Source organism: Callospermophilus lateralis, chromosome 2 (genome assembly GCF_048772815.1).
Source record: "Callospermophilus lateralis isolate mCalLat2 chromosome 2, mCalLat2.hap1, whole genome shotgun sequence".
NCBI lineage: Eukaryota > Metazoa > Chordata > Mammalia > Rodentia > Sciuridae > Callospermophilus > Callospermophilus lateralis.
The window spans coordinates 1365750-1499627 of record NC_135306.1 but is presented as its reverse complement, the minus strand read 5'-3'; the positions used below and the strand labels follow the sequence as shown (position 1 = coordinate 1499627).

The following is a 133878-nucleotide window of genomic DNA, read 5'->3' as shown; positions in this document are numbered from 1 at the left end:
GCAGCAGGAAGGCCCCCGGAGCACAGCCCTCCCCACGCCTGGGTTTCTGCCTCTGGACTTTTGCAAAGGCCCTTTTGCCAAACAAGAACACATTCTCAGCTCCTGGGGATGAGAACACGGCCGTGTCATTTGGGGGGTCAGGCTGGCTAACCGAAAGCCAGTGGTGACAGTGATCTGACCGTTTACCTGGGCACAACCGCTCATGCCAGCTGAGCCCATGGGAAGGCCCTGCCCAGTGCTGGTGCTGCCAGGACTGCCACACTAGGCCAGAGCATCCAGGTGTCACCCTCAGTTCCTCCCAAGGGGACTCGGGGACCCTGCCACCTGAGAGCAGAGGCCAGGAGACTTCCCGGATGTCCCTGTTGTCTCTCCCGGTCATTGGCTGCTCCCGGACAGTATTGTTTTAGGGTACTGAACCCATTCTCATTCACGTGGAACTGGTACCAACGTGCATGATACTTAGTTGACACACGGTCAACGCAGCTGCTACAACTCCGCGTGGGTAAACTCAGCTGACTCCCAGGAGACCAGCTCACCTGCAGGAACCAGCCACCATTCTGGGGTCCTCCAGAGTCCGTGGCAGCCGCCAGTCACTCCACAGCTGAAGTCGAGGGCTTCAACAAGCAGGCAGCTGCCCGAGGCGGCTTCCTCCTGGAAGAGGCAGATATCTACGTCCCTTCATCCAGTGGCCCTCAGGAGGAAGTGCTTGCCCACCTTAGGGAAGAAGACTGAGGCTCATCCCTTAACATGCACCCAAGGCACTCCCACACCTCTACTTACAAGAGGGAAACGGCACAATAGTACACAGAATATGCTCACGTGGTGCATATGTACGCACACGTCACACCTCCAGCCCGAAAAATCACCATTTCTCAAAGAAAATCTCTAATACAAATGGTAGGGCCCCAAACATTCCTCTCTGGAATTGGCTTATGCCTTCTGGAGCCTGGGGGAGAGGACTGAGCCCTGGTGTGAAGACTTCTGGGAGCCTGGGGGAGAGGACTGAGCCCTAGGTGTGAAGACCTCTGGGAGCCTGGGGGAGAGGACAGAGGCCTGGATTAGGAGCCTGGGGGAGAGGACTGAGCCCTGGGTGTGAAGACTTCTGGGAGTCTGGGGGAGAGGACTGAGCCCTGGTGTGAAGACCTCTGGGAGCCTGGGAAAGAGGACTGAGCCCTGGTGTGAAGACCTCTGGGAGCCTGGGGGAGAGGACTGAGCCCTGGATTAGGAGCCTGGGGGAGAGGACTGAGCCCTGGTATGAAGACCTCTGGGAGCCTGGGGGAAAGGACTGAGCCCTGGTGTGAAGACCTCTGGGAGCCTGGGGAGAGGACTGAGCCCTGGTGTGAAGACTTCTGGGAGTCAGGGGGAGAGGACTTAGCCCTGTCCTTGGAGCCTGGGGGAGAGGACTGAGCCCTGGGTGTGAGACCTTGGGAGTCTGGGGGAGAGGACTGAGCCCTGGCCTTGGAGCCTGGGGGAGAGGACTGAGCCCTGGTGTGAAGACCTCTGGGAGCCTGGGGGAGAGGACTGAGCCCTGGTGTGAAGACCTCTGGGAGCCTGGGGAGAGGACTGAGCCCTGGTGTGAAGACCTCTGGGAGCCTGGGGAGAGGACTGAGCCCTGGTGTGAAGACCTCTGGGAGCCTGGGGAGAGGACTGAGCCCTGGTGTGAAGACTTCTGGGAGCCTGGGGGAGAGGACTGAGCCCTGGTGTGAAGACCTCTGGGAGCCTGGGGGAGAGGACTGACTCCTGATGTGAAGACCTCTGGGAGCCTGGGGAGAGGACTGAGCCCTGGGTGTGAAGACCTCTGGGAGCCTGGGGAGAGGACTGAGCCCTGGTGTGAAGACCTCTGGGATACTGGGGAGAGGACTGAGCCCTGATGTGAAGACCTCTGGGAGCCTGGGGGAGAGGACTGACTCCTGATGTGAAGACCTCTGGGAGCCTGGGGAGAGGACTGAGCCCTGATGTGAAGACCTCTGGGAGCCTGGGGGAGAGGACTGACTCCTGATGTGAAGACCTCTGGGAGCCTGGGGAGAGGACTGAGCCCTGATGTGAGGACCTCTGGGATACTGGGGAGAGGACTGAGCCCTGGTGTGAAGACCTCTGGGAGCCTGGGGAGAGGACTGAGCCCTGATGTGAAGACCTCTGGGAGCCTGGGGAGAGGACTGAGCCCTGGTGTGAAGACCTCTGGGAGCCTGGGGGAGAGGACTGACTCCTGATGTGAAGACCTCTGGGAGCCTGGGGAGAGGACTGAGCCCTGATGTGAGGACCTCTGGGATACTGGGGAGAGGACTGAGCCCTGGTGTGAAGACCTCTGGCAGCCTGGGGGAGAGGACTGAGCCCTGGTGTGAAGACCTCTGGCAGTCTGGGGGAGAGGACTGAGCCCTGGTGTGAAGACCTCTGGGATACTGGGGAGAGGACTGAGCCCTGATGTGAGGACCTCTGGGATACTGGGGAGAGGACTGAGCCCTGGTGTGAAGACCTCTGGCAGCCTGGGGGAGAGGACTGAGCCCTGGTGTGAAGACTTCTGGGATACTGGGGAGAGGACTGAGCCCTGGTGTGAAGACCTCTGGCAGCCTGGGGGAGAGGACTGAGCCCTGGTGTGAAGACCTCTGGGAGCCTGGGGAGAGGACTGAGCCCTGGTGTGAAGACTTCTGGGAGCCTGGGGGAGAGGACTGAGCCCTGATGTGAAGACCTCTGGGAGCCTGGGGAGAGGACTGAGCCCTGGTGTGAAGACCTCTGGGAGCCTGGGGGAGAGGACTGAGCCCTGGTGTGAAGACCTCTGGGAGCCTGGGGGAGAGGACTGACTCCTGATGTGAAGACCTCTGGGAGCCTGGGGAGAGGACTGAGCCCTGATGTGAGGACCTCTGGGATACTGGGGAGAGGACTGAGCCCTGATGTGAGGACCTCTGGGATACTGGGGAGAGGACTGAGCCCTGGTGTGAAGACCTCTGGCAGCCTGGGGGAGAGGACTGAGCCCTGGTGTGAAGACCTCTGGCAGTCTGGGGGAGAGGACTGAGCCCTGGTGTGAAGACCTCTGGGAGCCTGGGGAGAGGACTGAGCCCTGATATGAGGACCTCTGGGATACTGGGGAGAGGACTGAGCCCTGGTGTGAAGACCTCTGGCAGCCTGGGGGAGAGGACTGAGCCCTGGTGTGAAGACTTCTGGGATACTGGGGAGAGGACTGAGCCCTGGTGTGAAGACCTCTGGCAGCCTGGGGGAGAGGACTGAGCCCTGGTGTGAAGACCTCTGGGAGCCTGGGGAGAGGACTGAGCCCTGGTGTGAAGACCTCTGGGAGCCTGGGGGAGAGGACTGAGCCCTGGTGTGAAGACTTCTGGGAGTCTGGGCGAGAGAACTGAGCCCTGGCCTTGGAGCCTGGGGGAGAGGACTGAGCCCTGGGTGTGAAGACCTCTGGGAGTCTGGGAGAGAGGACTGAGCCCTGGCCTTGGAGCCTGGGGGAGAGGACTGAGCCCTGGGTGTGAAGACCTCTGGGACCCTGGGGAAGAGGACTGAGCCCTTGTGTGAAGACCTCTGAGAGCCTGGGGGATAGTACTGAGCCCTGGTGTGAAGACTTCTGGGAGTCTGGGGGAGAGTACTGAGCCCTGGCCTTGGTGCCTGAGGGAGAGGACTGAGCCCTGGGTGTGAAGACCACTGGGAGTCTGGGGGAGAGGACTGAGCCCTGGCCTTGGAGCCTGGGGGAGAGGACTGAGCCCTGGTGTGGAGACCTCTGGGAGCCTGGGGGAGAGGACTGAGCCCTGGTGTGGAGACCTCTGGGAGCCTGGGGGAGAGGACTGAGCCCTGGTGTGAAACTTCTGGGAGTCTGGGGGAGAGTACTGAGCCCTGGCCTTGGTGCCTGAGGGAGAGGACTGAGCCCTGGGTGTGAAGACCACTGGGAGTCTGGGGGAGAGGACTGAGCCCTGGCCTTGGAGCCTGGGGGAGAGGACTGAGCCCTGGTGTGGAGACCTCTGGGAGCCTGGGGGAGAGGACTGAGCCCTGGTGTGAAGACCTCTGGGAGCCTGGGGGAGAGGACTGAGCCCTGGCCTTGGAGCCTGGGGGAGAGGACTGAGCCCTGGTGTGAAGACCTCTGGGAGCCTGGGGGAGAGTACTGAGCCCTGGTGTGAAGACTTCTGGGAGTCTGGGGGAGAGGACTGAGCCCTGGCCTTGGAGCCTGGGGGAGAGGACTGAGCCCTGGTGTGAAGACCTCTTGGAGCCTGGGGGAGAGGACTAAGCCCTGGCCTTGGAGCCTGGGGGAGAGGACTGAGCCCTGGTGTGAAGACCTCTGGGAGCCTGGGGGAGAGGACTGAGCCCTGGTGTGAAGACCTCTGGGAGCCTGCAGGGAGAGGACTGAGCCCTGGCCTTGGAGCCTGGGGGAGAGGACTGAGCCCTGGGTGTGAAGACCTCTGGGAGCCTGGAGGAGAGGACTGAGCCCTGGCCTTGGAGCCTGGGGGAGAGGACTGAGCACTGGTGTGAAGACCTCTGGGAGCCTGGGGAGAGGACTGAGCCCTGGTGTGAAGACCTCTGGGAGCCTGGGGCAGAGAACTGATGCCTGGGTGTGAAGACCTCTGGGAGCCTGGGGCAGAGGACTGAGCCCTGGGTGTGAATACCTCTGGGAGCCCAGGGGAGAGGACTGAGCCCTGGCCTGCGGGGAGAAGACTGAGCTCTGGGCATGAAGGCGGGTGGGAGCTCCTCAGAGGTCAGATGCAGGCCCATTGGGGCACATGCCAAATCCCAGCATTATAGGTTGTATCTGGAAAGTTCCCTGGGAAGTTCCCATGTTGGAAGCATGGTCTACAGAGTATTGAGGGTCAGAGGTGGGGCTAGAGCAACTAGAATGGTGACCTCCTCAGCAGATCCATCCATTGATGGATTATACTTTGAATGGACTCACTGAGAAGTGACTGAGGTTGGTGGGGCATGGGTGGAGAAGGTGGGTCACTGGAGCATGCCCTTCGCAATTATATCTTGTCCTCTCTGTGTCCCTCCCCCTCTCCCTCCATCCCTTTTTCTCTTTTCCTCTATCTCTCCCTCCCTCCCTTCCTCTCTTCCTCCCTTCCCCTCTCTCCTCCCTCCCTCCCTCTCCCTTCCTCCTTCCCTCCCTCTCCCTCCCTCCCTCTCCCTCCCTGTCTCTCTCCCTCTCCCTTCCTCCCTCTCTCCCTCTTTCCTTCCCTCCCCCTCCCTCCCTGTCTCCCTCTCCCTCCCTCCTCCCTCTCCTCTTTCTCTCTCTCCCTCTCCCTCCTTCCTCCCTCCCTCTCTCCTCCCTCCCTCTCTCCCTCACCCTTCCTCCCTCTCCCTCCTTCCTCCCTCCCTCCCTCTCCCCCTCTCCCTCCTTTCTTCCTCCCTCCCTCTCCCTCCTTTCTCCCTCCCTCCCTCTCCCTCCTTCCTCCCTCCCTCTCTCCTCCCTCCCTCTCTCCCTCACCCTTCCTCCCTCTCCCTCCTTCCTCCCTCCCTCCCTCTCCCCCTCTCCCTCCTTTCTTCCTCCCTCCCTCTCCCTCCTTTCTCCCTCCCTCCCTCTCCCTCCTTCCTCCCTCCCTCTCTCCCTCTCCCTCCCTTCCCCTCTCTCCTCCCTCTCTCCCTCTCCCTCCCTTCTACTCTCTCCTCCCTCCTTCCCCCTCCTTCCTCCCTCCCTCTCTCCCTCTCCCTCCCTCTCTCCCTCTCCCTCCTTTCCCCTCTCTCCTCCCTCCCTATCCCTCCCTCTCTCCCTCCTACCCTCTGTGATCACTGGAGTCCTAAGCTGCCCTCCCAGGGGCCCTTCTGCCATGATGCTCTGCCATGATGCTCAGCCTTACCTCAGGCCCACAGCTATGGAGTCAGCCAGCTGAGGCCTGAATCCTGAAACCATAAGCCCCAAATATGCTTTTCTTCCTCCAAGTTGTTCTTGTCAGGCATTTTGGTCACAGTGACAAAAAGCTGATTAACATACCCAGTGGAGAGAGGATGGCAAGTCCCAGGCCAGGCTGGGCAACTTAGCAAGACCCCATCAAGGTGAAAAAGTAAAAAGTGGGCGGGGCTGCGGCTCAGTAGTAAAGTACCCCCAAGTTCAATCACCTAGATAAACAAATAAAGCAAACAAATAAAGAATTACTTTAGAATCTAGCTATTCCAACTTGGAGTATAAAATAAAAAGAGCTGAATTCCCAGACAGATACACATCCATCCAGGCTTACAGCAGCTGGAAGGTGGAAGCATCCCAAATGTCATGGATGGAGGGTGGAGAGGCAACATGGCTTAAACTCAGTGGAGTGCTATTCAGCCTTAAGAAGCAAGGGAATTCTGGTGGCAAGGTGTGTGGAGTACACCGCTATCCCAGTAACTCGGGAGGCCAAGACAGAAGGATTACAAGATTGAAGCCAGCCTCAGAAATTGAGTGAGGCCCTAGGTAACTTAGTGAGTCTCTGTCTCAGTGTTAAAAATAAAAAGGGGGGCTGGGGCTGGCATTCAGTGGTAGACCATTTGCCTTGTATGTGTGAGGTACTGGGTTAGATCCTCAGCAACACATAAAAATAAATAAATAAGGATGCTGCATCCATCTACAAGTAAAACACAAATATTAAAAATAAATAAATGAATAGGGATGGGGATGTGACTCAGTGATAAGCCCCACTGGGTTCAATCCCCAGTGCTTCAAAATAAATAAATAAATAAAATTTTAGTTAGTCGAGCTGCTGCAGGACTGCAGCCACTGGGGAGGCCGAGGTAGGAGGATGGCAAGTTCAAGTCCTATCTGAGCAACTCAGCGAGACCCTGTCTCAAAATAAAACTGAATAAAAAGGGCTGAGGATGCAGCCAGTAGCACAGCACTTGCCTAACATGTGAGGCCCTGGATTCAACCCCAGCACTGCAAAAAACCCCGGGACATTCTGATACCTTCTGCTACCTGGATGACCCTGAGGACACTGTGCTCGAAGAAGCAAAGGTGAAGGAGACAGTGCTGTAGGATCCCACATCCATGAGGTCCCCAGGGTCACCAAATCCAGACTCACAGAGGTGGAGTGGTGGATGCAGGGAGCTGGGCAAGGGCTGGAAATGTGCTTATGAGGAAAGGAGAGAATCCTGTGGGTGGATGGAGGTGCTGGCCAACACTACTGAACAGTGGACCTGAGAAGAGCTAAAACAGAAATTTTATGTTATATTTATTTTACCCCAATGGAAAAAAAAGAAAAGGCTGTTCTGATCTGCATTTGCAGCCTTCCCTGTAATCAATTATTGCAAGTGGGACTCATCAATCAATGAGTCGAAAAGGCAGCAGCAGCTATAGGCATTTCCAGGGGCTCAGAGTGCCTCCCCAACACCGGCCACAAGGGGAAGTGGGGAGACCCGCCAACTCCTCAGCCCATGGCCAGCCCGGCCTCACCCACAGCAGACAGCTGGCATCACGTGCCCTTGCCCCACGCTCTGAGGACTCTCTGCCGGCCAGAACCAAGTCCATCTGCTCCACCTGAGCTGATGAGAAGGAAATGAGGTCATTCAAGGACCAAGTCCTGAAAAATGGGGGGGCTAGCCCCTCCCCAAAAAAGGCCATCCCAGGGAACTCAGGACTGAGAAAGAGCTTCCATAGAGAGGGAAAGGAGGTGCGGGGCAAGGGTAGGAGGACCACGTGCTCCTTAGGGTTTTTCTCCGTCTTTTCCTGGTTGTAACATAGCAACTGATCTTGACCTCCTGGGGTTAGGTTTTGTAATTTTTTTCTTGTGGTTCTGGAGATTGAACACAGGAGTGTTCTACTGAGATATATATATATATATATATATATATATATATATATATATATATATATATATTTTTTTTTTTTTTTTTAAAGAGAGAGTGAGAGAGGGAGGGAAAGAGAGAGAATTTTTAATATTTATTTTTTAGTTATCGGCAGACACAACATCTTTGTATGTGGTGCGGAGGATCGAACCCGGGCCGCACGCATGCCAGGCGAGCGCGCTACCGCTTGAGCCACATCCCCACCCCTCTCTACTGAGCTATATTGTTTTTTATTTTGAAATATGGTCTTTGCTAAATTGCCCAGACTGGCCTCAAACTTGCAATCCTCCTGCCTCAGGCTCCTGCAGCTTGGTTTACAGGTGTGGCCACAGCACCTATTTCCTATAATTATTTTTTAAAATATTTTTGTAGTTGTAGATGAACAGCATGCCTTTTATTTTTTTATGCAGTGCTAAGGATCAAACCCAGTGCCTCACATGTGCTAGACAAGCCCTCAATGTGCCATTGAGCTACAGCCCCTAGCCCTAGTTCCTATAATTCTTTAGGGAAACATATCACTTTTCTACAAGTTAAGCCTCACAGTAATTCACATACTTTGTGTTAACTGGTGCATAGGAGTAGAGAATATGGAGGGTGTTCACATTCTGATGTTATCCGAATGTCACCAGATGTTCTAGGTCCTGTAGACCTAAAGAAAGACTATGTAGCTGCTAACATTGCAGTCATTTAGGTGCCACTTTTCTTTAAAATTCAGAGTGTTAGGCAAAGGGAGGGGAAGCAACTCTGCTAAGGACAGCTTGCAAAGGAGTGGCCACTGTTCCACAGTCTCAGTCTAACCTCAAAGAAACACCAGGCAAACTCAGATGGAGGGACCTTCCGCAGGATAACTATCCTGTGAGCTTCAAGGACATTGAGGTCATGGAACATTAAGAAAGACAATGGTGCTGGGGATGCAGCTCAGTGGTAGAGTGTGTGCTTAGTATGAATAAGGATTTGACACCTGGCACCACAGATAAACAGACTTAGATTCAGGAGACACTGTTAAATAAAAATTATAGGAGGCCATTGTTTTGGACTGGGGTCTTGCACTGGGCTGCAACAGGCCAGAGGTCCACGCATGCCACCAGATGGAAACTAAGCTGTTTATATGACCTTCCAGGAAATCAAATTTTTTACACAATTTTCCCAAATAGACCATTTTTCTTCTGCATGATAACGAAGTTCCCCGTTTTTATCCTTAATCCCCCCCCAAAAAAAGTGACCTGAAATAACCCTAAATTAACTAACCGGTTATTTTTCTATTGTTCTATTCCCTGTCCCCACCTATAAGGAAAGCAGCTTTGAAACAAGCAACCCACTCTGTCTTTGTTTCTGCTTTCTTCAGCCTTTCTCTGTCTATAAAACCAACTCATCAAACACTTGTTCAGTTGTCTGGTCCTATATTGCAAACGAAGCCAGCTAGGACGGACTTTCAGCTAAATTTGTTGTAATGTGCCTTTTTTAAATACATTTATTTTGTTTATTTATTTTTATATGGTGCTGAGGGTTGAACCCAGGACCTTGCACATGCTAGGTGAGCGTCTACCTCTGAGCCACAACCCCAGTCCCAGTAATGTGCCTCTTGACAATGCTTTGCAAAGCGGAGCTAGGGTGGGAACCTCAGCATTCAGGAGCAAGCGCAAATGGCGACCACTGGCATCACTGCGGGGCACGCCTAAGAAGGAAAGACTTCTGTACTGGGGACAGACGGAACCGGGCCTCATACACGTTAGGTAAGCACTCCACTTCGGAGCTACACCCCCGATCCTTTTCAAATTTCATTTTGCACAGGATCTGGCTAAATTATTGCTGGCCTGGCACTCGCTATCCTCCCGTCTAAAGCCTCCCTGTAGCTGGCTGAAAATTTAAACCTACAATACCCCTCCACGCGGGGCAGTGGAGGGGCTGCAGGACGGTGCAGCCTGGGGGAGGCTTTTGGGCAGCTGCCTGTGAAGTCGAACAAACCTTCATGATCCAGACAGCAAAGTCCTCCCGGGTCAGCCATCGGAAATGAAAACGTGTCAAGTTCACCGCAGCCCCGTCCTGACTACCCCTAACGCTAATCGACCCAAACACCCTCCAAAAAGTGAGATGTGCGTGTCTTGGGCCGCGCACCAGTACTCAGAAAGGACTGACTCGTGTGCATGTCGCCGAGACCCCGAGGCTGAGCGCTGCCATTCCACAACGCGGGGTCCAGAGACTGCAGTGCTGCCAGGGGCTGGGCGGGCGCCTGCGGAAGGAGATGCTCAGTACCCGAAAGCAGCGGGGGCCGCACAGCCGCGTCTCCAAACAGCTTGCGCGTAAAAACGGAGTCTTTGACCGAATGTGGAGCAATTCTTTAACACAAGGGGAAACGCGCAAGCGCCGCCCACCGCCTGGGCGGGTCCTCTGCGCGGCACCTGTCCGCCACACCCCACCCTGTGCTCTCTCGCTGGTGGTCGGGCCAGCTAGACCGCGGACCAGCGGGCAGGGCGGCCGGGAGCCAGAGGCCGGAGGCAGGGCGGGTGCCGTCCCCTCCCCCGCGCTTCCCGCCCCTCCCCACCTCCTTCCCCAGCGCGCCCTCTCCACGCGCGCCCCTTCCCCGGCCCGGCCCCCGCGCGCACCCTCCGCGCGCGCCCCGCCCCTGCCTCCTCCCGCCCGCGTCCCGCCCCCGCCCATCCTCCCTCTGGCGCGCGCCGCGGTCGGCTGGCCGTCAGGAAGGCGCGCACCCTCGCCTTTAACGCGGGCCGGGGGCGCGCGGCCCGCATGGCGAGCGAGAGGCGGCCGTGGCGGGCCGGGCCGGGCCGGGGCTGAGGCCGAGCCGAGCCGCGGGGCCGCGCAGCCCCGGCCGGCGCCCATCATGAGGCGGCTGCGGCGCCTGGCGCACCTGGTGCTCCTCTGCCCCTTCTCCAAGGGCCTGCAGGTAAGCGGCCGGCCTGGCCGCGGGAGCGCGGCGTCCAGCCCCGTGGGCCGCGAGCGGGGATGGCGGGGACCGGGCTGGGGGAGGGGCTTGGCGAGGACAGGCAGAGGAGGGGCGCGGGGAGAGGGGCAGGGGCGCCGCGAGTGCTCCCCAGGCCTAGGGCCGCGAGTCCTTCCCTTTTTTCACCACTTAAAAAATACGATTTGTTTTTCTCTGTAGCAGACTTGGGATACATAGGGACGCCCCAGAAAGGACGTCCCTATTCCCGCTAGGCCAGGGCCCTGGTCCTGACCCCCTGTGACCTTGGACAAGTCACCATTCCCTCCAGAGCCGGGCTCCTGTCTTCAGGAGAGGCCCAGGCTGCTGGGCATTCCGCTGCTGGGACCCTCTCCCCTTCTGCTTTGGGAAGATCTGGGTCAGGTCCTGTCCATCTCAAATCATCTGGGCCCCGCTTCTGGCCACCAACCCCCATCCCACCTCTAGTTCCCCAGCGCCTGGGTCAGGAATCGTCCCTGGTCAGACCTTACATATCTTCTGGCTTCCAGGGCAGCTCTGGGTCAGGGCTGGAGGGCCTTGCCAGGTTTTGCCCTTGGTCCTATTGCCTTAGGAGTGTGGTGGGGGCTGAGCAGTCCAAGGACTGTCTCCTAAGCCAGGAGGTGGGTGTACACTGCCCCCATCCTGAGGGACCTGGTTGGCTCCCAGGGTCAGGAAAGGGCTTTGGTCAAAGCTGGGTTGGTCTGGCTCAAGGGGAGAACCCTGATCTGACCCCACCCTGCCATTCCATAGTTGGACATGCACAGAGCCTCAGATTCCCCTCCTGTGGAACACCCCTCTGGGTTGGTGGTGAGGAGCCGCTGGCACATGATTTAGACTTGCCAGCTGGGGTCATTGTGCTGTTACTGTCCCTGCAGTGACCCTTCCTACTCTCCAAGTGGCCCACAAGGAGCTGGACCTTTCTGCCCCTGCAAAGCTCTGGCCCAGTTCCCCAGGGTGGGGGTGTCCTCCATACTCAAGCTTGCCCCTCCCCAACCCCAGGAGCCTGGGTGGGCTGGGGAGCAGCTGCTTGGGGTTCACGGAGGAGTGAGACCTTCTCTGCACCTGGGATTTGCAGGAGGTTCAGGATGACCCTGGGAAGGAGCCCATATAGGAACTAGCTAGGTGAGGATGGCCCCTGGAGGGACCCTCTGGGCAAAGGCCTGGAGCCCTGGTGGAGTCGGGCTAGGGTGGGGTGGGCTTGGTGGGCAGACTGTTGGTACTCTGTCAGTTTGTCCAACTTGGGTCTGCCCTTGCGTTTTGCACTGGCCAGGGCCTATCCCCCTCTGACTGTTCCCCTAGAGCTCCGGCCCATTTAGAGACCGCTGTATTCAGCACTGCTGGGACTGATTACCCAGCCGGAAGTCCTCCGACCTTGTCCAGCGTCAGCAGCACACACACATACACACACCGTTTCTCTGCTTTCCTGTTTTCTGTTATGGACAGACCTGACGGAAACAGACTCAGGGTCTGGGTAGAACGGGCTGCCGAGGCCCAACCTGGTTAAGGACCAGCTGAGTGGCATCTGCTCTGCCCAGGCCCCAGGTTCTGCTGCTTTCCACTGACTACTGAGGCTCTGCATGCTCAGCAGCCCCAGGGTCCATCTGCGTGTTGATGCCAGGGAAGGATGGGCGCCCACCTCCCCTGGAAGAACCATAGAAACCATCCAGCTGCCCTGCTGGGCCCTGTTTTCAGAGGATCTGGTGGCCCTGGATCATGGGCCAGCCTGGAACTAACCAGAGGGTCTTGGCGGCCATGGGAGGTGCTCTGTGCCAGCAGGGGCCTCCTTAGGGGTGGCTGATCTCTAAGCCTGGCCCTCCTGCCCTCCTTGCCTGGGCCAGTCTCTGTGGCTGATCCCTTGCATGGGACAAGCTGCCTGGTAATCCAGCATCCCCCACAAGGGCTATGATTTGCCAGATTGGCAGGGGTTGGGGGCAAGGGAGGTGACATCCAGCTGTCCCAGGTTGTCACCCTTGGAAATCCTGCTTGAGTCTGGGTGGGAGCCAGTGCCCAAGAACCCTGATGAGGAGCTCTGGGCCCCCCATACCCTGTGCTCGGACCTGTCAGTTGGGGAAACGGAGGCAAGGGGCTGAAGGTGACAGGATGACCTGGAGCCCTTCACAAAATCTCAGTTCCCAGGCCCACCCTGAGGGATCAGGGGCTGCCTCCCTGCTTTTTAAAATCTGTGGTAAATACCCATGGCATGAAGTGTGCCACCTCAACCGTTTCCAAGAGGGCACTATTCACCTTGCAGCAGGCCTCAGGCCGAGGGGTCCCGTGTGACAGGCCACTCATTGCTTGTCCATCATCCTTTCTGGACACGTGGACTGTTGTGCTGAGTCTGTGACCTCCCAGGTGAGGCTGGGTCATGTCCTGGGGTCCCGTCCTCCAGTCCCACCCAGTTCTCCCGCTGGCCCTGACTTTCCCCAGTGTGCCCTGAGGTGGGTGAGCAAACCCTGCCCAGCAGGGGCAGTCACCAGACCACCATGTGGAGGTGAAAATGTCATGAGATGAGAGGAGACAGGAGGGAGTTTCTAAGAGGTCTCTTTATTCAGCAAAAACTGATTTACTGCCCACAAGGGTTCCCAGCTGAAGACCCTGGTGTGCCCAACATGGGGGTTGCTGAGGGAGCAGCTGGGAACACCTGGTGGGGGCGCTGATCGGTGGTTCCTGAAGCTGCAGGGTGGGTATGGGCCTGGGTGATGGGTCTGGAGGCCAGGAAAGGGCTGAAAGGGTCCAGACTTTCCAGTTTGGGCCCCTGCAGGGCCTGGGTGGGGCGCTTCCTCACTCTGCCTCCCTGCAGGGCCGGCTGCCAGGCCTCAGGGTCAAGTATGTCTTGCTGGTCTGGCTGGGCATCTTCGCGGGCAGCTGGATGGTATACCTGCACTACTCGTCCTACTCCGAGCTCTGCCGCGGCCACGTCTGCCAGGTGGTGATCGTAAGTGTCAGCCAAGCGGGGACCTCACTGTTGGCCAGGGCGTGGGCCACTTGGAGACCTGGCAGGAGGCTGTTATCTGAGGCAGGCTCTGCTGGGGGCCAGAGGAGGGAGTGGGGGGATGTCATTAGGCTGCCACAGGTAGTCTGGTGACCAGAGCAGTCAGCCAGGATGGACTGAGGGGTGGGCATCTTAGCGGGGAGTGGGCTGCAGGTGAGGTCTTCCTACATGCACAGGAGCGTGAGCAGGATGAGCCAGCATGTCTCCACACCTCTGGTGCATGGTTGGCAAGGGGAGATGTCCCCAAGGCGGAGCCCTGCTTCTCTGAAGCCTGTCCCAATGTGGTCACCTTGCCACACCTTCCAGGGAGGCTGTCTCCCTCCACCTGCTGCCTCTGCCTTGGCCGAGTGCCAGGCTCTCAGCCTGCAGGTACGGAACATCGGCCCATTACGCAGATGGGGAAACTGAGGCTGAGGGAGTATGGGGACTTGCCCAGGGGACCTGAGGAAGTGTGAACACACTGCTCACCTATGCAACGCCCCCAACCCAGGTGAAGTACAGGGGAGGTACCTGAGACCCGAGAGCCCCAACCCAACCTGGTGCTAAGTGGCCAGCAGGTCACGCTCCCTGACCCTTATCTAACCCGGTTGCTGTGTGCTGAGGGCAGAGTGGCCTCTGGGTCTGTAGCTCTGTGGGGTTCTGGACTTGCACTAGTGCTGATGGGGGCCGTCAGGCCAGACCCCTGGGAAGGGCCTGCCCACAGGGTGGTGGAATGGGGGCGTCTGGCATCCCGTTCCCTCTCCCCCACTGATTAGGAGCTGTCACTTCATGCTGCCACAGGGGCGGGCTCACAGGACTGAACCCACTGCCCTGGGTCGGCCCAGCTCTTCTCGTCCACCCTTGGACTGCTGCCTTCAGCCCCTCCCTCCTGCCCTCCCTCCAGCCTGGCTCCAGCAAGCCCCGGGCTCCATGGCAACCAGTGATGTACATCCAGGAATTCACCCCACACTGCAACAGCCAGCACCCGCCCTGGGCTTTGAGGGGCTGCTAGGTCTGTCCAGCCTGGGGGTGGGGCCTCCCTGGGCCACTGACTACTGCAGGGCCTGGCAAGGGCCCAGGCCAGCAGGAAAGACAGGGTGGGGAGTCATGGTGGGGCTCCAGGGTGCTGTTTTCTGGGCTAATGGTGGCCTGTGACTCTGAGGATGACCATCAGTTGGAGCAGAGAGGGGCTGAGCGTGTCCCCCGCAGACAGGGTTGCCATGGAGTAGCATGAGCCTTGCTCTGTGCTGCACCTGGGGCAGGACAGTGAAGCCAGGTCCTCACACATCAGCCCACAGGGAGGGCTCCTAGGATGGAAAGAGACGGACAGCTGCTTCTGATGCTGGGAGCCTCACCTGGGGTAGCCCCTGGTTCTTCCAGGAATGGGTTGACAACGGTTTGAAGTGTCAGGGCCAGGCAAAGTGGTCACACCTGTCATCCCAGCAATTGAGGAGGCTGGGGCAGGAGGATTGCAAGTTTGAGGCCAGCCTCAGCAACTTAGCAAGAGCCTGTCTCAAAATAACTAACAGAAAATTAAAAAGGGATGGGGTGAGGGCTGGGGTTGTGGCTTGGTGGTAGAGCGCTCACTTAGCAAGTACGGGACCCTGGGTTCGATCCTCAGCACCACATAAAAATGAATAAAGGTATAAAAATATTTTTAAAGCGGGATGGGGTGTAGCTCAGTGGTATTCCCCAGCATGAACTAATAGTTATCTAGTTTTAAGGAGTTAAAGGAAGCAGCAGCAAAGTCTGAGGTGAGGGAGGACGTCGGGCTCTCTGGCACCTTGGAGTGGGCTGCTGGGCCTGAAGATCTATGTCCAGTGTCTGGCAGCAGCGTCACTGTTTCCCTGTCAGGGGAATCAGGACAGTGGGGACTAGACGGGTCAGAGGGTGACTGCTCGTAGCAGAGGGCCCACGCAGCAGCCTTCGCGTGCCCTGGGACTTGTGCTGCCTCTGGGAGGAACTGGCAGGTTTCAAACTGCAGTGTGTGCAAGGCCCTGCCAGCCGGCGGGTGCCAGCCCACCATGTGGCCAGGGACCGGTGCAGGCCAATAGGCGAGCAGAGCCTGGGCTCAGAGTGGGCAGGGGAGCAGGGGTGGAGGACCTACTCTGAGAACAGCACTTTGACTTAAGAGGGAGCACAGGAATCCTGGGGCAGACTGGCAGTTGTGATGGGGTCCCTGCCGTGGACCCCTGCAGGAGTGGGCATGGCTGGGCCTTGGGCCCATGGGGAGTCAGTGAGGGTGGGGGCTACCACCCTCCCTGCACCCCAGGCCACACCTGGCACCTTCCTCCTCAGTGCGACCAGTACCGCAAGGGCATCATCTCGGGCTCCATCTGCCGGGACCTGTGTGAGCTACACAAGGTGGAGTGGAGGACCTGTCTGTCCTCGGCCCCAGGCCAGCAGGTGCTCCTGTGGGAAGGCTGGGTGGGCTGGGCCACCCCCGTGGCAGTGGGAGGGGCCTCTGCATGGAAGTTGCTGTGGCCTCATCCAGGTGTACAGCGGACTCTGGCAGGACAAGGAGGTGACCATCAAGTGTGGCATTGAGGAGGCCCTCAACTCCAAGGCCAGGTCTGAGGCGGTCCCCCGGCGGGAGCTGGTGCTGTTTGACAAGCCCACCCGGGGCACCTCCATCAAGGAGTTCCGAGAGATGACCCTCAGCTTCCTCAAGGTCAGTGGGCTCTCCTGGTGGCCACTAGGCCGCGTGCTGTGGCATCCACACCTGGCATGTCTGCAAAGCCTGGAGAGGCCTAAGTGGACCCTGTGGCAGACCCCACTCCCCGCCCCTGGGCAGGAGCAGGCTGGAGAAGGGGCCTTTCCAGTGCAAGTGGTAAGGGCTCAGATAGTGGAGGACAGCGTGTCCAGTGTGGCAGGAGCAGGTCAGGTGTGAAGTGACTCCATTCAGCACAGCGCCCACTGCTACAAGGGGCAGCCCGGAGGGACCTCCCCCCACAGACTCATGTGGGCAACCTGCCTGTCAGGTGCCACTGCATCCCCAGATCAGAGGACCAGCCAGAGCCTGTGTCCTGCCGGCCCAGTCCTGCATGAGGCTGTGTTCCCAACCCCAGCTCTGGGTGATGTGGTCTCCCTTCCTTTTGGTCCCCAAACCAGGCAAACCTGGGAGACCTGCCGTCCTTGCCAGCCCTAGTGGGCCAGGTCCTCCTCATGGCTGATTTCAACAAAGATAGCAGGGTGTCCCTGGCGGAGGCCAAATCCGTGTGGGCCCTGCTGCAGCGCAACGAGTTCCTGCTGCTGCTGTCCCTGCAGGAGAAGGAGCACGCCTCGCGCCTGCTGGGCTGCTGCGGGGACCTCTATCTCACTGAGGGCGCCCCCCACGGCTCCTGGCCGGCTGCACTACCGCCCCTATTGCGCCCACTGCTGCCCCCCGCGCTGCACAGGGCCCTGCAGCAATGGTTCGGGCCTGCATGGCCCTGGCGTGCTAAGATCGCCATCGGCCTGCTTGAGTTCGTGGAGGACCTCTTCCACGGCTCCTACGGGACCTTCTACATGTGTGAGACCACACTGGCCAACGTGGGCCACACTGCCACCTACGACTTCAAGATGGCCGACCTGCAGCAAGTGGCGCCTGAGGCCGCCGTTCGCCGCTTCCTACAGGGCCGCCACTGCGAGCAGAGTGCCGACTGCACCTACGGGCGCGACTGCAGGGCCCCCTGCGACCGGCTCATGAGGCAGTGCAAGGGTGACCTCATCCAGCCCAACCTGGCCAAGGTGTGTGAGCTGCTGCGGGACTACCTGCTGCCTGGTGCGCCGGCCGACCTCCGGGAGGAGCTGGGCAAGCAGCTACGCACCTGCACCACACTGAGCGGGCTGGCCAGTCAGGTGGAGGCCCACCACTCGCTGGTGCTCAGCCACCTCAAGACCCTGCTCTGGAAGAAGATCTCCAACACCAAGTACTCCTGACGCTAAGGCCTGGCCACTGCCCCCTGGTCCTCAGCAGCACCTTGCACCCAGGCCATAGCTCCTGGAGCTGGCAGTACTTAGCTCTCCAGGATGCCCCACTGTAAAACTGTCCCCGCCTCCCCCAGAGTTCTGGGCTCTCTGGGTCCCAGAAACCCAGACAGAACATCTTGGCTCCAACAGTAAAGGCCAGAGCTGAGGAGCACAGGAGGGCCTTGGCCTGAGGTCCAGGAGGCTTTCTGCTCTGAATAAACGGCTCTTATGTGATGCCTGGCTGTGTGGAGTCAGGCTCCCACCAGTGCCACTCAGGGGAGGACTGGGGAGCCAGTTCCCCGGCTGACTCCCACTCCCCAGTGGTGGAGGGAGCAGCCCTTAGACAGGGATCAAAGTGTTCTAGAGTTCTTGCTTAACCTGCCTCAAAACTCCTAGGCCATAGGCCTATAAGCAATACTTTCACTGTTCTCTTGTGGGAGCAAACCCAGGGTTTGCCTGCTAGGCAAGAGCTCTACCACTGAGCCATACCACCAGCCCCAGGTGGCCTTCGGTTCTATCACCAGTTGGCAGCCTAAGGATGTTCAGTGAGGAAGGAGGTAGGGGAAGTAGGCAGGGGCAGTGTTGACAAGAACCTTAATTCCCGCCCCTGCCAGCCATAGTAGTCCAGGAATTTAAAACTTCAGAATAACAGAGGTTGTTGTCTGTGCCTTGAACCAGGTCCCCAATACCAGGTGTGCTCAGCAACTGTCACAGGGATCTGCACAGGAAGGGTCCTAGCAGGGACCCATACCCTTTCCCTTTCAGACAAAAGACTCCTCAAGCAAAGCACATGAAGCAAATCTTTTAATGCACTTTAACACTTTTGGCTTAAAACTTCAGTTATTGTTCCAGGTGAAATTCTGAAACTTCAGCCATAAGGCCTTATGTCCTTGGTGTTAACACTTGAACCTCGCTCTATGAGCAGAAGTAACTTGTCCCAGCAAGTCCCCAGGCAAGGGGAGATGGGCGATGGCACTCCACAGGGACACAGGCCAAGCCAGGCCCCGGTCCTCTGGATCTGAAAAATGAAATGGTGAGGGTCAGACCAGGTTCGCCAGGGAATCCAGTCTTGAGTCTGTCTGAAATTTACACTCTACCACTGAGTCACACCCCAGCCCTATTTATCATTTTGGGACAGGGTCTCACTAAGTTGCCAGGGTGGCCTGGAATTGTGATCTTCCAGCCTCAATGTCCTGCCCCTTGCCACATGTCTCAAGGGTCCTCAACATGGATTGAGGACATGGCAGTTCCCACTAGCTCTGTGGTTCTTGGTCCTTTCCAAGGAAGGGAGCCAGGAAAGATCCTTCCCTTCCTCATCCCACTGTGGCAGAAGTCAAGATTCCCTAATCCTCATACCCTGCCCCACTTTACAAGTGAAGAAACTAAAAACCAAAATCCAGGGGCTGGGGGTGTAGCTCAGTGGTAGAGTGCTGGTCTAGCACACAAGGCCTGGTGTCAATCCTCAGCACTGCAAAAAACACCAACAGGCGGTCATTTCCGAAGCAGGAACCCAGCGCCACCTCACTGCGGTTCTAAGAAATGTCAGGCTATAAACCATTCTTAGTGCTCACTGGTTTCTGAACACTGAGCGTAGAAATAGCCACTTGCTCTTTGCCCTCATGTCGTAGGTACAGCAGAATGGCCCCACCTGTGGTGCTGGCAGGTCCAGGACAGCACCTTCAGGGCAGCTTCTCACACCTCCAGAGGGCCAGCCTGTCCTTCCTCTTACCTCAAAGGGGCTGCAGAAACTGGCTGGTTGTCCTGGCCAGTGATCACACCACGAGTGGGTTCAGTCACCTTCCTTCCTGCATTGAGTGACAAAACGTAAGAGGACAGCACTCCCCCTGGCTGAGGGAATGGCTGCAGTTGGTACTGAACCCTGTGTGGATTGTCCCTGAACACTTGGCTGGGAGACTCACCTCTGCACTCTGTCCAAGAGCTTGATGGCTTCTTTTCTGCATGTCCTAATTGCCAGCACCATTATCATCTACTTGGGAGCCATTAAGTAAAACTTAAGGGCCACTTCAACACTAAACAGCCACAGTGACAGTTCAGACATTCCATCAAGCTACCATGACTGACAGATGTAGGTAGCATACAAACTAGAGGTGCTGGGCAAGGACAAGTCATGCCTAGGGTAGGTGACTAGGCTTTAGCCTGTTCCTCAGTGGCAAGCAGTTTAAACTTGAAGAATCGGTTATTCCTGGGGACTTGGTATTCAAGCTGTGGTTGACCAGAGGTAATGGGGAACTGTTGCATAAAGCTGGCTATTTCACTTATCACTGTTGACCAAGCCGTATGTCAGGAGCCCTCCCTGTCCCTGACAAGATGGTTAGTGAGGACTGGCTAAATCTACCAAGTGCTGCACTTAATTCTTCCTATAGCTAGCCTCCCCCCCACAGCCAAAGATCACACGCACCCAACTTGACTCTCTTCAGAGCTGCAGGAACCTGGAGACTTCTGCACCTACACACCACCCTCTTCCAGGGCCCTCAGATCCCAAGTGCACAAAACAGGAGCAGGGGAGAGGGTGGCCCAGCCCGGCTCTGGGATTCAAAGCTGCTCCCTCACGTGTGTGACAGATTGCTGGCCCATGAAGCCATCTGCCAGGTTTCAAGCTGCACCTGTTTCCACAGGAGTCTCTGTACAAGCCAGGGAATCAAGGAGATGGCAGAGGTGGTCCCAAGTACCAACACTCTGGTGGCCCTAAAACCATCCCAAGCACTTCAGACTGTTAGGTGTTGTTATTCCACCACTCTAGAAATTTTGTGGTAGGCAGCACTCATTCCAAGGACCTTGAGAAGGTCGCCAACATTTTACGGCTTTCAAGAACTGATCTAATGGACACCCCCTGGCAGGATGGGCCAGCTCTACCTCCCGCTGTGGAGGAGGGCTGGCCTCACACTCAGGCTGCAAGAGGCCGTGCCTAGTGTCAGGCTATTAATCATTCAAACGTTCACGGGTGAGAACACTGAGCGTAGACATAGCCTCTCTTCTTTCCGCCACCTACTGACGCAAGTGCGACACAGCAGCCACACTGCAACGCCTCTAGGGGCAGTGCTCCCAGCGTCCCCTCCCTTAGGAGGGTCACATCTAACAGACGACGCTTGCAGGGAACCTGAGTCAACTTACCCAAGGTCCTGCATCTCCTTGCGGGCGCTCAGCTTCGGGCGAGCAAACTCCCTAAGTCAAAAAAAGGCCGCGCGTTAAACGGGTCTTGGTGAGGCCAGGACGGGCGGCGCAGGGGCTCGCGGCCGCACCCGGTCTCCAAACAGAAAGGAGAGCTGCAGGATAAGGCTCTGGGCCACCAGGGCGTCCTGCGGGCCCGTCCTCCCCCTTCCCCGGAGTAGGAGCTGAGCTCCAGCACAGCGGCGCCGCAGGGGCCGGGCAGCACTGGCCGCCACCCGCCAGCCTCGCCGCGCAGGACCGCGCGGGGGCCCGCCCCGCCCCGACGGCCTCGGCTCGCTGCAGGAGGGTTACGCCGAGAACCTGGGTCTGCGCAGTGTCCTTGCCTTCGGAGCTTGGCGGCGCCTACGCGGGCGCACAGCAGCGGCCCTCTGGTGTCCCTTCGCCTAGAGAGGAGACAGGGGTCCTATACCTGGCCCCGAGACGGCCGCGCCTGGGAGGCCCCGCTGGCGCTCGACACGGTGCGCCACCGCGCCCGCGTCGGGAACGCCCAGGCATCCCAGACACGCCACAGCCATCTGGCCGCCCGCTGCAGAGAGAACGAGTGGGCCGGCGCCGCGTCCTTTATACCGGGGCCTACGGCGGCCCGCGAGGGACATCTCCAGCCGGCGCCGCAGCGCCCTCTAGCGTCCCGCCGCGCCTCGCCCCCGGCAGTACCGCCCCCGCCTCCCGCCTCCCGCCACCCGCCTCCCCGCCCTGGGCAAGGCCTGGAGCTGTTGTTCCCGGATCCCAGGACGTGCAGAGGCTTCCTACGGAAAACTCGGCTCGTGTCCACTTGTGACGGGGTCCACTCGACTGCAGTGGCCTTTTTTTTTTTTTTTTTTCGTACTAGGGATCCAACCCAGGGGCACCTTACCCCGGAGCCACATCCAGGGCCTCACTGAGTTGCTTCAGGCCTCCCAAAGTGGCGGAGGCTGGTCCTGAACGGGCGATCCTTCTGCTCAGCCTTCTGAGCTGCTGGGATTACAGGCGTCCGTCCCGCGTCCAGCCTGCAGGGCTTATTTTAAAACCGACATTTTTTCCTCTTTTGATTTCTTGTCCCCCTCCAGCGCTCCCTCACAGCCTGGGAAATAAGACTGACATTCTCCACTCCCCAGGCCACTCTCCCATCCTTCACTGACCACGAGAATAAAGAAACGCCAGCCTGGGAACTGGGCAGGGCTCTCTCAGGACCCCTGATGGACAGTAATTCATCATTTCTACTGATAAAATGTGGATCCCACCCCTAGCCTTCCTCTCTTTATTTAAAGTTCCACCCTTTCCTTGCAGGGACAATCACAGCCACTGGGACAGGAGTCCCACGGGTGACTCCTCTGCTGGTAAATCAATAAAACCCTTTCCTTGAAACCTTATCCTTGTGGCTGGATTGGCAGTGGGGACAGGGCCTGAGCTTTCGGGTCAGGCTGGGATCACACTGGGATTCTCCGGGGCTCTCTGACTGGCCAGCTGCCAGGGACTCGGTGTTGGCAGTTGGCTTTCTGCTTCTCCTGGAGGCTGCTGAGGCAGTGGGGAAGGCCCCACTGTGAGTTCATTAGTCTCTGAGCGCTCGGGCAAGGTGCCAGACTCTTTGTGCCTCTGGCAGGTGTGCTGGCCTGCCACCAGCCCCTGTGCTCTAGGGGCAGAGCCAGGAGCCAAGCTGTGCATTCAGATCCACTCCACTAGGGGCTCATCCTTCTCTGTCGTACACTAGTATGCATCCAGTGCCTAATGAGTGCTGAGGCTGGTGAGACCTGAGTGCACCTTGGTGAGCACCCCTGTGCCCTGGTGGGGCAGGCCTGCCAAGCTTTCTGTCTGTTCCAAATCATGAATCTTCACAGTCATGGGGGGAAGGAGGTGCCCCATGTCCACTGCTCAGAGGGGAATGGGGACCCCAGGGTTAAACAGGGTGCCCTGGTCACGTGGTTGGCAGTGTTGAAGCTGAGATGGGGATGAGGGCTCTGGAGCAGGGACCATCAGGTGAGGACACCAAGAACAAAGGTGCCAAGCTGGGCCACTCACTCCATCCATCATCATGAACTGCCCTGCCACCAGGCTGAAGGGAGTGCCAGGGGTGAGGCTTCCCACTCGGCCCTGGGCGGAGGAGACCATCAGGGCTCTGATGCCGGAGGTGGCATGGAAGTGGAAAGGCACTACAGCCAGTCGAAGTCACAGGTGACAAAACTCTTACAACAGGACCCATGCGCCTCTTCAAAGACAGCTGGTGCTCAGAGTGTGCCTCGCAGGAGAGCCCAAGAGAGGTGGGGACAGGCCTCACTAGTGCTCCAGCCAATGACAAACCTTGAGGTACTGCAGCCTGTCCCCAGCTGCCTCTGCAGAACCCTAAAGGAGGGTTCTTGTCTCTACAGGTTTGCAATGTGGCTTTTGACAAACAGAGAGGGCCTAGAGAAGAGTCACAGGAGACCCACACAGTTTTTAAGGAAATTGTATTGGCAGATACATTGCCAGCTGGGACCAGGAGCACAGAGCCACGGAGGACATCCCTTGAGGCTGAATAAGAGCTGCTCATGCCATTCACTGGATCTTGGAACGCACCAGTGGCTCCCTTGGGGCCCCCAGCATCCCTCCTTTCCACAGGGCACCCACAGTGACTGGCCCAGGCCTGCCCCATGTTGGAGGTTGGGTGCATGCTGAGGATGGAGGTGTTATAGCCTGGATCATGGCTCCCAAAAGCACATGCTCAGCCCTCACACCAGCACCTCAGAATGTGACTGAAGACAGGGACTTTACAGAGTTCATGAAGGTAAAAAAGAGGTCCTCAGGGTGGGCTCTGATCCAGTGTGACAGGTCCCTATAAGAGGAGATCAAGCCAGGCACCATGGCCACGCCTGTCATCCCAGTGACTTGGGAGGCTGAGGCAGGAGGACCACAAGTTTGAGGCCACCTTCAGCAACTCAGCCAGACCTTATCTCAAAAAAGCATGGGTGTTCTAGGATGCTGAAACAGGGCACTGTCCCTCTGTCACCAGGAAGCCTGAATAACCCCCTGGCTTCACTCACTCTCGATGGACTTAGAGGTCACTGACTTGGAGGCCACTGGCTGGGCAGTGCTCTATTAGCCCCCACTGGCTTTGCTGTGCAGGTTAGGATGATGGCAGTGGCCTAGGGGACTCTTCAGGGACTGAAGAGTCAGTGAAAAGTCTGACTCTTCACTTGGGCCCACAAGTGGCATCCCTGACTCCAAATTGTGTCTGTCTCCATTGCCTTAACCTTGGGGCAAAGTCCACTCAGATCTACACGTAGACAGGTTGGTTATCTGAGAAGTGTCTGTCCAAGACCATAACATGGCGTTGGTCTCTCCCCTTAAGGCCAAAGACTCCAGCCCATGAGAGTGGGAAGAGGAGATGCCCCTGGGGGGTCTGCACCTGTTTCCAGAAGAGATATGACCGTCCCTCCCCTCTCCCAGCCCGTCACGCGTGAGCTTAGCCACTCATGGACCAAGTGTCTGTGTCTTTCCACGGAGGCAGAACTTCCTGAGTAACAGTGAATTCACGTGCTACCCCACTTTCATCCGTGGCAGTTCTCTGAGTGCTCATGAGCCCGGCAGTTGCGGGTTCTTTTATTCTAACCATAACCGCTCATCTCTGTAATACTCAAGTCACACTTACACGTGGCAGGATTTCTAGGTTGCAGAAAGGCTGAGCAAAGATAAGGTGGCCACAGGTTTCTGGAGGTGGCACTGAATGAGGGCAGAGGGCAGGTGCAGAGTAGGCTGAAGAGCTTGTTCAGGGTGCAGAGCTGTCGGAGCACAGGACTGACTCTAAGCCAGGGTCCTGAAGGCAGATGCTTTCAAAGACAAGGAGATGGAGCTGAGCTGGGGGACAGGGACAGGGAGCTGGAGATTTTCCAGTTAATGTCATGGTGCATTCCGACTGGTTGGCTGATGATGGATTGGTGCATGCCATTGTGCCCAGTCTCAGGGTGCACCTCCTTCCGTGGGTCTTGGGCGAGGGGGTTGCTGTGTTTGGTCTGGTGTGTTTGATGAGCGCAGGGGCCTGGTTTTTCTTTAGGGTGGTGCTGGGCAGAAGGTGGCTGTTGACTTGAACAAGGTGGAGTCATTCCACCTCCACACTTAACTCGAAATGGAGCTGCTCTTGGCAAAAATTAGTGCTGTATAAAGTGGAGTCCTGGGAGGCCAGGTGCAGCTGTGCTGTGGAGCGCGAGTCCCTCGGAGCAGGGTGCAGCCTGCCCTCCATATTTCATTCCTGTTCTGCGCCCATCCCTCTCCCTCATGGTCCCTGCCCATGTCTGTAGCCCCTCCAGCCCCTGGAGTTGGAAACTGATTTGGGAGCAGAGCTCCCTCTTTTCCACGCTCTGTCCACTGGATAAAGCCCTTCTTCCTTCCCAACACTCACCTTTCAGACAGTTTCTTCCCGTGGGATGAGCCCCAGACTCCTCAGTGGCCCGCCACCCAAATCTAATAAGCTCACGCAGAGGGATGTGTTTCTACAGAAGTGTGGGTGTGACTCTCCACCCAAAGTAAGTTGGGACCCAACGCCCACGCTGTTTCCTAAGTGGCAAGCGCACTGAGGCAGCTCTCTGTGCTCCAGCTGGACACACCACACCCAGACATGTTTCCCAGCATCCAACATCTTCTTCAGAAGTGCCAAGCTGGGCGGGGTGCCCTGACCCCAGCAGCTCAGGAGGCTGAGGCAAGAGGATCGGATCACAAGTTCAAAGCCAGCCTCACCAACTTAGCAAGGCTCCTGGCAACTTGGAAAGATCCTGCTCAAAATAATATATTTTTAAAAAGGTCTGGGGCTGTGGCTCCATGGTTAAGTGCCCTTAGTACCAGAAAAAGAAGAAGGAGGGGAAGGGGGAGGGAGGGGGAGGGGAGGGGGAGGGGAGGAGTGGGGAGGGAGAGGGGAGGGGAGGGGAAGGGGAGGAGAGGAGTGGGGAGGGAGAGGGGAGGGGAGGGGGAGGAGAGGAGTGGGGAGGGAGAGGGGAGGGGAGGAGGTCCAAAAGTCTGCACCTAATGCCTCCAGGTGCCTTGTGGGCCCAGGAGGAAGGTGGTGGAGATGTGTGCAGGTGAAGGCCTGGGCCCCTAGCCCTCCCTGGATCTGGCCAGTGCCCGGTGCGTCCTCCCCCTAGAGAGCCAGGTGCATCTCCTCTCCCAGCCTCCCGTCTTTGGATTTGAGCCTGGGCTTGCTTGGACCCAGGGTGAGGCAGGAAGGGTACTGTGCCTGCTCTGAGACTGGTGACCTCTTCTGCCTGCATGCCTGTCACTGCTGTGAGGAAGGCACCCCCCTCGGGATGTGGGAGAGTGGGCCGAGCCATCCCACCAGGCCCTAGCCCACAGCAGCACAAGCCCAGGATGGAGAGTCGGACCCGCTAGGAGCCTAAGCCAGGCCTGTTGCTGGCGTTAGTTGGGGTGTTAGCTGTGCAGCCCCGGCTGCAGGGTTCAGGCCCACCCTCCCCTCATGCACACCAGTGACTTCTTTACCAAACACGCTTGTGTCTCCAAAATCCTCATCTCCCTTGAAGCTCTGAACTCCCCACCCGCCCCTCCACTGCGCGGCCTGGGGACACTCTGAACTCAGGCTCCTGGTCAGGCCCAAACCTGGACTCTGGTCTTCCCTTCCCATGCCCCACATACCCATCTGGCCTGCCTTTCCAACCCGTTCCCCCCCCCCGCCCCGCTTCTCCCCAGACCCACAGACCCCCAGGCGCAGCCACCTGCCCTGGACTCCAGCTGGGCTCCGGGCAGCTCCCTCTCCACGCAAGGCGAGTGGGAACACATGCCGCTCCCACCTCAACCCCCATCTCCCACTCAGCGCACATGGGCCAGCCCCCACCCTGTGCCCTTTAGGGCCAGAACAAGGCCCTTACAAGGCCTCGAGGGGCTGTAGGGTCTGGCCGTCAATGCCAGCTCCCTGTGGCCACTGTCCCCCCTGCATCTGTGCCCCCGATGCCCTCCACTGACCTCCTGGAGAGGCCATCCCCCCTCAGGATGGCCTGGGGGGGTGCTCCCTGTCCTGGGGGGGGTGCTCCCTGCCCCGCCCTCCACCCACCGTCCCCAAACCCTGGCCCAGCGAGTGTCACTTCCCCGCCCCACCCTCCCTGAGGGCTATTGCAGCTCCTGGACGTGATTCTCAGGGTGTGCAGCAGCACGCTCAGGTGATGATGGGACTGACAGCTGCCTCTCTGGACAGGCCATCAGCTTTACAGCTGTAGTGCTCCCGGCCCTGTGCCTGGGCCTAGTCCAGTGCCTGGGCCGAGGCCCAGGAGGGGCTTGGGACACTGCTGGATTGCCAGCGGCTTCCTGAGAGGATGTCAGCAGTCAAGGAACACAGCCGTGGCACAGAGAAGGCAGGCGGCGAGGCTTCCCAGGACCAGCCTGCGCTCTATTGCACAGCAGACGGGCACCAGCACCATGCCCAGGACACAGGCTCAGGCCCCACTTGGCACCGCCCTCCCAGATGGCACGTGACCCCCTCTCCTGCAGTCACTCTGCAGTCAGAGCTGGGTTCCACACTGCTGCAGCCTGGGGTCACCTATCAACAAGCCACTGAACCTGAAGAACTCTCATTTCATCAGGAACAACATGCCCAGGGCCTGGGAGAACCACAGTCGAAGGCCACAAGCAGGGTGGCCGGCTCTCAGGGCAGGAGGGTGTGTGCGCAGGACGCTGTGGGGGAGGGAAGAGGCTGAGAGAGGGCTGCTGGGGGACATGCCTGCCCCGGTCAGCTCATGGGCCCAGTGGACCAGGGTCCCCTGGGGTGGCAGGGCCGAGAGCGGAGCCCAGAGGGCCTCACCATCTTTGGGGAGGATGGTGGCCTCCTCGGTGAGCTTCAGGATGGCACAGGTGTCCAGGAATTCCCGCAGACTCAGGAAGCTGGAGATGTTCTGTCTTCCTGAGGCCAGGGGGAGTCACAGAGCAGGGGCCGTCGCTGTCCTATGTCTGCACCTGAACCCTGCCCCACCCCATCAGTCTGCCCTGTCCCCCGTTTTCAAGGCAGCAGAGCTGGGGCTGGGGTCACCACTGGAGGTGGGCTCTTGGGGAGCCCCTTCTGCCTCAGAATCCTGACACGCCCACCTGAATGTGTCCACTGAGACAGGACGCCGTCCCCCGTCTCCAACATCATCTGCTCAGTGCCCACGGCTGTGTCTGGTAGTGGGCTCAGGCCTCTTACCCCAGCTTCAGTCACCTCCACACCCCCACCCAGTGCAGACCCTGCCTCACCCCCGCCCCATCACACCCAGTCACCCCATCCTGCCCCTCTCTTCCCCAGGCCTTGTAACATGCACCCACCCCATATCCCAGCACCCTCCTGGGCGGCCTCTGCCCTCCCTGTGAGGGTCTTCCACTCACCCCACTGCAGCCACGTCCAGGCCCTGCGCACCATGGTCTCCTTCACTGCCCCGGCTCCACCACCCACCCTGACCAAACGCCCTCCTTGCCAGCTGCTCACCTGCCAGCCTCCCCTACCAGGTCTTGCCTCCTGTCAGCTGGCACCGCCAGCCGTGAGCAACCCTCGTCCTCCACCACCCCCTGCTCTGACTCCCGGGTGCAGCCCACGGCCCTAGGAGCCCCACTTACCAAAGAGCATCAGGTTCTTGTAGTTGCGCTCGGCACGCCCCAGGCGGAGGTACACCAGGCCGTAGCTGTAGTCAGTGGACAGCACGTGGAAGCCCTTCACCCCCTTCACTACGAGAGAAGCCCAAGGCCCACTGACACGGTCCATACCGCCCACAGCTGGACATCTGGCCTGGCATCTGGCCCGGGACCCTGCCTCCCAGGCCAGGCTGCCCAGAGGAATGCAGTGAGCTCTGGACCCAAGCCCTCTGACTGCCCCGTCCCCCAGGTATCCTACCGAAGCCTCTGACAGCCCTTTCCTGGGGTCCTGCCTGCCCTGCCCACCATACACTCTGGGAACAGGGCTGCCGCCGGGAACTGGCCCAGTTTCCCACGCCCCTGTGTCCTACGCACAGGTATTCCTGAACACCGGCTTCTTCTTGTCTTTCCTCAGGATCAGCTCCTGGGACTGGCAGCCCTGGGACCTGAGGTCAAGAAGGTGCAGGCTCAGGGCCAGGGCCCTTCCTGCCTGCTGGCTGCCACGCTCCCTAAGGTCGTCTGGTCTGGTCCAACTCCCATCAGGCCTGGCCTGGGGCGGGGGCAGGAGGAAGGTCGCCAGTTTGGATGCACGCCCCCCCAAGAGGTGGGGCTATCTTGTAGAACTTGCAGACTGGCCTCAGCCAGCTTTCCACCTGGACCCCTTTCCCTTTCCCGCCAGCTTCTTCCTCTTGGGAAGGGTGTGCCGCTGGTCTGTCTGTGACGGTGTGCTGGCCCACCTCCCTGCCCACTCACCTGCTGAAGGCGATGACCACCCTCAGGTGGCCTCCTCGGTGCACCTTCACCACAGATGCCCCCAGCTTCCTCTTGTCTGGGGCCGGCACGAAGCCCCGGGCATTAGTGGCCACCGCAAGAATGTACCAGAACCCTGAGAACTGCGGGGGCCGGCATTGGAGCTGCCACCTGGTGCTGCCCCCACCCCAGGCTCCCAGCCAGAGAACTGACTGGACAAACCACCCTTTCCTGGAGCTTCACAGGTCCTGCTCCTCTCAGCAGGCACAGCTCCAGGCTGGCCAGTCAGGGTCAGGAGGCACAGGGCCAGGCTGCGGGCACTGGCAGCTCAGAGCTTCCCTGCCCACCTCAGAGGTGGCTTCTTCCTGCCGTGGTGTCCTGGGGCCCTGGGCCACTCAGCCCCTCCCCTGCACCCTGGCCAGTGGTCTCCCTGCTACAGATCCCTGTGGCCCACCCACGGCCCCGGGGTCCAACTAGGGATGCTGTAGCTCCCACCAGAGCCTCCCACCCAGCTGGTCTCCTCTCTCCAGCACACGCCCTCCAGCACCCCTCAGGGTCTCCCTGCTGCCTTGCCCTCAGGCTCCTTAGCCAAGAACCTCTCGGGACCCTGGGGCCGAGGGCTGCAGTGGGAGAGGCCAGGTGAGCCTGGCAGAAGCCTGTGCCCTGCTCCGCTGCTGCCCCTGCCCACTGTGTCCTGGCATGGGCACCAGTAGACAGTGACTCACCTTGCCCCAGTTGAGGGCGTTGGACTCCTTAGGGAAATTTTTCTGGGGCTGGGACCCCACAGCCAGGGTTAGTGCCACCAGCAGCACTAGCACCAGCCCGGGCCTCATCCTCACTTGCCCTCAACCCGAGAGCCTGGTCACTGCATGTAAATGTCCCTGACTGCCACGCCCCCCCATGGGCATCTGACCACCCCAGCACCCTGAGCCAGCCTAGGCCAGGCAGGCAGAACAAGGGTGGGAGGTGGGCAGCTGTGGTTTTGGGCTCTGCCCCTCCTCCTGACACAGGGTCTGCCCAGCACTGGGCCCTCACATAGCCAAGTCGACTGCTATGGACACCGCCGTTCTGGGAGGTCCCCAGAGAAGATGTCATCACGTTCCCACAGGCTACACCAAGGTCCCTATGCCTTCACCACATGGCCTGGGGCTGCCACACGTTCCCTGGGTACCTCTACAGCCCTGGACCATCTGGCCTGGCATGGGGCACCCTGGTCCTCTCATCCTGGACCCCCAGGTGTGAAGCAAAGGGCCAGGGCCTCATGGACTGTGCCTGGGACAGGTGTGCACTCTGGATGTGACATGGTGGCCTCTAGGAACACGATTTGGAAGCCACGTTTTTGAAGTCACAGTGCTTGAGCAGGTACTGTCGGGCAGGCTGGGAGGGACACACACACCCATGAGTGTGTAGGCAGGTGCACGTGTGTGCACACACATGTGCATGTCCAGTCTTAAGGGCTGAGGTCCCCCGTGTGCACTCACCTCATCTCGGTGTGAGTGATGTTCAGCCCTCACCTGTTCAGCCCAGCTGTCCCCACACCCTGACCCAGGAGGCCCTCAGACTCAGGCCCTCCTGGTCACTGGTCACTGGCCCCTGACCCAGCAGCAGCCAGAGCACAGGAAGCCAAGCTCAGAGCACCTCAGTTCCTCCTGCCCTGCTGCAGTCCTGAGGACGTCAGCACCCGCCCCAAGTCACACCCTGCCTGCTCTGCATCCGGCAGACCAACCCAGAAGCTGTGTCCCCAGGGGACTCTGCTGAGGGACTCTGCAGCATCAAGTCCTCTTGACCAGAGCCAAGTGTGGCCTCTCATGGTGTCCCTCCTTCCTGGGTTGATCTGTCCAATTCCTCCACCTGCCGGGCATGGACGCTGTCTGGCCCAGTCAGACGCACTAGGGGAGTTTGCTTGTGGAATCCTTTATTTGCTGGGGCGAGAGCCTCGGGCAGCAGCCAGCCCAAACCACCACCTGGCTGCTGAGAGGACAGTGGTACGGCTCCACAGGAACACATGGGCACTGCCACTTACTGGAAACAGGATGAGCACTGGGAGCCAGCTGGCCAGCGGTGGGCCACCCTCAGCCTCCTCCCTGCAGCAGAGTCATGGCCAGCAGGCTTGGGTGACAGTTCTCCCAGCCCAGGAGGCTACAGCCCCCCCAGCTGGTGGCTCACCTGGAGGATCCTGCGTGCACAGGTGACTGGAAGGTAAGGCGGGGCCAGCTGTGAGAAGACCCCCAGTGCCTGGCCCTGTCCCCAACCATCCCGCAGGCCTGACTGGTGGGAACTCCAGGAAGTCCCCGACTGGCAGAAAGCAGGACGTGGCCCCCAGTGTGATCTGTGGGCATTGGGCCTGCCTGACCTCCCCTGGCCACTTGAGGACACTTACAGTCCTTCTGCAGCTGGGCCTGCTGCTGGGATAGGAAGCCCAGGTTCCTGCTCCATTTGGTGAAGAGCTGCAGGGCCTCCTGGCTGGCCATCTCCATCCGACCTGGGAGAGAGGGACAGCCCCTGGGACTCGGGGAGGGGCAGCTGCTAGGATGCCCCAGCACAGAGGTCTCAGGCAGAGGGGTTTACTCCTGTGCCCCCCACTCAGGCGCCACTCACTGTACAGCTCCAGCATGTTGAAGGCCTCCTCCTCGACCTCCATCTGGGTCAGGACAATGGCGTAGTCTCTGAAGTTGGTGCCCAGCACCCGGTACTGCAGCACACCCAGGGCTAGGAGGCAAATGTGCCCCCAGGTGGGCACAGGCCACTGTGCCAACGGGGCAGCCATGGGACAGAGGGCAGATTGAGGGCAAGACCCAGCAGACCACAGGAGAAGTCCCCAGGCTGGTGCCAGGAGGAAGTGGCCAAAACGACATACGGATGCACAGCTGGGCAGCTGAGGGTCTTGCCCAGTGCATCCTCGGGAGCCTGAGGAGAACCTGGGCCACCCCATCTGACCTGTTTCAAGGGAGGTGGCCAGTCACTGTGCAGGCACCCGGCTCTCTGCACCCAGGGAGGAGCCCAGGGCCCTGGGCTGAGATGCCCCACAGGTGTCGGGCATGAGGGGCAGGGAACGTGAAGGCCACATGCTTTGTCTTGGGGTGAGAGTCTTCTCACCCCGAGGACCGGCACCAAGTTCCCAACCAAGGCAGGTCCTTCAGCTGCCCATGAAGAGCTGTACCAAGACCTCTGGAGCCATCCTGCCAGCCCTGGCCCTGCCCACTGGCCTGGCTGTCCTCCAGCGGGCTCCAGGCAAGCACTGCCCGATGAGGGCCCTGCAGCATCCTACTTACCGGGGTTCTCAAACACCCATCGGGAGCTCTGCCTGGACAGCTCCATCGCGTTCTGGGTGCACCCGTCCAGCCTAGAAAGGAAAGACCCATGGGAAGAGACAGGCTCTTCTTGTCCTTGCTTGGTCAGCTGGCCGGGAGGCTGCAGAGACTGGTCTCCCTGATGCTTCAGTTGCCAGGAAACCCTGCTGTGAGGAGACAGGCTATCAGGTAAGTGCCACTCCCTGTCACCTGCCCCGAGACCCAGGTCCACATGGAGCAAGCAAGGGCACCCGCAGGGTCGGTCTGTGGTAGGGGCAGAGACTTGATGTGGAACAGTGCCAGTCCCCAGAGGAGCAGACCACCGCAGGGCCGCAAGCCGCTGCTCAGGTCCACTGGGAACAAAAAGAAAACCCCAGAGGGAAGACGCAGCAAGTTCTAGACCTTGAGATAATGAGGCAACTAAAGCTGAATGACTAAAACATCAGGGTTGGGGCCACTAAATAGATGAAAGGAACAGAATAGGAAGTTCAGAAATAAAGCAAGACACACAGGGGCGGATGCCTGTGACCAGCGTCGGCCTCCCGATGCATCCAAGGTGTGAGACCAGAGAATGGGGAGGGGCTCCCCAGGGGGACATGGCCCCCAGGGCCCTCGGGGGGAGATAAAAACTTCCTCAACAGCGTGGACATGAGCCACTGGGGAGTGGGTGTGCATCTGATGTATACCACGCTCCCTCATATTTAAGGATCCCTACAAACACAGTAAGAAACACCCGAGAGGAGCATGTGCAGGGCATTTGAACAAATGGATCCCTGGAAGCAGGAGGGGCTTGCTGACGAGGGCTGGTGAGCCCATGGCTCCCACGTCAGGAAAAGGCACACTGAAGCCAACACAGGTCCGTTTTGGCCCACAGATGGCAAAGAACTCTGAGAAAGTAAAAGGCTGAATCGGGTATCCATGCAGGGAGCCTGCTGTCCCCAGCATCGCCACTCAGGGACACAGAGCAACCTCCACGTCCAGAGGAAGCGGCCTGCGGGAGCTGTGGGTGGAGGCTCGTGTGTGGAGGGCCTGCAGGGGGCCTGCCTGGGGCCGGTGCAGTGTGCTGCCCACTTACCCATGCCGGGTGGACAGCACCTTCAGGTTGTTTTCTGGGGTGAGAGTCACCATGACGCCTTCTACGTATTTTGTGTTCTTCTCCACCATGAAGCCCTTCTCGTGGGAGGCCACGGCAAGGAGGTACCAGGGCCCAAGAAGCTGCATGAGGGGCAGTCAGCTGAGAGGCCCTGGTTCTCCTCCCTCAGGGGTGCCCAGCCCTGCCTACCCGCCATTCATGCCTGTCTGGGTTGGCCCTGGGGACCCAGAAGCTGTGTGGCCTCAGAGAAGGGGCCTGGGCCCTAGGACAGACCTGCTGTTGGAGAGGGCTGGTACCTGCTTGGGATTCAGTCTTCCTAGCCACACCAGCTGGGTGCTGGGCATGAAGACCAACACTAGCAGAGAGCCCAGCTGCAGCACCCTCATCCTCTCCAGGCCCAAGCACACCACTCACCATGGGAGGATGTGCTGCCCTCCTGCTGGGAAGCTCTTATATGGCTCTGAGTGCCAGGATGTGGGTGGCCACTGACCACGGGGCACCATCCTGGCCACTGTTCTTGCAAAGTAGCAACATTACCCAAAGGGCAGCAGGGTGGCCTGTGTGCCCACCCTGGACCTGCAGCATGGCGGAGAGGGCGCCGGGGTGTGTGCAGGGCCTGCTCCTGCCTCCTTCTCCACAGAGGTTTCCAGGATGAGCCCCCTAAACCCTCCCAGGATCTGCACTCTCCTGGGTGAGTCTAGGCAGACTAGATGCTGCTCTGCAGGGCCAGACCTGATGGGGTTGAGGTCAAGTTCAAGGGCAGTGCAGACTGGTCAAGAACAAGTAGTTCTTCCAGAAACCACGGGTTTGGATATCTTCTGTTTCCATCATAAAAAATACAAGAATTCCTAAAAGTCTTTTTTAAAGTGCTCCTACCTGCTTCTGACCACGGGCCCTCTGCTCAGCCAGCCGTGGCCTCCCCCATCCCAGCCCTCTGGCACCCCGCCAGCCCGACCTGTTCCCTTCACCCCACCACCTGGGCCTGTTCTCTACAGCCAGCTCCCACCCTGCCACTTCTCTTCCCGAGACCCTGTCTGTATGTCCCCAAAGTCCCCAAGAGCTGCCTGCCACCTGGGCTTCCCACCGCTGCATCACTGTACCATCAGAGCCTCCTGTCCTGCAGCTGTGGGCAGAAGCACTTGCAGAGTCTGAATGCACAGCCCGGGGCAGGTGGCTGGGAGCCCTTCAGCCACCCAAGGCCTTAACCTTGCTCACCCTGGGATCGTCATCCATTCACTCATCAGGGAGAGTTACTGAGCCTTCTGAACAGCAGCAAGACCATGGGTGCTGAGGGCCCATCCCAAAGCAAACTGAAGCTCTGGTCCACCTTCCTGTGAAATGGCAAAACCAGACTCAGTTGTAGAATGAAATCACATGAAAGTTATGGTGAGCCCAACCAATGCCTGGGGAAGGGTCAGCTCTCTTCCCCTCCTTCAGGAAATCCAATTAACCAAGCTCCCTGCATTTGGGATTGCAAATAACATCTCTAGGAATCTAACAGCTTCCCTTTTGTGTGTGTGTGTGTGTGTCGCTAGGGATTGAACCAGGGCCACCAGAGTATATGCAAGGCAGGTACTCTACCAACTGAGCTGTGTCCCCAGCCCTCTGCTTCCCTGTAAACATCCCTGTGCAGGCTTTCAAGGCTAAAGATTGAACAACGTCTGTGAAAAGAGACTTTCTTTTTAATATTTACTTTTTAGTTGTACTCTATACCTTTATTTTATTTATTTATTTTCATGTGGTGCTGAGGATCAAACCTAGTGCCTTGCAACTGCTAGGTGAGTGCTCTACCACTGAGCCACATCCCCAGCTCCTGAAAAGAGCTTTTCTTTGCATCTGTTTCTGTAAGCATGCTTGATGTTGTATATAACACTCTTCTATAAGCATGGCTTGAAGGTCTGCACTTTGCCTTCTGCCATGTTGATCAGGAATAAAAAAAAAAAAAATACCAAAGATAGGACAGGTCTAAGATGACGCCAAATGATCTATAAATGTGAGAAACTGTGGATCAGGGCTCAGCATTTGGAGTTTGTTCTCTGAGCCCTCTCGAGTGAAGCTTGCCGCCTCTCCGCAAGGAGAGGTCTGTTTCCTGCAACGCCTGCTCATTCTGGCCCTGAGCCAGGCTCTGGAAGCTGGCTTCCCCCAGATACCACGCGACTGGAGTCCAAAAGGAAGTCAGAGCTACTGAGGGTGATCTGTGAGAGCCTGGGAGCAGCGGGACCCTCCAGCCAGAGCAGTGCTGGAGGCCACAGCCAGGGACTGCACCACAAAGCAGAGGGTGGTCTTGGCCTCTGAAGATATCCGTGGTGGGAGGGGTGCGGCAGATGGCCAGCAGATGGCCACCAGGCCAGGTTGGTAGGCAGAGAGGTATGGGAGGCTGATTCTCAGCAAAGTCACCAGACAGTGCCCCTGGGCGCACTGCAGTGGAAGACCCGAGGGAGAAGCCAGACTAGGGACTCAGCTTGTCCAGCAGGGGGTTGGCCACTCCCTGCCTTTGGCATGACTCCCAGGCTGAGTCCCAGGCTAGAGGGCTGGAAAGCCTCAGGCGGGAGTGGGCAGAGATATCTGCTCCCCAGGGGCTGCTGCCTATTGAACCTCCACACACAGAAAAGACCACCAACTCCAATTTTAAACCGAATTACAGCAAGCTTGCATTGTGCACACAGAGAGCTGGCCAGCGACTTCCCCACCCTGACCTGGACCAGAGATCAGCGCCCCTCAGGGAAGGAAAGGTTTATATAGCACAAAAAGCCACAAAGGGGGTGTCTTGGGAACCTACAGCTAACGGGGTTCTGGCAAACGTGATGCAAGGGCAGATGGCAGGTTAATGATCTGCATGGCTTGACATTTCAAGGTAGGGAGTAAATTCAGATCCCAACATCAGAATTCATGAGGAGCCGCTGAGGTTTCAGAGAGGGTTGTTATGTGGTCGGGGAAGCCAGGCAGGGGTGAGTTCAGAGCACGGCAGGAATTCCAAACAAGTTTAGGAATCTCAGGAATTTATAGTAAAGCAGAAATGAGCTTTTCATGACTTTGTGACAAGATGGCTCCCAGTCTTAAGATGGGATTAGGCTGGGCTCCTCACTGCCCAGGAGCTGGAGGTGGGTTCCTAGAGCCGGGCGCCCGTGGGCTGGGCAGGGCCATGTCTGGCTGTCTCCAAGAGGGTCCACAGTCGAAGCAGGGCAAGAGGTAGGGAGCTGCAGTTAGCAGTCAAGGCCTGGCCAGGGTGGGCCCACTGGCCTATGGGCTATTGATGGTCTCCTGGACTGTCACAGAAGCATCTCCTTGGCTGTTGACTTGGGTGACAGTCACCCAAGGTGGTCTCCTGGCCTGTCTGTCAAGCCTGTGGTCGGACCATGGCCCAGTTGTGCTAGGGCAGTGGGGACCAGTTGTTGAGAGACCCAAAAAGATACCTAGAGACAGTGTGCAAGGCATAAGGTTTATAAAACATGTTTTGGGGAGGTCCAGGAGCCAAGAGCTGGACAAACAGCACCTCCCCTCCATCCCTCATGGAGCCTTGTCCAGGGTCAGCCCAGGGCACAGGGCACGAGTGCTCTCACCTCTGCAGCACGCCCCTGGCTCCGCTAGTGCAAGGAGGGTCACAGGTCAGCCACAGGGCAGTGGCATCATGAGCTTGCTTAGTTCCTGTGACCAGAATCCCAAGGAACAGCTGTGCCAGGGGCACACAAGAAAGCACTTGCCAGGGTGACACCAGGCTGCCGAGGTGCCCCAGACGAGGGACAGAGAGCCAGCGTCCTTCACAGTGGGATTTATCTGGACAGAATGTCCAGGCCATTCCAACTTGGCTAATGATATACCTAGTCTAGTTATCTCATTAGATCAGAAGTCAGCTTGTCACAAGTTATGAAGGATTCATTTCTGTTTTCTGTAAAAATATCAGGATGTCTGTATGGCCTGGCCATTAGTTGATGTTGTAAAGCTGATTGGAATGCCTGCCCGTGCCCTGAACTCACCCATGTCCGGTTTTCCCTGACCATATAACAACCCTTTCCTAAACCTTAGTGACGCCTCATAAATTCTGGCCTTCCCTGGCCGGATAATGACCCTCTCTGAGTCTCTAAGATCTCCATAAATTCTGATGCCGGGGCCAGCAAAAATGTAAACTTGTGTTATGCTCCTCAGAGTGTTGTTATCTGTAAACGCCCCCCTTGTGTAATTTTTGGGCTATAAAACTGGGCCAGAAAGACGCCTCGGGGCTGTCCTTGGCTCCCACGATTTTGATGGGCAAGGCAGTCCAGCTGGTCGAAATAATAAGCTTGCTTTAATTTGATTTTAATTGGAGTCAGTGGTCTTTTCTTCGTCGTGGTCTAACACTAGGTCCTTGGGAACAGAAAGGGTCTTTTAGGGACACAGTGTTACACTGTCCTTTCAGGACAGGATGCCACGCCCTGTGGCCACAGCCCTGTGAGCAGCCTCTGCCACCCTCTGGCTCTCACAAGTCCAACCTGCTCTTCTCCCACACTGTGCCCTCCTCAGAGGGTCCTGCCCAGCAGTGCCTCTTTCCCTGAGGTCTGGGGTCTCTAAGGCTCTGCCCTCTCAGATGGGGGTGGGGGCCGCTGGCCTGTTTCCTCCTCCCACCCCTTGGTTTCCTGTTTCCAGGTGCCCTGCAGGGTGCCCCTCAGGTCCTCTTCAGAGGCGCGGGGAAGCAGCCGGGGCAGGTGGAGAGCTGATGCCCAGGTGACCTTTTTGTTCTGGGGACTCCTCATACACCAATTTTGTAACAAGATGCTAAGTTCAATTTCTCTTTTCTGAACACACCTAAGTGGTCTCTGCCTCTGACAGAAGATCAAGGGGCACAGACTCAGTCTCAGGTCTGCCTTGATCTCTGCATCCTGACATTAGACCAATCAGCAGAGACTGGGACTCGGGGGAAGGGCCAGCTCACCCCACTGTGGGAATGCACCAAGGTTGCTAGGACTGGGATGGTGCTAGGCTTTCCGCCACCTGGCCCGTCCTCACTGTCGTGGCCAGCACGTTGTCCTGCGGTGCCACAAAATCACTGTGCCTAGAGGACGCTATGAGAGGGGTGGAGAAGGCTATCCAGCCCCACCGAGAGAGAGGAGAGCCACTGCTGTCTGTCTGGTGGTGGACACTGCCAGGTGGAGTATGGGAAAACAGGAGTCCAGACCCAGAGCTGCTTGTCAGGCCCTGGAGGACCCAGGTGCTGGAGGACACATTACAGAGACGGTCCCTGGACAAAATGCTGCAGGTGCCACGGGCACCAGGCAGGTGGGAGATCCTCCCTTGCTCTCCACGGCCCATTCGTCCTCCCAAAGACCACACCGGCTGAGTCCAATGGCCTCGACAGGAGCTGCTGCCAGACCTTCCTCAGCCGGGTAGCAGCCTGCAGTTCTCCCTGGGATGCACAGCTGCCTCACCGCACCTCTGGCAGGCAGGCTCCCGTAGCAGGAGGCCGAGAAGAGCCGGGCCAGCAGGAGCAGGGACACCACTTCTGCCTGTTGCCTCACACCTGCAGCTGGCTCCTGGAGACCTCAGACTGCTGCCCAGGCAGCTGCTGTCGGCTTGCAGTTCTGACCCACAATGGAAAAGCCTTGGGAGGCGGGGAAGCAGGCGCATCTGTGTTCCCCGGCTTCCACAGGAGGACACTTGATGCGTCCCCATAACCCCACAGGTGAAGTGAACAGGATTCCAGCCCTGCATGGACCTGCCACTGTGCTGCCATCACCTCTAGGACCAGAAGCATCTCAGACCGTAAGCAGGGTTAGGGTGGCTTCTGACCTGTCACCCCAGGTGCCTCATGGAAGAGAAAGATGTAGAGGGTGGAGAGATCATCTTTGGAAGTCCATCTCTGTTGAGAGCCACAACCAAGTCAAGATGGTGCCTGGCATTTTGCCAGAAGGAGTGGTTGAGGGGTAGCGTCAGCGAGCCATTAAGATGATGATAATTAAGTTAAGCTGTGTATAATTATTAAGATAATGACTGATTGCTGTAACTGGATGATGCTAAATTGAAACAAGCTGTGTATTCAGTTGTGTATATAAACCTCTGCTGTCCGGCAATAAGGCGGCTCCTGCTACCTCGGGTGCCCGCTACTTTTGAGTTCTCGAGAAGTTCCTGTTGAGTTCCCATTGAGTTCTCGTGGAGTTCCCGTTGAGTTCCTGTTGAGTTCGCGTGGGTTCTGGAATAAAGTTCGTTCCTGCGTGAATCTACAAGTGGCTCGTGACCTCCCGGTTATTTGTGCCCAGCCAGACTTCGGCACATCTCTCCAAATAACCATTCTCTTCTTCAAATTAACCCTTTGAATTGTCCCTTTAAAATACACATTTCATCTGAAACATCCCAGGAACGGCCCTGGGTCTAGAGAGGAGAGCTACACTGCTGGGAGCCATCAGCCAAGTAGGTATGACAATGTCCTTGCCAGCGTACCCCCATGTTTCTTTAGTGGAAGGACTCGTGGAAATAGGACATTTTGCAGCTACATTGCATGTAAGGTGACTTGCTCAAGGGCCAGGGTGGATCCGCGTTTAGGGTGTTCCCGGTTTAGCATAATACGAGATTAGGGTGTTCCCCATTTAGAATAGGGCGTATCCTGCTGCCTGAGTTCCTCTTGAGTTCTTAGGGTCAGACAGTATATTTGGGAGACAGAAGCCCAGTGGGTGTGGATTTGGGCAGAGAACGTGGATTCCCCCAGAACGTGTTTGTAGAAGGCCGGAGTGAGTTTGGGAATAAAGAATTGCTGTTTGAATCTATAAGCTGTGTGGAGGCTCGTGATTTGTGCCCAGCCAGAGACTGCGGCACTACACAATAACAGCTGGACATGGGGAGCAGCACAGATCAGCAAGAGGCCACCAGGCCAGATGGTCACTGAAGCTGGGTCTCTCCACAATCACCTAAAACTCAAGTCACCCTAAAGGAAGGACAAGGCAACCACGTGAATCAGGGAAAACCCTAGAAACTTCACATTATCTGAGCAGAGGCGGCTCTAGGCACTCTGTCTGAGATTCCGTGGAGCACAGGGGAGCAGGGACACCAAAGCCCACGGGAAGAGAGAACAGTCAAGAAACGCAAGACTCATCTAAGGTGACCACAGGAAGAGCAATCCCATTCCACAGGAAAGTCCTGCCCAAGATCCTGGGACCAAAGGCAGGAGCCCCAGAAAAGCCCTGCGCACTGCAGATTAGAAGCATGAGGAGGCACAGGTCCCGCAAGGCCAGGAGGACTGGACCCCAGGGCCCCACATGGCCACCATGTTGCGGATGGGAGACCGAAACCCCAGAATTCAGGTGCGGAGTCCCGTGGGATGGCGTGAGCGGGGGTTAGGGTTAGACAAGGTCACGCCGAGGAGCCCTGTGGGATTGGTATGCTGGTGAGAAGAGGGTTGGGGCAGGAAGGCAGCCCTCATGGGGGACAAGCTGGCCAGGACTTTGATCATGGACCTCCCAGTATCCGGGACTGAGAGAATGAAATCTCTGTGGTTCAAACTGCCCACAATGGCAGCCCACGCAGATGGGACAGTCACTCGGCTGTCCGTTAGAGGAAGCAGACCTCGGCACTGTACTGGGTGCATTGGGGCAGCACTCAGACCTCCAGACATCCGCCCCACCGTGAAGCCAACAGACAAGGGGGCTGCACTCGCACTGAGCTACTCTAGGAAGTGACAAAATAAAGCGGAAAACACATTGGCCAATGTCCACACACACACAAAGAAGAAAATTGTAACAGCACCCGAAATTGAACCAAAGGTGCCAAGACAAACACTAAGGTGGTAAAAGGACATCTTAAGTGAGGAAATTTTTAAAACTAGGGGAAGAAATGAACAAGAAATAGAAAGAGAAACTGAGATGACTTCACTCATTGAATATGAGCACATTACCCTTGTTTGACTAATTTATTTATTTTAAGTGGTGCTGAGGATTGAACCCAGTGCCTCACACATGCTAGGTGAGTGCTCTACCACTGAGCCCCAGCCAAAGCCCTTTCAACCATTCTTTAACCTGCTTCTTTTATATCTGGTAACTCTGGTGTGGGACATGGTTGACAGTACGTTGTAGAGGCCCTGCTTTCTGTAACCGTCTGCATGGTGTGGACTGTTGTTTCACACTGAACTCTGTTCTCCCCAAAATGCACGAGTTGAAGTCCTAGCCCTCCGTGTCACTGTATTTGAGAGAGGGTCTTAGGACACACTAGGGGTTGGGTGACATCAAGGGAGGGGCTAATTGAATAGGGCTGGTGTCCCTGTAGGAACAGGGAGACTGCAGAAGGGCTCCCACACACCTGCAGGTGAAGACACGGTGACAAGCTGCTGTCTACATGCCAAGAAGAGCTCTCACAGCACCTTGAGCTTGGACACCCAGCCTCCAGAACTGCGAGACAATGAACCTCTGTGGTGGGAGCCCACAGTCTGCAGTACCTTTTAGGCAGCCGGAGCAGAGAGTACCATGTTCCAGCAGAGAGCCCAAGTACAGGCTAAGCTCCTTGAACCTGTCCTTTGGGGGACAGATCCCAGGAAACTCACTTGCACCAAAGTGCCCCTCATGTGTCCAAATTTGAGCCCTAAATGTCTCCTCTGGGTCATGTGGGACCTGGTTTGGGATTTAAGGCCATCTTCAATGTGGGCCTGTGGTGTCTAGCCAGAACCTAGCCCACTAAACCTAACTTCTTATGAGATTTTGAGCTGGGGCTGTAGCTCAGCGGTAGAGCACTTGCAGCATGTGTGAGGCACTGGGTCCAATCCTCAGCACCACATAAAAATAAATAAAATAAAGGTATGGTGTCCAACTACAACTAAAAATATTTTTTTAAAAAATCCTATAAGATTTTAAGTTCTGAAAATTGCTTTGAAAGTTAGGCTAAAGCCAGATTCATCGAGGTTTCTCCACTGTGATGGGGCTGCCCATCCCCAACCCCAGCCCAGCACCTCTTGACTGCAGGTTCCAACCTCCTGCCTGCCCCACCCAAGGCAGCTGCTCTCTGGAAAGCTTGGGTTGTCTTGCCCCACTTATGAGGAGCCAATTAGCCCCTAAAGGCCTGTCTCAGAACCACCCATCTTCCCTGCCTGTTCTGCTCTCCAGCCCCAGCACCCGCATGTGGGCAGGCAGCGATGGTGCTGGTGGTGGGGTGAGAAAGGCTGTGCAGGTGAAGTCAGGGTGGTGGGAAGACCAGGCAGAGGGCGGGGGAGGAGCCACATCCAGGGGGCCTTGGACACAACCACTGTGGGGCTTCAGTTCTGGACAACAGGGAGCCATGGATGAACACACAGAGGAGTGTGGACAGGTCTCCTTTTATTTATGAGTCCTGCTGAGATTACACCAGGACCCCTGTTCACTGGGCCCCAGCCTGGGGCTGCATCCAGCTCTCCAGGGCAGGAAAGACTCTTCCAGGGGGAGGAGGATGCTCTGGGCCCACTGCCCTCGTAGCCTGAAAATGGCAGGGCTGGGCAGGTCCCTTGGGGGCAAGAGCCCAGGGCTGCTGTTCCCACGTGAGGCACATACTTGGCAGGGCAGGTGGGTCTCCAGCTGCTCCACCTGTCACACCCAGCCCCAGTCCCAGGAAAGACACTGGGCCGTGGGTTTGCCAGTGGGTTTATTTTGAAAGCTGGTGCAGGTGGCCCCTGGGGTGGGGCTCAGCCGCAGGACTGGGGCAGGAGCTCCTCTAAATCAGCTCCTGCACACAGAAGGGGGTGCTCAGGGCTCTGGGCCACTTCCAGGGTCCCGAGGAGGGGTGGGTCAGGGCTGGGGATCCAGTCTCCCAATTGCCTGGCTTTGGCAAAAATCTAGTCCCTGAGCCTCAGTGCCTCTAGCCACAGGTGGGGTAGTAGTGCTGACCACTGGGGACTGGGCTGAGACAGGTGGGGAAGCACAGGTGGTGGGTCAGTGCAGAGCCAGACACAGGGCACCACAAGTGGGTGCTCACAGTGCCACGCCCCACCCCACACCCGGGCAGGGCCTGAAGGGGCAGAGCCACTGGCAGTCCTGCACAGCCATGATGGACAAACAGAGGAGATGGGACCACCCTCCTCTCTTCCCCCATCTCTCTCTCTGCCCCATACCCCCAGGGCCCCACTTGGCAGCTTGGGGTCACCACCCTGTGGGTGCCAGCTCTCTCCAAACCATAAAATGGACACATCTCTGGAGGCCCCATCAGTGCTAGGTGTCCTGCTCAGAGGGTGAACGGCCCTCTCCTGCCCCCGGAACTAGCACCAGGCGGCTCCCATCAGGGCTCCACTGAGCCAGGGCTAGGGTCTTCAGTGCAGACTGAGGGGTGTGGGCTCACCTCCTTCAGGAGCTTGGCACACCTCCCTGTGAGACAGGGCAGTGTGAGGTGCAGGCAGGAGGCTGGCGGGCCCCACCCAGGGGCTCAGCCCAGTGTCAGCCCCAAGGGACCTGGACTCACTGTGCCGTGACACCAGGTAAAGGCCCGTGTCTGCTGTCAGCTCCCGGAACCTCCAGAACCCAGGCTCATCCTCCCTGTCGAGGCTCCGAGCTGTGGGGCCAGGGGATCTGGGCAGGCAGTCCCCGGGAGGGCAGGGCAGACCCCCCACCTGGGCAGAGCTTACTGAGGTACTTGAACACGTGGAACTCCTTGCCCTGCCATTGCAGGGACACTCTCAGGATGGCGTAGTGCTCGTAGTCTGTGTCCAGCACGTGGATCTCCCTGTGACCTACAGGGCTCAGTGGGGTTGGGCAGCCTGAGAGGGGTGACCTAGGAAGCCAGGCCTGCAGGGCCTAACTTCATCCTGTTCCTGACCAGCCTGGGACCCTCCTGCGATGCCCTGGGAGGCGGAAGCAGGCCTGCAGGGGACCCAGGGTGCTAAGGGGAAGGAGGGCCTGCACCCAAGGAGCCTGGGAACAGGCCCAGGGAGCAGCAAGGCCAGGAGTTGCTGGGCGTGGGCAGGACGCTGCGACCCCAGGGCAGGGCAGGGCACTTACCAGGGAAGGCAAACTTCCCCACGGCGGTGTCTCCTCCTGAGCCCACCACTTTCTCTGTCGTGCAGCTTCCCGAGCTGGAAGGCAGCATGCGCCCCTCAGTCCCAGCCACCTGCGCAGCCTCCCCCCCCAAGCGCTCCTGGGCCCCGCCCCGAGTGGGATATGCTGCAGGAAGGGTTCCTGCAGAGTCCCTGGTCCTGAGCCCTCCAGCCGCCACCCACCTCTAAGCCCACTTTCTTTTCTTATAACCTGGTAGGGCTTCATCAAACCCCATACTTATATTTGGGGAAAATGCTGATCTAGGGGTCTGGGGGTCAGCTTTCTCCGGAGCTAGAGTCCCAGCAGGGGCACAGGGAGGGAGGGCAGGCACACCCTGTGAGGGTCCTGCAGCCACCAGACACACCCCCAAGCCATCCCCCAAGCAGGGTGCCCTGGCCACGTCTGGGCAGGGTCCCAGCCTCTCACTTGTTATATGCAGCCTTCACGGTCATGTTCCGGCCACTCAAGGTGATGAACAAGCCCTCCACTTTCATCCCAGCATCCAGGGCCATATTGAACTCCGAGGCCAAACCAACTTCCCGCCAGAACCCTGAAATCTGGAGAGAAGAGCTGCAGCCGCCCTGACTCTGAGAGGCCCAGCTGAGACTCCATCCCTGGACTCCAGGGTGCATTTCAGAGGCCGCAGGCACAGAGCTGGTGGCCAGAGACTCAGAGGCAAAACAGCAAGATGTCTCAAACCTGCTTGCCCCCACTAGAGTCATCCTTCTCAGAGGTCCCTTCAGACCATCGGCGGTGATGCCCCTCCCACCTGGCCTTCTGGAGCAGCCGCAGGGCCAGCTTGAGGTGCCCCAAGAGAGCTGGCCTCTGCTGCCTCCAGGCCAGGCATGTGGGGAGATGAGCAGGCCCTGGCTGCCCGCAGGGACTGGAGAGCAGAAGAGCATGTAGAACACAGGCCCAAGTGGCTGGGCCTCTCACCAGGCTGGCCCAGCCCAAGAGACCCAGCCCTGCCGCCTCGCTGCAAGAGGGCCTTCCTGCCACCAACTCGCACCCAGAGCCCGAGGTGCCATCTGAAACTCGGAAACAGCTGATGTTACAGCAGTAAAGGACCTGTCCCCCTGACATCTGTCCTTCTGAACATCCCCGCGTGTCTGGCCTGCAGGAGGAGGACCGACCGGGACAGAAGCCCACAAGCTACCCACCCAGGAGAGGGCCTCCTCTGGCCCCACCACCACAGTGCAGAGGGCAGGGGTATAGAGGGAACCCTGTCAACCTGGGGGACAGTCAGGGGCCACCTGGGACCCCAACCCTGAAAGACCTTGAGGACCAGCCAGCCTGGCTGAGGATGGCAGGCACCTGCTGTCACAGGGCCCTTCCGAAGGCCTCTGGAGAGGAAAGGCTACAGAGCTCAGAGCCCCCACCAGGGCCCTTAGCTGTCTGCCCTCCTGGGACACTGACCAGGGCAGGTCCTGGGGGCCCTCAGGTAGCCGTGCCAGCACCAACAGGGCGTCAGGGGCCTGCGGTGGCTGAACACTCTCCGGCCCCTCCCTGCCCAGCTCCCCACTATCCCCCGCTGTCTGCCTGCAAGCCAGGAAGGAAAAGGCACCTTCTGCAGGTCTAGGTCCACCAAGGTGGACGCCACCCGCATCCACACCAGGAGCACGCTCAGGGTGGTGCCTGGCCGCCTGGCCGCCATCGCAGGCTCCGTCTCAGTGCCTCTCTCCCACAGGGCCTGGGCTTATATTTGGAGAGTGGGCAAGAGTGAGCAGCCACCAGGAGGACGTCATGGGCAAGTGTGGCTGCCAGCTGCCCCAGACTCCTGGCGGTCAGCACAGTGCCATCTGGTCCCGCTGACGCCCACACCAGGGAGGGGTTGGCCAGCAGCCAGCCTTGCCTGCCACCTTCCTGCCAGGACATTGGTGGGTGTGGGGGGCTCTGAGGGCCTGACAGGAGGAGCAGGCCTCGCCCACACCCAGGGGGCTCAGACCACCCACCTCTGGGGACGCTGGGGTTTGTGGGTCTGGGGATAACAGAAGAAGCATGAAGGCCTAGGCCCTGGCTCAGCCCAGCCTGTGGCCTTCTGCAGCCAGTGGGTGAAACGCGAGGGTCCAGCCAGCCCGGCCCCAGGCATCAGCTCTTCCCCACCATGCCCGCGCCCCACGTCCCCACACCCACCAATAACATACCTGTGCCAGACCAGGATGAGCAGACAGAAATGCAGGGCACCACACCGTGCCCCTTTAACCTGGGCAGGGGCCATGGACTCTCAGGGGAGAGGACTGGTGCCTCTGGACACTGACCCCTGGTCCCTGCCTCCTGCAACAGGAACCAGAGAGCGGGTTCGCCTCCATTTCCCATTGCCAGGGACAGCTTCCAAGGCTGCCTCGCAGAGCATTAACCGCATGAGAGGTGACACTCTCCTCCAGTGACGCCCTGCACCCCCACCCTGGCCCTCTGCCTCCTCCTGACTGTGTCCAGCAAACCACCATCTAAGTCCTCGCATTTACCAGGAAAGAGTCTCTCAAGCCAGAGATTTTTTTTTAAGGCAACTTTTATTTTCAAAACAACTTTATTTGTGACACATATTTATGAAGAAAAACCCCCTCACCCTCTGGAAAGAAATTAAAAAATAACAAAATCCTCCTTCTACCTTTTGATTCCCACCTCTCCTGCTCCCTCCCAATGAAAGGGGGGCCGAGACCAAGGTGGCCAAGGAGCACCCTGGCCATGCAGCCCTTCCCCCAGTGAGCCTGGGGAGGTGACAGACTCCGGGGCCAGGGCTCCAGCTCCCAGAGCCCCTCTGAGCAGAGGGCAGAGGGGCCTGAAAAGCTCAGCTCAAGAGGAATCCTGGCCACTGAGACACACTCAGCAGGGGACCTGGCTGCTGTAGATACTGGCAGGTGCAGGGGAACAAGTTAGGACAGGGTGAGCAGAGCTGGCTAGCACCCTGGAGCCCAAGAGGACACCCAAAGAGCGGAGACTGCAGCAGGGAGGCTGAAGATGGCTGACCCAACCACAGGCTGGCTAGCCAGGGTTCCCAGGGTGGCTGCAGAGGGGCCGGGCAGGGGTGTCCCATTCTCCTGTGAGTGCTGCCTTAGCCAGGACAGACAGGGAGGGCGTCCCGGAGGTGGAGCTCCTGGCCCTCTGGGTGAGCAGGAGCAAGATGGGGCTGATTGCCCCGGGGCTGATTGCTTCCGCTCCAGCTATTTGAGCACCATAGGCAATGGTGAGCATCAGACTAGAACCTTCACCTCCTTCCTGCTCCCCACGCTCAGGCCTTGAAGTGTGAGAGCTGGGGCCTCAGGAGAACTAGGCAGGGGTGCGGCAAGGACAATGGCAGTGATGGACCCTGGGAAGGGCATCCCCTGTACCCCACCTCTCGTCATAGGCAATGCAGAGGGCATGTCCTGCAGCTCCACCCCATGGATTTGAACCCTAACCTGGCCACTTGTCAGCTGTGTGACCTTGGATACCTTGCTGGGCCTCTCTGTGTGTGCCTGGATGTCTTCATCTGAGAAACAAGGATGGAATGGGGTGGGTACATGTGTCCAGGGGGCCTGTTATGGAGCAAGCAGGGCAGCTAGCCAGCTGAGATCCAGGAGTGTGCTGTTGTGCTGCTCATGGCACTGACCCATTTCTGGGGCTCTCAGAGGTTTAGGCCAGGTGCTCCCGATCACAACAGTGAGCAGTGAAACCCAAACAAGCCCAACTTCACGGTCTGCCGCCACGCCCACCCAGCTCCTGCTGCTGCCTGTGCACGCAGCACAGCCCATGGCCAGGGCCTGTGGTCACAGGGTGCCTGATCATCCTGTAGGCCCATGAACCGCGCGCAGGGCCGGGCAGAGGTGCCCCATTCTCCTTGTGAGTGCTGCCTTCCTACCTCCTCCCCGCCTTGGGCCGCCAGCAGAGCAGGGCTGGAGATGGGCCCCCTGTGCCCTCCCCAGGATTCTCCAAAGAGTGAGGAGCCACGAGGCTGCAGGATCTGTTTATTGGGTGGGAAGAGGCCCCGGGTCAGGGGAGGCAGGGAGGGAGGATGAGGGACAGCTCTGGGTGGCCCGAGGGCGGTGGGCTCACTTCACGTCCACGACTGGTGAGGTTTGCTGCTGTGGGCTCGCCCTGTGAGGAAAGGCACAGCTGACCCTTCTCCCCCACAGAAGGGGGCACTGCCCCCCAGGCCAGCACCCACAGGGCGAAGCACAGCTGATCCTGCCCCAAGCCTTCTGCCAACACAGAAGCCCACATCCCATCACCCCTCACTGTCCTGGAGGCCACAGGCTAGAGGTCCCCCGGGGCACCACCGCTGCCTCCCAGTGCCTGGGGCCTGGCCCTGGATGAAGGGGCCAAGGAGACAAGAAGGCCTGAGTCCCCACCCCATGTGTTCCCAAAGCCACCAGTGACAGGCGACTCTGTGTTCAAGATGTCCAGCCCCAAGGTCCCCAGCCCCAGGAGAGAAGCCATGAGCCCACCTGGAGCTCATCAGAGAAGAGTCAAGACACAGGAAATGGTGACAGCAGATGAAGACAAAATCAGGCTGTGGAGCTGGAAAACACCCTCCGTGGACCCCCCACTCCGAGCCCCCCATGCCAGACAGCCCCGACTTGCTGCCCGAGGCTATCATATCCCACCCACTACTTATGGCTTTAGGTGGGTGCCCAATCCTTCAGGAGCTTGAGCAAGGTGTGGCCATTTTCTGGCACCTGGTCTGAGGAGGCCTCCCCAAAACCCCTCCTGCATCAGAGCCCCAGGTTCCTGGGACCCAGCCCTGCAGTGGGCAGGGAACGAGAGGTGTCAGGTCTGCCCTCAGAGAGAGGACAAAGACTCAGGCCATCCCAGGGGAGGATGCAGGGAGCCCAGGGACTGTGGTGGGTAAGCAGTGTCCCCCAAAACTTCACTGCCTCCTGGAACCCCCACAAGGGGCCTTATCTGGGAACAGGTCTTTGAAGATAGCATTAGCTAAGGATCTGGAGATCATCCTGAAGATAGGGTGGGCCCTAAATCCAATAATGTCCTCATAAGAAAGGGGCAGCCAGGTGCAGTGGCTCAAGCCTGTAATCCCAGCAGCTCAGGAGGCTGAGGCAAGAGCATCACAAATCCAAGGCCAGCCTCAGCAACTTAGCAAGGTCCTATGCAACTTAAAAATATCCTATCTCAAAATAAAAAGTAAAAAGGGCTAGGGAGTGATTCAGGGATTAAGTGCTCCTGGATTCAAATCCCAGTGTTGGAGGAAAAAAAAAAAAAAAAAGAGGAGGAGAAGCAAGTGGAAGAGGAATAAGAGGAGGAAGAAGAAGGAAGAGGAGAAGGAAATCTCAACCAGTGATGCCCAGGATTACAGGAGCCACAGGAAGGGGCAGCAGGTGGGCAGGCTTCCCTCAAGCCTCCAGAGGGCCCACCCCACGGACACCTTGACTCTGGTCTCCAGGACTGGAGCATGTCCTGTTTAAGCCGCCACGCGGGTGCTGTCTCGGCAGCCCCCCAGTCAGGACAGGCTCCCTGAGTGGACCCTGAGGCCTGAGGCCCGGGACTCCCCAGGCAGAAGTGGGTGAGGATCTACACAGCAGGTCTTAGGGGTGAGAGGAAGTGAGGACCAGGGGCAGCCCGTGGAGGGCCTGGAGAACTCACCCGTCCCCTGCCTGGGCAGGGCTGGGATGGGACTCCAGGGTCGCCAAGGTGCTCCCCTGAGGTGGGGAGCAAGCATCTGCAGGAGCAAGCAGTCCAAGAGGTGGAGACGGGAAGGCTGCCCTCCCTCCACATCCTACCTGGCCCCCAGCCCCCAGTCAGGGGGCCAGAAGACTCTCCCTACCTCTCCTTGCTCCTGTTGGGGGAAGAAGGGGCTGTGGGGCAGGAGGGGCTGGAAGGGCTTCCACACAGTGTAGCACAGAAGACCACCTGCTGCCCACCCCAGGGCTCAGGGCTGGGCACTGGGGTGAGGCTTGGCCAGGGTACCTGACTTGGGCAGCATGACCATCATGTCATCCTGGAGCCCCACTGTGGGGTAGAAGTCCTGGAAGGCCTTCAGAGCCTGGGGGCTGGCATCCTGAGTCCGACCTGGGGCACAGAGGGGTAGCTGTGAACCCAGCAGCTCCCAGGGCCGTGGCAGGCGAGACCTGCCTCACTCCACTCCTCTGAGAGCTGGCAGCAAGGTTGCCACCCTAGGTGGGGCCGGGAGGCTGACCAGGGAAGATGGGTCCTCACCCTGGAGAGGGCACGTGTTGTGTCTGCCCTTGGGGACCTCTCCAGCCAGCCCCCTCCCCATACTAAGTGCCTTGCCGGGTCCAGGCTGTGATTAGTGGGGGGCTGAAGCAGAAGGGGTGGGCCTGGGTCAGGGTGGGTGGGGCCGGCCCTGGGCTGGCCTGAAAGGGCAGGTGGGAGGGGGCTCACTGTAGAGCTGCACCATGGTGCTGAGAGCCCCCTCCAGCTCCTTGTAGATGTAGACCACCGCAAAGGAGCCATAGTCCGTGTCCGCCACACGCACATCCAGGTAGCCCAAGGCTGTGGAGAAGGTGCACATGGCCATAGAAGCAGGGCAGGGCTGGGCGACAACTCCCCCTGACCAGCCCACCCTGCTGCCCTAAGACCCAGCAGGTATCCTGGCCAAGCCCCACCCCAGCCGTCCTGGAGGGGGCGTGGCAGGGAGGCTTCAGTGCAAAGACAATCTGTGTCACCCCTGGGGAGCAATCCCAGTGCCCCCAGGACATACCTGGAACTCTGAAGTGGCCCTCGGAGCCCATCTTCAGGAATGTGGCATCCACCTGGGCACAGCTGTCAGCCCTGGGTGCATAGATGGTCACTACCTGCCAGGCACCCTTGGGTCCTCCCTAGCCCAGTCCACCCTAGGCAGCTCACCGTGGGAATTCCATGTGGACGTTGAGACAGCCCCCCTTGGTGGCATTGATGTCCCTGGTGGACATCAGCAGATGATCCTTCTTGCCCAAGAACACCTTGCAGTCAGACACCATGGAGACAACATACCAGAGGCCCGAGAACTGCAGGACAGCTCAGTGACCAGCAGGCCTGACAGCAGCAGCCGTACTGCCTTGCCCAGGGAGCAGGGAGACAAATGAAAGGCCAGAGAAGCAGGGACCTGCCTGAAGGTGGACAAGAGCTCTTGCTGCCCCCTTATGAGATGGGCCTGCAAAGGCCCTCAGCCCAGGGTTGTTTCTGGATTAGAGGGAAAGTGGGTCTGAAGCATGCCCTAGGCGAACCCACAACTGGCCCTGCCACAGCAGCTTCTATTCTCACTGGTGATGTTTCCAGGGGAATCAGCCCCCACCCCACCCAGGCACACCCAGAGGAGACCCAATACCTTTTTGGCATCGAAGTCAGGTTGAACCAGGACCTCGGCCAGAGTTGCAGACACCCAGAGCAGCAGAACCCAGCTCAGTAGGACCAGCCTCATCCTCAGGCCTGACCTCCAGCCCTGGCCCCCAGTCTCCAAGCCCCAGAAACCCTGGCTTTATACCCTAGCCCAGCCCTGGCCTCAGGAAGGGGCAGATGGGGAGTGAGCGGAAGGCTCTATGAAATGCCAGCCCCCTTTGTCCATTGTTGGGCACAATCACTTGGCTGTCCCCTCAGCCCCAGGGTCACTTCCTGCAGGGCTCCAGACATCCAGGCTCTCGCCTGACGCACCAGCTGAGGATTTGTCCCCAAGCCTGCCAGGCACGTCACTAACCCATGGCCCACCATAGCTGGCCACCCAGCCATGGCAGAGCTATCATGGCTTCCAGCCTCACACCCAAGCACCTCTGTCCACCCCCAGCCTGGCTGGGAGTTTGGGGGGCTGCTGGGAAGCATGAGGCCTGGGTCTGCTGGGGCCAGCAGGCCCCCATCCAGGTTTCTGGGCACCCAGCAGACCTTTCTCCCTCTCATCCCCAACTCAGTGCTTAGTCACCACTGGCCAGGCCTCTAGAGACCTCATCCAGGGGTAGCCTTTGCCAGCACAGTGGTGAGAGACATCTGGGCGCCCCCTTGCACCCCACAGCTGGGCTTCCTGAAAGCATGCCTGAGATAGGAGGAGGGATTAGGGTGGATTACGTATTCACAGCTGCCTTATCACCAGTTTCATAAGTGTCCAGGTGGAAGGACGCCTGGGAGGCGCCAGGGCTGGTGGAGGTGGAGCTGAGGAAGGCCTCTCCAGCTGACCTCTGTGTCGACACAGAGCACCAGGGACACCGGGCCAGGAGCAGCACATGGCCTTGGTACACCCGCCTTGGATTCTCAAGTCAGAGACCAGGGTCCACTCTGGAGGCCGGGTCAGAGAAAGACCCTCAGGCAGGTGCAGCCTGAGAACTGCTGTTCTACACACCATGAAGTCACTCAGGGCAGGCACAGCCTGAGGATTGCTATTCTGTACACCATGGAGTCACTCCGGGCAGGCACAGCCTGAGGACTGCTGTTCTACACACCATGGAGTCACCAGGGCAGGCACAGCCTGAGAGCTGCTGTTCTACACACCATGGAGTCACTCAGGGCAGGCACAGCCTGAGAGCTGCTGTTCTACACACCATGGAGTCACCAGGGCAGGTGCAGCCTGAGAGCTGCTGTTCTACACACCATGGAGTCACCAGGGCAGGTGCAGCCTGAGAGCTGCTGTTCTACACACCATGGAGTCACCAGGGCAGGCACAGCCTGAGAGCTGCTGTTCTACACACCATGGAGTCACCAGGGCAGGCGCAGCCTGAGGACTACTGTTCTACACACCATGAAGTCACTCAGGGCAGGCACAGCCTGAGGATTGCTATTCTGTACACCATGGAGTCACTCCGGGCAGGCACAGCCTGAGGACTGCTGTTCTACACACCATGGAGTCACCAGGGCAGGCACAGCCTGAGAGCTGCTGTTCTACACACCATGGAGTCACCAGGGCAGGCGCAGCCTGAGGACTGCTGTTCTACACACCATGGAGTCACCAGGGCAGGCACAGCCTGAGAGCTGCTGTTCTACACACCATGGAGTCACTAGGGCAGGCACAGCCTGAGGATTGCTGTCCTGCCCACCATGGAGTCTCTCAGAGCAGGCACAGCTTGAGGATTGCTTTTCTGTCTACCAAGCGGCCAGCGCAATGGTTTCATTAATGAGGTTCTTGGCATAAAGGTTAGCTAGCAGAGATCGAAATAAACACACAGACTCAGTTACCTTTTTCTATGACCAGGTCCGAGACGGCTCCCCTCTCTGGTTCCCTTGTCTAACCGCCCGGCAGGGCAGCAAAGGATTACTCAGGGCTAGCAGGAGAGAGAGAGAGCCAGCACGCCAGGGAGTAGCCTTTTATTGGGGAGCAAGAAATTCAGGGGAGAATTCCATCCAATGAAGGTTGAAGGGGGGGCCGCACTCCAAGGTCAGGGTCAGTGATTGGGCCTCCGGGGTCAGTGGTCAGTTACACCCCCACACGGACAGGTTCTCTCAACAGGAGAGGGCCGGGAAAGCTCCGACACAGCCAGAGCGCCTCAGACCCTAACCGGGAGTCACCCAGTCACATGTGAGAATGGCTCCCGACAGTTCTGCATACTGTGGAGTCACTCAGGGCAGGGAACAGCCTGAGGACTGCTGTCCTGCCCACCATGGAGTCACTGGAGCAGGCACAGCCTGAGGACTGCTGTTCTGCACACCATGGAGTCACTAGGGCAGGCACAGCCTGAGGACTGCTGTTTTGTATGCCATGGAGTCACTCAGGGCAGGCACAGCCTGAGGACTGCTGTTCTACACACCATGGAGTCACTCAGGGCAGGCACAGCCTGAGGACAGCTGTTCTGTACACCATGGAGTCACTAGGGCAGGCACAGCCTGAGGACTGCTGTTTTGTATGCCATGGAGTCACTCAGGGCAGGCACAGCCTGAGGACTGCTGTTCTACACACCATGGAGTCACTCAGGGCAGGCACAGCCTGAGGACAGCTGTTCTGTACACCATGGAGTCACTAGGGCAGGCACAGCCTGAGGACTGCTGTTTTGTATGCCATGGAGTCACTCAGGGCAGGCACAGCCTGAGGACTGCTGTTCTACACACCATGGAGTCACTCAGGGCAGGCACAGCCTGAGGACAGCTGTTCTGTACACCATGGAGTCACTAGGGCAGGCACAGCCTGAGGACTGCTGTTCCACACACCATGGAGTCACCAGGGCAGGCACAGCCTGAGGACTGCTGTTCTACACACCATGGAGTCACTAGGGCAGGCACAGCCTGAGGACTGCTGTTCCACACACCATGGAGTCACTCAGGGCAGGTACAGCCTGAGGACTGCTGTTCTACACACCATGGAGTCACTCAGGGCAGGTACAGCCTGAGGACTGCTGTTCTACACACCATGGAGTCACTAGGGCAGGCACAGCCTGAGGACTGCTGTTCCACACACCATGGAGTCACTCAGGGCAGGTACAGCCTGAGGACTGCTGTTCTACACACCATGGAGTCACTAGGGCAGGCACAGCCTGAGGACTGCTGTTCCACACACCATGGAGTCACTCAGGGCAGGCACAGCCTGAGAGCTGCTGTCCTACACACCATGGAGTCACCAGGGCTGGCACAGCCTGAGGACTGCTGTTCTGTATACCATGAAGTCACTCAGGGCAGGCACAGCCTGAGGACTGCTGTTCCACACAACATGGAGTCACTAGGGCAGGCACAGCCTGAGAGCTGCTGTTCTACACACCATGGAGTCACTCAGGGCAGACACAGCCTGAGGACTGCTGTTCCACACACCATGGAGTCACCAGGGCAGGCACAGCCTGAGAGCTGCTGTTCTACACACCATGGAGTCACTCAGGGCAGGCACAGCCTGAGGACTGCTGTTCCACACACCATGGAGTCACCAGGGCAGGCACAGCCTGAGAGCTGCTGTTCTACACACCATGGAGTCACTCAGGGCAGGCACAGCCTGAGGACAGCTGTTCTACACACCATGGAGTCACTAGAGCAGGCACAGCCTGAGGACTGCTGTTCTATACACCATGGAGTCACCAGGGCAGGCGCAGCCTGAGGACTGCTGTTCTACACACCATGGAGTCACTCAGGGCAGACACAGCCTGAGGACTGCTGTTCCACACACCATGGAGTCACTCAGGGCAGACACAGCCTGAGGACTGCTGTTCCACACACCATGGAGTCACTCAGGGCAGACACAGCCTGAGGACTGCTGTTCCACACACCATGGAGTCACCAGGGCAGGCACAGCCTGAGAGCTGCTGTTCTACACACCATGGAGTCACTCAGGGCAGGCACAGCCTGAGGACTGCTGTTCTACACACCATGGAGTCACTCAGGGCAGACACAGCCTGAGAGCTGCTGTTCCACACACCATGGAGTCACCAGGGCAGGCACAGCCTGAGGACTGCTGTTCTACACACCATGGAGTCACCAGGGCAGGCACAGCCTGAGGACTGCTGTTCCACACACCATGGAGTCACCAGGGCAGGCACAGCCTGAGAGCTGCTGTTCCACACACCATGGAGTCACCAGGGCAGGCACAGCCTGAGGACTGCTGTTCTACACACCATGGAGTCACTCAGGGCAGGCACAGCCTGAGGACTGTTGTTCCACACACCATGGAGTCACCAGGGCAGGCACAGCCTGAGAGCTGCTGTTCTATACACCATGGAGTCACTAGGGCAGGCACAGCCTGAGGACAGCTGTTCTGTACACCATGGAGTCAGCAGGGCAGGCACAGCCTGAGAGCTGCTGTTCTACACACCATGGAGTCACTCAGGGCAGGCACAGCCTGAGGACAGCTGTTCTACACACCATGGAGTCACTAGAGCAGGCACAGCCTGAGGACAGCTGTTCTGTACACCATGGAGTCACTAGGGCAGGCACAGCCTGAGAGCTGCTGTTCTACACACCATGGAGTCACTCAGGGCAGGCACAGCCTGAGGACAGCTGTTCTACACACCATGGAGTCACTAGAGCAGGCACAGCCTGAGGACTGCTGTTCTACACAACATGGAGTCACTAGGGCAGGCACAGCCTGAGGACTGCTGTTCCACACACCATGGAGTCACTCAGGGCAGGCACAGCCTGAGGACTGCTGTTCTATACACCATGGAGTCACCAGGGCAGGCACAGCCTGAGAGCTGCTGTTCCACACACCATGGAGTCACTAGGGCAGGCGCAGCCTGAGGACTGCTGTTCCACACACCATGGAGTCACTCAGGGCAGGCACAGCCTGAGGACTGCTGTTCCACACACCATGGAGTCACTCAGGGCAGGCACAGCCTGAGGACTGCTGTTCCACACACCATGGAGTCACTCAGGGCAGACACAGCCTGAGGACTGCTGTTCCACACACCATGGAGTCACTAGGGCAGGCACAGCCTGAGGACTGCTGTTTCACACACCATGGAGTCACTCAGGGCAGGCACAGCCTGAGGACTGCTGTTCTACACACCATGGAGTCACTCAGGGCAGAAACAGCCTGAGGACTGCTGTTCCACACACCATGGAGTCACCAGGGCAGGCACAGCCTGAGAGCTGCTGTTCTACACACCATGGAGTCACTCAGGGCAGGCACAGCCTGAGGACTGCTGTTCCACACACCATGGAGTCACTAGAGCAGGGACAGCCTGAGGACTGCTGTTCTACACACCATGGAGTCACTCAGGGCAGGCACAGCCTGTGGACTGCTATTTCACACACCATGGAGTCACCAGGGCAGGCACAGACTGAGGACTGCTGTACCACACACCATGGAGTCACCAGGGCAGGCACAGCCTGAGAGCTGCTGTTCTACACACCATGGAGTCACTCAGGGCAGGCACAGCCTGAGGACTGCTGTTCCACACACCATGGAGTCACCAGGGCAGGCACAGCCTGAGAGCTGCTGTTCTACACACCATGGAGTCACTCAGGGCAGGCACAGCCTGAGGACTGTTGTCCTGCCCACCATGGAGTCACCAGGGCAGGCACAGCCTGAGGACTGCTGTTCTACACACCATGGAGTAACTCAGGGCAGGCGCAGCCTGAGAGCTGCTGTTCTACACACCATGGAGTCACTCAGGGCAGGCACAGCCTGAGGACAGCTGTTCTGTACACCATGGAGTCACTCAGGGCAGGCACAGCCTGAGGACTGCTGTTCCACACAACATGGAGTCACTAGAGCAGGCACAGCCTGAGGACTGCTGTTCTACACACCATTGAGTCACCAGGGCAGGCGCAGCCTGAGGACAGCTGTTCTGTACACCATGGAGTCACTAGGGCAGGCACAGCCTGAGGACTGCTGTTCTACACACCATGGAGTCACTCAGGGCAAGCACAGCCTGAGGACAGCTGTTCTGCACACCATGGAGTCACTCAGGGCAGGCACAGCCTGAGGACTGCTGTTCTACACACCATGGAGTCACTAGGGCAGGCACAGCCTGAGGACTGTTGTTCTACACACCATGGAGTCACCAGGGCAGGCACAGCCTGAGGACTGCTGTTCCACACACCATGGAGTCACCAGGGCAGGCACAGCCTGAGGACTGCTGTTCTACACACCATGGAGTCACTAGAGCAGGCACAGCCTGAGGACTACTGTTCTACACACCATGGAGTCACTAGACCAGGCACAGCCTGAGGACAGCTGTTCTGTACACCATGGAGTCACTAGGGCAGGCACAGCCTGAGGACTGCTGTTCTACACACCATGGAGTCACTCAGGGCAGGCACAGCCTGAGGACTGCTGTTCCACACAACATGGAGTCACTAGGGCAGGCACAGCCTGAGGACTGCTGTTCTACACACCATGGAGTCACTCAGGGCAGGCACAGCCTGAGGACTGCTGTTCTACACACCATGGAGTCACTAGGGCAGGCACAGCCTGAGGACTGCTGTTGTATACAACATGGAGTCACTCAGGGCAGGCACAGCCTGAGGACTGCTGTTCCACACACCATGGAGTCACTAGGACAGGCACAGCCTGAGGACTGCTGTTCTGCACACCATGGAGTCACTAGGGCAGACACAGCCTGAGGACTGCTGTTCCACACACCATGGAGTCACTAGGGCAGGCACAGCCTGAGGACTGCTGTTCTACACACCATGGAGTCACTAGGGCAGACACAGCCTGAGGACTGCTGTTCTATACACCATGGAGTCACTCAGGGCAGGCACAGCCTGAGGACTGCTGTTCTACACACCATGGAGTCACTAGGGCAGACACAGCCTGAGGACTGCTGTTCTATACACCATGGAGTCACTCAGGGCAGGCACAGCCTGAGGACTGCTGTTCTACACACCATGGAGTCACTCAGGGCAGGCACAGCCTGAGGACTGCTGTTCCACACACCATGGAGTCACTCAGGGCAGGCACAGCCTGAGGACTGCTGTTCCACACACCATGGAGTCACCAGGGCAGGCACAGCCTGAGAGCTGCTGTTCCACACACCATGGAGTCACTAGGGCAGGCACAGCCTGAGGACTGCTGTTCTACACACCATGGAGTCACCAGGGCAGGCACAGCCTGAGAGCTGCTGTTCCACACACCATGGAGTCACTAGGGCAGGCACAGCCTGAGGGCTGCTGTTCTACACACCATGGAGTCACCAGGGCAGGTGCAGCCTGAGGACTGCTGTCCTACACATCATGGAGTCACCAGGGCAGGCACAGCCTGAGGACTGCTGTTCTACACACCATGGAGTCACCAGGGCAGGGACAGCCTGAGGACTGCTGTTCTACACACCATGGAGTCACCAGGGCAGGCACAGCCTGAGAGCTGCTGTTCCACACACCATGGAGTCACCAGGGCAGGCACAGCCTGAGAGCTGCTGTTCTACACACCATGGAGTCACCAGGGCAGGTGCAGCCTGAGGACTGCTGTCCTACACACCATGGAGTCACCAGGGCAGGCGCAGCCTGAGGACTGCTGTTCTACACACCATGGAGTCACTCAGGGCAGGCACAGCCTGAGGACTGCTGTTCTACACACCATGGAGTCACCAGGGCAGGCACAGCCTGAGAGCTGCTGTTCCACACACCATGGAGTCACCAGGGCAGGCACAGCCTGAGGACTGCTGTTCTACACACCATGGAGTCACCAGGGCAGGCACAGCCTGAGGACTGCTGTCCTACACACCATGGAGTCACCAGGGCAGGTGCAGCCTGAGAGCTGCTGTTCTACACACCATGGAGTCACCAGGGCAGGTGCAGCCTGAGGACTGCTGTTCTACACACCATGGAGTCACCAGGGCAGGCACAGCCTGAGAGCTGCTGTTCTACACACCATGGAGTCACCAGGGCAGGTGCAGCCTGAGAGCTGCTGTTCTACACACCATGGAGTCACCAGGGCAGGCACAGCCTGAGGACTGCTGTTCTACACACCATGGAGTCACCAGGGCAGGCACAGCCTGAGAGCTGCTGTTCTACACACCATGGAGTCACCAGGGCAGGTGCAGCCTGAGGACTGCTGTCCTACACATCATGGAGTCACCAGGGCAGGCACAGCCTGAGGACTGCTGTTCTACACACCATGGAGTCACCAGGGCAGGCAGAGCCTGAGGATTGCTGTTCTACACACCATGGAGTCACCAGGGCAGGCGCAGCCTGAGAGCTGCTGTTCTACACACCATGGAGTCACCAGGGCAGGCACAGCCTGAGGACTGCTGTTCTACACACCATGGAGTCACTCAGGGTAGACACAGCCTGAGGACTGCTGTTCTACACACCATGGAGTCACCAGGGCAGGCACAGCCTGAGGACTGCTGTCCTACACACCATGGAGTCACTCAGGGCAGGCACAGCCTGAGGACTGCTGTTCTACACCATGGAGTCACCAGGGCAGGTGCAGCCTGAGGACTACTGTTCTGCACACCATGGAGTCACTCAGGGCAGGCACAGCCTGAGGACTGCTGTTCTACACACCATGGAGTCACTCAGGGCAGGCACAGCCTGAGGACTGCTGTCCTACACACCATGGAGTCACTCAGGGCAGGCACAGCCTGAGGACTGCTGTTCTACACACCATGGAGTCACCAGGGCAGGCACAGCCTGAGAGCTGCTGTTCTATACACCATGGAGTCACTCAGGGCAGGTGCAGCCTGAGGACTGCTGTTCTATACACCATGGAGTCACCAGGGCAGACACAGCCTGAGGACTGCTGTCCTACACACCATGGAGTCACTCAGGGCAGGCACAGCCTGAGGACTGCTGTTCTACACACCATGGAGTCACTAGGGCAGGCACAGCCTGAGGACTGCTGTTCTACACACCATGGAGTCACCAGGGCAGGCACAGCCTGAGAGCTGCTGTTCTATACACCATGGAGTCACTCAGGGCAGGTGCAGCCTGAGGACTGCTGTTCTATACACCATGGAGTCACCAGGGCAGACACAGCCTGAGGACTGCTGTCCTACACACCATGGAGTCACTAGGGCAGACACAGCCTGAGGACTGCTGTTCTACACACCATGGAGTCACTAGGGCAGGCACAGCCTGAGGACTGCTGTTCTATACACCATGGAGTCACTCAGGGCAGGTGCAGCCTGAGGACTGCTGTTCTATACACCATGGAGTCACCAGGGCAGACACAGCCTGAGGACTGCTGTCCTACACACCATGGAGTCACTAGGGCAGACACAGCCTGAGGACTGCTGTCCTACACACCATGGAGTCACTAGGGCAGACACAGCCTGAGGACTGCTGTTCTACACACCATGGAGTCACTAGGGCAGGCACAGCCTGAGGACTGCTGTTCTATACACCATGGAGTCACTCAGGGCAGGTGCAGCCTGAGGACTGCTGTTCTATACACCATGGAGTCACCAGGGCAGGCGCAGCCTGAGGACTGCTGTTCTACACACCATGGAGTCACTAGGGCAGACACAGCCTGAGGACTGCTGTTCTATACACCATGGAGTCACTCAGGGCAGGCACAGCCTGAGGACTGCTGTTCTACACACCATGGAGTCACTCAGGGCAGGCACAGCCTGAGGACTGCTGTTCCACACACCATGGAGTCACTCAGGGCAGGCGCAGCCTGAGGACTGCTGTTCTACACACCATGGAGTCACTCAGGGCAGGCACAGCCTGAGGACTGCTGTTCCACACACCATGGAGTCACCAGGGCAGGTGTAGCCTGAGGACTGCTGTTCTACACACCATGGAGTCACCAGGGCAGACACAGCCTGAGGACTGCTGTCCTACACACCATGGAGTCACTAGGGCAGACACAGCCTGAGGACTGCTGTTCTATACACCATGGAGTCACTAGGGCAGGCACAGCCTGAGGACTGCTGTTCTACACACCATGGAGTCACTCAGGGCAGGCGCAGCCTGAGAGCTGCTGTTCTACACACCATGGAGTCACTCAGGGCAGGCACAGCCTGAGGACAGCTGTTCTGTACACCATGGAGTCACTCAGGGCAGGCTGACCCTGAGACAACTTCCAGAGCCCATGTGGGAGGGAGGCATGGCCCCTGGAGCAAGTAGACTGAGAGGGACCTGGCATAGGGGACCTTCCACACCCAGCCCCCCCAGTCCCAGCACAGCCACATCCCCAAAGGCCCCCTCCTGGGCCAAGTCTGAGGGCTTGATTGTGAAAGGCAAGGAGGGGGCACCCATATAGGGGTCCAGGGAAGTCCAGGGGCTCAGCCATGGACAGCCTCCACTGACCAGCTGTCCCAGAGGAGAGAACCTGAGGAAAAGGGCAGAGAGGAGAGGGGGAGGACAGGTGCAGGGTGAGGACGGGCTCGGCAGAGAGGAGGGGAGATGAATGCAGGGGCAGAAGGGAGCAGTGCTGCACCCAGGAGCCCAGGAGCCCTGCTCCCAGCTGCCTGGAAATGACAGGGCTGGACACACCAAGGTGGAGCCCCAGGCTAACCTACAGCCAGAGGGGTGGGCCCCTTCAGGCATCCCTAAGGGGATCCACCTCAGAAGCCATGAGATCCGCCCCCCAAATCCCTCTCCCCATTCCACCACTTCTGAAGAAGTCTGGGAGGGCTTCTCCTGACTTTACCCATAAGAGGGTAAGTGGCTGTAGCCACCCTCACCACCCACCCTCCCTCACCGTGGACCTGCTGGGGTGGGCCTCACCCTGCAGAGAGGCCAGCCCCTCCCACGCAGTGTCCCATGTCTACTTCCACTTTTTGGCTGGACACAGGGTTCACTTGACCAAGGCATGTCAGGGAGGCCTTGGGGTCAAGCAGGGATGGGGCCCAGAACCAACCCCTCGTGCTTCAGGGTGCCCAGTTAGGGAGATGGGGCTGCAGGAAAAGGGAGAGGCCGGGGCTCTGTTCCACCCAGTTCTGGGCCCAGCAATATAACCTGCCTTCAAGGAGCCAGTATGTAAGAACTGCCCCTTCCTACAGGAAAGCCAGGAGCTATGCCCCCACCAGCAGCCAGAGGTGAGCTGGTGATCAAGGCCATCCTAGAAGGTAGTTGGTGGGGCAGCTCAAGGTGCAGAGGGAGTCTTGAGCCCAGGCAAGGGAGGGAAAGCCCTGGAACCCCCTCTGAACCGTGTTGGGTTCCTAAGATGCCACCCTGGGAAGCCTGCAGCTTCCTGCCCAACCATGCCCAGTCCTCAGAGCGATGGAGGACTCACAGCCCAGAAAGGGAAGGGCAGGGGCTCTGGCTCTGGGGGCCAGACTGCCATCCTATCTCTCTAGTGGGAAAGGTCCCAAGGAGGGTGCAGCCTCACTGGGTGAGGAGTCTCCCTGACCTGAGACTCCTACAAAGCCTTGAGCATGGTTATCCTGCATTTGTGGGCCGTGGGGAGCCCTGTACAGGTGAACCCACAAAAAGAACAGCAGAAAGAACCAGAGCCCAAGGAGACCCTGAAGGGGGAACTCACCCCCACCCACCAGCTCAATCTAGGGACTCTGAGCTGTCCTGGGGAGACCCAAAGCCCTCCTGATGAGCACCTGGACGTGTCCTGACTCTGATAGGAGCTGTCAGGTTGTGCTGGGGTCTGCAGCAGAGGGGCTGGCATCAGCCATGCCAGGGGGACTGCAGGGTGTCAGGGAGGGTAAGCATCTGTGGAAGGGGTGCTGAAGAGGAGAAAAACACCCATGTCTCCTCCAGTGGGAGAAGCTGGGGTCACGCTCTGCCAGAGATGGGAAAGGCCTCCAGCCCCCACCTCCCGGCCCCACCTGATGACCAGCTGGGGGTGGGACCACTCCCTGGACTAGACTTCAAGGTACCTGGCCCCCCTACTTGACTCCTGTTCCTGGAGCATACCCCGGGTACAGGCAACTCCTGCTGCCTGCTCTGCAGCACCAGGGTGCCCTTGGCTGCAAGGAAGTGGTGGTTCAGTCTGCCTCCCATGGCCGCTGACCATAGGCTGCAACGTGGATTGGCTGTGAGTAGGGAGCCCAGACACGTGGGTCCCCAGAGGTCCACTCACGGCAGCAGCCCTCAGGATGGCCGAAGGTGGGAAAACTGTGAGATGGTGGTCTGGCCAGCACCTCCCCACGGAAGAACCCTGAGTGGCACACTCCTCGCAACTGAAACCCTCAGGGTCACTCCAGGGAAACTGGGCTGCACGAAATACCACACAAGAGACAGAGACACCTTTTTCTTTGGTATCCTGTGACGGTTCCTCTGACCTTAAGGGTCTGCAGAAAGAGAGAGAGAAAGAGAGACCAAGAGAGAGGAGCGCATGCTGAGTCTTTTTATTGGGGAGAAGCCATTCAAATGAGGCAAGGGGTCAGGTGTCAGGGGGTTCAGTCTAGCTCTGGGATGTCTGCTGTCAGCAGGTTGACTGACAGGTAGGAGGCCACGCCCAAAGGCAGAGCAAGAGAAGGGGACACACAAAGGGTGTTTCCATGGAACATTCCATCCCAAACAGGACAAAGGGATAGTATCAGAAAGAAACAGGTGAGCATAGCTCAATCCATGAGGTGACACTCCTACGGCTGAAGACCTGTCCTCAACCTGCGGGACCCGGGCAATGTCCAGGTCACTACAAGATGTAGTGATGGTCAGAGTCTCTCCACTCCAGGACGGAGAATGAGAATCATTCAGACTGGCTGCCCTAGCCTGAGCATTCCTGGAGCAGAACCTTGACCTCTGTCTGGGGAGGGGGCCGGTGGTAGAACCCTTGGGGTCATGATCTATGCATCAAAACCTGGGGTCACTGGAGCCTGTGGAGCGTCTCTGCACTCCCCTGCACCACTGGCCTCCTCCTCTCCCCAGCCCCTTCTAGTTAGGGAGAAAGGAGCAGGGCCTGGACTTCTGCCCTTGAGTCCCTGCTCCCAGGGCCCCAGACTCATGCCCACAAGCTGTCCTGCCACCCCACAGGTTTTCCAACGAGGAGTGAAGGCTCTGTAGATTTCTTCCAGAACTGGGAATCCTACAAAGAGGCTTTGGCAACCAGGCACCAAGTTCTGGGGGTGCTCATGACAGGGGGTAAGACAGTGGCCCTGGGCCAGAACCAGGCTTTTCCCCAGATGGGGCCACCCACCAGGACCTGCCTGCACCAGGCCTGGGCCTTGGCACTTCCCTTCCCTCTGTCCACCCATGCTGCCAGGAACTAAGAGCTCCAAATCCACCTGTGGGATTTCCATGGAGCCTCCCAAGACGAGTATAGCTGATTCCAGTGTCCAGAGAACTGAAGTCCAAGCTGATCTGTGGACAGATCCCAGAGAAAACTGGAGGACACCCACCCGAGCTGGCCCTGGAGAGCTGACAGTTATGGGTCTTTCCAGGAGACTCCCTGTTGAGTCACAAGGACATTCCCTTCACAAGCCCCAACCAGGACAAGGACACGAACAGTCTGAAGAATTGTGTCTCTGTGTCCACAGTGGCCACCATGCAACCTGAACAGGTGCAGCCTGCCTGGCTGCCCAGGGAGCTTTATATTCAGGGCACTGACTAGTTGACTGGCGCAGGACATGGTTGCTCCTGCCAGGCTGCTGAGAGGAAGATCTGGGCAGCCTAGGCTGCAGGAGAATGGGTGTCTGGCCCAGCACTACCAACCCTGCAGCCATGCCCAGCCAGGGGGCGGTGACGAACAGGGTCACACGTGGAGGGGGAACACACTGAGGGAAGAAGAAGCCCGTGCTCCGCTGGCATGCTGTCTGTGTTGTACCCCCTCCCGTCCCTTCACTCCCTCCTGAGCACTGTCCAGCACATGACCGGTATGCAGGGACCACTCCATCCATGACCTTAACAAGGGTCAGACAACCAAAGCATGGGACCTGAGAACACCCCCAGAGGCCCTGCCAGGGCTTGGGCCAAGGAGGCATGTGGCAGGCAGAGGGAAGGCCCCAGGCATCCCTGCTGGCCTCAAAGCCTAGGCCCAGAGAGCCACCAAGACTACCTGACCTCTGGCCACTTCCCAGAGCACCAGGAGGAGAGAGGAAGCAGGCAGCTGGAGCTTCCAGGACCCACTTCCAGGAGCAGACCCATGGCTGGGGGAGGGCCAAGATCAGCCCTCACCACAGCCCTGCACACACCCTGGCCAAGAGGCACAGCAAGGTTGCCGGGGTAGAGCTCCCCTCCAGCAGCCTCTTTACCACGGCAGCTCTTCCACCACCCTGGTCCCTGAGGCCGCAGAGCAGAGGGGCCACCGCTGGCCTCAGAATGCCAAGGGGCAGGCAGGCAGATGGGAACCCTGCAAGGATGAGGGACCAGACAGTGGCCCTGCTGACAGGCAGCAGAGCAGATGGCCACAGCAGGCATCAGGGCCTCACCCAGAAGGAGAACAGAGGCCTTGGGCAGACCCTCCCCCATTACATCTGGGGAAACCCAAGCTCAGGGGTCTGAGGCTTGGGGAGATCCATACCTCCCTCACTCTCAGGAGACCAGCCCACCCAGAAGATTTCCCAGCCCCAGAAAGATGCATGGGGCAAGGAATGAGGTGCAGCCCTGAGCTCTCGGGCAGGAGGTTACAGCCCCTTGGCCTAGGCCAGTAACTGGGAGCAGCTTAGAACATTGGAAGTCACTTCTCTTCTGGCTGAGGACCGACATCTGCCCTGGAGCTGTGTGGTTCTCAGCAGCGGGAGCTAGGGAGTGAGAGAAGACTGCAGACCTGGGGTGTGTAAGTGGCACTGAGGCCAGAAAGAGATAGAGGGAGTCTAGGTGGACTTTGGATGTGGTCCGTGCTCTTCTAGGACAATGGGGCATTGCCCAGCCCCCACCCCCAAGCCCTGGGAAGGAGCAGGTGCAAGAACCACGGGCCATATTGCTGTGCACCCTGCAGCTCCTGTGCCCCAGGGTCTGAGCCCTCGCCAGCACTGCTGGGTTTGCAGGTGTGTTTCACATTTAGGATCAACTGCATTGCTCTTGATGTCACATGGAACATGCATCACTTTCACTAAGAAGCAACCATCAGTCTTTTAAAATTATCATTATTTTTTATTATTATTTGGTTCTGGGGATTGAACCCAGGGGCACTCTAACAGGTTGCATGGTGGCCACCCCCAGCCCTTTTAATTATTTGAGAGAGGATCTTGTTAAGTTGCTGAGGTTCTCACTAAATTGCTGAGGCTGGCCCTGAACTTGTCTCCTGCCTCAGGCTCCCAGGTCTCTGGGATTACAAGTGTGGGCTACCTCGCTGGGCTCAAAAGAAAGCATCTTTAACTACAAGGAATTTTTTTAATATATATATTTTTAGTTGTAGGGCTGCGCATATGGCTCAGTTGGTAGATTGCTTGCCTTGTGTGCACAAAGCCCTGGGTTCAATCCCCAGAACCACACACAAAATACATATATGTATATTTTTTTAGTTGTAGATGGACACGATAGCTTTATTTAATTTATTTGTTTTTATGTGGTGCTGAGGATCAAACCTAGGGCTTCACAAATGTGAGGCGAACACTCTATCATTAAGCCACAACCGCAGCCTTACAAGAAATTTTAAAAGGGAGAAATAAGTCTATCAAAGTGAGGCACTAAGCTCAGATCCCCACCTCCAATCCTTAGAAATAACTAGGTCCTGCAAGAAATCAAACACGTGCTCAAAAGTGGCCAAGGCAATGAAAACCTTTAATTCTGCCAGAAAGGGGTGCTCCTGGGACCTGGCTAGCAAGCCCACTTGCACCAGTCTGCGGATTTAAATCCCTAATGCAGCTCTACCTCTGGCCCTGATTGGAGAACTCAGGGGTACAATCTACATGATTGGCTAATTTTTAAATTGGGGTGGGAAGGACTCCAATTAAAATGGCTACAATTTGATCCAAATAAGGCTGAATACTATATTTTGAAAATGGAGCACCAGACCTTCTATTTCTCACAAATTAAAGCTATTGGTTTTTGTTTTGTTTTGTTTGTTTTGAACCCAGGGGCTGTATACCACTGAGCTACATCCTGAGCCCCTTTTATTTTATTTTTTATTTTTTTATTGAGAAAGGGACGCCTGTCCCCGCATTCTGCATCCTCTCCAGCCTCCCGGACAAGGCCTGTGGGTCCTCCCTCTTCTCACACTAACTATTGCTTCCCCACTGCTGGGTCACACTTTTGGGGACTCTGAAAGCCTCCTGAGGGGTGCCCCGAGCCTGGGCCTTCCAACGCTCCTGGGTCGGAGGCCAGTAAGGGTCAGCCGGACTCTGAGGGGCAGGGGCTCCAAGTGCCCCGTGGGACCCCAGGTTCAGAACAGAATTGGCACCAAGAATGGGCTTAAGCAGCATTGTAGAAAGTACTTTGCTAAATAATTATTCCAAATTATAATTTGGAATTATAATTATATAATTATAATTCCAAATCATACTCGTGGTTGCTTCTAAGAACTCTGACCCTTGAGTGGTTAGACCATACTCGTGGTTGCTTTTAAGAACTCCAACCCTTGAGTGGAGCTCTGAAGCACGTCCCCAGCTTGATAATCAACAGGAACCACGACCTTCACTCCCGCCCGCGAAGCAAGTGGCTGCGCTTGCGCAGGCGGCGCTTTGGGGGGCCCCACCCCGCCCCTGTTCCCGCCCCTGTTCCCGCCCCTATCCCCGCCTGTCTGCAGGCGGGCGCTTCCTACCAGGCCACCATGGTGACCCTTGGCCTGTCCCGCGTCGACGACGCCGTGGCCGCCAAACACCCGGTGAGAAGACCGGCCTACAACGCGGCCCCGGGCCTCAGCAGCTGACCTAAGCGGGACGGGGGGCTGGCTGGGAGCCCCGGCAGGAAGGAGGGGCGAAGGGGCACGCTCCTGCCTGGGCCTGGGGCGTCCCTGGTGGGCTTAAGGGGAGGTGGGACGTGTTCAGTCCCCAGGGCACGACCAGGGCCTGCCCAGAGGAGGGACTGGAGGGACGGTGAGAGAAGAGGGAGGGAGGACTGAGCCTCGAACTCCCTTCCATCTCCCAGGGACTCGGGGAATATGCTGCGTGCCAGTCAAACGCCTTCATGAAGGGCGTGTTCACCTTTGTCACAGGTAGGCTGGGTCCAGGTGTCCTGTGGTGTCAAAAAAAAAAAAAAAAAAAAAACCGCACTCTCTTGTCCCACCCTGACTCTCCAGCAGGTGGCGCCAAGCCGCCTGCCAGCAGGTGCACTCGGGACACCCAGGTGGTCCCCAGCCAGCCCAGCCTACTGGCTGATTGGTGGACCCTGGCTCTTGGCAGGAACCGGCATGACCTTCGGTCTGCAGATGTTCATTCAGAGAAAGTTCCCGTACCCGATGCAGTGGAGCGTGCTGATGGCTGTGGGTGGGTATCCCAGAGTATGTACCTGAAATGCCCCTGAATAGCACAGGTGACTGTCTTAAGCAAGGATGGGTTTCTGCTGAGAATATGGTTCCAGCACCCCTGCCTCTGGCTGGGCCTCCAGTTTGCATAGAAGCCCTGTCCAAATTCACCCACCATGTCTGCCCAGACATAGCCTGTGCTCACCTTCCCTTCTGAAAATGCAAAGGCTAAGGCCCCGCAGCCCACCACCCTCATGCTTCCTGCTCCCCAGTTGCAGGCTCTGTGGCAAGCTATGGGGTGACAAGAGTGGAGTCGCAGAAATGCAGCAACCTCTGGCTCTTCCTGGAGACAGGGCAACTTCCCAAAGACAGAGGCACAGGTGAGAGGGCCTGGCGGGGAGCAAGAAGCATCTGAAGTTCTAGGACCCCAGAGTTTTAGGGAGGCAAGACCAGGGGCCCATGTGATAGGTTGGGAAGGGGTTTCCCTCCAGTCCCTGCTTCCTTGGCCTGCTATTCTCGAGGGGCTGGTCCTGGATTGGGTACAGCAGAGTTGAGTGCTACATTCACAGGAGGAAGACAGAGAATTGTATGGCCTTGAGACAGAAGGGTGCAGAGCGAGGCGTGTGGGCAGGTCCCAGCCGCTGTGTGAGTACCCAAGAAGAGCAGCTAGACTGGGAGACCCTGATCCCATATCAAGCTGATGAACCCCAGACTTGCCATCCTGGTTACAGGACTCAGTTTTTGCTATGGTGAAATGGGACAAGGGTCCTGAGTGACCGTGCATGTGGTTCCAGTCATCTCCCTTTGCCTCTTACAGATCCACACAGCTAAGAGAGCATCACCCAGTTCACAACCTCCAGCCCCAGTTCCTGGCCCTCCCTGCCTCACACAGGCTTCCCCACCTAGGTGTGTCCTGTGTCCTCTGCACACATGCCTGTCCAAGCCTGACAGACCTGTGCATTCTGCTGTTGCTGCCCCCAAACCAGGACCTGCCCAGGTGGTCATCTGTTCAGAAGGGCTCTGGGGATGGGCATTCTCCTATGGGGCAGCAAGAAACAGGGTAAACACTGTGAACCAGAAATGGTTGTGCCCTGTTGCACACACACAAGTGGAGAAGGTAGCCTGCATGATGGGAAGGGACTTGTGCATCCTGGGTACTTTGGTGTTCCATTTCCAGCCCCTACACCCACAACAAGTCTGGGGAGACCACTGGTGCTGGCTGTGGGAGGCTAATAAATGGCTTGTCCTTTTTCCCTCCAGAGCTCTAAAGCAACTGAAAATAAAGGGGGCAAGGAAATGAGAACAACCAGGCACGGTGGTCTATGCCTATAATCCCAGCTACTTGGGAGACTCAGGCAGGAGGATGGCAAGTTCAAGGCCAACCTCAGAACTTTGCGAGGCTCTGTTTTAAAAAACAAAAAAGGGCAAGAGGTATAGTTCAGTGGTAGAGCAAAGATGAGATCACTTGAGAAACTGAAGCAGAATCCACAAGTTCAAGGCCTATCTGGGCAACTTAGTGAGACTCTGTCAAAAGAAAAAAAAAAAAAAAAGTCTCAGTGGGTAAGCACCCCTGGGTTCAATTCCTAGTACTACCAAAGGGGAAAAAATACAGATCAAGTGTCATCTTTCTTTTAAAAAATTTTTTTAGATGTTGATGAACCTTTATTTTATTCATTTATTTATATGTGGTGCTGAGAATCTAACCCAGTGCCCTAGGCCACTGAGCCACCACCCCAGCCCAAGATCAGATGTCATCTTTATGACAATACAGCTACTGCCGAGGATGTGGGAAGGAAGTTCCTAATGCAGAACCCCAGAATTCGGATTCCTCCTGGCTCTGAGGCTTCTTTATGTGGGGTCCCTGTCATTCCAAACTCACTCATTGGTGAGGCCTCCTCTCCATGGAAAAGGAAAGCTGAAGGCCAGGTGGCCTTCATCACAGTCCACAAAGACAGAGGCAGAGATGGTCCAGACTTCCACTCCCCGTACTAGAAGGCCCACTGCTGGGTCAGCCAGCTCTGCCCTGGCATCTTGGAGCCACTCATTCAGAATGACTGTTGAGGATGTCTCAGAAGGAAGGCAGAATGGCCACAGGCCCAAGATAACAATGGCTTAGGCAAACTAGAACTAGAACTTTATTTTCTTTCCTGTAAAAGTCCAGGTGGGTGCCTTAATCTGTTTCCTGGTGCCCATAATATACCATACATATAAAGAAAAGGGATTTATTTTGGCCCAAGTCTGGTCAAAGCTTGAGAGGCTATATCTGGTGATGGTCATTTTGCTGACAAGGTCCAGAGGTGGCCCAGCGCATCCCTGGTGAGCAACAGCATATGGGTCTCCTGTTCTTTCTCTCTTCCTGCAAGGCCACCAGACTTCTATCAGGAGGGCTCCTCCCTACCGACCTTATCTAATCTTTAACCCCTTCCCAGAGACCCCCACCTCTGAACACCACAGTCCAAGTTTCTAGCTTTTTAATACCTAACAAGGGGTATTAAACTCTGGCATGAGTTTTGGAGGACAAACTGCTCAGACCACAGTAGTGGGCCAGGGTGGTTAGTCAAGAACAAGGCTCCTTTCAGCCTGCTCCCTCCATGACCACTCATCATGGTACCAGGTGGTCACCTGGGCTCCAGCATTGTCTCTTTATCACATTATGCAGGAGGAAGAAAGGGGACAAGGAAAGCAGGTCACCTACCATTTCTGCTTACACACCACTGGCCAGAACTGAGCATCTATGGTAGGGACACCCAGGAAGACAGTCTTGCTCTGGCCAGGCACATTTCCCACTGAAGTTCAGGGAGTCAGTATCCAAGGGAGAATGGAGAGCTAGCAAGCTTGTTTCCGCCAGACATCAAGTTGTGTATGTTGTGGTCTGATTGTGTCCCCTAGTACTTTGGGATGTGACTAAGAGTCTTTAACAAGGTACATAAAGGTTAAATGAGGTCATGGGGAGCCTAATCCAATGTGACGGGTGTGTGCTCTTACAGGAGGAGATCAGGACACAAACATGCACAGAGAGACAACTCCCTGAGGGCCCAGGGAAAAGACAGTGTCTATAAGCCAAGGAATCAGGCCTCAGGGAAACCAGCCTTTGGCACCTGGATCCTAGACTTCAGCCTCCGGGACTGAGAATAAACTTGTGTGAGCCACTAGTCTGTGGTGCTTTATTATAAAAAAAACCCATGCCAACAAGGCTGGGGAAGAGGTACCTGTATCTCGTGTGGCCCCCAGCATCCCAGGCTGTTCATTTCTCCATACACACTACTCTAGGGGAAAGGGAGGGGTCAGGGGCAAGGAGCTGGCCCTCCTACAGAAAGTAACTTCTGAACAAAGGCCCAGGGGTTCTGAGGGAGGTGGGGGCCGACTGGCTGGGCTCCAGGCAGCACAGCAAAGATCAGGAGAAGGTGGAAGAAATGGGGAAGTGAATGGTAAGCCAGATCACCCAGGGTATGGACTTTGAAGTTGGAACATGGATCGGGGGATAGAGTTCCTTCAAGGTAAAGACATCAGAATAGGTTTGGGAGACACAGTCCAGAGACTATAGAAGCAGCCTAGGGGCATGGGAGGGAACATGGAAGGTGCAGAGGTGCAGGCATGGGGTGCTATGCCAGACAGTTACAAATTATCCACCACCACCAAGGAAACAGGTTCCTGGACACAGCAGAGGTCCTAAGCAGTGAGCAGCCACCACAAGACTCTTCCATTAGGGCAATTGTCCAGAGGTGATTCTGAGGCTGGCTGGAGGAGGGGATTCCATATTCTCTGGGCATTGAGAACCCTGACCCCCCTCACAATGGGCTGAAATTCCGGGGACAATCTGAGCATTGGCTCTGTTGAATAGACAACACACAGGGAGAGTGGGCACCGCATAGGGATCCCGAAGGACCCTGAGAGCCATCATGAAAGTGCATGAGGCAGATGTGGAGAGTCAGGAGCTAAGGACCATCACTCGGCTCCAAGGTGAGCCCTGTGCTGGCTGAAACTTGGCCTGCAGGGACCAAGGATTCTTGGTTCCTTGTTCTTGAACCAGTACCTTCAGTTTTAACACCAGGACATGGAGGAGCAATTAATTGGTCATCCAACTATACCTTCACCGCCATCCCCAAGGCCCAGGCTGGGAGAAGGGAATCTAAGGGGTCTGCCATGGGAGGGGGCTGTATGAAGGAGGGAACCTAAAGGAGATTTGTGAGCTTAAGAGCAACAAGAACCAAAGAGACGGGAAGAGCCTGCTTCTTCTGTGGGTAGCATATTTGGAAGAGAGTAAAGATGCCCCATTCCTGGTTTGGGCCTCTCCAACACTCTTTCACTGACAGCCCTGCAGATCACCCCTGCAGAGGAGTGGAGCCAGTTCCTCCCAGAGAAGAGTGGGAGGAGGGAGCATGGCTGGGGAAGCAGTGTTCTCCCATACCCTTCTCTTGCCTCCCCGCCCACACCCTGGCCACCCTGAACCCTCCTTCACCACAGAGCAATGTCGGGCGCTCCAGATCCAGGGGGTGAAGGACAAGATCGCACAGAACAAAGCAACCCAGGCCCTTCTGCGCAGCAACATCCGCCGTGGGGCCCAGGACTGGGCTTTGGCCAAGAAGGTGCCCAAGCCCTGCCCCCTCCTCGCAGGTGGGGGATGGGGGCAGGCTCGAGCTAAAGAAATACACACCCCCTCTTCTCATCCCCCACCCTTTCCTCTCTTGAGGCAGGGGGCTGTGGGGAGAGATTGACTATGACCCTTGCCCAGGGCAGGTTCCCCACCACCCACTCGGAGGGCTCAGCATCTGAAACGCACGTCCCAGTCCCGCCGCAGGGGCCTCTGGCGTCCCTCTACAAACCCCCCGCCCCTGGCGCCCAAGCCAGACCCTCCTGCGTGGCCAGTCGGGTGGCGCGGTGCTCTCCTCCGGCGGCCCCAGGAGCAGAGGTCTTGGTGCTGGGCTAGTATTTGGTAAAAGAGGCCTCAGGGAAATGCCTGCAGGGGCCGGCGGCTGGAGGAGGCCTGGGGCTTTACGACTGACTCAGCCGCCGCCCCTCCGCAGAACGACCAGTGGACCATCTCCAAAGCTTGCGGGAAGGACGTGCACACGAGGATGGCGCAAGGCCGCAGCACCGTGGAGGTACCGAGGCTGACAAGCCAGGGGTGGACCCCTCGCCCCGCCCCATGACCCACCCCTAACTGTACAGCGCTCCGGAACCTGCGGAGGGAAGAGCAAGTTCCCATCCCAGGGCTCCTGTAGGGCAGCCACGCGTCCCTCCTGGGTGCCCCGCGGCGCCCCATCGCGCACGCACGCACGGTCGCCCTCCCCGACCCAGGTGGCGCGGGCGAATCTGCGCAAGTACGTCTTCGATCGTGTGAACGCACACAACGTGCTGATCCATCTGGTGCGGCGGCGCCGGGAGAGGCTGGAAAGCATGCAACTGGAGCTGGCCAGCCTGCGGAACAAGTCAGAAGCCTCCAAGGAGGAGAAGTGGATGCTGCAGGTGCCTCGGGCTCGGAGCTCTGCAAGCTCGCCTGGCCGGAGCCTCCGAATGGGCGGGGCTCTGTTGGCTGGCGGACCCTGCTGTGTAGGGCTCCTTGGTCTGGAGGGGACTCAGCGGCAGGGCAGGTCCTCTAGAGGAGCGGAATTCCAGTGGAGAAGGCGCAGCCATGCGGGAGGGGCTGCACTAGGGGAGCGACCTCTTGGGAGAAAGCCGAGCGTGGGCAGGGTCTCTGCCTCTGGCTGGCCTGTCCCCAGGCGCCCTCAATGAACCCTGTGCCTGACCCAGGTCATCCGCCAGCTGGAGAACAACATCGAAAAGACGACGATCAAGATCACCACTTGCCAGAACATCCACCTGCTGTACCTGGGCCTGCTGGACTACCTGAAGAAAGTGAGCCCCTCTCCCCACCCTGGCCTGGGGGTCGGATCTCGGTGGGACAGGGCTGCCCCCAGACCTGCGCTCTCCTCCAGGCTGCCAACAAAACAGGGCTCTAAAGTACTTGGAAACATCTAAGAGCTTCATTTTTCAAGAATGCAATTGTGGAGTGTAGCAGAGCCATTTGGACTTTCTCACACATAGGAAATGGCTTAGTGTGAGCCTGTGAGGGTCAGAGACCAGCTTGGCCCTCAGTTCCCCAATATGGTACAGAGTTGACACCTCTGTACCTTGGAGGTCTGCTGGGTCTACAGCTTGCTGCTTGCCTTCCCATCCAGCTGCCCCACTCTAGCAGACAACAGATCCTGGCCCCTGATGACTACAAATCCCACTGTGAGGCAAGATCCCTTTCAGGGAGGTTGGTCACTGACCCGTTGCCTCCCACATTTCAGAGCAGAGATGTGGAGGGAGATTCACAGGCAGCCCAGGTGCTGAAAACAGCATGATGGACCTCCCTGAAAGCCCAGGGCCTAGAAAGGTGGACAGGGGAAGCCCTAAGACTGGGCTCAGGTGGATAGGCTGGGAAGGGCAGCTCTTCCTTGGGAGTCTAGTTCCCAACCCCAGGCCCCATGCCCATCTCTCAACTCCATCCTCCCGTCCTCTTGTCTTGCCTCCAGCCCTGGTGTTGGACGCTCACCTAGAGGCTCTGCCCACCTTTCTTTCCTGGCCCCCTCCCCATATTTTCCCTTGGGCATGCCTTATGTCTCTCTTCTGTAGTACCTGCTTCTTTTCAGAACATATACATTTTAAAAAAATTCCCATAGTAATCTACACTTTTTAAAAAATTTGGCAAAGATCGGGACTTTGTGGTTATTAACAACAGACTACTAATAGCTAAACTCTTTTTGACCCTTTGCACCTGGCCTTGTGCTAAACACTCCATCTTACATTGTCCATTGATGCTGACAGCTACTTTTTGAAAGAACCAGTATAACCTTTCTACAGACAGAGACACTCAGAGAAGTTAAGTAACTTTCCCAAGGTTATATGGCTGGCTGATAGGAGTGGCCTTGCCTTTGAGCTTGGGTTCTGTGACCATGAACCCAGGTTTCAAGCCCCTCTGCTCCACTTGCAGAGGGAGTTGCCCCCAAGCAAACCCTCCTGGGCTCCAGAGTCAGTCTTTCTTGGTGTAGAACATTATTTCCTTACCATGTTCAGGCCTGGGCAGTGGGAGTCTCCAGGCTGCCTGCTTCTCCCAGAACATTTCTCTCATGGTCCCTGTGCCCTGCTCTAGGCTAGGGCCACAGATCAGACCCCATCACTATTCTCAAGAGCTCATACAGTAAGGATGGAGGGTGGGTGAGATCCATTCTGTGTAGGGGCCACAAGGGAATCAAGGAGGCATGAGGGAAGCCAACATATAGTGTGGGCAGCACTGAAGTTGCCTATGGCCTCCATGCCCACCTGCCTGTTCCCACTCCATGCAGGTACTTATAGGATACCCCACGGAGCTGGACAAGCTGCAAAACCTGGTGGTCAACTACTATTCAGAACTGTCGGACATGTCAGTCATGTCCCAAGAAGCCATGATGATTACTGATGAGGTCAAGGTGAGTTTAGGCCCCAGCGTTTGGGGCCTCTACAGGTGGCTCTCTCAAACCTGTGTGGCTGGCCCAGATCTGTCAGGACACCCCCATCCCCACACCACAGCAATCTCTGAAAGACTCCAGCAGACTGCCCCACCAGGTGCTCTGCCCACCCACTGCATGGGGGGAGAGGGCTCCCATTGGCAGTCATAAGGTAGATGTGCCCAGGGCAGTGGCCCCCATGGACCCAGTCTGTGCCAAGACCTCTAAAAGGCTCTGGGGAGACATGCCCACCCTTCTGAAGTGGGTAGGGCCGGTCCATTAGTCCCTGAAGAAATACTACACAATATCTGGGCCAGAGTGGCAGAAATGTGTAGGGTATCACAGAGTCCATCTGAGTTGCTGGCTACTAGGGGAGGCCCAGGCTGGCTTTCCAAGGACACAGTGCTTCAGTGGGTTCTGAAAAAAAAGATCCAGCAACTCAGGGGCAGCCAGAGCGCAGGAGGAGAAGGGACAGAAAAGTGAAGGATCTTGATACATAGGTACATGTAGCCGAAGGAAGAGAACTGCAGGTACAGTATGTGAGTCAGTGGGGACAGCAAGGTCCCCTAACCTGGGGCCCGGGAGGAGATGGAGACATGGTCAGATTTGTGCTTCAAAATGGTTCACACTGGTTGCCAGGGCTGGAAGGCTCCAGGGCAGAAATGCTGGCCACCTAGCCAAGCCTACAGTGGAGGCCAGTAACCAGAAACAGAGAAGGCTTTAAGAGGTCCCCGCTGTGGGCTTTGACACTGGGGATGGTAACGAAGAAAGCAGTGTCAGCAAGCACAAGCAGGGGAGCTGGTCAGGCTCCAGCCCCTGCAGCAGGCTATGCTAGAAGAGGCCAGGCCTTGGGGAAGATGATGAATTTTGTTTTAGACATATTGTGTCCACTTTGATGGAATCTGGTTGAGTGGGCTGGGAGGCATATAGACATGCACAGGTCTGGAGTGCTGTGGAAAGCCTGGGCTGCAAGAGAGGGCAAGCATGTGCCAGCCTGGAGTCCCTGTGCTAAGAGGCAAAGGAATGTCTACCCCATGAGGATGGTGGGGGCCAGTGGGCGTGAGCTTCCATGGAGAAGGGCATGGCCAAAAGCCTCAGTCAGTACTCCACAACCTGGTGAGACAAGGACTGAAATGGACCACTGGGTCTAGGGCCAGTGATGGCTGTGGTGAGACAGCGCCCCCATGGTGTACCTGTGTTCCCAGAGGAACATGAGGAAAAAGGAGGCATCCTTCATTGAGGAGCGCAGGGCACGGGAGAACCGGCTCAACCAGCAGAAGAAGCTCATTGACAAGATCCACACCAAGGAGACCAGCGAGAAGTACCGCCGGGTACGTCCTGGGCTGGGCCTGGCAGGCATCCCCACCCACCAAGACTCACAGCACAGGAGGGCCAGGAGGACCCTCCACTCAGGGCTGTCTGAAGGGCCACTCCCTCCAGAGGGCCAAGTTCACTCTCACTTGCTTTCTCCCATCAGGGCCAGACAGACCTGGACTTCCCCTCCAATGTGATGATTTCGGATACTCTGAAGGGTTAGTCTGAGCTTCCTGCCTGCTCAGTCAGGGTCTCCAAGGCCAGCTCTGGCTGGGACCATAAAGTCAGGTCACCACAAGGCCCAGTAGAACCTGAGCCACCAGCGTGAAGGAGATAGCCCCTGCAGAGGCTGTGAGCCCTTGGCCTGTGTGGCCAAGGGATCCCTTCCCCAGCACCTAGGGGCTGTTACCCAGTGACTTCTCAGAGCTGCCTCTGAAAGTGCCATGAAGCCCCACAGTGCCATGCTGCCCCCTGCCCTCCTCTGCACTGGGGCTTCCCTGGAGTGTCCCAGAAGGACCCACAAGAAGGGAGTAGTCACAGGTACAGGTGACTTGGGGTACCTGGTTCCTCAGCTGACCTCCCCAATGGCTGGATAGGTACAGAGACATCCTGTGGCCATCCCTGCATGCTAACCACCTCTTCCCCTCTCCTCTTCCCAGTGAAGAAGAAAGAAACTTCCGCAGCAGAACTTGAATACCAGACGGAGGTGACTGCTTGGGTGGAGGAGGTCAAGTCTGCAGTGCGATGCTCTCACCTCTGGGTAAGACTTCCTCACACTCCCAGGGCATGGCAGGAAGGCAGCTGAGCTGGGCCAAGCCCTCTGGAAAGGACACAGAAAGCTGAACCCCCCAGATGTCCCCAGATATGCTGCTTTCAGGTGTGGAAGGAGCTGGGTCTGCAAGGCACAGCCCCTGGAGAGTACTCCCAGGACAAAGCAACCCATTCCAAGCATATGGAGCCTGTTGGAACCTGAGCATCCAAAAACCTAAGGAACAGCCTGTACCTCCAATTCCCACCCCTTCCCGACCTGACTGAGCCACAGCGAGCAGCTGCCTCCCACAGGCCCCATTTATTTTAATCCCACCTGGTTTGTTATTGGGCCTTGAGCTCCTATACATGTCCCTGATATGAGCTTGTCTATCATCACACAAGAACTCAAGGTGATTCATGGTCTCCTTGGCTACAGGTGGGGTTATTATCCTCTGCCAGGACACACATGTCCTGTAGCTGCCCTCCTTCCCCAACTCCCAGTCCTCAGTGGCAGGCAGCAGGCAGCATCAGACTGAGCCTCTGGTACAGAAAACCTGCACTGGCCAAAGGGAGGGGCCCAGGCTGCATGAGCCCCATTTGCCTTTCCGGGCCCACACCTGCTTCTCTGTATCCTGGATTGGTTAGGACATCGCTGGCCGCTTCCTGGCTCAAAAAAACACAGAGGAGAACCTGGAGCTGCAGATGGAGGACTGTGAGCAGCGGCGGGTACAGCTGGAGGCCCTGATGAAGAAGCTGGAGCTGGAGGAGGCACTACTCAAGTTCCGCCAGATGCCCAGCTCTGTCAGGTACTCAGCTTCCAGGACTGCTGGACCACCCCATGTAGCAACAGCTGGAGCTCACAGATGATGAGTCTGTGGCTTTGTAGAAGCTGGGGACACACTTACTAGTGTCTGAACACCTAGGCCTTTGGAGTTAGTACAGCCCCCAGCTCAGACTTGGCTTCCTGGCCTTCCTTGGGCCCTGGGGGCTGTGCCACTTTCCCTGCTGTGTTTCCCTTCATACTCCACAGCTTTAAGTCCATTGAGTCCAAGATAAAGAACATGCTGCAGGAGGAAGAAGCCAGGCTCCAGGAGGGCTACAACCACATGACCAGGAGCCAGCAGCTACTGCTGGTCCTCCAGACAGGCATTGACAACCTGTACATCCGGCTCATCGGCATCGCCTTGCCTGCTGCCCAGGTACCAGCAGAGTAGGGAGGAGCTGCTGTACCCAGGGCCTCTGGATGGGGCCAGAGAGGAGACGAGTCCATCCTCTGGCCTACAGAAAGAAGTGGCACCCTCCGATACCCTTGATTTGTTTAGTAAGCTGACATACTGCCAGGGGAAGCTCATGTACCTGGTTGACCGCCTGCAAATGCTGCCCAGGACTGAGGTAGTTCTGGGCCAGGGGGCACCCAAATGGCCCAGGTCCTCTCCAAGCTGACAGGGGCACTGACCTACAGGTCAGCACAAAGGTGAGGGACACCCTGGAGTCCTCAACTCTGAAGGAGAAGCACAACACTAGGATCACCTTTGAAGATGCAGAGGAGGACATGATAGGTGAGGCTGCTCAAGAGGACCTGACCACTGGGAGGGGCCACAGTGGCAATCAGAAGTGGGTCTGAGCTGCAAAGGTAGGGGAAGATATCCCCTCCATCTGACCAGGACATCCTGGAGGGACAGGGGTGCCAAGAGGGACTACATTAATGGAGGTGCCTCAGTGGTGACCAGGAAAGTCTACAGCCATAGAAGAAGTATGACAATTTTCCCGAGAGGAGGGTCACACCAAGCCCAAGCCGGGAGCCACAAGGAGAGACCCAGGCCAGAGCACTGGGTAGGGTTTCTGTGGCCAAAGGCAAGGCAGGTGGGCAGCTTAGGACTGGCTCATTCCAACAGGGCCTGGTGGCCTGGTACCTGGCCCTGGGTGATTGAAGTCAGAGGGTTTGGGTGAGTCACAAGAGGGAGGTGGTTCCGGGTAGTTCGTCCATCCCTGGATGGAACTTCTGAGCCCATGCCTCTCTGAGGATGGGCCACGCCAGGGGTCAGCCTTTCCCCAACCGCCAGGCAACACAGGTCGTAGGACCCCGACACCGGAAGTAGGAGGCGGCTGCGAACTCAATCCCGGGGTGGCGGGCACGGGGTCAGGCTGCCAGCAGCCCGCTCCCGCCCGTGCAGGAAGCTTCCAGTTTGGCGACGTGGACTACAGCTACGTCCCGTCGCGGGCCGAGATCAAGAAGCAGGCCCAGGGACTGATCGAGGAAAGGCTCAAGGCGGCCAAGAAGAGGAGGAAGTAGTACCACCCGGGATTGTTGCACGAATAAACATTTTTCCAGGAGTGCCCCAGCACCCGCGGGGACGCAAACGGCGGGGCGGGGCGCGTGAGGGCAGGACGCGTGAGAGCGGGACGGGCGCGTGGGGGCGGGCGCGTGGGGGCGGGCCCGGCGCGCAGCTCTTGCGCTGCCCACGTGTCCCTCGCAGCGCCCCGTATCCGCGCCGGCACCAAGATGGCGGCATTGACGGGCGGACAGCGGCCGCGCCGGGGGCCGCGGGGGCCGCAGCAGAGCTGCCGCGGCTGAGGCCCCCGAGCGCAGCTCAAGGCCGCGCCCGCCACCGGAACCACGCCTGTGGCCGCACCGGCTCCGGCCTCGGGGGAGCCGGGACATGGTGCGAGGTGCGCCGCGCCGCCGCCGCCGCTGAACTCGCGGGCCGCGCCCGGCTCGGACGTCCAGCGGGAAGATGTTCTCCGCGCTGAAGAAGCTGGTGGGATCGGAGCAGGCCCCAGGCCGGGACAAGAACATCCCCGCCGGACTGCAGTCCATGAACCAGGCGCTGCAGAGGCGCTTCGCCAAGGGCGTGCAGTACAACAGTGAGTGCGCGGGACCGGGCGGGCGCAGGGGCCGGGCCTGGCGGGGGCGGCCCCTGGCCGCGGGTCAGTCCCGGGGCGTCTTGTCCGACGGCTGCGGGCCGAGCAGTGCCGTTTCGGGAGCCGCCCGCTACAGCGGGCGTCCGCCTTGGGGCCGTTACGTAACGCGCGGGCGGGGGCGCGGAGGCCGGCTCCGAGGGCGCTCGCCGGGGGCGCGAGAGGCCCGGTCGGCTCTGGGTTGAGCGGTGGGCTTTTCTTTGTTGACTTGGTGCCCTGCTGGAAGCAGAACATCGTATCTGCTACGCCATGCATTTTCTCTTCTTTTTTAAAGAGGTAATTGCAAGGGATATATTTAGAAAGGCTCCAGGAGACACAGTCTCTTCTTGTGGTTGTTGGAGACCTCCCTGTCCGTGCCGGAAGGAGGGGTTGTGCAGACGCCCCGTGCGCCCAGGACGGATCTATGTTCCTTTATAAATTATGTAAATTGTGCAGCTCCCAGATGCGGACTGTCCTGTTGACCTCTTTTGAGCTTTTCCATTTGTAGGCTCTATAGCAAAATCTAAAGGCTTTTATGTGGTTCCCTGCTCTGATACTCTTTCGCTAAATTTCTGGAGATTTTGGAACACACTCCACCCCACTTAACTCACTTTAAGGGGTCCCTTATGTTGCCCATTATATTTCGATGGTAATGTGGCATATTAAAGAAACTGATAAGGAAGACTTTGTGCAGGTTTGAAAGCAAACTCATTTTAGATGTGTGATTTTTGACATTTTGCGTTTATTTCTTGCACAGAGAATATTAAGTCAAAATATTCATTTACGCAAATCTTTGAGAATCTACATTTGGATTCTTTATTTAAATTTATTGCTTGCAGTGATACTTTTAAACCTAATCGTAGTCCCTTGGAAATCGGACCTGAACTGCAAATTGATTACTTTTTCAGAAAGGGCTCCCTAAAGGCCTGCCCCCTTGTGGTCCCCGGTAGAAGGGACTAAAAAGGGCCGTGGAATTGTATTCTTAAGAGTTAAAAAACTATTCTCCAGTAGCTCAGTGAAAGGTGCCAAGTTGAGAGAAATGTGGATTTGTACCAAAATTACATTTTAGAAGGATATTGTTGTTATTGTTAAATAATAGACAGTTTTGAAAGTTTTCCATTTCCTGTGTTAGAATACAAAATTTCTAGTGCACATTTCCCAGACCAGCAATATCATAATTGTAGATTTAGTATTCTTATTAACTGTTTTATTTCCAAGCACTTATCTCTTATAGAACATTGTCCCCTGGGGCCAATTAGTCATTTTCTTTTAAATGATAGCATAATGAGAAGTAAGTCACATCACACATGCACAGAGTCCCAGCACAGCCATCAAATCAGAATCAAACCCTGAATGAGATAGTGGATCTTATTCCCATTTTAGAAGTCATTTGCATTTAAACTAGAAGGAAGAATGTTTCCATGGTCAGTCCACCCTCTTCTCCTGCTGTTTGATGAGAAGTGTTAGTGTCGGGCAGCCTCCTGAAGGAGGAATCCCTCGCTGTGAAACTCTCAGCTGGCCTTGCTGAGGATCCTGGGACAGAGGCCTGCAAGAGAAATTCAGTCGACAGACAGGTGAAGCAGCACAGTAACTCCGTGGAAAAGAGAATCAGTCCTGGAAAAGTGTGGCAGAGCAACTAAGCAAATTCCAGCACATGTCTGAACAGGTTTCAGAAGGAAAGCACAGCAAGAATGGAGACAAGGCAGCATTTGAAGAATTGAAGACTGAGGATTTTACAAAGTTCATGAAATATGTGAAACTCCAAGAAGTGCTGGTCCAGAAATTTCAAAAATATCCACAACTAGATACATTATTGAAAGTGTTCAGTACTTCAAAATGTAAAAAAGAAATCTTTGATGTTTCTAGAGCAAAAAGACCACTTTCTGAGGACTGAGCTAAGGACAGCTCTGGGGAGCTTAGGGCCTAAGTTAAGTCATGGTCAGCCTGGGGAGTCTGTGCCTGGCTCTACAGCTGTGGTGGAAGGAGTATGGTTAAAATTGCTTTCAACCTCAGATTGGTAGCCTTTTGTACAGAGGTGGTTGCAGAAGCATACACTGAAGAATGCTCTTTAGACAGATGGAAATTGAACTCAAAAGAGGTGCAGGATTTAAAAAGAAAAGGTAAGCAGAGGAATTGGTCGGTGTGAGTGAAATCTAAATACATTGGTTACCTTAATCATTAATGATAATGGTTTATATGTATGTTTCTGTGACAAAATACCAGAATAACAACAAGGAAAGGTTTATTTTAGCTCAAGGGTTCAGTCCATGGTCAGCCAGCTCCATTGCTTTTAGGTTTGTGGCAAGACAGAAAACATGTAGAAGGGCAGGTGGAGGAAAGTTACTCACCTCAGGCAGCCAGGAAGCAGAGAGAGAGAGAGAGAGAGAACAGGAGCGCGCACAAGGAAAGGGCCAGGAAGCAAGACATGCTCTTCCAGGGCACGCCTCTAGTGGCCTACTTCTCCAGCTAGGCCTAACCTACAGTTTTCACTAATCCTAATAGTCCACTCAATTTTGAAGCCATCAGTGGATGAGCAAATCAGAGCCCTTGTGACCCAGTCACTTCCATATAAGCCTGTGTCTGGACATGGCTGCATTGGGAATGAAGCTCTCAACACATGAGCCTCATGGGGTGTGGGAGCATTTCAGATCCGGACTGTAACAATCGAGAATATAAAAGAACATGCCAAAAAAGCAGATATCACAGAAACCAGGACGAGAACTGAAAAGAAAAGTGTATTAACATTAATCTACATTACAGTAAATATGAATGTTAAAATTTTTAAGAGTCACTGTTCAAAGAAAAAATAGTTTGCAACTCTTCAAATAAATACCAGGTAAAAAGAAGGGGAAAAAATCTTGTCCGACCTATGAAAGACAGCAAAGGCTGCAAGAAAAACCAGGATAGTAACTTAAAATTATAAAATGAAGTGGTTAGAAATAACACCATTTCTGTCATCAAGCAAGACTCACCAGTTCAAAATAGGAATGGGAGGCCTGATTTTTTTTTTTTCCCTTTAATTTGGCCATATGGTCTCCAAGAGACACTCCAGAACTTAATGTCAAAAGCTGGGAATAAGGACTTGGGAAAAGATAATGGGCAAGCATGAACCATAAGAAGGCTGCCCCAGCTGTAGTAATGTCACACAGAACACACTTTGAGGTAAAAGAATGGATGGGAACAGGGAGGGAATTGCAGACAAAAAAACAATTATTTGTATGTGATTCTTCAGTCCCTCTCAAGAAGGATTAGCCAAGAAAAAGGACAATCTCAAAAAACACCTAAGAATCTATATCAGGGCAGGTGTGGTGGTGCACGCTTGTAATCCAGCAGTTCAGGAGGCTGAGGCAGGAAGATCACGAGTTCAGAGCCAGCCTCAGCATCTTAGAGAGGCCCTAAGCAACTCAGTGAGGCCCTGTCTCTAATAAAATACAAAAAAGGGCTGGGGACGGGGCTCAGTGGTTAAGGCCCCTGGGTTCAATCCTTAGTACCCCCTGCCCCCCCCCCAAAAAAAAAGAAGAATGTATGTGAGGACCACATTCTGTGACGACAGTGCCACTGACAGGGTCTGGTTATGTTGTCTTTGCTGTTCTCTTGGGCTCAAGTGGCACTCCTGCTTCAATCTCCCAAGTAGCTGGTATGTGCCACTGCACCTAGCTCCCAGCTTTGTTCTGAAACTTGAAAACACTTCTGTATCAGTCAGCACTCTGTAGCTCTAACAAATGCTTGAAATAGTCAACTTACAACAAGGAGAGGTTTATCTTGGCTCAGTCTTAGAGGTTTTGGTTGGGGGTTGATTGGCCCCAGGCTTTGGGCTTGTGCAGCACATCGTGATGGGAGTCCATGGCAGAAAAAAAGCCACTCACCTGTGTCCAGAGGCTCGAGGTGGGCATGGGTGAGAAGAGATCAGGGTCTCACTGTCCCCTTCAAGGGTACAACTCCAAGACCTCCTACAAGGCCCCACTCCTAAAGGTTTTACTGTCTTGCAGTAGCATCGTGCTGGGAATGAAGCCTGTGATACATGGGCCTGAGGGCAGGGGGTTTAAGATTCAAATTGTAGGGGCTGGGGTGGTGGCTCAATGGTAGAGTGTTAGCAATCTAGCACAACTAAATAAATCCTGAGCAAGTAGAAGGAAGAAAATAATAGGCAAAAAGCATAGACATGATAAAAAAGGACCAATTGAGACATTCAGCAAAACAAAGAGGGTGCATTTTGTGTGTAATTATTATTAAAGTAGACAACTCTGGGAATATTAATAAGAAAGACAAAGCACAAATACCAGTCATGCAGAATACACATCTCTAAATATAAAATACAAAAATGTGGTAACTACTTTGCAGTACTGGGAATTGAATCCAGGGTGCTGTATGTGCTAGGCAAGCACTGTGCCACTGAGCCCAGTCTCCAGTCCTACATATTATGAATAACTTATACCAATAAATTGAAAACTCAGGGTAGATGGTATCCTGGAAAATGACTCCACAGGACCCTGCCATCCAGTGAGCAGTGGGTCCAGACTGTACATAAATGCAGAAGGTGGGAAAGCTGCTCAGTCTTGAAGACTATAAGCTTGACCCCAAACAAACCAGAACAGCGCCACCTATAGCACAGATGTGAAAGCCTAACAGAACTGGAAGTGGAATCTAGAGAAATTATAAAGTAATAGCACTAATGAATGTGTGTTGAGACAAGTAGGATTGCCTTGGGAATGCAAGGATACTTCAGGGTATGATTTACCAGCAGGTTAAAGGAGAAAACAGTGCAATCTTAAGAGGTAACAGGAAAAAGCCTTAATGAATTCAACACTCATTATTTACAAAAACAATGAACCCCCAAAACACTTCTTACCAAACTAGGAATACAAAGGAGCTTTTACCTGTCAAAAGGCATCTGCCCAAACCTGTGTGTAACAGTGAAACATAAGATTTTCTCTTGAAGCCTGAGCCAAAACAAGGTCACCCACGTTAACTGAGTTCTTCACAAAATAAGAAAAGAGGATGGAGAGAGGTTATCTCTTCCCTCGGGGACAAAGCTTACAAAATAGAAATACCAGCCCCTCCTCTCAGGGTGCACTCGCAGTAGACCCAGCCTCCACATGTGGCAGTGTGGTCCCAATCCTCTGGACAGCTCTGCCCTGGAGGATGGTATAAGAGAACACCTAAGAGAGCAGTGCATTCTGCAGGTCTTGAACTTGGGTGCACAGCTGCTTGGCTCCCTGTTCTCGGAAGTAGACACCAGATCCGGAAGAAGTAGACTCTGCAGCCCTTCTCCCCATGCTGTTTACCAGACCCTGGAGAGGGTGGGCCTTTGTTAAGTCCCTCCAGAGAAGCTGCTGATAGAAGGGAATAGTGCCCTGGAATTGGTCATCACTGCTTGACTTCTGAGTGGGTGTGCCCACAGAATCATCATATCGTCCAGAAAAATTTCAAATGGGGATTTCTTTAAGGTGTTCATTGGATGGTGATGGTCCAGGCAGCCAGGAGAAACAGCACAGATTCTTGCAGATGGATTCAACCATAATCAAATGAGATGGAGAATTTTTAGTACTACATTATAGTACTGTTTAGTACTTCAGTGTAGCAAATGTCATCACCTATTTGTCCAAACTCAGGATGTGCATCACCAAGAAGCAGGGAAGGGCAGTGTGCCAGTCACCACAGGTATACTGAGGGTAGAGATGGACTCTGGGAAGCGGGGCTGTGGGGTCAGGCAGGGCATGATCTGTCTATATTTCCCACTCAGTTTTGCTGAGAACCTAAAACTGCTTTTTCTAAAAATTTTTGATTGAGCTAATTGTGGTGGCCTGTAATCCCAGTTATTCTGGAGGCTGAGGCAGGAGGGTCACAGGTTTGAGGCCAGCCTGAGAAATTTAGCAAGACCCTGTCTCAAAAGGAGGGCTGGGGATGTGGCTCATTGGAGAGCACCCCTGGGTTTAGTACCAAGTACCAGGAGGAAGGGGGGGCAAAAAATTAATTTAAGAAAACAATTCTAGAACTAAAGGATGTACATTTTTCACATTCTTATTTTTAGGCTGAAAGGGTTCATGGAACCTTGCGCCATGCACAGGAAAAACACCTGCCAAGGTTCATGTGACACCTTCGCAGTAGCAGAGGGGAGAGCAAGATAAGGGGGGTTTCACAAGGGCTGGAACAGTGCTCACTGAAGCAAGTAGGTCTAGTTATGTTAATGACAGGTACGTAGGTGCTGAGGCAGAAGACACCAGGAGAGATTCAGGATCACTAAATGTGATTTTTAAATGTTCACAAAGCTGATAAATATATTGTACCCTATAATAGGTTCTAAAGCACATTTAGGAAAGATAATGATCTATAAGAAGAAGTTGATCCTATATTAAGATGGAGAATGTTCATCACTAGTAACATGCTCTATAAGAAATGATAAAAAGAGCCTTGCAGGTTGAAATGAAAGGATACTAATAGTAACTTGAATCCACACAAAGAAATAAAAAATACTTATGAAAGTAAAAAAAGAAGAAGAAGAAATTGAAGGTAAAACAGCCCCCAAAAATGAGTACAGAAGAAATTTGACTAGTAAAGTTAAAAAAAATTGATCTAATTTATGTGAGAAAAGTTGTTATCAATTAAAAAATGCGCATTCTTTTAACCCCACATGGAAAATTCAGAACTGACCATAAGATGTTTCGATACATTTCAAAGGATTTATACCACTTTCCCTAAACTCAGTGGCAAATAATAACCAGGAATTTAAAATCTTACACTTGGAAATCAAGTAACGCCTTTAATAGAAGTAGTCATGGAAATAAATTACTTAGAATTGAATAATGGGAATGCCACATACCAGCCCTTGAGGGGGGCTCTGCTAAGCATTGGTGGCATTGCTGGGTGCTCGCACTGGTGACAAAGAAAAGCAAATCAAAGAGCAAGGAATTGAGGAAACCCAGGGGGAGCCAGTGGAGACGTATGGAAGGAAGGCCTTGTGGAGAGAGGACTCTGAAAGGGCCAGTGTGAGGTCAGCAGGAGACAGTGCCCACCGCTGAGCTTGTGTGCAGGTGCAGGTGCAGTGCTGAGCTGGAGCCCAGAGCCTCATGGCCAGGCAGGCACTCCACCACTGAGCAGCATACCCAGCCCTTTTTCTTCGGTTTTTACTTCTGAGACAGGGTCTCACTAAGTTCTTTAGGGCCTAACTAAATTGCTGAGACTGGTTTTGAACTTGTGATCGTCCTGCCTCAGCCTCCTGAGCTGCTGGGATTGCAGGCATGTTCCATCATGTCTGGCTTAACCCTTTTTGTTTTTATTTTTTCATTTTTTAATTTTTTTTTAGTTGTCAATGGACCTTTATTTATTTTTATGTGGTGCTGAGAATCAAACCCAATGCCTCACACATGCCAGGCAAGCATACTACCACTGAGCCACAGCCCCAACCCCTTTGTTTTCATTGTGACACAAGGTCATGCTACACTACCCAAGCTGTCCTGAAACTGTTGGGCTCAGTGATCCTTCCTCCTGCCTTAGCTTCTCAAAAGCTGCATTACAGGCATGTGCCACCACGCTCAGCTTGTTTGTGTTTGTGTTTGTTTTGACTAGTGCATTACAGTTATATACAATATTGGGGTCCATTTTGACATGATTATGCAAGCATGGAAAACTTAGTTTTAAATGGACATGATTTTTGCTCAGAAATGAAAAAGATACAGCATTTTAAATGCAGTAAGCAACAAATCTAGACAGATTAGATGCTGTGTGTAAATATTAAGAAAATTTGCCACAACTGGTCCAAGAACCTGAAGTCCCATGAAAGCAATACCCTGGCTCCTGCCTCATGGCCCTGCCTGGCAGGAAGAGTGACTCTTGCTGCCCACAGCTATAGAGGGCTAACATATTCTCCCTGTTACCTCCCTGTTCTGAAAAGAAAAGGACTTTTTACATGCCTGGGCAGTAGGTAGTCATCCTCCCCAGTCCTGGCTATTGGCCTCTCGGGGGCGATAGGAGCCTGCTGCCTGAGAACAGACTGAAGACTGCCTCTCTGTCTGCCTCACTCCTGTGGAAGGAGCGAAGGGCAAGGGCCCCTTGTGTCTCTAGTCGAGGCCTCCAGTGGGTGGTGCCCCCCCTCCAAGCTGGCAGAGGGTGTCCCTGCCACACACTCCCTACATTGCAGCTCAGGTCCGAGTCACAGACTCCAGGAGCTCCTGCAGTGTGTAGCACAAATATGCATCTGGCTGACACGGGGTGAGCATGAAGCTCTTGTATTCTCTGGGAACATAAGAAGGTAGAAGAGGGTGAGTCCCTGAGATCTGAGAACAGCTGCTACTTTCAAAAGTTGGGGCTTGGGAGGAATGTGGAGGTACAGAAATCAACTTAACGCAGCTTTCAGGAGAAGAGATGAATATCAGTGGGAGGGGCCTTGAAGTAGGAGCAGGGGAAAGAAGTTAGACTGAGAGATGGCCCAGGACAAGTCCAGTTGAACTTTGAGGCCAAGGTGGCCACTAGTTTTTGGTGTCTGGGGTCCTGGGCACCACAGAATTTGAGAGAAGGGAGGAACTTGACACTGGAGCCCAATGAGACAACCTGGGAGAGGGACACGAACGGAGGAGCTCTTGAGTTTGCCCCTTGGCCTGGCTCTCCTGAGTTTCCCCTGCCTCCCTGACCCTTCCCTGACTCATTCCTACAGTCCCTGCTATTCATGGTGCTCTTGGTGTCTTCATCCAGGCTGATTACCATCCACACAGCTTGCAAGACTGCCCAGGGAGTGCCGACCTGACCACTGTGCTCTGGGGTCCTCCCCAGCCATGGGTGCCTTAGCCCTCCCACAGAACTGCCCATCTCAGGAACAGGGCTACTAGAAAACCCAGAGACTGCTTCCCCTCATGTTCCCCCCAGGCTCACTTGCTCCAGCAGTGCTCATCTTTGCTGACCCCGTCCTTCATCTGGAGCCAAGAGACTCCAGGGCACGGGCCTGGCGCACACAGTAGAGTCAGAGATAAGTTGCAGCCCACTGTGAAACCTTGCCTTCAGAGTACCAGGGAGCTGGGAACAGTGGCCGCACCTATGACCCCGAGACTCAGAAGGCTGAACCAGGAGCAAAGCAAGTCCCAGGCAAGCCTGGGCAATGTAGCCAGATCCTCTCAAAATAAAAGGAGAGGCAGGCAGCTCAGTGGTAGAGCACTTGCCCACATTTTTGAGGCCCTGGGTTCATTCCCAGCACCAACCAACAAGGGGCTATGGCGAAAGTAGGTCAGGAGCAAACCATGGAAGCCCAGGGTGCCACCATGGGCACTTCAGCTACTACCCCTCTGTGGTTCAGCGGTTCAGCCCTCACCCTGTGGGTCCTCTTCAGTCCCCCAGGGGAGATCCTGCTCTCCCAATTAGAAAACATGGCTCAGGGTGTGGCCTCTGTCAACCTAGGAGGAGACTCCTGTCCTTGCTGCTTCCTGTGGCACCGTGCTCGCTCACTGCTGGGCTTCCTTGTGCCTTGGACAACTGTCCATGTGCCTTGTCCAGTTCTTTTCCCTACCCATTTACTCACCTGGGGCTTGATTCCTACAAAACAGCCTTGTGGTGGAGTAGACGTGACCTTTGAAGTCATTTATTAAGTTGTGACTTTGATTCCTCTTCCTTTCTGTTTGCCTCTCCTCACCCCCAGTGAAGATAGTGATCCGAGGAGACAGGAATACGGGCAAGACTGCTCTGTGGCACCGGCTGCAGGGTAAGAAGTTCGTGGAGGAGTATATTCCCACGCAGGAGATTCAGGTCACCAGCATCCACTGGAACTACAAGAGTGAGTTTCCCCTCCTCCCAACGTCAGTGTTTCTGGCCCATCTGCTCCTGGAGATGTTTTCCCCAGACTGAGGAAACACTGGCCACACTGTGGAATCCCCAGCTAGACTCATTTGGGCTGTTTTGGGGGCTCTTATTAAAGCTGCTTTTGAATCACCCCATCTGGATTTAAATCTGTGAAATTTCAACTCAAATTTGAGTCTCGGGCCAGGGTGGCCACAGGTTCAGGAGACGGTAAAGGAAGCACTTCCAGAGACTGAAGCTCCCCAAGAGGCCCAGGAGTAGCCATTCCTGGAGCACAGGGACACTCCTGTAGGCCTGTACACTGGGCAGGATCAGCCCTGTGGTGGGGTGTGCTTCAGACCTAGTCCTCCCTCCCTCTGGGTCCTGGGCTCTTTTCATCCCAGCACACTTTGGAGTAGGGCATTGCTGCTGCAGAGGGTAGGGGGTCATGGGAACTTGGAAAATGGCCTCCTTCTCATGAGGCAGCTCGGAGTGGACCCGAAGACCTAAAGAAGACCCGAGGAGGAGGCTGCAGGGTAGGTCACAAGGCCACCACTATCCTGGACCTGCTCCCCATGTCCAACAGCTCCGGCCTCCAGCACTGAGCAGGGTTCCCTCTTACTTCAGAGTAAATTGGAGGCCATCAAGATGAAGAAGTCGGTTAAGGGGAATGTGATTCTGGTGGCCATACTGCATTCAGTCTGTCCAGTGTGTGGAATTACCTGAGGACTCAGCAGGCTAAGGGCCCAGCGAAGGGCTCCTGTCCAAGCCGACCCCCTTCCTTGCTCAGGCCTGCCCAGACCCTGGGTCTAAAAGGGCAAGTGGGCACGGAGCCTACATAGAGCTCACAGGGAAATAGAGCCCACAAGGAAGCTAGCAGCTATGTGCCTGGGGGCAGGAGGCACTGTGCCTTTGCTCTGCTCTCGGCCTGCGGGGGGCCTGCGGGGGCCACCCTGCCTACCACCAGGGAGCTGCTTGTCAGGTAGTAGGTAGTGCACAGGTCCCGTGGGCACTGGCACCTTGGGGAAGGGCAGGCAGCCACACCAGAATCGTCCCTGATTCCCAGGGGTGATGCTGGGCACTAACCTGAGGGTTTCCCTGTTTCAGCCACTGATGATGTGGTGAAAGTCGAAGTCTGGGATGTCGTTGACAAAGGTAAGGTGGTGCTTTACTTTCTGCTCATGCTCCATTTTCTCTGAACAGAGGACCTACACACACACCCACTGCATTTGCATGTTTTGTGCCCATAACCTCAGGTCTTGACACCTACCCTGTGGTCCTGTGCCCTACTTAAGACCTCTTTTGCCCTGTCACTCACTCCCAGCACCGTAGTGTTGTGGGAGATGTGAGTTTGCTGACAGCTGTTTACAGGTAGGCTCTGGGTGCCCTCGGCTCCCTCCTGAGCCTGGTCTAGGTTCCAGGTCCCCTCCACTCCCCTCTGTGTTTGGTGAGCAGGGTAGATGTGCACAGTGGACCTGTTGCCACCACAGGCTGGTCCGCTTTGGGCATGTTTGGTGCTGAGTGGCCAGTCATCTGCTGGGGTGGGGCATGCTTCAAGCTCTGTGGCCCACATGGGGCTACCTTAGGAGCCTCCCCTCTCTCATTACAGCTGGTGTGGCTCCCCAGGCATCAGACACCCGTTACACTGGGACTCCGGTGTCTGAGTAGCTGGCAGCCCTGTCCTAAGGGAAAAGAGGGGTGCTGGCCATGGGGCACACAGGTGACTTTTGGGTAATACCTATTTTATCTGGCAGAAGGCCTAATGCCTAGTGGTCCCCCCATGACCCGACCCCTGTCCAGCTTTCGCCTGCCTGACCACAGCTGTGGCGCTGGGAAAACCTGGCCTGGCATAGCCCCTCGTTCAGGTGTAAGGTGCAAATCCCACACACCACAGCAGGAAAGTGCAAAGGTTTTCACTCACAGATCCTGATGGGGAGAGCACTGTGATTCGGGAGGACAGTCTTCCGTGCCTGGGTCATAGGACAGAAGCAAAGTGTTAGGCAGAGGAAGAAAGACTGGCCTCTGGCCAGTGCCTTTGTTAGATCAGGGTATTTTCCAAAGAGGAGTTTTAATGGGTGGTTTAAAGCAGGTGGCACAAGTTCTGTGGTGTCATACTGTGTCTGAGGTCCCTGAGGTGTGTCATGCAGTCCATGCAGCCTGTGTCCATGCAGCCTCTGTAGCTGCCCCTTCAGGAGATGATCAACTGACAAAAGTAGCTGGATGGACCACCTGAGAAACTGGAAGGAGGTGTAGACATTGCCAGTGGTGCTAGAGCCCTCCTTCTGGTCTCTAGAGAGTTAACCGTGTTTAGGACAATGCCAGGACCCCTTGAGCAATAGGAACTCACTGCAGCACCCCACAGGTCAGGGCCCTGTGCCTACGGCTGAGGCTCCGCTCCTTCATTTCTGGGCAGACCCCAGCCCACATGCAGACCTTCCCCAACCAAACTTACAGAGCCAGCAATCCTCATGACAGTATCTGATCTCATTCCTGTCTTCCTGTATCAGGTCACAGTTCCCCCTCTGTGATCCTTGGGGTGAGATCTCACAGCTTTCCCTGGTGCCAGCATTGTGAGTGTGAGAGTGTGTGTGTGTGTGTGTGTGTGTGTGTGTGTGTGTGTGTGTGTTTAGCATGATGCTAATCAAGAGGTGACCTGCCATACTCAGCTTCCCTGGCATGGCTGTGCTGGGTCCTCCAGTTACAGGGCTTCCTTGGGAAGATGTCTTCCGTGGGCTTATGTTTTCCAGTGCAGGAAGTGCATGCTCCTCTTCTCTCCCCATGCTCATTTGGGAATGGATTCAGGTCCAATGGGATGTTGGAGAGTCAAGGATATTTGAGGCCTCCTCTCAGTGGTTGCTCCAGGGGTAGGCCATCTGGAACCCATCCCAGTGGACCTGTGTCAACCTGTGCTTCCACATAACTCCTCTGCACGCTCGGTGCATGTGTCTCTGGCCTTGTCACATTTTCCCACCTCGAGGTAAGAGTTGTATCTGCCCACAGGCACCAGGCAGCTCCAGCTGAGCTGTCCCCCACGACATGACCCTGTCCTGGCCACTTCAGAAGGAAACACTTCTGCCCCGTGGAGGGGCCGTGGTCTTGAGCTTTGTGCTTCCCCAGCGCCTGCCTCAGCTTTGCTTGCACTTGCAGCAGTGGGATGCAGGTGTCCCTTGGGCAGTCCTGGAAACCTCGTGGGCTGTAACCCAGTGTTGGATCAGCCTTTCAGGCTGGGACCCCTTCCAGGGGGCATGCTGTGCTCTCAACTGTCATGAGGGCCTGGGGACGGAGGGTGATCCTCCTGTCCAGGAGCACTCTCCTGCCCTGCTAGCCCCAGCACCAGGTCTGGTGATGGCTGGTGGAGCTCGCTGGGTCCACACCTGCCTGGCAGAGCCTTACTCATCCCCTGCAGCCAGGCAGCACCAGCTTCCTTTTGGCCTCACATTGCTCCTTATGGGGGCACCCTTTCTGGTGAGGAAGAAAGCATCTCTGTTCCCCATTCCCATGGAACAAGGTCTGAGCACTGTTGACAGCAACAGAATGGGAGCAGTGATGACTGAGGGCTGGAGGCCAGTGGTGAGTTTGTGAGGACGGGCAGGTTAGGCCTGTGGACTGCAGGTGTCGACTGAAGGGTAGGGCAGAACTCATGGACATGTGGAGGGCTTCTAGAAAGAAGGGAGACAGGGAACAGCTTCCCCAACTTTTCATTTCTCTGACCTCCCTGTCCCACCAGCCAAGCGCCTGGCTCCTGTCCAGCTCCAGCCCTCCTGCCCAGGAGCTAGTCCTGTGGCCACTCAGTGGCAACTCATTCCCAAGAGTGTGCTGGTTGAGGGCTGGGGATGTGGCTCAAGCAGTAACATGCTCGCCTGGCATGTGCGGGACGCTGGGTTCGATCCTCAGCACCACATAAAAATAAAATAAAGATGTTGTACCAAAAACTGAAAAATAAATATTAAAAAAAAAAGTGTGATGGTTGAGTAGGAGGCTTCTGCCATCAGGATGTGGACAGGAACAAGCTTATCAGCTGTCGGCATGCTTGTGCCTGTGTGGAGGGCTGAGGCTCAGTGTCCAGCCTAGGAGGGTCAATAAGGGTCAGGCCAGGAACTTGGGAGGGGCTGATTCCCCAGGCAGGTCAGAAGATGGTGAGAAGTTCAGAAATGGGCTCAGGAATGTGATAGAATGTGGCACTTTAGATAAATGAGCCTGGTTGTTCTTGGGCTCTTTGCCCTGGAGTTTCTGTGTTGTGAGCAGCACCCCTGCCCAGTTGAACATTCTAGAGATGGAGGGAAGGACAGAGTGTTGTCCCATCTTGTCGTCATGCAGAATCCCACAGAGCCTGGTGTCAGCCCCAGGCAGGGCCCTGGCCATCCCCTTGTCAGGAAAGCCTTGATGACTCTGAAGGCCGACGACCTGGCTTGGCAGCCTTGGCCACAGTCATTGTCCTCCTCCTTCCCCCTAGCCAGGCTGCAGCTGGGGTTGAATTCTAGGCCTTCTTGGGTTGAATTCTAGGCCTTCTTTACACTCTGGGCACTAGCATCTGAAATCTCAGGGAGTGATGTGAGAACTACTTTAGGAAATGCAGCTTTGCTCACCCAGGCTTTGCCCCAGTGGGGGGCCCCTCCTGCCCTGGGCTTGGCCTTGGGGCTGTTAGGACTGAGCCAGCAGGAGGCCCCCTTCCCTCCTGGCAGACTTGGCTGGCATAGGTCTGTAAGCTGTCTAACCACCTGAGCCCTCCTGCAGCTGCTGGGCCCTTTGGGCCTTTGCCCTGCATCTTTTGGCCCAGTCTCTTGCCAGCCTTCCTCCTCTGAATGGCCCTGTCCAGAATGGGGGCCCCATTTTTCCCTTTCTCCCAAGACTGAGCAAGGGGCGTTGGAGATGTCAGGAGCACTTCCTTGGGTCAATAGCTGAGCGGGGCACAGTACAGCGTAGCACTGCAGGGCCAGAGTGGGACTAGGTAAAGGCATGTCCCCTTGAGGCATTCCCTGGGCCTAGGGATCCCATCTCATAAGTTTTGTTTGTCATTTTATAAGGAAAATGCAAAAAGCGAGGTGACGGCTTGAAGACAGAGAATGATCCCCAGGAGGTAAGCTGCAGTGTCAGGACCCCAGACAGAGTTGTCTGTGGTCACTCGGGACCCCTGGCAGTCTCCAGCCCTTCCGACTTTTCTGCCTGCCCATCTTGGGTTCCCCTGAGTGTCCCAGTTACTCTGTAGATGTGTAGGCTGCTGACCATTCCTGGTTGCTTCCAGACCCCATGCCATTGGAGGTTGGGTTTGGGGGTGGCCACCCCAAGGGAGTGACCCTGCCTGCCCTTCTTGGTTTCACTGACCCTGTGTGAGTTTGAATGATCTGGGTAGTGTGTGAGTGGCTACACTTTACTTGACTGCCAGAGCAGCCTCAGCCCTTAGAAATCGGGGCTGTGGCCCTGAAGTCTGCAGCCCAGTGCACCCCAGTCCTGTGGTCCCCACTTGTGCCCTTCTCCTAGTTGTTTCAGGGTGCTTGTACCCTGGCTTCTCCCTCTGGGCAGGGTGCCTCTTCCCTCTTCTTCCAGGCAGGACAATTAAGTGCCACACACACCCATCTGGCTCTAATTTATGTGGTCTAGAAAGTTGTGATGGCTCCAGAACTTGCTTCCCTATTTCTGAGTGATGGCTCCCACCTGAGTTGGAGTTTGCTGAGGGGCCCACCACAGGTTAACCCTGGGTTCACCCCAGCCTTCTCTCTTCATGTTCTCTCCATGTTATCTCTTCAGGTTGAAAAAGTCCCATTCAGCCTTTTCCGGGTGGCTGAGGGTCCACGGGTGGGACCTGGCCTTGGACACAGTCTTACCCTGTCCACTCCTGTCTTCAGGCGGAGTCTGAAATGGCCCTGGATGCCGAATTCCTGGACGTGTACAAGAACTGTAACGGGGTGGTCATGATGTTTGACATCACCAAGCAGTGGTAAGCAGGCAGCGTCCCTTTGCTGGTTCAGAGCCTCCTGCAGGGTCTATGGGCAGTCAGTGTTCCTGCCTGGAGGACCACATCTATGCCTAGGACAGATTGGGCCCATGTCTGTGCCGTGTGGAAGATAGTCAGATCCGGGGCAGGCCAGAAACAAAGGGCAGCTTTCACAGCCCTGAAGACACCCTCAAAAACCTGGCAGCCAAGTGGCAACTTATGTTAGGGGCGCCTCAAGACCCCTGCACTTGATGACTTGCCAGGAGGACAAAGGTAACAGTCATCACAGCAAAGAGTGAAGAAAAAGTGAGTAGCAGGCAGAGCCCCCCTAACCACCAAAGGAAAAAAACATCCAATTCTTAGGTGTGGTGGCACAGACCTGGAATCCCACGACTCGGGAAGCTGGGGCAGGAGGGTCACAAAGTCCAAGCCAGAGCCAGCCTCAGCAGTTTAACGAGGGCCTGAGCAACTTAGCAGACCCCGTCTCAAAACTTTAAAAAGGACTGGGGATGTGGCTCAGTGTTTAGGACTCCTGGGTTCAATCCCTATACCCCCACTCCCCACAAAAAAAACTGAAGAAGCCGGGCTTGATGGTTCACCCTGTAACCCCAGCTATTCAGGAGGAGGCAGGAGGATTGCAAATTCAAGGACAGCCTAGGCAACTTAGTGAGACCCTGTCTTAAAATAAAAAGGTCTGCAGGTGTGGCTCAGTGGCAAAATGCATGCCTCGCAGGCAAGACCCTGGGTTCAACCCCCAGTACCACAAAAAATAGAATACAAGTGTTGAAGGAAGGCCTGACAGCCATTTTAGAGACAGCCTGTGAAGTGCTTGTGCAGCCTCTCACTGCCTTCGGGTCTGCCGTCACTTACTTATTCATATGACTGTGTCATGCTGGCTAGGCAAGAGCTCTACCACAAGCCACATGCAGAGCCCCTGCATATCCATGTTCATCATAGAAAACTGGAGAATGCAGGAGAAAACTGTCAAGAGAGCACCACCACTAGCTGCTGGCAGAGTCCAGCCTTTTTTTTTTTTTTTTTTTAATATATATATATATATTTTTTTTTTTTTTAAGTTGTAGTTGGACACAGTACCTTTATTTATTTTTATGTGGTACTGAGGATTAAACCCAGCACCTCTCACGTGCTAGGTAAGCACCCTACTGCTGAACCCCAGCCCCTCCTCCAGCCATTTTTTTCTTCGTAATGTGGGCACATATGTGCTGGAGTCTACTACTGCTACCCAGGAAGCATGCTGCTTTTCTTTCAAGGACATGTTTCTACATGGTGGGATACACAGGCCTCTGTGGGTTCCCATGCTAGAGCTTACACTTGGCACACTTCATTGACTTGAGTCTGAAGACCTGGGCCCGTAGGGTCTGGAGGCTTTGCACGCACATCCTCATTCCTTCCCTCATAGCCTGTAGGGACCACATGCTACAGCACCACCTGAGGAGGCCTGACCACCAACTTCTGGGGCTGTCGGCAGCATTCTGGCAACAGAGCAGGCAGTCACTGTATCCTGGGCCATGAACTGTGACTCAGTGGAGTGCACCTCTCGCACACGTGCATACAAAGCTGCATACAAAGCTGCACTCCTCTCTTTGTTGCTGAGCTGGGAGGAGAGCATTTCTCCTGCACAGGTTCTGGTGACTCATTGGCCTGGGGAGGAGGAAGTGGCTTTGCCCATGTGAAATTGAGTTTGGATGTTGAGGGGCCACCTCAGCTCCACTGAAGTGTACTGTAGCCTTTGCAGACAGGCCACATGAGGCCCCTGTACCTTCCAGGGGGCAGAACTGGAAGGATAGGCAGTGCCCTGAAAGGCAGTGAAGACCAGATAGCTGGGCTGAGCATGGGGCTGCAAGTGTGCCTGGGCTGCAGTGTGGAGAGTGTGCAGGAGGGCCAAGCTGCCTCAGGGAGGAAGTGATCAGGTGCTTGTCAGGGTCCTTGAGGCTGCAGCTGTTTCCCAGGGCTCACATAGGGGCACACATCAAGCCAGTGCGTGAACCTGGAGGCACCTCATGGGCAGGGAGATGCAGGAGAGGCTGCTGTAATTATGGGCATGTGGTGTTTCCGCTACTTCCTTTCTGTGGGGAAGCTTGGTGACACCACTAGTTGTACCCTTCCAAGCCACTTGGAAAACAGTTTGGGACAACCCGTGAAGCCAAGCAACAAGGAAGACCCATGTGAGGTCAGTTCTAGAGAGACCTGCCTGTTCACCCTGCAAACCTGGCAGCATAGTTCTGAGGAGCAGGGCCCTGAAGACAACTCAGCCAGCAGCAAAAACATATCAGCAATGGCATCCAAGAGCTCAGTCAACAGGCAGATGTGGACAAGCTGCAGCCCTGGCCGTGGTGCATGCCAGAAGCTGAGATAAGCCACCTGTGATGTGTTCCTTCAGGGTGATGCTGGAAATGGGCGAAACTGGAGGCAATTTTGTAGGAACATGGACAAGGAAAGGCAGAGGAATAGGGCACCTGGACTTGGGGTGCAGAGGTGCGTGCTGTGCTGTGAGAAGAGGTGGACAGGGCTGCAGACTGCAGGGTTGCAGTGCTCACTGGTATTCTCCAGAGCCCTCCCACAATGATGCAGTCTTAGAGGTGAAGGGCAGCCCCAGTCCATACAGTCCTCTGGGGTGGTGCAGCTGAGGCTGAGATACTCTCCCTCCCAAAGGACCTTCAACTACGTCCTCCGGGAGCTTCCCAAAGTGCCAACCCACGTGCCGGTGTGTGTGCTGGGCAACTACCGAGACATGGGTGAGCACCGAGTCATCCTGCCGGACGATGTGCGAGACTTCATCGACCACCTGGACAGGTGAGTGCCCTGGGCCTGCTTCCACCTGGGGTAGTGTGTTGTACTCGGATAGCACTGGGGAAGGATGAACAAGCTCTCCCAACACTGCCAGAGATGGAGTGACAGCTCTGGCCCAACCTGGGGAGCCAGGAGGGAAAGCCTGGGGCACTGGGGTCTGGAACCCTGAGGCTCAGATCTCCACAGTATGGCAGTGCCTTGGGACATGTCAGTGAGGGTGAGGTGCCAGGACCCCCAACAGGCTACCTGGCTCCTGTCTAATTCCTTAAGCCACCCTGGAGGGATCCAGAGCTCCACTACTGGTCCCGCTTGTTCAGTAGCTATAGTGGGTCCTCAGCCTGCTGCAGGAGAGAAGCCCACTGTGGTCTTGGACACAGGAGTGAGCCCAGCCCCACCAAGGGCCTTTCTCTCGACTTCCTTGTCCTCTGAAAACAGGCCTCCAGGCTCCTCCTATTTCCGCTATGCAGAGTCTTCCATGAAGAACAGCTTCGGACTCAAGTACCTGCACAAGTTCTTCAACATCCCATTTCTACAGCTGCAGGTGAGTCCTCATCATGCGAGTAGGGCCACCAGCAAGGACCCAGCAGGCTGGAGCTGGGATAGGCAGCAGGGCTGACCCAGGCCACCAAGGGTAGGATATTGGCCATGTCCCCACATAGGAAGCCCCTCTGCCTCTGGCATAGCTGCAGTGCCCACCCTTCCTTAAATACACATCAGATGCAGAAGTCCCCCTCACATTGAGGCCCTGTCATCATGGGGTGAATTCCAGGGGATGTGTGGGGCCAGCACTCACTCTGGACTGTGGCCCTTGGACCATTTTGTAAGGACAGGCTTTAGTGTGCCCTGTCTGAGTCGTCCCCACCTCCTGGGTGCAGGTGAGGCGAGGAGGCCTGGCACTGTGCCTTTGTCTGGGATTCTTTCAGTTAGTACAGCTGTGCAGCTGGTGAGGAAGCCCTAGGTCCTTCACCCAGTGTCTAGCATTCTGTCTTGTTTCCGTGGTACTTTTATCAAAGGAACCAGCGTAGGTCTGTCATCCTCCTCTGTCCCTGTTCCCTCTAGGACCCCACTAGTGTGCGCCTCATCCTCCTGATTTGCTTTGGGGTTCATGACCTTGCTCTTCTGAGGTCTAGGCAGCTGTCTTGCAGAGTGCCCCTCCTTTGGGTCCAGCTGAGGTTTTTCTTGTGGCTCCATGGTGGCTTGGGTTGTGACAGAAGACTGCAAAAGTGAGACACCCTCCTTAGCTTTTCATCACATGTCCTGTGGGGCACATGTGTCTTGTCATGGGACAAGGGAGGCAGTGGACTCCTTGGGAGCCTCTGGAGCCCTTCCAGTTTCCACTGTGGGCATAGCCTCGTGGGCAGCTGAGTGCTGGGAATCCCGGGACCGTCCCACTCTTAGTATCAGGTACTTCAGGCACACAGACCATGTGTGATGACCTCCCAGCCCAGGGACAGCAGTAAGCTGGACAAGAGTGGGAGGGTTCCATGGGTCCTGAGCATGGACCCAGAGGACTAGGGCCAGGATAGCTGTAGCTGGTGGACAGGAACAGAGAGGAACAGGCCTGGGCTGTCTGTCTGGACACCCACAGTCCTGCCACCATTCTCTAGACTGATGTCAGACTTCATTCCCTCTTGCCTTTTTACCCTTTTGAGAGTCACAAGACTCCTGTAGTGTGAGGCTGTGCAGGGAGCCATCAGTTAGGAGGAAGGCCAGGTGTGCAGGTCCTGTGGGGGCCTCACTCTGTTTCCCAGCACTGCGCACATGTGGCCTGCAACACTCACAGCATGGATATCATGATCAAGGGTGCAACATCTGTATTTTACTGAATTTGAATCTAAATGTGAGAAGTACTGTGGGAGGCCAGGGCTGGTGCAACCCAGAGGAAAAGTCAGCTCAGCTTAGGTCTTGGAGGGCTACAGTTTGCCCTAGGCCGTGGCTGGCTGAGCCTTGCCACCAAAGCTGTTCCTAGGCTTTCCAGGGCTCCTTGTGTGCATGGGGATCACCCTTGTCTTCTGCCCAAGTAGTTGGCAAGGCTGAGCTCTGTCTGCATCAGAAAAGGCTGCACATGCATGGGGTGCCATGGAAATGGCAGGTGCACTTCTCTAGATGAACTGCGGGGCTCCTGAACCTCCAGAGACATGTTATGGAAATGGAAGGGGGCTGCTTTCAGGTACAGATCCTATGTGGACATCTTCTGAGTCACATGGGCCAGCTGTGCAGGTGGTCAGACCCCACACACCTCGCAGTCCTGCCCAGTGGGATGCTCAGGGTGGAGAGGTGTGCTGCTCAGCCTTGTCCACTGGTCTCTGCAGAGGGAGACGCTGCTGCGGCAGCTGGAGACGAACCAGCTGGACATTGATGCCACGCTGGAGGAGCTGTCAGTGCAACAGGAGACCGAGGACCAGAATTATAGCATGTACGTGAGCCTGGGAGCTGGACCTATAGGCCAGCACCTCCATGGGGGTGTGCTACCAGTGGGCCCCAGTGTCCAGATGTGGGTTGGGCCCAACCTTTGTTCTGCCCAGTGAGGTGGTGTAGGGAGCTGCACTCCTGGGATTGCTGAGTCAGCTTGAGGAGGGTACAGCATGGGTTGGGGGTGCCCCCATCCTGACTACCCGGCCCCCTTGGACAGGTGCCTCATGCTGCCACCTGCAGCCCTTCCCTTTCCTCTGCCAAGGTTTTGTATTATTAATGTGTGATAATAAAATATTTAGTCAGGTCAGTGCATGTCTGGAACAACTGGAAATAAATCATAAAAGGAGCTATACTTACAGTGGAGTGGGCCCAGCCCCTCTAACAGGCTCCTGGGGACAGGGTGGATGGTGGCGGACCACGCATACTCAAGCTTCAGTGTCAGGCCTCCTTGCACAGATCCTGCAGACCCTCCCTCAGCCTGTGCAGCTATGAAGTCACAGTCCACACAGGTGGGCCTGGATGGGCAGCTACTTCTGTGTCATTTACTGACTTGACTCCTTATATGGAATGAGACACACCTGCTGACTACCAGGCGTGTGGTCACAGGCCAGTACAGACAGCCACATGGCCCATTCGAGCTCTGGCCAGACCAGCTGGCCCCTGATGGAGCTTGGTTGCCTCCTGCCCCTAGTGGGGTTCAATTTTCCAGATTGGTGCCAGCATGAATTGAGAACTTGGTTTTGAGAAGGATCCAGTGCTGGAGAGTGGCAGTAAACAGGACAGGTTATCCCAAATGGCCTGGCCACTGAGCAGCACATGTTCTGCCTGCAAGATCGCCTGGGTCAGGTTGGGGGGTACATCAGTGCTATAGTGCCTGCCTAACATGTACAAAGCCTGGTTCCATCCCCAGTACCTCCCCCACAGGGCAGAAGCTATGGGGGGGGGGTGGTGGCTGACAACTGGATAGGCTGTCCTCCTGGGTATGATGCAAGCTGGACACTCCAGTACCCCTATGGCAGAAAGACTGCCCTCTGGAGCCTGGGAGGGAGAGCTAAGAGGCCTCACTCCAGCCCTCTGCCCTCCCTCCAGCTTCCTTGAGATGATGGAAGCTCGAAGCCGCGGTCACGCATCCCCTCTGGCAGCCAATGGGCAGAGCCCATCCTCAGGCTCCCAGTCGCCGATTGTGCCTCCAAGTGCTGTGTCCACGGGGAGCTCTAGCCCCAGCACACCCCAGCCCGCCCCCCAGCTGCCCCCAAGCACCTCCTCAGCCTGCCCCCCTGTGCCACCCATATCCTCTGCACCTTCCTCCGAAGCCCTGCCCCTTCCTGCACACCCTTCTATCCCTGCCCAACCCCCACCCCAGCGACGCAGCATCATCTCCCGGCTATTTGGTACCTCGGCAGCTGCAGATGTGGCCCCTTCACCTCCAGGTAGGCCCAGAAGCAGCCCTTTCACTAAGTGGACTCATGGAGTGGCACCCTGTGCCTGTGGCCCCATGTGCCCTGTATACCAGGATATGGCCCCCATCCCTGGCAAGCTTCCCCCTTCCTCCTGGGCAAGTGGTCCCATGGCCAAGCTCTGGAGGCAGCTTTGGTCTTCAGCCCAGGCACACAAGCCACCACCCTAACCCCTTGCTGGCCTGGGGACAGGCCCACAGAGGGCTCAGGAGCCGGCATCTGTTGTCCACAGAACCTGCCCCAGCCATAGAGGTCCCAGCAAGAGTCCAGAATGTTGAGGACTTTGTTCCTGAAGACAGGCTGGATCGAAGCTTCCTGGAAGACACAGTCCTGCCCAGGAGTGAGAATGGTGGTGCAGGCCCACAGCAGGACAGTGACAGGTGTGGATAGTTGGCAGACCTGAGCACAGATGTCTAAGACACCCCTGGGGGTGTCACACAGCATCCCTGGTGTTCTCTGGGAAGTAGTCAGCACTGAGGACAGAAGCAGAGCTAAGTGGAGAGCAGAGGGAAGTGCCTGGGCCCTGAGCACATCCCTAAGCTGGTCCACTTGGAGGTTGTAGGCAAGGCCACCTGGGTTTCAGATTTCCTGGTGGGCCAGAGCAGGTGCTTCAGAGAGGAGAGGCTGAGCTAGGTGCACACACTGCCCACTGGCACATACCTGTAATCCCAGTGACTTGGGAAGCCAAGGCAGGAGAATTTTATGTTCAAGGCCAGCCTTGGCAGCTTGGCAAAACCTTGTCTCAAAATAAAAAGGGCTAGAGGCATAGCTAGGTAGTAGTGCAACCCTGGATTCCATCCCTAGTAACCCCCTCAAAAAAAAAAAAAAAATTAATACCTTGGTTGCTGCATATGTGGCCCCTGTACCTGTGGCCCATGTGCCTTGCATACCAGGATATGGTACCACAACCCAGAGCTGGGTTCTGAGCCATACCCTTCTCCCTGGGTCTGGCCTCTGGGGCCAGCCCCTCTTGCCACTTTGCCCTAAGTACCATCTCCAGCTGATCCCCAGATTCAAACCCAGGTTCCAGTCCCACTTGGCAGATCCCACCGTGGGTGGCCACTGGCATTCCCAATGTCAGCACATCATGGTGAAAGTGGGCTTCTCTACCAGAAATGCACAGATGGATAAGCCCAGGTGCCCAAGCTGGGCCCCTTTTCCCACTGGCCACCCCACTGGCTAGCAGTAGGCACCACTGCCCACCTCCCCACCCATCTCTGCTCAGGTTTCCCCACTGGAGCACACACCCAGGGTGGGACAGCCCCACAGGCAACCGGGGTGAGGAGCCAGCAGCACATGGTTCCCTGTGGCCTCTGACTGCCCTGCCCCTCCTTTGCAGTGACGGGGAGGCCTTGGGAGGGAACCCGATGGTAGCAGGTTTCCAAGACGATGTGGATCTTGAAGACCAGCCCCGTGGCAAACCCCTGCTGCCCTCTGGCCCCATCCCCAGCACACACATCAGTCTTTCGAGTGAGGAGGAAGCGGAGGAGGTGGCAGGTCACTCCAGAAATGCTGCCCTGCCTCCCCAGCAGTGCTCACAGCCAGAGCCAAAACGGTATGGGTGGGGCCCCCAGGGAATGCCCAGGAGCTGGGGGACAGGGCAGCCCAGGGTGGCCTCCAAGTTCCTGACCCTTCTTGCCATGAAGGTCATCCAAGGCTTCATGGCCACAGAAGACAACAGTTCCCACACAAGCAACAGCGCCCTCCTGGCCAGGCGGGCTTCCCACTAGCTCTGGGCCTGAGAAGCTCAGCAGCACCAAGCCACCCAAACTCGCCACCAAGGGCTCCTCTCGCAGACCTGGAGATGGTAAAGATGGGCAGGTGTCGTCCTCAGAGAGTGATCCCGAGGGGCCCATTGCTGCCCAGATGCTGTCTTTCGTCATGGACGACCCTGACTTTGAGAGCGAAGAGTCGGACACTCAGCGAAAATTGGTGAGGACAGGTTGCCTGCTGGCTGTCCTCCTGAGATGGAGGTCAGGAGGTGAGGGCCCAAGAAGATGGGTCAGTGCTGGCTTCCTGTCCTGCTGTGACAGTGTGCCGCCTAGGAACAGTAGATGGGGCCTGTGCAGGATGTCCCACATCCTACACAGGCCTTGCTGGTCCTGACTCTAGGGTGGGCTTGGGAGCATACACACCTGTCTCTGGAGTCCCCTGAGAACTCCCCACCTTGTTTCAGGGGAACCATGGGGGTGGAAAGGGACAGTGGCCCTACCAGCTTCTCCTTGTCCAGGATGAGCTCCCTGTGAGAGAAGACCCCTCTGACGTGACTGATGAGGACACCAGCCCGGCCCAGACACTCCCACCACCCAGGCCTCCTGTGCCCTCCTTCAGAATGAAGAACGATGCCGATCTTTTTGGGTTGGGGCTGGACGAGACAGGACCCAAGGAGAGCAGTGAGGAAGGTGGGCATGTGTTGGGGATCCATTAGCCTCTTTGGAGCCTGGAGATACAGGCCATGATCCTTGTCCAAAGGCCAGTGTTAAAGAGTCAGCCCAGCCTGAGCTTTTTCCCTTGGGCTAGCTGTTGGCCAGTGGGGTCTTCCAGCTATGCTGTACCTCCTGGTGTGGCCCAGAACTGAGGCAGCCACATGCACAAGCCTAATACCAGCAATGTGGGGCAGGGCCAAAGCCTGAGAGTTTGAGCTTCTAATCCCTAGATGTTCACTGTTCTACCAACACTCCAGGATTATGAGTGTTCTAGGGCTGTGGCTTGGGACCAGACTGGAGGAGTGGACAGCTGGGGGTCCACATAGCAGGCACTTGGTGACAGCACTCTGAGAGCTTGCATCTACTCCAAAGTTGGCCCCTAGTGTGGACAAAGCTGCTGTGATCTGCAGTTCTGAGCACACGTGGTTTTGCTGGTGGTTCCAGCCCCAGCAGGCTGGCCCTGGTCCTCCACTCTCAGACCCTGACCAGCAGCTTAACCCTGCACTGCAGCAGGAGTTTCCTCCCAGGCCTATTCATGGTGTGTCAGCCTGAGCACATGAGAGACTCCAAGGTCACCCATGGCCAGACCTGACCTGCAGTGGGCTGCTGCAGAAGCCTCTGCCCAGCACGCCACCTGGGCAAGGTAGCCACACAGCTGAAGCATGTCTCCCACACAGACAAAGATGGCAGGCCGCTCACCAAGGAGAAGAAGAAGAAGAAGAAGAAGAGCAGAGAGGTATCAGCCTCCCTCTACTGGCCTGGGCCTGTGCACTGCGGGGAGGTAGGCTATGGCCCCCTAGTGGCCCCAGGTGACTGATTGTCCCCCTGCCAGGAGGAAGAAAAGGCCGCAAAGAAGAAGAGCAAACATAAGAAGAGCAAGGACAAGGAGGAGGGCAAGGAGGAGCGGAGGAAGAGGAGGAAGCCCCCTCGAAGCACCACCGAACTAGAGGCCTTCCTGGGGGGTGGGGCCCCAGGCCGGCACCCTGGGGGTGGAGACTATGAGGAGCTGTAGCCTGCACCGCTGTTCTGGGAAAGGACCACCCTACCGCGTGTCCCAGCCATCGCCTTCGCCCCATGTGGCCTGGCCCAGCACGCTCTGCACTTGCTTCCTTGCTGGAGGAGGCCCAGGGCCAGGCTTTGGTGGCCAGAGGCCTCTGGCCAGGCGCCACAGGTGCTGGGCCTCAGGCCAGCATGAGCCTGCTCTACAAGGAGGGAGGGGACAGCTGGGCTGCAGCTGGCTTGGTGGATGACCTGGTCCTCTCCAGGAAGAGCCACAGCCAGTCCCCAGCGTTTCTCAGGGAAGTGACTGAGGCAGAGGAGGGACCCGCAAGGGTCTGTTTTCAGAGGCAGGGCATGGGGCTGCTCTGCTTCTCAGATGTCCACCACCCAGCCCTGCTCCTGCTTACCCTCCCAATTCTCCAGGGCCACAGCATGCCAATGGGTTCTGCTTCCTGTCGCAAGCCTTGGGCTGTGGACTATCCCTTCCCATGGACCCTGAGCACAGGTGCACACTCATGGGAGAGTGGCAGCACCCGCCTTGCAGGGTGAGGCCTGTCCTGGGAGAGGGTGGGCGCAGCTGCACCTCTGCACAGGTGAGCCAGGCTGGAGCTGGAGGCACCTTTCAGACACTCCACTCAGACTATAAAGCTCTGGTTTTACCACCGCGTCTGTTCTTTTCCTTTCTTTGGCTCTATGAGCCATCTGTGGTAGGACCAGCCTACCACTCCTTCACCTGGGTTCTCTTAACAGCCCCAAACGCCTTCTCCAGAAGCAGCTTCCCTCACCCAAAAGTGGTCTTTGATTTACTTACTACTGGCTGCCTCAGCTCAGCCAGGGGTCCCACCTGGCATTGGATGTGCTCTGTGCTGTCCATGCTGAACTGCCAAGGCTATCTTGGGTGTAGTGCACCTAGGCTAACACCAGGCAGCTGCTGCAGAATACCCAGGGCCCAACCCAGTGAGGCCAAATGTGCCCTGCCCCATACAGCCTCCCTTCCTCCTGGGCAGTTGCCTACAGCTTTTAGAGCCCCACCCTCACCAGCAATCAGCAGCATCCAGCCCCCGCCCACCACAGGATGTTGCCATGGAATCCTCCAGGGGCCAGCAGGCAGAGCTGCAAGCTGGTGACGTTAGGGATGGGGCACAATGCAGCATCTCCTGCCCATGCAGTAGGCCAGGCCAGCCTGTCTCAAATGCCCAAACTCTCCCTTTAGACCCCTGCCAGGGTGCAGTATGTCCTGGAGGCACAGTTCTCCACTGAGCAGGTCTGTGCCAGGAATCAGCTGACCTTAGAGCCTGGCCTTGTGGCCCACAGCTTGTGAGGTCCTGACGTGGGACAGGTTCACGGCAAATGAATTTGCTCAGGACCACACAGAGCAGCACTGTGGTGGCCCCAGTAGGACACTAGTGGGGGCCCTACCCAGCAGGACAGGACAGGGGAAGTACCTCCCCCGTCAGACATCAGAGGCATCCTTCCCCTCCCCACTCAGCTGGAATAGCTCAGGGCTTGGTACTTGGGTCACAGGGCTGGCAAGAGTTGGAGTGAGGACAGAGCCATGTGGCTGAAGAATGAGCCACATGCAGACCCTCCTGGTGGGCAGTGGGCAATCGCATCCCACTGGCCTGGACACAAACAGCCAAGGGCCCGCTCTGGACTGAGTGAGCCATCTGGCTCCAGGTACTTGCTGAGATTTTGGCACCTCAAGCTCCAAAATAGACAGTACCTGGGAAGACTGACAGGGCAGGGAGTCACCCATCTGCTCCTGCCTGGGCCCAACCGGAGACATGCATTCTGGGAGCCCCTGACCAGTCTGCAGTGAGGCCAGGGCTTGGGGCTTCTCCAGGTCCCTGACCTAAGGCCCTGCCAAGCTGCCTGCTGCTTGTGCAGGTGCCCTGGAGGTGGTGCTGGTGAGACCATCAGGCTTCTTCCTGGACGTGGTTCAGGACCCTGAAACCTGTATTTTGGGAATGTTGAAAACCTTGTGCTCAGCAAAGCTCCAAAGCAGAGCAAGAGCAAACCAGTCGGGGCCCTAGCCCTGCTGCGCAGCCCCCACCGGGTGCGGCCCCTTTAAGTGCTGCCCCCTTGGCTGCCATTGGGGGCAGTACTGAGCAGCCAGGCCAGGATCAGCGCTGCTGCCTGGAAGCTTCTGCCGGTGCCCCGGCCGCAGCAGTGCGGGGGGGATACAGAGGACCCGGCTGGAGCTGGTGCAGCCCACCCAGGATCGGGCAACATCCAGGTAAGAGGCCAGGGTGAACTGCCTAGCATGCTATTGTCAAGCAGAAGCTATCTGAGAGGATGGGACATCCCCGCCCCCAAGCAGCACAGGCTAGTTCCTGCGATGGCTGCTCCGGGACAGGCCAGGGCAGGGCTGGGAGGTAAGGAAGGCTGCTTGGCCATCCGTGTGGGCTCCAGAAGACTCAGGGTCCTGGAGTTGCCCAACGCCACCCCATCCCCACAGGGAGGGGGTGTCAGAGTCCAGGTCCTGACAGCCGCAGCTGGCAACGCTGGCTGTCACCTCCCTGGGGCGGAGCCTCACACCCTGTCATCCAGCCTGGCCTTGAGCTTAGGATGAAAGAGGGGTCTGACCGGTGTGGGCATTAGCCTGGGATGGGGACATAGACTGGACTTAGTGGCCCTGACCCAAAAGCAGCCCTGTGAGCAGAAAGCTGATGCTCAGCTGGGACACAGTTGATCCTTCACAGCCTGTCCACCTACAGTCCTGCCAGGTGAGGGCATGGCTAGCCCCTCATTAATTCCCCCAGTTTATCCTGGGGCAGATGCCCCCCAAGTGGGTGCTGAGTAGGAGGAGGAGGGCTGTCACCTCTTTCTGAGCATCTCCCCAGCCAGCCTCTGGCCCTGGGGACCTGGAGGCTCTGGTGGCCCATATCTGAACCTGAGCCTGGACCCAGCCAAGCCTACAGCTCAGGGGCTGAAGAACCACAGGTTTCCATGGAGCCTTCAGGAATGGAAGGAGGAGGGGGTAGGGCCCTCTCCTGGGAGGCAGTGGGGGAGCTTTCCCCGCCCTCCACCCTGCCTCTCCCTCCACCCCCCACCACCCCCGCAGCTGGCAGCCTCCTGGCCGAGTGAGCTAATTCTCAGCTGAGGAAGATGGACGCCATAAGTACATGGTTCCATGGCCTGGGCCTGACTTTGAGGCTGCCATGTATACACCGGGCGGTGTCCATGTGCACTTATGCAAAGCTGGTAGGGGCGATCTTCAGCCTTCCTTGCCTGCCCCATCAAGCTTGGTGGATTTCAGCCACCCCAAGACAGCTGGGGTCAAAGGAGGCCCAGGCATGCTCTCTGAGGAATTTTTTATGGCCTGGGCCACTCGGAGTTGAGGACATTTTTGCTTTGGATGCTTTGGATGCAATCAAGTGTCCCCAGCCCTTGAAACCCTGAGGGAGGGGTACTGTGCTCAGCCTGGTCAGCAGGCTAGTGGGGATGTCTGAGACTTTCTGTAGGACTGGCTAAGGCTAGGGTCCTGGGACTTGCCCTCTCACTTTGCACAATTAAAAGGGTCACTCTGCATTGGGCATTGTACACGAATCTATACCTGTAAATCAATTCCAGTAAAGCTGAAATGAGCCCCATCATTCCAGCTGTGGACACCAGAGGGCAGTAGTCCTAGGACCATTTCCCCACTTTCCTCTTCTACCCACCTGCCTGCTCTGCCAAGAAAGGGGGTTCTGTCTATCCAAACCTGCCCAGGGGTCACTAGCAAGGAGAGGAATTCTGCCTAGGGACAAGAAGGCGTGGACCACTGCAGGCTAAGCCCTTCAGGCTGACCTGGCCCACCCCCATCTGCAGGAATCTCTAAGGTCAGCATGGGTACCTGTAAGGCCGGCATGGAGCAAGCGCCTGGGGCCTTGGCAAAGGCCTGCAGCCAGGGTTGCTTCACTCCCTGCGCCCCAGGTAAGCCGGGCCAGGGTGGTGGGAGGGTAAGGGGCCTGGGCTGCAGAGGGGGCTGCCCTGACCCGCGTCTCCCCCCAGGGCAAAAGCCCCAAAAGGCCTCGTGAGCTGGAGCCGCCAGCCTGGGGACGTCTTTTAAGATGACCCGCACGGACCCACCGGACCTGCTGGTGTCGACCGTGTACCAGGACATCAAGGTGGCGGCCCCGGGGCCAGCGTCCAGGCGCCAGCCATGTGAGCAATCCGTGGCCCAGCCTGCTGCGCCCGCGCCTTTCAACAAGCGCCACTGCCGCAGCTTCGATTTCCTGGAGGCACTGGACGGGCCGGCCATGGAGGCCCACCCAGAGCCTCCTCCCCCGGAGCCCCCTGCTCCGCGCGCGCGGCCCCGAGAAGGCGAACCTCGGCGCCGCGCCCGCTCTAAGAGCGCGCCCCGCGCGCCCCCGGGCCTGGCACCTGCGCCCACCTCGCCGCCGGTGCTGCAGCGCCGAGGCCGGGAGACTCAGCGTGCGATGCGGGTAGAGGGGTCGCCTCACCGGGAGCCTGCGTACCCTGCGCTGCGCGCGCTCGCCAACGAACTGCATCCTATTAAGCTGCAGCCACAACGGAGCGGCCCTGGCCGCATCACGCCCCTGTGTGCCGCCCCTGGCCGCTGTGCGCCACCAGAGCCCCCCACGGGGCCCGCCCCCCATGTCCGATGCCGACTGGACATCAAGCCAGATGACGCTGTGCTGCAGCACGCCGCCCGGGGTTCGCGGCCCTGTGGGCCCCTAGACAACACCTCCTGGGCCCGTGTAGCCCCGCAGTTCCACGGCCTTACAGTGCCTGGTCCCCGCCACATGGCGCTCTCGCGTACCCCCACCCCCAGTGACTTGTACTGTGCGGACCCCCGGGCGCTGTACTGCGATGGGCCCCTGCCTGGGCCTCGGGACTACTCTGAGCGCCGCAGTCAGCCCTTCAGCACACCTCCAGGCCCTACACAATTCTTCTACACCGAGGAGCCCGAGGGCTATGCAGGAGGATTCCCAGCCAGCCCTGGTCCTCCCTTCGATGGCTACTGCCCTAGGCCCTACCCATCCGAAGAGACCCGGGGTCCCAGTCCGAGGCGTGGGGGCGGCTACTATGGAGGGGAAGTGCGCACTTTCCCGATCCAGGAACCGCCCTCCCGCTCCTACTACGGGGAGGTCCCCAGGTCCTATGGACTGCCCTTTGGTCCCCGCTACGTTCCTGAGGCCCACACCTTCTACACAGAGGACTTCGGGAGGTACCGCGAGCGTGACGCCCTAGCTCGGACTTACCCGCACTCACGCAACAGCTCAGCCTGGGCCGACTGGGGACCCCGGCCTTACCGCACCTTGCAGGTAGTGCCTCCCTCCGTCCCCGGCCCGCTTCTGGCCTCGTGGCATGGCGGTACCGGCACCAGCCCGCCCCGACTGGCCACAGACAGCCGCCACTACTCACGCTCATGGGACAACATCCTGGCGCCAGGGCCCCGCCGGGAGGACCCCCTAGCCCGGGGGCGCAGCTATGAGAACCTGCTAGGGCGGGAGGTGCGGGAGCCGCGGGGAGCATCCCCCCAAGGCCGGCGCGCGCCAGTAATAGTGAACTTGTCCACCTCACCCAGACGCTACGCAGCGCTCTCGCTGTCTGAGACCTCGCTGTCCGAAAAGGGCCGTGCGGGGGAAGGCCTGAGCCGTAACTGGTATGTCACTCCAGAGATTACCATCACCGACAATGACCTGCGCGCGGCCGAACGCCCGACTGTCAGGGGCTGGGAGCTGCCGGGAGGCCGGCCCCGTCTGCCCGCATCGGTGGCTCCCATGGGCCCCACCTCTGGCCGCCAGCGCAGCCTAGAGCAGCTAGACGAGCTCATTACCGATCTGGTCATCGACTCCAGACCACCGGCCGGCCAAGCCCCAGAGTCGGCGGCAGAGGGGCTGGGCCGCCAGCTGCGCCGCAGCGCGCTGGACTCACGGCCCGCGGGCCCTGGAGCCCCGGCGCTGGCGCCTCCGCGTTCGCCCCCTGCCTCTGCTGGCAGCGTCGAGGAGCCTGCAGGCCCGGGCGAGGCAGCCAACGGGTCTCCAGAACCCAGTGCGGACGAGGACGATCTGATGACCTGCTCCAATGCGCGCTGCCGGCGCACGGAAACCATGTTCAACGCCTGCCTCTACTTCAAGTCCTGCCACAGCTGCTACACTTACTACTGTTCACGCCTGTGCCGCCGCGAGGACTGGGACGCACACAAGGCGCGCTGCCTGTACGGCCGCGTAGGCAGCGTGTGCCGCCACGTGCTTCAGTTCTGCCGTGACAGCGGCCCCGTGCATCGCGCTTTCTCGCGCATCGCTCGTGTCGGCTTCCTGTCCCGCGGCCGCGGCGTGCTCTTCCTGGGCTTCCCAAGTCCTGGCTCGGCCGACAACTTCCTGCGCTTCGGTCTCGAAGGGCTGCTGCTGTCGCCCACTTACCTGTCCCTGCGTGAGCTGGCTACACACGCCGCGCCCCTGGGCAGCTATGCGCGAGAGCTGGCGGCCGCAGGGCGGCTCTATGAGCCGGCCGAGTGCTTCCTACTCAGTGTGTCGGTGGCGGTAGGTCCGGGCACCGCGCCCTCTGGGGTGCCCGCTCGGCCGGCGCCGGCGCCTCGCAGCACTGGGCCCACTGTGCGCAAGTTCGCCAAGGTGGCACTGGCTGCAGGCAGTCCGGCGCGGCCGCCCCCCGTGCGGGGCCGTGAGCCTGACATGGAAACACTGATTTTGACCCCGCCGCCAGGCACGGCGGGCCTGGACCAGGAGGGCGAGGCGGGCCGGCGGGCTAGAGAGGTGGCCTTCATCCACATCCAAAGGGAGCTGCGGCTGCGCGGTGTATTCCTGCGCCACGAGTTCCCGCGCGTTTATGAGCAGCTCTGTGAGTTCGTGGAGGCCAACCGACGCTTCACGCCCACCACCATCTACCCCACAGACCGGCGCACCGGCCGCCCCTTCATGTGCATGATCATGGCTGCTTCTGAGCCACGCGCGCTGGACTGGGTGGCCAGCGCCAATCTGCTGGACGATATCATGTGAGGCTTGAGGACACCAGACTCAGGCCCTGATCAGAATCCTTGCCTAGCCCACTCAGGCCCCGCCCGATCCACTCAGGGCCGCCCCCCGAGCCCCGCCCAACTCACTCAACCCATCCTGGCCCAGACCAGCCCCTCAAGCTGCTTCTCTCGAGCCCTGCCCCGACAAATTCCCCCACTCCCAGCTCCCCCCATTTTCCCACACCCCACTGTGCTCTCCCAACTCTTTCCTCCCCCACAACAACTCACCACCGGGCTGCCCAGTTCCCACCTTCCAGAGTCAGCCCTCTGGCCCACAGAGAACGGTCCTCGCCCTAGGTGCTCCCCGCTGGGAGGTGGGGTGGGCCTGAGGACCTCCAGGCTCTGCCTTTTTGCTGAGGGTCACTACTGCACAGACCCTACTCCTGCAAATGGATCCATATCTGCTCTGGGGCTCTGATGAAGCCTCTGCTCTCCCTCCCTGCTAGTCCAGGAGCCTCTGTTGACCAAAGTCTAGTATAGACACTTTAAGCTCACCTCCTGTCTCTGGGGTGTGACTCCCTCAGAGACCTTTCTTCCTGGAGAACACCCTGATTAGCCTTCGTGCATCCATGCCCCCAAGTGAGAAAGCTATGTGTGAGTGCCCAGTCAGACTCTGAGGTGTTGCTCATCCTGCAGCCTCTCACCTCTGACCACCTTGGTCTAAGTCTTGCAGGAGAGGTTGGATAGTCAGAGGTCTTCAAGCCAAGGGCAAGCCCACCAGCCAGAGGGGATTTTGGGCAGGAAAAGCAGAGCATCCGGGTGTGGGCACATGCCAGGCAAGGGTCCGGGGTCTGCCCATACCCAACAAGATGGCCCTAGACAGGTGCCAGAGTAGAACCTGGTGGTGGGCATGCAAAGGCAGGCCCTAATTTGGCAGGAGGTCAGAAGCACATGCATAGGATGGACCAGCTGGGAGGACAGCACAGAGGCCTTCCAGGAAGCTGCATCTACCTGCTGCCAAAGGAAGGACCTGGAAGGTTCGGGGGGATCCCCAGATAGTTGCTGGGTAGAGAAAGAGGAGTGAGTTAGCAGCCAATGGAGTTTCAACTGAAGAGCTATGTGACAAGCCCGAGGTCAGGTCCCTCCACTGCACGATTGCACACAGGTCCCAGTGCTCTCACTCTGCTACTCACGAGCTTGGTATGCCTTGGGGAGCGCACACCCAGACAGCCCTCCGCCGTGCCCTCTCCGCACCACTCTTCCCTTGGGCACCCTGCTCCGCACCCGGGCTCCAAAGAGGACCGTGTAACTGAGAAAGGAGATAGGCCAGGCGCTGTGCAAGGGCCCTCATGGATCCTCTAATCCCTTCGGAGCCAGAGGAGGGGGCATTAAGCGCGATAAATTGTGAGCCCTGCCTCCGCGCCCTGCTCTCACCCCTGACGGTGTCTCCACCCCGACACCCCTGAGCCCCCGCCCGGGCCTGCGATTTGCACCGGCCCGGTGCCCCGCTTGCTGCAATCGCTGCTGCGCCCCGCCACGGGACCTCCGCATTGGGCCCCGCGCCTGAGGGCCCACAGGAACGCCCCTGGACGGGAATCGTTTCTAGAGGGCGAGCGCTTTCAAACCAAGTAAAATAGAACTTGAATGTAGCTGCTGCTTACTGTCTCTTCGTGGGTGTCTGGGGAGGGAGGTTACTGGTCGCGGTGGGGGGGGGCGCTCTGGGAGGGAGCTCCTCGGCCGGTGGGGTGCGACCCTCGGTCGTCGGTGTGTGCTCGGAAGGGTGGCACTGGGGACTAGGGGGTTTCCGGGGCGCATCCCTGGGGCCTCCTGTCCTACGCCTGCTTCACGGTCGCGTAACAGTCCCCCTCCAAAGTGCCTTCCCCCAACCCCAGTGAAAAGTAATTTTTCCGTCGGCTGCCCGTAATCACTTCTCGTTTCCCTAGTCCACTTTCCCTTTAAATGCGGCAGCATGGGCACAAGGCTGCAAGGAACTGCACCGCGATTGGTCAGTCTGTGCACCAGGTCCGCGGCACGACTGGCTGAGGCTCCGGGCCTCAGGCAGCATCTCCCCACGGGATTGGCCATAGCTGTCACAGAGCCCGCCTCCGGCACTCGGCACAGCCCGGGGTTGGGTGGGAGAAGGGACCGCGGCACCGGGGACAGGCACTCCGGAGAACATGGCGGCGGCGGATCTCGCCCAGATTCCTGAAGTGGACATCGATCCGGACGGCGTCTTCAAATACGTGCTGGTCCGAGTGCACTCAGCGCAGCCCTCCGGGGCTCCGGCCGGGGAGTGCAAGGAGATCGTGCGTGGCTACAAGTGGGCGGAGTACCACGGTGAGGGCGGGGCGCGCCTGTGGGCGGGGCCGGGAGGCTGTGGGCGGAGCCGGAGAGGCTGTGGGTCGGGCCGGAGAGGCCGTGGGTCCTGGTGGGCTTCGTCCTGCACCAGCACCTAGAGAAGTGTGGGTCCTGCGCAGGAAGGGGTGACACGGCCCGACTCCTCCCTAGCCCCGGTGCTCGCCCTGGAGCATCCCATCGAAGCCTTCATCCCTGTGCCAGCCGGGAGGGGCTTCCTTTCCACTGGGGAAGGGGCTGCTCAGAGGTGGCCTCCAAGGGCACCCTGAGCACTTCTTGAAGCTGTTCTGCACATCCCAGCCGACATCTACGACAAAGTGTCTGGCGAACTGCAAAAGAAGGGCTATGACTGCGAGTGCCTGGGGGGTGGGCGCATCTCCCACCAGAGCCAGGACAAGAAGATTCACGTCTATGGCTACTCCATGGTGAGCCCTGTTTGAGGTCCCTGTCCTGGTTACAAAGCCCACCCTGGACCATTTGAGCCCACACAGAACGCCCTGACTTGCCTCACAGGAGACCTGGATTCTCCCAGTGGGTTCAGAACCCTCTCTCTCTCAAGGGCCTAAGGCTTCCCCTACATTTTGCAAGTGGCACTAGGGGAGGGAGGCCAGTTGCCTTGGAACAGGAGGCTGGGTGGGTCTCTCCCTGACCTGAGGGGCTCTTGGGGGCAGTCATTGCTAGGGTGCAACTCAGAGACCACAAGCTCACTTCTGGAGCCCTCTGTGCCCCCACCTGTATGTGCCCAGGACTGTCTGGTGGTGGGTTTGGTACCCCTTCTAAGCCCACTCTTGGCCTGGCTGGACTCTCAGAGCCAAGGGCCAGGTGGAGCTAGTAACTGTCACCTTTCCAGGGCTATGGTCGTGCCCAGCACTCTGTCTCAACTGAGAAGATCAAGGCCAAGTATCCTGACTACGAGGTCACCTGGGCTGATGATGGCTACTGAGGCCCAGCCCCCACTGAGGACTCTGTCCTTGCTGGAATCCCTCCTGAGAGGCTGGCCCAGCCCTTTTCGTTTGCATTTCTTGGCAATGTGCCAGCCCTTTGGGCCTCAGAGGCCAGACCAGCCTGGCTTGTGGAAATTAAAAGCTTGGTATGCCTTGCAGTTCCTGTGTCTTGGCTTCCTGCCCCTTGGTCATAACTGGGGACCCCTCTACTCAGCCTCTGGAGGCCCCAGGGCGTGGCAGTGCACACTTAGCCCCTTGGGTCTGATAAGGGGCCCTAGGGTACTCCCATTTATGGTCTGATTGCTCCTTTGCAACTGCTATCCCCAAGGACACCCGGGAAGAGGCCCCACAAGGCCTTGCACAAGGAGTCAGTACCTGGTCCCCTGTGGCCAGGTGAGGCCTGAGATACACAGGTGCCCCTTCCCAGAGCTTAGCCCAAGGTTCCCGGCAGGGGAGCCCAGTGGCCACTGTCCTGGCCAGCTAACATTGGCTATCACAGGCCCTTGGGACTACCTTGGAGACTTCTCGTGTGGTCAGAGCAACTGCAGCCAAGGACACAGATGGTGTGACCCACAACCTTTGCTTTCAGGGTTGAGTTCTGTGGCCACACACGGACCACTACTGGGTCCCATTCACTCTGACAAGGCCAGGGCTTCTAGCTTTTAGAGCCCCCTCTCCTGGACACTCTCACACCCTCAGGACCTTGGCCCCTGCCCTGGGGCCCCCAGGCACAATAGGACATAGTATGCAGTGACAGTGGGTGCTGGGGGAAGCCAGGGCTAAAGCTGGCAGGTCCCATGGCTAGACCCTCCAGGCCACCTCTCCAGGCAGGCCCTTTGCAGACACTACAGACCAGCAACCTGAGGTCACACAGCAGGAGGTCAGGCAGAACCATGCTCCTCCACAGTCCTGGTGTCCCTCCTGCCCTAACTGTGAGTCTTCTCCTAGAGAACCAGAAGTTCCTGGGCTTCCAGGAGCCCTGTGCCTATTACAGACCACCCAGCCTATGGCTGCTCAGGACAGTCTGAAGGGTTTTGTTTTTTGTTTTATTTTGAGATAGGTCTCCTCCATATGTTACCCAGGCCAGCCTCCTGACTCAGCCTCCCAAGCAGCAGGGTTACAGGCGTGCACCACTGCACCTGGCTCAGGGCAGTTTTGAAGGATGAGTAAAAGAAGGTGTGGGAATCCATAGCCTGAGCTACATGTGGGGCAGGAGGGAGAACATTACACCCTCATACTGGGCTTGTACTGTCCCCAAGGTGGAGAACACAAAGGTAGATTCTGGGGTACACATGCTGGAATCCTATATGCAGCTATTGGGGTGGGCTCCCTTGACCTTGACCTGTACCAAGGTGGAGCCAGAGGCCCCATGAGAGAAGCCACAGTGATTTCTGCCACCCCAACACTGCTGTACAGAGCCCTGCTGGTGGGATCCCCCACCCCACCCCAGAAAGAGCCTCTGCTAGGGAAGGCTGAGAGGTGCACAGGATGGCCTGACCTTTGGTCACAAAGAGCCAGGCAAGTGAGATCCAGCCCTGGGTCGGGGGCCCCTGAGGACACTTTTACAGCCAGATGCTTGGCCCATCACTGTTGAGTGGGGCCCTCCCAAGGGGCCAGAGGCACAAAAGGGACTAGGCCCCTTGGTTGGAGCCAAGTCAGCCTGTGGGGCTGCTAAAGACTGATAACTGGACAGAGTCCTCACCAGGCGGCTCAGCCTCACTCCCTCCAGCCTGGCCATGCGACCTCCGGGCCCCCTCCTGCCTGCCCTGGTCCTGCTTGTGGGTGAGTCAGCTGGTCTTACCGAGCTTGCTGCCTGGGTGCTGGGGACAAGTGCTATGCCAGTGCTGACACCAGAGTCCCTAGAGAAGGACGGCAGCCTGCCAAGGAACAAGCCTCTCTGCCCGAAGGAGAGGTCCTGGGGCAATCACGGTGCATCTTCCCAGCTCTCTCTCTGCCACCTTGGATGGCAAGGCTTGTGGGGGACACTGGGTCACCCAATGCTTGTCTCCTTGGGGGACATCCTCCTGGGAGCCCTTTTAGTTCTCTCCCGAGTGATGTGGGCTCCTGTACCTTCCTCAAGGGTGTCCCTCTTTTTTTTTTTTTTTTTTTTTAATTTATTTTAGTTGTCAATGGACCTTTATTTTACTCATTTATATGAGGTGCTAAGAGTTGAACCCAGTGCCTCACACATGTCAGGCAAGTGCTCTGCCACTGAGCCACAACCTCAGCCCAGGGGGTATCCCTCTTTGAAGACCCCATTTCCTGTGTACACCCACCTCTGCTCTGCAGCCTCTGCTTGGCCAGAGGGCGCTGGGAACATGGGGAAGTGCTCTGTTTGCTCCTGACAGTTTTCTGTGGGTCCCAGGTTCTTTCCTGCCTGACCCTGTGAGTCTGAGCCCTGAATTTTGGTGCCCAGTGTCCTGCACTGCTCAGGTCCCTGGAACTTCCAGTGCTAAAATCAGTCCTGGGCAAAGTGGGATGGCCAGTTACCCTGCCCAGACTCACGTGGCTGTCATTCTGCCAGCAGCATGGTCCCCAGGCTGGGCCTGGCTACTTGACTACTGCAGGAGCCCCAGCAAGGCCACATGCAACTTTGTGTGCGACTGCAGGGACTGCTCAGACGAGGCCCAGTGCGGTGAGCTGGGGCCAGGAAGGTGGGCAGGCCAGTGCTGGGGCAGACATCTGACCACCCACTCTCCCAGGGCACCATGGGGCCTTGCCCATCCCGGGCACCCCCTTCACCTGCGGCTTTGAGCAGGATACCTGTGGCTGGCAGGATATCAGCACCTCGGGCTACAGCTGGCTCCGAGACCGAGCAGGGGCTATGCTGGAGGGTCCCGGGCCTCACTCCGACCACACACTTGGCACTGACCTGGGTGAGGCCCCCACTAGTCCATGTGCACTCCCACCCTCCCCTCTTGCCCTGCTGCCCATCTCCTGACCTCACCACCTGGACCAGGCTGGTACATGGCTGTGGGAACCCACCGTGGGAAGGAGGCATCCACTGCAGCCCTGCGCTCCCCTGTCCTGCAAGAGGCAGCCCCCACCTGTGAGCTGAGACTCTGGTACCATGCAGCATCTGGAGGTGTGTGCCCAAGACCCCCAGAGATCTAGGGTAGGGTGACTCTGGAGAGGGGCTGGAAGGAGAAAGGAGGGTACCCACCCCAGAGGAGGGTGGCCAGGGCATAGCTGGCATGCTCAGGGGAGGTAGTGTAGGGCTGCAACTGCTCCAGGGCCTTCCCAATTGCTGCAGATGTGGCTGAGCTGCGGCTGGAGCTGACCCATGGTACAGAGACGCTGACACTGTGGAAGAGTGCAGGACCCTGGGGCCCCAGCTGGCAGGAGCTGGTGGTGACCACTGGCCGTATCCAGGGTGACTTCCAAGTGAGCTGGAGTGCTCTGGCTGGCAGGGAGGAATGGGGAAGGCCTGGACCCCAATGGCCCTAAGGACCTCTGCTCTCTTCAGGTGACCTTCTCTGCTACCCGAAATGCCACGCACAAGGGAGCTGTGGCTGTGGATGATGTGGAGTTCTGGGGCTGTGGGCTGCCTGGTGAGGCCACCCTGTCTCCACCCTGGGGCCCTCACCACCTGCTCCCCTGCTCAGGCCACCTTGTCCTTTCCCCAGCATGCCCACTTACTCCAAGGTCTCGGGGCCAGAGTAGAGGTTAACCTGCCCCCACTCAGCCCCCCAGGCCAGCTGCCCCCTGGGGCACCATCAGTGCCAGAACAAGGCCTGCATAGAGCCACACCAGCTGTGTGACAGGGAGGACAACTGTGGGGATGGCTCCGACGAAGACCTGCTTACCTGCAGTGAGGCCAGGGCCACCCAGGACTGGGCTGGGCTGGGCTGGGCAGCAGAATGAGACTGGGAGGAGGGACCCTGACCTCCAGGGTCCTTGAAAGACACTGGGGGCTGGTCTGGGAGGAAATAACTTGGCATGGTCATTCTGGAGGTGGAATAGCCAGTGTCCATTCTGGGACTGACCATGTGGCTGCAGGAGGCCATAACAGCCCTGCCTCCGCCCAAGGCCACCACATGGCTACTGACTTTGAGTCAGGCCTGGGTTCATGGAACCACTCAGAAGGCTGGACCCGGAACCACAGTGCTGGCGGCCCTGAGGACCTTGCCTGGCCAAACCGAGATCACAGCTGGAACAGTGCACAGGGTGAGGTCCATGAGAATCCTGGCCATGGGCTGGGGGTATAGCTGAATTGGTAGAGTGCTTGCCTTGCGTGCACAAGGCCCTGGGTTCAATCTTCAGCACCACAAAAAGAAGAAGTAAAGAATCCTAGCCATGGCTCTGTCTGCCTTGCAACCGCCTAGCAATGCCAGTTCACACCTGCCCTCTCCTCTAGGCATGTTCCTAGTCTCCGTGGCCAAGTCTGGCACCCCTGCTGTCCTCTCCAGCCCTGAGTTCCAAGCCTCAGGCTCCCACAACTGCTCGGTGAGACTTGGGGAAAGGGAACACATGCAGGCTCCCCTGTCCTGTCTGCCTGAGTGCTGCAGGCCCTGACCAGCCTGAGGTCACTTACAGCTCATCTTCTACTACTACTTGCATGGGTCTGAGGTCGGCTGCCTCCAGCTGCTCCTGCAGATGCAGGGGCCTAGTGCCCCCCAGGACACTGTCCTCCTGCGGAGGCGCTGTGGGGAGCTGGGAGCAGCGTGGGTACGAGACCGGATTGACATCAGGAGTGCCCATCCCTTCCAGGTGAGACTGGCCAGGTGGTGGCTGGGGGTCAAAAGGAGTGGGGTTCAGCCATTTACATAGCACAAATAGCATGTGAATCTGGAGTGGGTGTCCGGGAGCAGACCCCAGGGAGCACTGAGGGGCCCAGTGTGTCCCTGAGCATCCCTGCCTTCAGATCCTCCTGGCTGGGGAAACGGGTCCAGGAGGCGTGGTGGGCCTAGACGACCTCATCCTGTCGGACCACTGCAGAACAGCTCCAGGTGACCAGCCCAAATCCCTCCCCTGGCCTGCCCAGGAGAAGCACAGTGGCCCCCAACCTCCACCTGACCCCAGCTGTACCCCACAGGGAGGTCTGACCTACAGTCACTGCCTATGGGACCTTGGGTCCAGGCCCTCCAGCCCCAGCCGTCCAGCTTCCATCCCCAGGAGGTCTGTGAGCTGGGATATCTCTCTTGTGGGGACCTGTGTGTGCCCCCAGAGCAGCTGTGTGACTTCCAGGAACAATGCCCAGATGGCGAGGACGAACAGGAGTGTGGTGAGGCCTCCTGCAGAACCCTGCCGGTGCAGGCACCCAGAGGCAGCGGGAGGCTCGGTGGCCATGGCCCTCCCTTTAGTACTGCTGCTGTTGCAGGCACCACGGACTTTGAGGCTGCCACAGCCGGGGGCTGGGAGGATGCCAGCGTGGGGCAGCTGCAGTGGCAGCGGGTTGCAGCCCAGGAAAGCAGGGGGCCTGGCAGGGATGCTCGCGGGGCTGCTGCTGGTGAGGCCCAGAGTCCCCAGGGGTCCTTTTGAATTGGGGGTCCTTGAGCAACAGAGTGGTGGCCTGGAAGGAACAGGACTGTGAGTGCCTTGCTTCCCCACCCAGGGCACTTCCTGTCTCTACAGAAGGCCTGGGGGCAGCTGAGGCCTGAGGCCCGGGCCCTCACATCCCCCCTGGGCCCCTCAGGCCCCAACTGTGAACTCCACATGGCTTACTATTTCCACAGTCACCCCCAAGGTACAGCCCACCTGAGGTCCTCTGCCCAGTCCCAAGACACCCCTACATGGAGGGAGGGGTCTGGGGAAGGTTCACCCACCGGGACCCCTCCCTCCAGGCTTCCTGGCACTGGTGGTGTTGCAGGGCAGCTCCCGGGAGCTGGTGTGGCAGGCCCCAAGCAGCAGCACAGGAGACTGGACGGTGGACAAGGTCCTTCTTGGAGCACGCCACCGGCCATTCCGGGTAAGAAGGGCAGTCCAGGGTGAGGGATGGGCACAGGCCTCGCCCTGACCTAAGTCCCTTTCTTCTACCATGTTGAAGCTGGAGTTTGTCAGTCTAGTGGACTGGGACAGCCCTGGCCAGCAGGGGGCCGGGGTGGACAACGTGACAATGAGGGACTGCAGCCCCACTGCAACCACCGAGAAAGACCAAGGTCTCTCCTGTCCACATCTCATCTCCACCAGGGGGCTCCCAACGCACCTCCAGGGACCTCTAGAGCCTTTATCACCCAGGGCTCAGGAGGGATGTGTGGGTGGATGGGGTGCTGACCCCACCCTGCCCCCAGAGGTTTCCTGTAACTTTGAGCGGAATACCTGCGGCTGGCACATGGGCCACTTCACAGATGCCCACTGGCGTCGGATACAGAGCCATGGCCCTGGGTATGACCACACCACTGGCCAAGGTGAGAGGGCCTTCAGGCGGTGGGGGGCCCTTAGCCCTGGGAGCGCATCTCTGAGCCCAGCCTGTGCCTCTCCTGCAGGTTTTTTCATGCTCCTGGACCCCACAAACCCCCCTGCCCGTGGCCGTGGTGCCCACTTGCTCACAGGGCCCCAGACCCCAGCAACCCCCAAGGAGTGTCTCAGCTTCTGGTATCACCTGTATGGACCCCAAATTGGTGAGCCTTGGAGCTGGCAGGGCCTCCATAGATGCCCCAGGAATCCAAAAGGTGTTTGGTGCCTGCTGGGGCCTCAGGGGTCAGCAGTTGGGGCTGATCCCCACAAACCCCACTACCCTGCAGGGACCTTGCGCCTAATCATGAGGAGGGATGGGGAGGAGGACACGCTGCTATGGTCACGGTCAGGCACCCATGGCAACCGCTGGCACCAGGCTTGGGCCACCCTCCATCACCAGCTAGAGCCTAGCACCAAGTACCAGGTAAGCCTAGTGCCAGGCAGAGGGGTGCAGGGGGCAGGCCCCAGCCAGCTGACGCCCTCTACCCCCAGCTGCTGTTTGAGGGCCTCCGGGATGGGTACCATGGCACCATGGGGCTGGACGACGTGGCTGTGCGGCCCGGGCCCTGCTGGGCCCCCAGGCACTGCTCCTTTGAGGACTCTGCCTGCGGCTTCTCCACTGGAGGGCAGGGCCTGTGGAAGCGCCAAACCAACGCCTCAGGCCACGCCCTCTGGGGCCCCCAGACAGACCATACCACAGAGACAGCCCAAGGTACTGAGCCTGGCAAGGGATGGGTGGAGGACATCAGCTAGGGGCAGGCAGACTGATGCTGGCCACTCCCCAGGGCACTACATGGTGGTGGACACAAGCCCAATCGCACTGCCTCAGGGCCACGTGGCCTCCTTGACCTCAGAGGAGCACCAGCCTCTGGCTCAGCCCACCTGCCTGAGTTTTTGGTACCACCTAAGCCTCCACAACCCAGGTGAGGAGCTGTGGGCAGGGCCTGGGGAGTCAATGCTGGGCTGGTGTCCCACAGGCCCTGTGCAGGGCTGGGGCACTGTGTGGATGTCTTCCCCCACTGGCCCTGGCCTGGCAGGCACTCTGCGAGTCCACGTGGAGGAGGGCAAGAGACGCCAGGTGTTCAGTGTTTATGGCCACGGTGGGCTTGCCTGGCGCCTGGGCAGCGTGGATGTGCAGGCTGGGCAGGCCTGGAGGGTGAGTGCCTGGGCCCTGGGGGACAGGGATCCTGGCTTCCCCTGAGCGCTGCGTGGTCAGACTGCAGAGTGCCTGGCCTGACCTGCAGGTGGTGTTTGAGGCCCTGGCTGCTGGCATGGAACACTCCTACATCGCACTGGACGACCTTTCCCTTCAGGATGGGCCCTGTCCTCGGCCAGGTGGTGCCCTCCTGCCCCTCCCTGGCAGGGGCCAGTACCCTGGGATGGGCGATGGGGACAGCTCTGCTCACCAGCTGGTTCTTACAGGGTCCTGTGACTTTGAATCTGGCCTGTGTGGCTGGAGCCACCTGGCCTGGCCTGGCCTGGGCAGGTACAGCTGGGACTGGAGTGGTGGAGACACCCCCTCCCGCTACCCACTGCCCACTGTGGACCACACCCTAGGCACAGAAGCAGGTGTGTACTGGCCAGAGCAGGAGACCAAGCTGGGGCAGTGACTACCCAGCCACACAGCCACTCTGCCATGGCACCACATGGCATTGCCTGCTCTTGGTCCTTAGGCCAAGGACCACAGGTAGGGTCAAGGGGACAGCTTGGCACCCTGGCCTTTTATTTCCAGGCCACTTTGCCTTTTTCGAAACTAGTGTGCTGGGGCCAGGGGGTCAGGCGGCCTGGCTGCGCAGCGAGCCTCTGCCAGCCACCACGGCTTCCTGCCTTCGCTTCTGGTACCACATGGGATTTCCCGAGCACTTCTGTAAGTTGGGCTGGGCCTTTGGATGCCTGGGTGTGGGGAGAGGGGTCAGAGGAGAGGTCTGGGGTTCCACTTCACATGAGGCCAGGCACCTGACACCCCAGCCCCCACTTCCAGACAAGGGAGAGCTGAGGGTGCTCCTGAGCAGTGCCCAGGGTCAGCTGGCTGTGTGGGGCAAAGGTGGACACCTGCGGCACCAGTGGCTAGAAGTCCAGGTTGAGGTGACCAGCACCGAGGAGTTCCAGGTGAGACACTGCACCTCAGCTGAGCTGCCCTCCCTCTTCTCTCCCTCTAATACCTCACCCCTTTCCTTCCCCATCAGATTGTGTTTGAAGCCACTCTGGGTGGTCAGCCAGCTTTGGGGCCCATTGCTCTAGATGATGTGGAGTACCTGGCCGGGCAGCACTGCCAGCAGCCTGCACTCAGTCAGGGTAAGCACTGGTTGCAGGTTGGAGACAGTTCCAAGGAGGCACCGTGCACACTGCCCAGGAGAATCCAGGCCAGCCCTGTGTCCTCCCCACCTACCCCACTAACCCTCAAGGCCCCTCCCCTCTGGCTGTGCTCCCTGGGCCCAGTGCAAGGCCAGTCCTTGGCATAGTTGCAGATGGCTGAGGGCCACGACCCCCAGCCTGCTGCTGTAGCCTGTGTAGACAGTACCAACACTCTCTCATTTGAAGAGGGTGAACCCAGAGCCAGCAGGACTAGGGGAACCAGATGGCCCCAGGATTAATCCTCACCCCCAGGCATGGGGGGTGATTGGTATGATGGGCTCTTGTGCCCTCTGGCCCACAGGAGGCATGACAGCATCCATGATGGTGCCAGCCCTGGTTGGAGGGGCCCTCCTCTTCCTCATACTCCTGGTGCTGCTGGGACTCGGGGGACGCCACTGGTTGCAGAAGGGAGGCTGCCCCTTCAGGAGTAACAAGGACGTGGCAGCACTTGGCTTTGACAACATCCTCTTCAATACGGTAGGAGCCCCCAGGTGTGGGCGGGTGGGGCCTACCTCTGAGCTTGCTGACAGCAGAGATTGGGCCTCAGTGGTGGGTCAGGACCCCAAGGGAAAGCCCCACCCACCCAAGCCCTGCAGCACCCTCTGCTGCCCTTGCCTCTCAGTGGTTGTCACCAGGCTCCTCCCTCCTTCCCAGGATGGAGTCACCCTCCCAGCACCTGCCACCAGCAGCTCATAGACCATCCCAGACAAGGATCTGGCCCCTGAATGTACTTCGGACCTGGCCCCAGGCTGGATCCACCTTCATCCCCAGATACCTGACTTCCCCTGAGGCTGGTTTTGGGGGCTCAGAGGACACAGAGCTTCCACAGCCCTCCCCTGTCCAGTCACTGCCCACTTGTATGGCACAGGGTGCTTGCTCCATGAATAAATGCTCAGTCCTGAGGACTGCCCAAGTTTTCAAGCTGAGATCAGTTATCCATGCATTTCTGGCCACTAGGTGAGTAGCCCTCCTCAGGATTCCAGACCAGACCAAAGAGAGACCCCAGGAAACATGCTTGGGGCCATACAGCTCAGGACCAAGGATGACTCCCTCTCTCCCATGTGCCTCACATAAGGCAGGGAGGGCCACAGACACAGGGCAGCCTTCAGGACCTGAAGCCACTGTTCAGATCCATCAGGTCCAAGGCCCCAAGGGTCTGCAAGGGCCCCACCTGCTCTGCTCTCCAGCCTCTGCCTTGTGGGGATGCGAGTCACCTGCAGCAGGGACACTGAGGGTGACAGCACACGGACATGGTGACATGCAGCTGGCTTGGTGGACGCCTGGCAACCACAGCCCCCCACAGCTCCCCCAAGCCTACTATACAAGCCCCCACCCCAAGATAAAGGGCTGAGCAATCCCAGGTTGAGGGGTGAAGCTGAGGAGACCAGGGTTCCTATGGTACTGGAGCAGGGCCCAGGCAAGGGGCCTTTGGCCTTTGGACTAGAGAAGGGGACCCTGCATGCAGGCGTGTGAACAGATTTGACTGTGGTCCTAAGGAAGCTACGTTGATACCTCTGCCCCAGGGTGGTTCTGGGAGCTCTGGTCTTCCACCTCAGCTTGGCCCTGCTGCAAGGACTTGGGGTCTTGCAGGGTGTTCTCAGACAGGGCAGTGACACCCACACTGTGCTGTCAGGTACTGCCTTCCTGCCACTTCAGACACCACATGCCCCAAGGAGCCAGATGGGCTCTTGCCTGTCCCAGGGCTCAGCGAACAGAGGTGCGAGCAGGGCACAGCCAGGCGTTGCCCTGTGTCTGCAGGCGCCATAAGGTTGATGGATGCCCAGTCAATGTCTGAGCAGATGGGTAAAAAGGGGAGAAATAAATCTTTAAACCTTGGGTCTCAATGGGGTGTCTGTCATGAAGCTCACCCGTGGGACACAATCCCCCCCCCCCCCCACTGAAGCCCAGTTAGAAGAGCAGGCTGAAGGCCACAGGAAGGGCACATGCCCATGGACTCTTCAAAGCTAAAGCAGAGAAAGCAGCACAGAGGCTGTGCCCCAGCCTGTCCTCCAGACTCCCCAGGGCTCCCCAGAACTCCATGCTGCGGCTGCTCTGAGCACATGCCCACGGCAGGAAGGCGCTGCTCTGAACGGGGTCCGAGGGATGAGGGCAGGGAGGAAAGAGCCAGGAGGAGCCAGCACTCTGCAAGGTTTTGCTTTTGCTTTGTTTGACAGCAGGTATGGGTTGAGGGCCCACAGGCCTGACCCCATGTTCCGCTTGCCATGTGAGAAGACCCACGTCAGTGCTGGTGGTCAGGGGAACCAGCCAAAAGAGCAGCCGGAACGCACTGTTTCGAGGCTTTGTGCTCATTTCGCCCGCGGGCCCTTCTCGATGGGCTTCCCGATGTCCTTCCCCCGGAGCTTGAGGCCTGCAACAAGCCAGGACCCTGCTCACCACTCTGCAGCGCCAGAGTGCCAGCCTGACAATCCCAGGTTGGCAGCAGGCATCCACTCTGCCCTGGGCCCCAGCTCCCTTCCTCATTTTCCTGGGCCTGCCTGGGGAGGGGCTACCTCATTCCTGGCAGGGCTTTGCACACAGGCATGACTAACTTTTGCATCTAACGTTTAAAAGCATGAACTGCTAATTTAGAAAGATGGGGACAAACATCTTATCCCACAGGAGTCCCTTGTTCAGCTACGGCAGAAGGGCACTGTGGAGTAGACTGTGGTGTGTGGCCAACACCTTGGAGGGCAGACCCCAGAGGGCCATGGTCCCTCTGTATTCAGCTCAGGGAGAATGCTGGCTGGCAGCCAGAGGGAGATATAGGGCCAAGAACCTGTGACACTATTTCCTTAGGGCTCTAGGGTCCCCACTATGCTTCAAACAGCACAGGCAGAATCCTAGTGGCCTGACCTCAGACAATAGGGTCCCAGGTGCTCCCATCCTACCACCTCCCAGGAGAGTGCTGCCCCTGCCAGGACTAAGCCAGAGGACACTCACCAATGGCTCTCTCGATTTTCCCCAGAACCTGGTTATTTGGAATGGCTCGTCCACTCTCGTAATCTGCGATGACTTGCGGCTTTTCATTGATTTTCTGAAGAGAAGGTGTGCCTTAGATGCACCAACCCAGTGGGGTGTGCTGCCGAAGCCAAGTCAGTCCCCACAGGGCAGCCAGCTCCCGGAGGCTCAGGCCTTACCCTGAGCAGCCAAGTCTCAGGAGAGAGAGCCGCAGCTGCTCTGACCTGGCTGCCCTGGAAGCTTTGGGTGCAAGCCCAGACTGAAGGCCTGAGAACCACCAGGTGGTGAGCCCACCCCACCCCAGCTGAGCATCAGTCTGGGCCCACAGCTGCCAGAGCCTCACCGTGGCCAGGTCCTTCTGTGTCAGCCCCTTGCTCTGCCGGCCCCGCTGGATCACTTTGCCCACCTCCAGGGTCACCCTGTCATGGTGCAACTCCTCTGTCTCCCGGTCCAGCTTGGCTGTGTTCTTGGTGATCGAATGCTGCTTGTTCTGGCCAGCAGCCCCTGTGGTTCAGTATGAATAGAGCAGAGGAAAAAGTTGCAACTGACACAAGGAAAAAACAATTTCAGAATGTTGATCAGACCAACAGGCTTCCCAGGCCCAGGGTGACACCGGCCCCAAACTCACAGGCCTAAGAACACATACTACCAGAGCTGTCAGCTTAGGTAGTGGGTGGAAGGTAATGGTCTGGCTGACCTCACACCACCCCCAGCTCTCCAGTGCTCCTGACACAGGGCCTCAGCACTGCCTAGCCACTGCACAGCATGGCAGATGACCCTGGCAGCACGTTCGCATTTTGCAAGTGGAGACACGGGTACCTACATTTCTTGGACGTCTCCACATCTTCTCCTCGTCTCTGAGCTGCTAAGATGGCCTAGAAAGTTAGAAAATGGTCTCTGATCAAAACCAGCTTCAGAAGTATCAGGCACACCGTGTCAGCTGTTGTGAGTCAACCCGCACTCCACCAGCAGCTCTGAAGGGCTAACGTGATGCTGGGCCCCACAGGGCAAGCTGGTCACAGTGGTCCCATAGCCACGGCTTTGCAGCCAATGGTCTGGTTCTATTTTTTCTGTACTAGGGATTGAACTTGGGCACTCAACCACTGAGCCACATCCCCAGTCCTTTTTTATATTTTATTTAGAGACAGGGTCTCACTGACTTGCTTCACTCTTCACCCTTGCTGAGCCTGGCTTTGAACTCATGATCCTCCTGTCTCAGCCTCTTGAGCCACTGGGATTACAGGTGTGTGCCACTGCGCCTGGTGCTTCCCATGTTTTAATCACCCATGATCAACCTCAGTCCAAAATGTTACATGGAAATGCCAATAATAAACATAAGATTCAAACTGCATGTTCTGAATGTGTGATGAAATTTCATGTCCTCAGCACTCTGTCCTACTGAGACACAAATCCTTCTGCCTGGCACCCATTATTCACTCTGCAGCCTCCTCGGTTATAAGACCAATTGCCAAGATGTTGACACAGTGGCGCCTGTGTTCATGTAACCCGCACACAGTACCCTAATGCCCCTGCACAGGTCTCTGTGGTTCACTTCCTCTCCTCACATAGGTACTGCATCATCTCACTTCAGCACAGCAAGGTAAACACAGGAGAGACCATGTTCACATTCACGTAACTTTTACTACAGTACGTGGACATCCCTATTGGTCTTACTGTGCCTAATTCTTACATTAAACTGCCATAAATATGTATGAATAGGAAACAGAGAGCACACAGGGTCTAGAATTCCCCAGAGTTTCAGATATCCACTAGGGCCTTAGGATGTGTCCCCTGAAGACAAAGGGGGCCACTGTATACAAGCACTTTTCAATCAAATACATAGATAACTCCCAATAAACTGCTACTAAGAAACAGTTCACTTCTTTTGTATTAAAAAAAGAGACTAATGGATTCTTTTTAGAAATTCATATTTGAAATAGAGTTACTTCTCTAACAACTCTGCAAAGCAGAAAGGAATGCCTGCTGGCCTGGTGTTGCCTCCTCCTAGTCTGACTCCTAATGAGACAGATGACGCATCCCATAGAAACCTGCAGTCTCCCTGGAAACATGATCAATAGCAGTGATTCTGTGGGGTCCATGGTCACTGAGCATTAACATAAGGCATCTCTTAATGCTTCAAAGAAGTTACTTGTGAGCCATTCTAAGTGTAATATGTTCAAAGATGCTTTTCAAACAGTTCATGTGATTCCAGCTTGTGGATATTAAGTTTCCTTGAAAAGAGAGTAAATTGGTTTTGACTGTGCAACTGATAAACCCAAGACTAGTGGAGAATGCCTGACTCCAGGACCTCAGCCCTTCCAGGCCTGGCCTGTACTGTGTATCTAAGACTCCAGCCAGAGCCTTTCCAGATGACATGGATGCACCAATGACCACTGGAGGGATGTGCTACAGTAGTAACCTCTTGCCGCTCCTGCCTCCAGCACCACTCAGGACACAGGATCTCCTCCCTCTGCAGGTCAGAAAGACAAGATCCACCTGCCAGCAGGGGCTCCAGCCGCCCCGACCCAGACAGCACCTCCCACGGCCCATGTTGCACCTAGCTGGGCTCTGTGGGCAGCAAACCACTGACACAACCTGTAGGCGCCAGGAGGGAGAAAACCCTCAGGGAGGAGCCTGCCCTGCCTGGGCCCAGTGGCCCTGCCCCTCAGTCCACCGCTGGTCCCCACACCCCCACCCCAGGTTCTCTGCCCTGTTCTCGCACCTGTACCCGACGGGGCCCCAACTCCACCGTAGTTCCCTGCTGCAGCGCTGAGTTCTTATTTCAGCACTGAGTTCTTATTCCGTTCTCCAACCCCTGACCCTTGTCCCCAGTCTTGCCCAAGTCTCCTTGCCCTCTGTCCCTAGTCCCTACCCCCACCCGACTCCTCTCCAGGGTCCCCAGGGCTCCCACCCCACGGTTCCTGTTGCGGAACCCATCTCGTCGAAATTCCCACGCCTGCGGTCTTCAAGCCCCCCCCCCCCGTCCCCGCCCACTGCCCCATTCCCCGACCCAGCCCAAGGACCACCCCGCCCGGCCCGGCCGCTCCCCGGCTGGCCAGGCACCTGCTTGGACTTGGCCTGCGCAGCCGTGGGGCCCTTCTTGCGCAGCACCGTCACGGTGTCCCAGTCGCTCTCGGCCATGGCGCGGCGGCGGGGGCGGCGGTCCGTCAGGCGGCTCCGGCAGCTGCTCGAGACCCGGCGCGGCGACGCGACGTCCCCTCGGCGCCTCCCCGCTTCCGGCGCCTGCGCCGATACCCCGCCCCCGTATCCCATTGGCCCGAGGCCCGAGGGGCGGGCACTTTCCACAGCTCGGGGCCAATCCGCGCTCGGCTCGTCTGGGTGGCGGGTGGCGGGTGGCGGGGACGCCTGCGGGCGACGTGGGGAGGCGACGTCAGGGCCCCGCGGCCGCAGAGTTCCGTGGCCGCTGGGGGGCGCCGGCGCGGGCGCCAGCGGGAGAAGAGGGGTTCGGGGAAGAGGGATGCGGGGCCCAGAGAGAAGAAAGGTGCGGGAGAAAGGAGATGAGAGAGCAGAGGGGCTCGGGGAAAGGAGGGGAGCAGGGGACCGAGAGAAGAGGGGGCACCGGGAGAGGGCTGCGGGGGAGGAGGGGCATCGATGGGGGGAGTGAGCCCTGAGAGGGGTGTTGGGAACGGGGCGCACCTGTCGGGGGGCGGGGGCGGGAGAGGAGGTGTGCCTGTGGCGGCGCTGCGCCTGGCCTGTCGGAGGACCGGTCCTAGAGTCCCCAACGCTCAGGCCCCGGCAGGGCCGGGCAGGTTTGCACAGCGTGCTCAACCTTGCAACCTGGACGGGCGCCTGCTGGGGCCCACACCTAGCTTGCTGGCCACATCTTTGGGGATGGCCAGGGCCTGGCCACGTGGACAAAGTGGTGCCCAGGCAGGACCAGGGAGATGCACCATCCTAGCTGTCTCTGTTAGGTCCGTTCATACCTTAGCTTTGCCACTCTGCCCTGGATTTAAAGTTCTGGTTCTCTGGAGTTGAGTTCATGGGAGGCAAAAGTGTTGGGGGCAGGTTTTGTGGTGCCTGAAACGTATACAACGGTAGGGGGTGTGGTCTCTTTAGGAAAAAGAATGCTAAACTGTGAAAAAAGAACTAGTTACAGAAATGAATGTTTTGTATAATTTGTTTGCTTGGTACTGGGATTGAACCCAGGTGCAGTTTACCCTTGAGCTACATCCCTACCTCTTTTTCTTTTGAGACGGGGTCTTCCTAAGTTACTAGCCTAACTCTTGAGTGGCTGGGATTACAGGCGTATTTCACCGGGATGGACTATAATATCCCATTCCTTTCCTTTTCTTTCTCTTTCTTCTCTCTTCCTTTTGTTCTTTCTCTTTTTCTTTTTTTGGCAGTACTGCTGATTGAACCCAGGGTCTTGTGCATGTATTCTACCACTGAGCAACACTCCCAGCTTGATATGCGTATAATGTGTAAGGTGTGTGTGTGTGTTATTTTACAATAATTCTGTAATGTTTTGCAATAATTTTGTATAGTGAGAAATTATAATTTTTGAAAATATAAATGCCACAAGCATCACAACATTCAGAAAAATAACAACTGTGTGAATTAGCAATTGCATGGTGCATGTCTTTAATGCTTTTGCTTGCTATTTTTACTTTGTGTTTTCTTTGCCTCCTCATGATTTTCAGAATTGTTTTCTAGATGGAAGAAAAAGATGACTCAGACATTTCTGTAATGTGCTTGATCAAATTTGTACCTAATTGTTAGTACTGACATTGGTTTGGGAAGCTCAAGCCTTCTCAACAAACAATGAACTCATCCCTGCTACAGGTTTATTATGTTCCACAAACAGGAGTTCTGATAAATGCAATACCA

At 57.3% G+C, this 133878-nt stretch overlaps 12 protein-coding genes, 1 long non-coding RNA gene and 2 other non-coding genes across 18 annotated transcripts; 7 read left to right on the top strand and 8 right to left on the bottom strand.

Moving 5' to 3' along the window:
• The first annotated feature begins 10404 nt into the window (after positions 1–10404).
• Dipk1b (divergent protein kinase domain 1B) lies at positions 10405–17825 on the top strand. 2 transcript variants are annotated; one of them, XM_077108761.1, is made up of 6 exons: positions 10551–10636; positions 12921–13021; positions 13470–13604; positions 15939–16046; positions 16135–16311; positions 16752–17825. In XM_077108761.1, exons 3-6 carry the CDS (start codon positions 13539–13541, stop codon positions 17559–17561), a joined length of 1161 nt encoding a protein of 386 aa, XP_076964876.1. In that variant the 5' UTR covers positions 10551–10636; positions 12921–13021; positions 13470–13538; the 3' UTR covers positions 17562–17825. The 2 variants fall into 2 exon arrangements, with proteins under 2 accessions (XP_076964875.1, XP_076964876.1); XM_077108760.1 differs by lacking the exon at positions 12921–13021 and having other exon boundaries at positions 10405–10636.
• A 553-nt stretch (positions 17826–18378) lies between these two features.
• Positions 18379–21302, bottom strand: LOC143641417 (uncharacterized). Of its 2 annotated transcripts, none has more exons than XR_013155325.1 (4): positions 21104–21302; positions 20724–20774; positions 19321–19396; positions 18379–18609 (listed from the first exon to the last, which is right to left on the bottom strand). It is a non-coding gene; the product is annotated as an uncharacterized LOC143641417 (long non-coding RNA). The 2 variants fall into 2 exon arrangements; XR_013155326.1 differs by having other exon boundaries at positions 21190–21302.
• Positions 19129–19266, bottom strand: LOC143641469 (small nucleolar RNA SNORA43). The gene has a single exon (XR_013155351.1). It is a non-coding gene; the product is annotated as a small nucleolar RNA SNORA43 (small nucleolar RNA).
• On the bottom strand, positions 20520–20650 carry LOC143641470 (small nucleolar RNA SNORA17). Its single transcript, XR_013155352.1, has one exon. It is a non-coding gene; the product is annotated as a small nucleolar RNA SNORA17 (small nucleolar RNA).
• A 6070-nt stretch (positions 21303–27372) lies between the features above and the next one.
• Lcn10 (lipocalin 10) lies at positions 27373–29911 on the bottom strand. Its single transcript, XM_077108624.1, has 6 exons — positions 29804–29911; positions 29082–29221; positions 28704–28774; positions 28314–28421; positions 27529–27627; positions 27373–27401 (listed from the first exon to the last, which is right to left on the bottom strand). The coding sequence occupies exons 1-6, from the start codon at positions 29909–29911 to the stop codon at positions 27373–27375; spliced, it is 555 nt and encodes a 184-aa protein (XP_076964739.1).
• Positions 29912–31217: 1306 nt separating this feature from the next.
• Lcn6 (lipocalin 6) lies at positions 31218–33847 on the bottom strand. Its single transcript, XM_077108745.1, has 6 exons — positions 33758–33847; positions 33444–33583; positions 32351–32421; positions 31677–31787; positions 31459–31560; positions 31218–31270 (listed from the first exon to the last, which is right to left on the bottom strand). Exons 1-6 carry the CDS (start codon positions 33845–33847, stop codon positions 31218–31220), a joined length of 567 nt encoding a protein of 188 aa, XP_076964860.1.
• Positions 33848–43655: 9808 nt separating this feature from the next.
• Positions 43656–46061, bottom strand: Lcn8 (lipocalin 8). The gene is made up of 6 exons (XM_077108744.1): positions 45972–46061; positions 44834–44964; positions 44372–44445; positions 43999–44103; positions 43836–43925; positions 43656–43741 (listed from the first exon to the last, which is right to left on the bottom strand). Exons 1-6 carry the CDS (start codon positions 46059–46061, stop codon positions 43656–43658), a joined length of 576 nt encoding a protein of 191 aa, XP_076964859.1.
• A 4209-nt stretch (positions 46062–50270) lies between these two features.
• On the bottom strand, positions 50271–51761 carry Lcn15 (lipocalin 15). The gene is made up of 5 exons (XM_077108743.1): positions 51669–51761; positions 51209–51348; positions 51063–51133; positions 50744–50854; positions 50271–50410 (listed from the first exon to the last, which is right to left on the bottom strand). The coding sequence occupies exons 1-5, from the start codon at positions 51759–51761 to the stop codon at positions 50271–50273; spliced, it is 555 nt and encodes a 184-aa protein (XP_076964858.1).
• Positions 51762–68196: 16435 nt separating this feature from the next.
• Positions 68197–72022, top strand: Tmem141 (transmembrane protein 141). Of its 2 annotated transcripts, XM_076843023.1 has the most exons (6): positions 68197–68291; positions 68555–68621; positions 68809–68892; positions 69143–69250; positions 69688–69776; positions 71858–72022. In XM_076843023.1, the coding sequence occupies exons 1-5, from the start codon at positions 68238–68240 to the stop codon at positions 69699–69701; spliced, it is 327 nt and encodes a 108-aa protein (XP_076699138.1). In that variant the 5' UTR covers positions 68197–68237; the 3' UTR covers positions 69702–69776; positions 71858–72022. The 2 variants fall into 2 exon arrangements, with proteins under 2 accessions (XP_076699138.1, XP_076699136.1); XM_076843021.1 differs by lacking the exon at positions 69688–69776.
• Positions 72023–72769: 747 nt separating this feature from the next.
• On the top strand, positions 72770–80696 carry Ccdc183 (coiled-coil domain containing 183). The gene is made up of 14 exons (XM_076843020.1): positions 72770–72830; positions 73335–73456; positions 73895–73972; positions 74169–74336; positions 74622–74726; positions 76199–76321; positions 77545–77670; positions 77817–77871; positions 78313–78413; positions 79049–79209; positions 79434–79602; positions 79688–79798; positions 79866–79962; positions 80578–80696. Exons 1-14 carry the CDS (start codon positions 72770–72772, stop codon positions 80694–80696), a joined length of 1596 nt encoding a protein of 531 aa, XP_076699135.1.
• A 195-nt stretch (positions 80697–80891) lies between these two features.
• On the top strand, positions 80892–107765 carry Rabl6 (RAB, member RAS oncogene family like 6). The gene is made up of 15 exons (XM_076845057.2): positions 80892–81268; positions 90924–91058; positions 92168–92215; positions 96085–96137; positions 96904–96995; positions 99666–99806; positions 100239–100344; positions 102116–102219; positions 103308–103648; positions 103908–104055; positions 105015–105230; positions 105322–105607; positions 105906–106077; positions 106779–106837; positions 106934–107765. Exons 1-15 carry the CDS (start codon positions 81139–81141, stop codon positions 107111–107113), a joined length of 2211 nt encoding a protein of 736 aa, XP_076701172.2. The 5' UTR covers positions 80892–81138; the 3' UTR covers positions 107114–107765.
• A 3387-nt stretch (positions 107766–111152) lies between these two features.
• Ajm1 (apical junction component 1 homolog) lies at positions 111153–114065 on the top strand. Its single transcript, XM_076843019.1, has one exon. The coding sequence runs from the start codon at positions 111153–111155 to the stop codon at positions 114063–114065; it is 2913 nt and encodes a 970-aa protein (XP_076699134.1).
• A 2061-nt stretch (positions 114066–116126) lies between these two features.
• Phpt1 (phosphohistidine phosphatase 1) lies at positions 116127–117479 on the top strand. Its single transcript, XM_076843018.1, has 3 exons — positions 116127–116359; positions 116678–116802; positions 117228–117479. The coding sequence occupies exons 1-3, from the start codon at positions 116200–116202 to the stop codon at positions 117318–117320; spliced, it is 378 nt and encodes a 125-aa protein (XP_076699133.1). The 5' UTR covers positions 116127–116199; the 3' UTR covers positions 117321–117479.
• A 1578-nt stretch (positions 117480–119057) lies between these two features.
• Mamdc4 (MAM domain containing 4) lies at positions 119058–127099 on the top strand. Its single transcript, XM_076844961.1, has 29 exons — positions 119058–119103; positions 119849–119956; positions 120024–120197; positions 120281–120406; positions 120575–120705; positions 120788–120872; positions 121007–121132; positions 121351–121488; positions 121679–121767; positions 121858–122031; positions 122186–122270; positions 122357–122545; positions 122642–122770; positions 122876–123007; positions 123105–123229; positions 123308–123419; positions 123552–123668; positions 123747–123881; positions 124005–124141; positions 124210–124429; positions 124503–124640; positions 124755–124873; positions 124962–125052; positions 125140–125286; positions 125450–125584; positions 125699–125826; positions 125904–126012; positions 126374–126549; positions 126727–127099. The coding sequence occupies exons 1-29, from the start codon at positions 119058–119060 to the stop codon at positions 126766–126768; spliced, it is 3663 nt and encodes a 1220-aa protein (XP_076701076.1). The 3' UTR covers positions 126769–127099.
• A 1114-nt stretch (positions 127100–128213) lies between these two features.
• Edf1 (endothelial differentiation related factor 1) lies at positions 128214–132281 on the bottom strand. The gene is made up of 5 exons (XM_076845056.1): positions 132094–132281; positions 129854–129905; positions 129374–129534; positions 129013–129106; positions 128214–128440 (listed from the first exon to the last, which is right to left on the bottom strand). Exons 1-5 carry the CDS (start codon positions 132169–132171, stop codon positions 128379–128381), a joined length of 447 nt encoding a protein of 148 aa, XP_076701171.1. The 5' UTR covers positions 132172–132281; the 3' UTR covers positions 128214–128378.
• Between the last annotated feature and the right edge of the window lie 1597 nt (positions 132282–133878).

Coding starts and splice junctions, on each gene's coding strand:
- Mamdc4 (XM_076844961.1), top strand. CDS start 119,058: ATGCGACCTCCGGGCCCCCTCCTGCCTGCCCTGGTCCTGCTTGTGG. Junction 119,957..120,023: donor CTCAGACGAGGCCCAGTGCG/GTGAGCTGGGGC, acceptor CCACTCTCCCAG/GGCACCATGGGGCCTTGCCC. Junction 122,032..122,185: donor GGAGTGCCCATCCCTTCCAG/GTGAGACTGGCC, acceptor CCCTGCCTTCAG/ATCCTCCTGGCTGGGGAAAC.
- Lcn8 (XM_077108744.1), bottom strand. CDS start 46,061: ATGGCGGCCAGGCGGCCAGGCACCACCCTGAGCGTGCTCCTGGTGTGG. Junction 44,104..44,371: donor GGGGAAGTTTGCCTTCCCTG/GTAAGTGCCCTG, acceptor TGAGCCCTGTAG/GTCACAGGGAGATCCACGTG. Junction 43,926..43,998: donor CCACGTGTTCAAGTACCTCA/GTAAGCTCTGCC, acceptor CTGGCCCCACAG/CTCGGAGCCTCGACAGGGAG.
- Lcn15 (XM_077108743.1), bottom strand. CDS start 51,761: ATGAGGCTGGTCCTACTGAGCTGGGTTCTGCTGCTCTGGGTGTCTGCA. Junction 51,349..51,668: donor CTGACTTCGATGCCAAAAAG/GTATTGGGTCTC, acceptor GCTGTCCTGCAG/TTCTCGGGCCTCTGGTATGT. Junction 50,411..50,743: donor CACCATGGTGCAGCTCTACA/GTGAGCCCCCTC, acceptor TCTGTGCCCCAG/GTCGGACTCAGGATGCCAGC.
- Rabl6 (XM_076845057.2), top strand. CDS start 81,139: ATGTTCTCCGCGCTGAAGAAGCTGGTGGGATCGGAGCAGGCCCCAGGC. Junction 81,269..90,923: donor CAAGGGCGTGCAGTACAACA/GTGAGTGCGCGG, acceptor CCTCACCCCCAG/TGAAGATAGTGATCCGAGGA. Junction 106,078..106,778: donor CAAGGAGAGCAGTGAGGAAG/GTGGGCATGTGT, acceptor TCTCCCACACAG/ACAAAGATGGCAGGCCGCTC.
- Ccdc183 (XM_076843020.1), top strand. CDS start 72,770: ATGAAAGTGCATGAGGCAGATGTGGAGAGTCAGGAGCTAAGGACCATC. Junction 74,337..74,621: donor AGGAGAAGTGGATGCTGCAG/GTGCCTCGGGCT, acceptor TGCCTGACCCAG/GTCATCCGCCAGCTGGAGAA. Junction 77,671..77,816: donor CCAGCGAGAAGTACCGCCGG/GTACGTCCTGGG, acceptor TTCTCCCATCAG/GGCCAGACAGACCTGGACTT.
- Dipk1b (XM_077108760.1), top strand. CDS start 10,574: ATGAGGCGGCTGCGGCGCCTGGCGCACCTGGTGCTCCTCTGCCCCTTC. Junction 16,047..16,134: donor CCTCGGCCCCAGGCCAGCAG/GTGCTCCTGTGG, acceptor GGCCTCATCCAG/GTGTACAGCGGACTCTGGCA. Junction 16,312..16,751: donor TGACCCTCAGCTTCCTCAAG/GTCAGTGGGCTC, acceptor TCCCCAAACCAG/GCAAACCTGGGAGACCTGCC.
- Phpt1 (XM_076843018.1), top strand. CDS start 116,200: ATGGCGGCGGCGGATCTCGCCCAGATTCCTGAAGTGGACATCGATCCG. Junction 116,360..116,677: donor CAAGTGGGCGGAGTACCACG/GTGAGGGCGGGG, acceptor TGCACATCCCAG/CCGACATCTACGACAAAGTG. Junction 116,803..117,227: donor ACGTCTATGGCTACTCCATG/GTGAGCCCTGTT, acceptor TCACCTTTCCAG/GGCTATGGTCGTGCCCAGCA.
- Lcn10 (XM_077108624.1), bottom strand. CDS start 29,911: ATGAGGCCCGGGCTGGTGCTAGTGCTGCTGGTGGCACTAACCCTGGCT. Junction 29,222..29,803: donor ACGCCCTCAACTGGGGCAAG/GTGAGTCACTGT, acceptor CGGCCCCCGCAG/TTCTCAGGGTTCTGGTACAT. Junction 28,775..29,081: donor GTGGTCATCGCCTTCAGCAG/GTGAGTGGGCAG, acceptor TCTTGACCTCAG/GTCCCAGGGCTGCCAGTCCC.
- Lcn6 (XM_077108745.1), bottom strand. CDS start 33,847: ATGAGGGTGCTGCAGCTGGGCTCTCTGCTAGTGTTGGTCTTCATGCCC. Junction 32,422..33,443: donor GTGCTGTCCACCCGGCATGG/GTAAGTGGGCAG, acceptor TTTCCTTTCTAG/GCTGGACGGGTGCACCCAGA. Junction 31,788..32,350: donor ATGGGTGTTTGAGAACCCCG/GTAAGTAGGATG, acceptor TTTGCCTCCTAG/CCCTGGGTGTGCTGCAGTAC.
- Ajm1 (XM_076843019.1), top strand. CDS start 111,153: ATGACCCGCACGGACCCACCGGACCTGCTGGTGTCGACCGTGTACCAG.
- Edf1 (XM_076845056.1), bottom strand. CDS start 132,171: ATGGCCGAGAGCGACTGGGACACCGTGACGGTGCTGCGCAAGAAGGGC. Junction 129,535..129,853: donor TGTGGAGACGTCCAAGAAAT/GTAGGTACCCGT, acceptor ACTGAACCACAG/GGGCTGCTGGCCAGAACAAG. Junction 128,441..129,012: donor GAAAATCGAGAGAGCCATTG/GTGAGTGTCCTC, acceptor GGCTTGTTGCAG/GCCTCAAGCTCCGGGGGAAG.
- Tmem141 (XM_076843021.1), top strand. CDS start 68,238: ATGGTGACCCTTGGCCTGTCCCGCGTCGACGACGCCGTGGCCGCCAAA. Junction 68,893..69,142: donor GAGCGTGCTGATGGCTGTGG/GTGGGTATCCCA, acceptor CCTGCTCCCCAG/TTGCAGGCTCTGTGGCAAGC. Junction 69,251..71,857: donor TCCCAAAGACAGAGGCACAG/GTGAGAGGGCCT, acceptor GTGCTCTTACAG/GAGGAGATCAGGACACAAAC.